Raw genomic sequence first — 144179 nt, 5'->3', positions numbered from 1 at the left:
GGAAGAAAATTTATTCTCTTCGAAGAAATTGTTCGCCGGAATATCAAGTGAAGCGAGGTCGGAATGAAAATGACCAAGTCCTGTAGGCGAATTCCAGCGCATATTTTCTTTGAAGAATAGAAATTTTTCTTGGAAGAAAATGTCTTCTCTTCGGAGAAATTGTTCGCCGGAATTCACCTACTGGTTTTGATCGAACAACCGCAAGAAAAAAAAAATATAAACAGTAAGTTTTACCGTCGTACTTTTTATTGGACTAATTATCAATTCTTTACAGTCTAACCGGGAAGGCTACTCGTACCGTCAAACTACATCCTCCATTGCTTTCATCAATCCCCCAGAGATTTACAACATCCGGGGATACATTCCAGAGCAGCGAAAATTTCGACACAAACACCGCAATATTTACTTGCAATATCATGTACTATCCATATATTTGTGTTTGAGATAATAAAATAAATGTTATCCTTTTGTATATTTTTCTCTTGATTTTATAAATATAATAATAAATTAATTTCCAAAGAGATTATTTCTGAAGTGAGTGACATCTACTCACTTTCGCAAATCCCAGATTAAACGAAGTGAGTAAGTGTTACTCCAATATTGACGTTTGACAACGTTACTCTAAAGTGAGTAACGATGGTGTTACTCACTTGTGAGCAGTTCCACTTTGTTCCGAAGTGAGTCGAATTCTACTCACTTTTGAGTAGATCTGAACGAGCGTGTACCTGAAAAGGAAAAAAAAAAATACATGAAAAGGCTTTTTCATTTGACGTTTCTGTGTGTGCTGCACGGTGTGCTGAAAATACGTCGCCTTGCCAATAGATTTTCATTGAAAAACTTTTTTAACAAGTTTCGGATTGTTTCGCGGTCTTCGGCAATATTCTTTATCCTATCGAGGACTGCGTTTAGAATTTTTATTGAGGTCAATGGGCGACCTCTGTCGATTTTTCTTTGCAAAAGTAAGCTTTCCCATAGGGGTGGTCCATTAATTACGTAAGGGTTTATGGGGGGAGGGGGGGTTGAAGATTTCTTACGCGCCATACAAATTATTTTTGGTTTTCATACAAAAAATCTTACCATGGCGGGAGGGGGGGGGGTTGAAAAATCGCTAAAATTGTCTTACGTAATTAATGGACAGCCCCATAGTAAATCATACACAAACTTTGAACAGCTGGCACTAAAATATAGTTTCACCGATCGAGCTGAAATTTCGCACAGATGTTATAGGACCTGAATGCAATCCAAAAAGTGGGCTGGAGCGAGAATTTAAAGATTGTCGCACACTACTTGTCATATTGTGATATTATTATCGAATTTGCATGAATCTCCGATTTTTTTTTCACTAAAAGTTAGATTTAGCAGTCAAGAAAAGCTTGCATCATACTAAAAAATATCTCATAGGCAAAATTTTGAAAAAAGTCGGGATACATGGGTTTATAGGAGATATATGGCAAGGCGATAACACAATTGGGCATAATTTCCGACTAGTCTATGCTTATTAACTTTTTTTTCACATGCATCGGATGGATTTGCGATCTTCGACAATGCTGTTCATCGTAAAAATACCTATGGAGGTCTGCGCTCAGAATTTTTATAGAGGACAATGGCGATTTTTCTTTGCAAAAGGAAGTTTTTCCATGGTGAATCCCATACAAACTTTGAACGGCTGGCGCTAAAATATAATTTCACTATTTGGGCTGAAACTTTGCACATTTGTTATGAGTCCCACGAATGTAGTTTCATTTGGATGCCTAATTGTCATAGTTTAACTTTGAAATATAAATTCTGCTTAGAAAAAAAAAAAATAATAATGAAAGATTGGCCAACATAAATCGTACTTCACAATTTTCTCAGAAATTATAGGGTCGAGTTAGGCGTGTGCAAAAAATCCAGATTTCATACGGAGTTATGATGAAGAACTGAAGGTGCTCCGCGCAACAATTTTATTTCAAAAAGTTCTCCGCGAGCAAAAAAGGCTGAAAATCTTTGTGTCAAATGTACAAATTGAAACTGCGAAAAGATATCACGTGCTCAGGTGGAGATCGAATCCGCGTCTCCTTATTTACGAGACGGGGGAGTCGTGGAGGTTTAGGGACAAAATGTCGAAAGACAAATCGTCGAATGGTCAAAACGCCGAAAGCAGTGAATTTTCAACATTATTTGCCAGACTTTTTTTCCATGTCGGTAAAGATTACATGGGCTATGAATAACGTTTGGCACATAATGAATTAATATTTATTCTTTCGGAAAAGAATCATTCTTCCAAAAAATGCTTCCATCCATTTCATTCTTTCCTTCTTGGTATTCGACGTTTTGGGATTCGACATTTTGTCACCCAACCGCCGTGAGTTCAATCCCCACCAGAGCACGTGGTTTCTTTTCGCAGTTTCAATTTTTACAACTAATACTTGTTCGTCGTGTACATATAGACATCGAAACCTTCTCAGGCTGGAATAGCCTAGAATTTGACAATTTAATTTTGTGTATTTGCACGCATACGGTTTCATAATATTAGTTCCGAATTTTATGAATCTTAGGTAAAATTCTTGAAAAAATCTATGGACCTAAGCATTCTTGAAAAAATCTATGGACCTAAGCATTTTTTTGGAGGCATTCCTGAACACATAATAATTAGGATCCATAAAAAAATTCCTGGTAGAATGTGATAATAATTTTCTGATGATTACTAAAGGTGCCTCTGGAAAAATTCTTTCCTTGAAGAAATCCTGAACATAATCATTGGAAAGTTCTCTTGGAAAAAAAGTTAAAAAAAAAACAATCCTCGGAATTCTTTCTACGGAATCATTGAAGAGGTCTTTAAAAGAATCCTATGTAGGACTCATTATTTTTTTTTGGGTAAATTCTGGATAAATCTTTATGGAGAGGTAAATGACATTTTGATCGATTCGAAGTTGAGCATATCCCAATGTCCTTTTTATTAGTTTTATAATGATATTTTCAGGTGAATTTTTCGCTCAAAAGAATAAAATAACATAATTCTTAGAAGACTGTGTTAATTTCTTGACTTGTTGTTGTAAAAACAAAGTCGATTTTCTTCAAACTAGGTTTTGGTCGCTAACTTCACCTTTCTTCTAACCTACTCATTTTCATGACAATAGTTACTACAAAACTAATAGAGATTTCTGTTATAAGGATTTCATTTGTTCACATTTTGTTATCATTCATATAAAAAAACGTGAATATATTTGATAAAATTATACCTCTTAAAACAATTTTATTAAGCAAATTCGACAAAAAAGATACCAAACTGCTTGCCTTTACAACCAGTTAGATTGTTATAATTCCCTCATCAATATCATAAAGATGAAAAGTTTAAATTCTGTGAATACGTTTATTTTTTTTTCTTTGCATCGAAATGACCCGGTTAATCGCAAAAGTTATAAGTAGACTAAACTAAAGATTCCTCAAATACTTGCTGGAATTTATTCAACATTTCTGCAAAACAAATCTTTCAGAAAACCTTCCTTATTTTTTTCTCAAAATGTTAATGAATAATGCCAAAAATATCAATAGGATTTTAATCAAATATATTTTTAGGATTTAAATAGATGTATGTTTATTAAACAGATGATGAATAGTTCCCGCTGATCTTTGATATTGTTTGTTGAATCCCGGGTAGGACAATCTTTTGATTGTCCTACCCAGGTGTTTTTATGCGTATTACATGTCCTACCTGGCCTACCCACTTCCTGCGTCACTAACTCTAAGAAATTCGTGGAGAAATAATTTTTTGAAGGAAATGCCGAAATAAATCTTGGTAGAATCACCAGAATATCTTAAATTAAATAACACGAGGAATGCTAGAAGAGCTAAATCATTAAGAATAAAATCCTAGAGGAATCCCAAGAATTATTTCTCAATGTGTGAATGAAGTGTGAATTCAGAAGATATCATTAAACGAATCGCTTGAATGATTCTAGATGGGATCCATTTACGGGACAACTTCTTGTAGAAATCCCTTGACACATTGATGTACGATTTTCTATAGGAATTTCTAAGGCAATAAGGACTGTTCATTTTATAAAGTGGACACTTTGTTTATGCTATATCTTTTTTATTTATTGATAAAATCGTAATCGGTTTTCTGTGTATCATTGACCTATTATTCTAAAATGCTATGAAAATATAAAATCTTTGAAAATGCTTTTGGTTGAAGAGCTAAATAGTTTTTCCAAAAACTCTTTAAAAAAGCTGTCCGTCAAAGTTTAACATTATTTTTCGCAAAACAAAAATCCTTATTTTTATGAACAAATTGTATGTTTGTATCCTTTACTATTCTACTAAAGGTAAAGCTTTAAAAATATCAATTATATTCTACCATTCTATGACATTAGGTAACCCAAGTAACCAGTAAGCACGATAATGCGGCACGGTAACAGCATTATATGCGCATATAGGGTAATCATTTGATGCATGTCAGTATGCTTATTAACTTTTTTTTCACATGCATCGGATGGATTTGCGATCTTCGACAATGCTGTTCATCGTAAAAATACCTATGGAGGTCTGCGCTCAGAATTTTTATAGAGGACAATGGCGATTTTTCTTTGCAAAAGGAAGTTTTTCCATGGTGAATCCCATACAAACTTTGAACGGCTGGCGCTAAAATATAATTTCACTATTTGGGCTGAAACTTTGCACATTTGTTATGAGTCCCACGAATGTAGTTTCATTTGGATGCCTAATTGTCATAGTTTAACTTTGAAATATAAATTCTGCTTAAAAAAAAAAAAAAATAATGAAAGATTGGCCAACATAAATCGTACTTCACAATTTTCTCAGAAATTATAGGGTCGAGTTAGGCGTGTGCAAAAAATCCAGATTTCATACGGAGTTATGATGAAGAACTGAAGGTGCTCCGCGCAACAATTTTATTTCAAAAAGTTCTCCGCGAGCAAAAAAGGCTGAAAATCTTTGTGTCAAATGTACAAATTGAAACTGCGAAAAGATATCACGTGCTCAGGTGGAGATCGAATCCGCGTCTCCTTATTTACGAGACGGGGGAGTCGTGGAGGTTTAGGGACAAAATGTCGAAAGACAAATCGTCGAATGGTCAAAACGCCGAAAGCAGTGAATTTTCAACATTATTTGCCAGACTTTTTTTCCATGTCGGTAAAGATTACATGGGCTATGAATAACGTTTGGCACATAATGAATTAATATTTATTCTTTCGGAAAAGAATCATTCTTCCAAAAAATGCTTCCATCCATTTCATTCTTTCCTTCTTGGTATTCGACGTTTTGGGATTCGACATTTTGTCACCCAACCGCCGTGAGTTCAATCCCCACCAGAGCACGTGGTTTCTTTTCGCAGTTTCAATTTTTACAACTAATACTTGTTCGTCGTGTACATATAGACATCGAAACCTTCTCAGGCTGGAATAGCCTAGAATTTGACAATTTAATTTTGTGTATTTGCACGCATACGGTTTCATAATATTAGTTCCGAATTTTATGAATCTTAGGTAAAATTCTTGAAAAAATCTATGGACCTAAGCATTCTTGAAAAAATCTATGGACCTAAGCATTTTTTTTGGAGGCATTCCTGAACACATAATTATTAGGATCCATAAAAAAATTCCTGGTAGAATGTGATAATAATTTTCTGATGATTACTAAAGGTGCCTCTGGAAAAATTCTTTCCTTGAAGAAATCCTGAACATAATCATTGGAAAGTTCTCTTGGAAAAAAAGTTAAAAAAAAAACAATCCTCGGAATTCTTTCTACGGAATCATTGAAGAGGTCTTTAAAAGAATCCTATGTTGGACTCATTATTTTTTTTTGGGTAAATTCTGGATAAATCTTTATGGAGAGGTAAATGACATTTTGATCGATTCGAAGTTGAGCATATCCCAATGTCCTTTTTATTAGTTTTATAATGATATTTTCAGGTGAATTTTTCGCTCAAAAGAATAAAATAACATAATTCTTAGAAGACTGAAATTAATTTCTTGACTTGTTGTTGTAAAAACAAAGTCGATTTTCTTCAAACTAGGTTTTGGTCGCTAACTTCACCTTTCTTCTAACCTACTCATTTTCATGACAATAGTTACTACAAAACTAATAGAGATTTCTGTTATAAGGATTTCATTTGTTCACATTTTGTTATCATTCATATAAAAAAACGTGAATATATTTGATAAAATTATACCTCTTAAAATAATTTTATTAAGCAAATTCGACAAAAAAGATACCAAACTGCTTGCCTTTACAACCAGTTAGATTGTTATAATTCCCTCATCAATATCATAAAGATGAAAAGTTTAAATTCTGTGAATACGTTTATTTTTTTTTCTTTGCATCGAAATGACCCGGTTAATCGCAAAAGTTATAAGTAGACTAAACTAAAGATTCCTCAAATACTTGCTGGAATTTATTCAACATTTCTGCAAAACAAATCTTTCAGAAAACCTTCCTTATTTTTTTCTCAAAATGTTAATGAATAATGCCAAAAATATCAATAGGATTTTAATCAAATATATTTTCAGGATTTAAATAGATGTATGTTTATTAAACAGATGATGAATAGTTCCCGCTGATCTTTGATATTGTTTGTTGAATCCCGGGTAGGACAATCTTTTGATTGTCCTACCCAGGTGTTTTTATGCGTATTACATGTCCTACCTGGCCTACCCACTTCCTGCGCCACTATCTCTAAGAAATTCTTGGAGAAATAATTTTTTGAAGAAAATGCCGAAATAAATCTTGGTAGAATCACCAGAATATCTTAAACTAAATGACACGAGGAATGCTAGAAGAGCTAAATCATTAAGAATAAAATCCTAGAGGAATCCCAAGAATTATTTCTCAATGTGTGGATGAAGTGTGAATTCAGAAGATATCATTAAACGAATCGCTTAAATGATTCTAGATGGGATCCATTTACGGGACAACTTCTTGTAGAAATCCCTTGACACATTGATGTACGATTTTCTATAGGAATTTCTAAGGCAATACCTAAGTATTCCATGGGGTGTTTATTTTGATATTTTTAAAAGTTTCGAGCTAATTTACTAATTTACGTGAAAATGCAAAATCGGCGGCGTGACGTTGATCGGCGTATGGCGCACCGCCGATGCATCACGTCGGCCTGACGTGAAATGTATCGGCGGTGGCGGCGTGGCACGGTGGCGCACAGGTCTACTCCAGAGACTCTTTTACAGGGATTCCAGTAGAGATTTCTCCAGATTTTTTTTCAGGAATTCGTCCAAGTATATCTCCATAAAATCTATAATGGTTTCCTCTTGAAATTGTTCCGGAGGTGAGCTGGTAGAGAATCGGCTGTATATTTTAATAAAATATAGGGTAAATGATGGCTTCGGCACCCTGAGGGTATTTTCGGCAACACGAACTTATCGTCCTTGTTAGAATTTATCTACGGAACAAGGGTTACTTTCAATGTACTCAACATGTTCCTTGAACTATAATCTTCCATATAAATCACATTCTTGAAGAAAATATTATATAACATGGGTTTTATTATTAAATGAAATAAATGCTTACGAAATCATCGTCATTCGTGAGCTGCCGAACAGAACAACACAAGAACAGCTTAGGAAAAACTCACCACTTCGAAAGGTCCAATTCTCCGCTCCAATGCCATTTTTTTCACAAAATCTACGCACCGATCACTTATGCACAATTAAACTTTTGATTGGTCTATAAAACACTCGAAAATACTTAATTTTTATGCTTCAAATCACAAGTAAAAATTAATGAACTTTGTTTTCCTCGGCAATCACTTTTTATTACTGCACCAGGTTGCCAGAAAACCATATTCAATTGCGGTGTAATTATTATTCACGATTTAAATTCACAGAAAAGATCGAAAACAACTAATTAATTTATTGGAATTATGCAACAAAGCATGCATGGGTAATAATTGAGTCTTTCAATGCCTTCCTTATTTGAAGATTGTAGCGCATAAACTTCAAAATACTGAGAAACATATAAAATATACGTCTTTTAATAGGTTAACTATTTTGGCAACACTCCTGTTGTTCTACAGGCAATCAGTGGATGATGTGATTGTGTCAAATCAAAAGTGAGTAGATTTGAAAAGGGTCTATTCTGATTTTCTCATACACTGAGAAGAATATGAACCTTAAAAATTACTGGCAAGGTTTGGATTTTGATCCGAATTAGCTGACCATATTCGGAGAGTGATATTCAAAAACAAAAAAAAAATAAATCCTAGGACAATCGCAATCGGATTTTTTTAATACACCCCAACCTCTTTTTACGACCGTTATCGGGGGTCGTAAAAAAATCTGGGTAATAATTATGTTTTTGAAAAATGCAACGTCTATATGCGGAAATACTGATTCGGGATATTCGGAAAAGTTGAAGCATGGGTTGAGAACTTTCCAAAAAGGCCGTTCAAGTTTTAATATTTTGGTAATAGATGGCAACACTGCTTGATTGTTATCAAAAGAGCCAATTTTATGGGGGTGTGATATGCAAATACCAAAAAAATTCAAAGATGACGGTACCGAATGTTGACCAAAGTTGAAGGAAGTGTTGCGTGCTATACAGTCGGCTGAATCACAAATGTTCATGTGGCTGGCAGCACTGTTCAAGAAGAATAAAGAAAAGATCAAAACCATAAAACTTGAGCGGAACAGAAAAATAGAATGCTTAGCAACATAGCAATACTCTTCAACTGTAATCCAGTTTTTCATGAAGTGTTCAAAATTTTGTCGTAGCTGGCAACACTGCTTAAGTGAAATTGCGTCACCGGCAGTACAAGTGTGCATGCAACTTTTTTTTGCGGATATCTCAGGATCCTGACCACTTAGAGAGATGGCGTCTTCGGCAAAGTTATTCAGTAGCTCAAGGACTATCATTATTCTGGCCAAGAGGTTCGAGATTTGGCCACCAGGCGGCGCTAGTGAGCGTAGAATTTTTGTTTTGCGGTTATTTCAGGATCCTGACCACTTACAAAGATGGCGTCTTCGGCAAAGTTATTCAGTAGCTCAAGGACTATCATTATTCTGTCCAAGAGATTCGAGATTTGGCCATCAGGTGGCGCTAGTGAGCGTAGAATTTTTGTTTTGCGGATATTTCAGGATCCTGACCACTTAGAAAGATGGCGTCTTCGGCAAAGTTATTCAGTAGCTCAAGGACTATCATTATTCTGGCCAAGAGGTTCGAGATTTGGCCACCAGGCGGCGCTAATGAGCGTAGAATTTTTGTTTTGCGGATATCTCAGGATCCTGACCACTTAGAAAGATGGCGTCTTCGGCAAAGTTATTCAGTAGCTCAAAGACTATCATTATTCTGGCCAAGAGATTCGAGATTTGGCCACCAGGCGGCGCTAGTGAGCGTAGAATTTTTGTTTTGCGGATATTTCAGGATCCTGACCACTTAGAAAGATGGCGTCTTCGGCAAAGTTATTCAGTAGCTCAAGGACTATCATTATTCTGTCCAAGAGATTCGAGATTTGGCCACCAGGCGGCGCTAGTGAGCGTAGAATTTTTGTTTTGCGGATATCTCAGGATCCTGACCACTTAGAAAGATGGCGTCTTCGGCAAAGTTTTTCAGTAGCTCAAAGACTATCACTATTCTGGCCAAGAGATTCGAGATTTGGCCACCAGGCGGCGCTAGTGAGCGTAGAATTTTTTTTTTTGGCGGATATTTCAGGATCCTGACCACTTACAAAGACGGCGTCTTCGGCAAAGTTATTCAGTAGCTCAAAGACTATCATTATTCTGGCCAAGAGATTAGAACACCAGGCGGCGCTAGTGAGCGTAGAATTTTTGTTTTGTGGATATCGCAGGATCCTGACCACTTAGAAAAATAACACCTTCGGCGAAGTTGTTCAGAAGCTCAAGCGCTATCATTATAAAAGCTATGCGATTCAAAATTTTGCCAAGGGCTATCATTATTTTTGTCAAAAGATATAAGGTTTTTCCCACCAGGCAGCGCTAGTAAGCACGATATTTTTTGTTTTGCGGATGTCTCAGGATCCTGGCCACTTAGAAAGATGGCGCCTTCGGCAAAGTTATTCAGAAGCTCAAGCGCTATCATAGACATGGCGTCTTGGGCAAAGTTGAGCTTCTCAGCAAGTTTATCGAAGACGCCATCTTTCTAGGTAGTCAGGATCCTGATATATCCGCAAAACAAAAGTTTCATGCTCACTTGTGCCGCCTGGTGGCAAAATTTTGAATCTCATAGCTTTTATAATGATAGTCCTTGAGCTACTGAACAACTTTGCAGAAGGCGCCATATTTCTAAGTGGCCAGGATCCTAAGATAACCGCAAAACAAATGTTTCATGCTCACTAGCATCACCTAGTGGTAGAATTCCGCAATTCAGTGATGGTGGTGCTAGCCCTTGAACTACTGAACAATTTTGCTGAACATCATGATCCTCTATTTTGAATACTTTGTAAGATATTAGTCATTTATAAAAACGGTCGTTAATCTGAATTTCGGTCGTTAAAAAGTGGTCGTAAAACGAACCGTCGGTAAAAAACGGTCGTAAAAAGAGGTTGGACTGTAACACCATTCATTCTCTCGGTAATAACTTGGTGAAAGAGCGTTCAAAAGCAGCAACCTTTACATACCAAAACCATATCGAGCCATTCAGCTTGTCAGTGAATAGTTCAATCACAGACAAACAGACGTCACACTCTCATCGGTGTCCATCGACCAACTTTTTAACGATCGATTCGAACATATGGCTACCGCCATCTGTTGGTCCATCGGCCAACTACAGTGTTTTTAGCATTGGGCGTACATGTTTCCGCGACTATGATTTTGATCGCGATTTGTTCGAAGTGTTACGTTTGTTTCTCTGTGATTCAATTCACGGTGAAATTCTTGACATGAAAAAAAATGAAAACAACTATGCAAGTACCATCGTTGGGGGTGAGATTTGGCCAAAAATGCGTAAGTTCTCATTTATTTTTAAATAACTTTCGCAATTTGACTTGATATGTTCGGTTAAATATGAGAATACGTTGCAAATGCTGAACAAATAATTGAAATCTGATTATTTTCCTTTAAATAGGAATCATTTGAAAATTGGCCCAAACTCACCCCTTCGAGAAGGTGACATTGGGCCAAACAAACTACACTCAGGAAAACGAACTATCGAGAAACATAGGAACCCCATATGAAAATTCGCCACAAGAAATTGGATTGAAATTCATAAATTTACGTCATGGAACCGAAATTTGAAAACAAAAATAGTTTTCGCGGCAACCTGGAATTGAACCAAGGACCTTGCTTAGTTTTGTAACAAAAACTACCCAAAAACATGATTTTTTAAAGAAAAAATCGAATTTCTTTGGATTATTTAAGTTTTTTTTGCCGAATATTACATGTTTCATATAAAACTTATGTTTCTAAAGCATTTTGTTTGAATTTGTAATAGTGTATTTTTTTAACATGTGCAAATATATCATTGTTTCAAAATTATTTAAAAAATGTTAACAAATAAGGAAAACCAGTTTCAGCTTTAAGAATATTGTTTAACTGATAAAAATTAAAATGTTGAATAACTTGGTCAAAACAGTAAAATGCGGTGTATGCAAAGTTTGAACACAATTAAATAATCTTCAAAACCATGCAAAAAGATTTGGTATCGGTTGAGTATTCATGAAATTATGGTCAAACAAAGATATTTTTTCAGTAAAATAAAAAAAAAATTGGAGTTAACTACTTTTTATTGAAACTAGTTTTGATTTTACACAAATTTGATGTTCTACAAAGTTTAAAAAAAAAAATTAAGGTAATGGTGCTGAAATTACCGAAGTTATGGTGCACCTCTAAATTTTAATATTTTTGGCTCAAACTTCGAGGTTTCTCTACTAATATGATTCGAATTCAGAAGAGTACACGAATTTTTGGTTTTGAGAACTTTTGAAAAATAAGCCGCACCCTAAATAGACTGTAGCGCATGTGCGAGTAGCAAATAGGAGCATGCATGTAACTCATTCAAACGCAACTCTGAAATTCAAGTAATCCGATAATCGCGTTCCGTGGATTTTTCTTGCAGAGCACAATATTATGAATCAATTAACCTTGACGTCACGCTGCAACTTCTAGGTTGGATTCGCGCCTGCTGCAAGTTTCTTACCATGACATGGCAATTTTTAAAGCCGAAATGCTGCCATAGTGAGATTGAATACAAAATTTATTCGATAACTAGTGGTCCCGGCAAACTTCGTCTTGCCATCAAGTAGGCTGTTGAAAAATCCTATGGATCGTCCCATACAAAATGACAGTTCCGTTCACGCTTGTTTTTCCGACTTTCCCGGTGAATATCCTGGGATTTTTATATACACAAACACGTCGGAACACTTGACGAACAAAACGGAAAAATAATCATTCAAATCGGTTGACCCGTTCGGAAGCCATTTCGTGACATACAAACACCACTCCATTTTTATTTATATAGAAATAAATGAAAATGAAATTAGGCAGTGTCCATTCATGACATAACATTAAAATGTACAATTTTCGACCATTCCCCCTCCGCAACGGTCTTTGCATGAAAAAAAAAATTGTGTTTGAGCCGCAACGTTTGAGCCTACTCCCCCTCCCCCTAGAGCGTTACGTAATATGTGGACGGCGCCTTAGTCTGCATAAATTAAGTGGCGTTGTTTATTCAATTTGAATCTTCGCTATTTTATTTCTAACTGCAATTATTTTCTCAGTGTAGTCTGTATTTTTTTGCATTGGCCCTTTCAACGAGTAGAACATAATGAGTGACGTTTAATTTCAGGAATTGTCAACAAATACGAAATGTTACCAATACATAAACTAGTTTTTGCGGATAGCCGAAGTGAACATTTTTGTTGCCGACAATAGTAATTGCATTGCCGATAAAAGAACAAGTGCCTCGTGACTTTGGTGAGGAAAAATAGAAAATTAAGAGAACAAAATAGTGTTTTAAGTATAACAATCAATAAACGAAGAGTGCTCAAGTGTAGTTCAGGTGTCTCCTGCTAATTGTTGTGCTCCATTGTTGCGTAAAATTGCCTTCTTAAAAGTTCAGCTGCTTAAGCTGCCGACAATACGTAAGTTTCCCTACTTTTCGTATACGCAGTATTTATTTAAAAAAAAACATTGAGAAACTAAAAGCTGCGTAGCTGAAAAGCATATTTTATGTTCCAGGGATTTTTTCAGGAATCACTCCAGAGATTTCCAAGAATTTCTCCAGAAATTTCACCGGGGACTCCTTTAGAGACTGCTCTAGAGATTACTCTACAGATTACTCTAGAGATTACACTAGAGATTTCTCTAGATTTTTTCAAGAAGTTCCTCCAGGGATTGCTGCAGGAATCACTCCAGGAACATATTCAGAGATTTCAGAAAAACAATCTCCAGGAAAGGAGTTCCCGGAGGAGTCTCTAAAACAAACACGGTGTAGGACTTCTCATTTTTTATGAAATTCCTCTGTTGAAATTTATAGAGGAATGCTTAGAGGGATCCTTGGAGGGTTTTTCGTAGGCCTAAAACGAACCTCTGAATAAATTTCAAATGGAATCCCTAAAGAATTTCCTGGAAAGATCATTAGAATAATTCATTTAGTGTTTTTCCTATGAGAATTCCTGAAGGAAACTCATGAGTAATCTCTATTGAAATTAATATAGTTTTTGCTTAGAATCACTAGATGAATTTTGGAGAAAATATCAGGAATAATTCCTAGAGGAATCTCGAGAGGACTACCTGAAGAATTTCTGGAGAAATATCAAAAGTAATCTTTCAAGAAATTGTCGTAGTGTAACCTGAAGAAAACATCTCTGCAAAAATCCTTGTAGATGCTGAAGATATCTAGAAAATCTTGTAGCGCACAAAGGTTCTTCCTGAAGGAATCTCTTACAAATCCGCCAGGAAAAACCCCGGAGAAATCGCTGTAAGGATTACGATAGATATTATTTTGGAGGAATTTCTGGTAAAATCCCTGGAGGAATCTTTGAAAGAGTTCCCGGATAAATCTCTGGAAGAGTCTCTGGATATATCTAGAGAGGATTTTTGTAAGGAATCTCTGGAAGTTTTTCAGAAAGATTACTGGAGCCCTTTTGAATCGGTCAAAAAATTTAGATGTATATCACAAGTTATAATTCGTCAGAGATAAAATGTCGTTGTACTTTTAAGTAAAAACATTATTAGAATAGCTTTATATTTGAGAGGCCTTTATGGCCGTAGCGGTAAATGAGTAGCTTTTCAGCAAAGCCAAGCTGTGGGGCATGGGTTCGAATCGCACCGGTCAAGTATCTTGTACCTTGGTATGGTAAACTTTAAGGTACCATGAACTGGCGTGTTGATGACGGTTATACTCATAGCGATCATCAGTCGACTCGATTTGCTATAATATAATACGGGGTCATGCACAAATTACGTCACGCTCCAAGGGGGGGAGGGGGTCGAGTCAAGCGTGACAAGCCTTACAAAATTTTCGGAGGACTCATACAAAAAGTGTGACAAAATGTCGAAAAAGTTGAAATTTAGCGTGCCATAATTTGTGTACCATCCCTACCAGGCGGGCGAAAGGCAGCGCCATGTAACTCGACCCAAGCCCGAGGATGGAAAACAGCGCGTTTCGATGGCGAAGTATTCACTGAAGTCCTGAGGCGCGAACGGGACACTCTGAACCTAAACGGTTAAGAGCTAGTTGTGATATCACGAGCGTGTGATGCTTCCATGCCGAAAAAAAGCCCCTCCTAGAGAGAACATGCCGCCGGTGTACTGATGGTGCGAATCAATTGCAAATCTTCGAGCAATCTGCCTTCGGGCTAGACGAAGAATGTAACGCGCACGCACAGACCGAAGCACAAAGAGAAGAATGCAATGTGATGGATTTTACTAAGGTGGCGCAGATCATTGATGCGTGCCACTAGTTCTCTCTTTCATTCTCCCGCTGTTCTTATGCAGAGCAAATAGTGACGTCACTATTTGCGCTGCATAAGAACAGCGGGAGAATGAAAGAGAGGACTAGTGGCACGCATCAATCATCTGCGCCACCTTAGTAAAATCCATCACATTGAGAAGAATGCAGTACAGTATTCAGAGAGGCAAAGTTGGCTCTCAAAAAGGAAATCAAGAGCTGTAAACGGGCATGCTTTGATAGTCTATGCGAGAGTGCCAATTCGAGTCCATGGGTTGACGCCTACACTGAGAACAGCGCTGCAGTTGAAAATACTATATTAGAGGGTTAAATTAAATACACAACGCCACTTGATTTGTGCAGACTAAATTTGCATTTATTTCAAATATTTTGTGCACTCAATTTTACCATGGTACCATTTCGACAGTAAAAATTACTATATTATGGTAAAAACTTGCAGAAAGCCAGAATCGAACCGAGGATCTTCCGATTGTCAAGCGCGAACGCTTACCGCTCGGCTATCGATGCGGTTGGATCAAGAGGGACCAAAACGCAAATAAAAAGCGTTCTTGATAGCTCAATCGTGATTGGAATAGTAAATTTAAAAACTTGTTTGTGGTTCTCATTACTTCAACGCTTGTTTCAGTGTATAGAGTGGTAATGACCTGAGAGAGACTCGCGAATAGGAAAAATATCAACGTCATATGCAGCCCAGATTCCCCTCTCACGAAACGTCAAATGCAGCCCACCGTTTTTATGGCTGAAAAAGTGAAAAGTATTGTGTTCAAAGTAAATTGTTATTGAAAACCTCAGTCAGCGGTGCAGTTTTTTCCAAGGTTGCTGATAAATTTAAGCAGAAGATTAATTATTTCTAATGTCTGCTACGTTTGCTGGCATGAAATTTCACTCAAACGGCTATTCATGATTCGATGTGATGCAAACTCAATCATTTTTTGCTGAGAGGTTCATGTGAGGATTTGAACGGCTTGCGCATAATTGGTATGAACACATAGCGGAATAAGAAAAAAACTCAGCAATCACAGAAAAAGAAGACCGTCTTCGCGAGGTAATGGCTTAGACCAAAGGTACCATAGCGCCCCAAGAGAAGTCGCCCGAGTTGCTGCAATCGATAATCGATGTACTCTTCCCGCACCATCCCATATCCCGTATAGGCCTATTCAAATGACGTCTCAAATCAGCTGATCGGGAAGCACTTTGACATTTCTTCTATGAAAATGACAGGCCCGTGTTAGCACCGGTCCTCTATCGATGTAAACAAATGCATAGACGGATCTGTCACATGAAAAGGCCTATGCGGCAGATGAAGGAGAAGAAGTGGCGAGAGTGACGAACGAAGAGCTGGCAGAAGTTGTGAAATCATTCGCGTCAAACAAGGTACCGGAACCCGACGGTATAACGAATGTTGCCATAAAAGCGGCAGTGAACGCAGATCCAGACATGTTCAGATCGAACGAGAAATGACAGAAATTGGTGCTACTACCAAAGACGGGGAAACCACCAGGTAACCCTTCGGCGTATACACCTATCTGTCTACTAGATACGACGGGCAAGTTATTGGAGAGGTTGATTCTCAACAGGCTAGTACCGTTTACGGAGAGTGCGGACGGCCTGTTCAACAACCAGTTTGTATTCAGGAAAGGTAAATCTACTCTGGACGCTATCCAGGAGCGGCATCCGTTACTGCGTCGTTGTCACTCTGGATGTGAAGAATGCGTTCAACAGCGCAAGCTGGGAAGCAATAGCACACGCACTTCATCGCCTCAAGGTACCGGTGCAGTTGTGTAAGCTTCTAGAAAGCTATTTTGATGGTAGGATTCTATTGTATGACACAGAGGAGGGGTAGAAAAGCGTTCGAATTACCGCGGGAGTACCTCAAGGTTCAACCCTGGGCCCGCTGTTATGGAACGCGATGTATGATTACATACTGCGGCTGCCCCTACCGACGGGTATTAAGATTGTTGGCTTCGCCTAGTGGTCTATGGTGAATCGATGGAGCAAGTAGAGTTGACAGCAGCGCACTCTATTTTCATAGTTAAGGAAAGGATGAAGTCTTGGAAAATAGGACTGTCCCGTCACAAGACTGAAGTGGTGGTGGTCAACAACCGCAAGTCCGAGCAACGGGCGTTTATCTCGGTACGTGATTGCACCATACAGTCCAAGCGATCCCTTAGGCATCTTGGGGTAATGATCGATGACAAGCTCTGCTTCGCTAGCCACGTTGAATATGCCTGTAAAAGCGCATCTATGGCTATTGCGCTATCCATACTATGGTATGGAGGACTAATCTGGTCAAAAGCGCTTAGAACGAGCAGAAACCTAAAGCGGTTGGAAAGCACCCAGGATAATGTGCTTAAGAGTAGCAAGTGCATACCGAAAGGTATCTAAAGAGGCCGTGTGCATCATAGCCGAGCTGACGCCCATCGAGCTCATCATCAAGGAAGATGTTCAATGCTTCAACCAAAGGGGTACCAGAGGAATCCGCGACACGTGTAAAGAGGAAACGCTTAGAAGCTGGCAGCAGGAATGGGATAACTGCACTAAGGGTAGATGGACCCATCGCACATTGGACCGAATCGACAATTTAGCCGGAAAAAAGTGTTATCTCTGTTCTCGTCGAATTTAGTCGTTCGATGTCTTCAGAGAAGTTATTCGTAATTGAGTTTTGTTTATTCGTAATTGAGAAGAAAGCACGCCGTTAACTTTAAAATCTTGTGAGTAACAAGCGAATTTCGAGTTTTTTAAGTATATTTTTGAAGTGAATTTTCTCAATTTACAAAAAATACGTTCTCGCAGTTTTTGCAGCAAAAGTTGCCTATTGTATGGCCTTTCGAATACCACTTAAAGAAAAATTTTATCGAACCAACTCCATGAGCTATGGGCATCTTAAGATTTCATAGTTTTTCACTTAAATTTGCATATAATTTCAAAATCACAAGAATTACAAACTTGCGATGTTCAGCAAAAACGTGTATCTTTATTTCCTCTACAACTCTTCTAAAGACCACATTCACGTAAAACTGAAAACAAAAAAGTTAGATCAAAATAACTGATTTTTTGGGTCCACCCTAAGTTAATACTTTCAAAATCAATTTACTTAGCTCAAATGAAGAGTTAGATCAAAAGTGTCTTCGACAAAGTTGTTCAAAATAATATTTTCGAAAAGTTTGCAGAAGAGCGCAGCCACAAATTTCATCAAACAAAAAAGTTTGAGTCAAAATTTTAGCTTAAATATGGGCCACCCTATTTAACTTTTTCCTTAAAAGATGCAAAACTCAATTACGAATAACTTCTCTGAAGACATCGAACGTCTAAATTCGACGAGAACAGAGATAACACTTTTTTCCGGCTAAATTGTCGATTCGGTCCAATGTGCATCGGCTAATACCAAATGTGTCAGATTGGTATGGTAGAAACCATGGGGAAGTGAACTTCCACCTGACGCAGTTTCTGTCAGGACATGGTTGCTATAGAGACAGTAGGTTCGGGCACTCAGAATCTCCTGCGTGCCCCAATTGTGCTGATGTGGAGAAAACAGCAGAACATGTCGTGTTTTTTTTTTTTTTTTTTTAATTTCTTTATTAGTATCATTCCAAACATTACATTCATTTCTTATATCTAGGTGTTCTGTGTTATTATACAACACTATCATCCTAATTTGGTAAAACCAAATTTAAGAATTAATTAACATTTTGTTAACAACATATTACATTTCATTTGCCGTAGCAGTTCAGTTTTTTTACAGGTGAGTTGATTTCACCTGCTTATAAGAGAAAAAAAAAGTTTTTAATACACTTAACCTAACTTAACCTAAACATATAACGCATTAATCGTGGTAATAGAAGATTGTAACGATTTTTGCCTGAAATTATTAATGATTGTATTTGACATTTGTTCCAATGTTTCAACATTGGATATTCTATGTAACTCATTGGTACTATACCAGGGAGGAAGCCTCAGAATCATTTTCAAAATTTTATTTTGAATTCTCTGCAGAGCTTTCTTCCTGGTATTACAACAGCTAGTCCATATTGGTACAGCATACAACATGGCTGGCCTGAAAATTTGTTTGAATATCAAAAGCTTGTTCTTAAGACAAAGTTTTGATTTTCTAATTATAAGGGGATAGAGACATCATACATATTTATTACATTTGGCTTGAATGCCCTCAATGTGATTTTTGAAAGTTAAATTCTTATCTAGCATGAGTCCTAGATACTTAACTTCATCTGACCAATTTATTGGAACCCCTCTCATCGTGACAACATGTCTACTTGAAGGTTTCAAATAAAGAGCTTTTGGTTTATGTGGGAATATTATTAGTTGAGTTTTGGAAGCATTAGGAGAAATCTTCCATTTTTGCAAGTATGAAGAAAAAATATCCAAACTTTTTTGCAATCGACTACAGATGACACGCAGGCTTCGACCTTTGGCGGAGAGGCCTGTGTCATCCACAAACAAAGATTTTTGACATCCCTGAGGTAGCTCAGGTAAGTCAGATGTGAAAATATTGTATAATATTGGTCCCAAAATGCTGCCTTGAGGAACACCAGCTCTTACAGGAAGTCTTTCAGATCTGGAGTTCTGATAATTAACCTGAAGTGTACGATTTGACAGATAACTTTGAATTATTCTAACAATGTATGTTGGAAAATTAAAGTTTTTTAATTTTACAATCAAACCTTCATGCCAAACACTGTCGAATGCTTTTTCTATGTCTAGAAGAGCAAGACCAGTAGAATAGCCTTCAGATTTGTTGGAACGGATCAAATTTGTTACACGTAAAAGTTGATGAGTGGTCGAATGTCCATGGCGGAATCCGAACTGTTCATTGGCAAAAATTGAATTTTCGTTGATGTGGGCCATCATTCTGTTCAAAATAACCTTTTCAAAAAGTTTACTGATGGAGGAAAGCAAACTGATTGGACGATAGCTAGAAGCTTCTGCAGGATTTTTGTCTGGTTTAAAAATTGGAACAACCTTAGCATTTTTCCATTTGTCAGGAAAATATGCTAATTGAAAACATTTGTTGAATATATCAACTAAAAATGATAAGCTACTTTCTGGAAGTTTCTTGATGAGGATGTAGAAAATTCCATCATCGCCAGGAGCTTTCATGTTTTTGAATTTTTTAATAATAGTTCTCACTTCTTCCAAATCAGTCTCCCAGGCATTTTCGAAAACGTTCTCTTGATTGAGAATATTTTCGAACTCCTGAGTAACTTCATTTTCAATTGGACTAGTAAGTCCTAAATTAAAATTGTGCGCACTTTCAAACTGCATAGCAAGTTTTTGAGCTTTTTCGCAATTAGTTAGTAATAATTTGTTTTCCTCTTTCAATGCCGGTATTGGCTTCTGAGGTTTTTTCAAGATTTTAGATAATTTCCAAAAGGGCTTAGAGCCAGGGTCCAATTGAGAAATTTTATTTTCAAAATTTTTGTTTCTTAATTGAGCAAAACGTTTCTTGATTTCTTTCTGCAAATCCTGCCATATAATTTTCATAGCAGGATCGCGAGTGCGTTGAAATTGCCTTCTCCTCACGTTTTTAAGACGGATCAAGAGTTTAAGATCATCGTCTATAATCACGGATTCAAATTTTACTTCACATTTTGGAATTGCAATGCTCCGGGCTTCAACAATGGAATTTGTTAAAGTTTCAAGAGCATTGTCAATATCAAGTTTAGTTTCTAAAGAAATGTTAACATCAAGATTAGAGTCAACATACGTTTTATATATATTCCAGTCGGCTCGTAAATAACTGAAAGTGGAGCTGAAAGGATTAAGAATCGCTTCATGGGATATTTGAAATGTAACAGGGACATGATCAGAATCAAAATCAGCATGAGTAATCAGTTGGCTACAAAGATGACTAGAGTCGGTTAAGACCAAATCAATCGTAGATGGATTTCTAGAAGAGGAAAAACATGTGGGGCTATCAGGGTATTGAATTGAGAAATATCCTGAAGAGCACTCATCAAATAAAATTCTGCCGTTGGAAAACATGTCGTGTTTGATTGCCCCCTTTTCATTGTTGTGAGTGGTCGCATGCTCGCTACATGCGGAGAGGACACGTCCACCGACAATATAATAGAGAGAATGTGTGCGGATACCGAGTGGTGGAATGCAGTATCAACGGCTGTCACTCACATTATGTTAGAATTGCAGCGCCTATGGCGCGCCGACCAAGTGTTGGCTGCAGAGGATTAGCCCTGCCGAGGCGTTGTCCCTTGTAACATTGTTTAAGTCGGCTAGAAGAAGCAGTTTGCCTAGGCTGCTTCTGCTACACGTATTGTGCTATATGCACCGGCCCCTCCCCGAAGAAATACCGTAAGGTGGTTCCGGGGAGATAAGGGTCTGAGGCCAAGGGTAATGTCGATGCACTGTGCATCACTTGAGTAATTCTAAAAGAATTGCTCAAGTACAGCGCATGGACTGGTTTTAGCGGTTCGTCGTTGGTGCGTCATCCCCGCATTCCCTGAGTTACCTTCTCAGGGGATCTGTTTGCAGGTTTCCCCCTTGTAAAAAAACAAGGATCTTGTTGGATTGGAAATGTTCTCGACTTACTAGAGCATAGAGTACCTTCGTACCTGCCACACGATATACACATGCAAAAATGGTTAATCAGCAACTGAAGCTCTTAGTAAATAGCTGTAGTAGTTCTCATGAAGACACTAAGCTGAGAAGCAGACTTTATACAGGTTGGGACGTAACGCCAGCAACAAGATGAAGAATTTTATAAAAAAAAATAACTTTTTACGCGTGGTAAAAATGGATAAATTATGGGTGAAATTATGAAAAAAAATCCGCGTGCTCGGCTGGAATTCGAACCCAGGACTCTTGTATGCTAGATGAACGCTCTACCAACTAAGCTACCGAGCCACTTGGTGTCCCAATAACTTAGATGATTACAAGTTCTGAATTCAAATCCCCACAGATCACGCAGACCCTTTCCATAACTCATATCCATCCATCTAAGTACTACTCACGTATACTATTGTATTTTTTTTCCTTCTAAGCAATGGGGGATAATCTGCTCAACAGACTCCGGACCGAGATCCGGGAGTGTGGGGTTGGGGACCATTTACTACATGCAAGCAGTAAACAGGACTACACCCCCGACCCACTAAACCATTTCCATTGCCGGCAATCCCTTCGTCTCTCCGGGACCACCAAGAAGGCATTGCTTCGGAGAGGGGCTATTGCACATCGCATCCTCCAGGTTAGCTGCGTAGCCAGGGCACCGGTATGACCTACGTAGCCGACTGCGAATCCTTGGACCACCTGTTGTTTAGCGTCGAGTCCACACGCCACCTCCTTTGGAGTTCCGAGACGATGTGGGTGATAGCCGATGAAACGGCATTCCAGCCAAACTCGTCTTCACACATCCTCTGGACCAAATTGTCCGAAGTCGTGTCCCGACCGCATGTGGCAAACATGCGGTCACGCATTGTGCGGAAACGCGGGCACACGAACAAAACGTGTTCCGCCGTTTCCTCTAAACCTGCACAAATTGGACATTCGGGAGAATCCGCATGACCGAAACGGTGTAGATACTGTCTAAAGCAACCATAGTCCGAAAGGACCTGTGTCAGGTGGAATGTTAGTTCCCCATGGTACCTATTGACCCAGATATCTAACCTCGGAATCAACCTGTGAGTCCACACTCCCTTGGTGGAACTGTCCCACGCACGCTGCCATTTGACCATGGAGGCTAGTCTGGCAGTCCTGCGTATGCCTCTTGTGCCGCGCCTTTCGAAGCACTCTATGTCTTCCATGATAAGGATACTAATAGGCATCATACCGGTGATGACACAGAGTGCATCGTGTGACACGGTACGGTACGCGCTCGCAACCCTCAGGCACATTAGCCTATAAGTACTCTCTAGCTTGCTACGGTAGCTATCGGTACTCAAAGCCGTGCCCCAAGCCGGGCCACCATACCTCAGTATGGACGAGGCGACACTGGCCAGAAGCTTACGCTTACTGGCGTACACCGCAGAGCTATTGGACATCATCCGGGACAGTGCCCCAATAGCTGTGGAGGCTCTCTTGCAGGCATAATCGACATGGCTACCGAAGGTAAGCTTGTCGTCGATCATCACCCCCAAGTGTTTGACGGAGCGCTTCGAAGTGATTGTGCAGTCGCCTACACTGATCACCGCTTGCTGCACCGACTATCGATTGTTGACAACAACAGCCTCAGTTTTGTGGTGAGGCAATTCCAGTTTCTTGGAGCTCATCCACTCCTCCACAATTGCGATCGAGTGGGCTTGAGTCAATTCCACTTCTTCGATCGATTCACCGTAGACCTCCAGCGTAATATCGTCGGCAAAGCCAACGATGACCACACCCGCCGAGAATTTCAATCTCAACACCTCGTCGTACATGACATTCCATAACACCGGACCCAGGATGGAACCTTGCGGGACTCCTGAGGTTATGTGAAAGCACTTCCGACCCACCTCTGTGTCATAGACTAATACCCGATTCTGGAAGTAACTTCCGAGAATCTTGTACAGGTACTCGGGTATCCCCAGACGCGAGGGATTCCACGGAGGCATGCAAGTCGATTCTGATCGACCATTTCAAAAATATCTGAAACTTTGCACAGTTTTTCAGTTCCATCTAAATCGTCATTTTCCGATATCAAATCTTCAAGTTGAGTCACGACTAACTTTTCAAAAGGGTGTATGTGAATATGGTTCAAAAATATTCAAAAAGCTGCACAGCAAAAACGGTTCGTTCGATTGTTAGACAACTAAAGAAACGAAGTTAGACAACTAAATAAAGATTCCAAAAAAAATACACACAGTAAAAAAAAATTTTTTTTTGCGTTAAAAAACATCACTTTTGTCACAAAAACTCAAATATCTCAAAACCCTATCGGAATACCAACGTAATTTTTTGAGGGAAAACGGTCCATTATATTAGCTATCTACCATAAAAATTTGGTGATGGTAAGCCAATAAACAAAAAAGTTATGACATTTCAAATACCGTAATACGGGGTAACATTGATCAGTGGGGTAACATTGATCGGAATGACTCATCTCGTTAAAAGTTCTAATAAAAATTTATTGATGAAACATTTTCGAATAATGAATAGTGCCTCTCTTTCTTATATTCATAAGCTAATGAAAATTAAGGTTTTTGCCAAAATTGCGTTTACTCCATGCGTAAATTTGTCAACTTTTTGAATCAATGATTTCTAGCACTTTCACTGACACTACCAAAAATTCATGTCTCACATGAGTTCTGCAGACGATGTGATCAAGAAAAATGCGGTTGTTACTAAATATGACATCGCCGAAAACAATTCCGTTGTCAAATCTTTTATAAGTTTATTCAATTAGGCAACATTAACTAATTACAATTAAGAATGTAGAATTTACGTAGGAAATTGCCTACTTTTAGGCGTATTCCGCGGTTGAAGGTGTTTTTAATTTTGAAATAACTCAAAAAGTGAATGACTTGTAAGAGTTTGGTCTTCATATTCGGCTTCAGGGGCCATGATTTTAGTAAGTAACGACATTTCTAATATTACCGAACGTTGTTTACTTGGGTGATCAATGTTACCCCCTATCAGCTGAATTAAAAAATCACTTAAAACATTTATTTAAACATGATTAAATCTTTCGAAAAACAAAATAAAGTATAAAGTTAGGAGCGGTGGGTGCCAGTACTTGTTTTAAAAATATAAAACTTGTAACATTTGTATTGTGAAATGAAAAATTTGAGAAAAACTCAAAAAAATGATCAATGTTACCCCGGATTACGGTATTTCACAAATATGACACTTTGTGAAAATTTTTTTTTTCATTGTTAATTTTTTTTAGGACCGCAGTTTGTTGCTGAATTTTTTGTTAACAAGTTGTTTTCATGATATTTTATTTAATTATTCATAATTATTATAGCATCTATTAGAAAGTTAGACGCGATCCAGTGTTGTGATCTAAAGTCTTGATAGTGTCATATTTTTTATTGTACGTAACTGAAGAAAAATTGTCTCAATAGTGTTGAAACCTTTTGATAAGAAACCTATAAGAAATCTAATATTGAAGACAAAAGCTACAAAAAAAGTTTTCTATACAGGTATACGACTAGTTTACCTGCAAAAAGTTTACCTCGTAGAGAACAAGGCGGGTCTATACCCAGGTTCTCCACAAAGTTAAAATGTGATTACACCTGGGTATAGACTTTGTTAATCATATTTGGGAGAAAGCGAATAACTTCAACAACATCAAAAACATGATAGGTACATACCATGAACATACTCACGAAAAAGCTAAAAATATACTACCACTATGGTTATAAAAGATTTAATTGTAAAATTTTTCTTCAGTCAAGCAAACGACACCAAACTAGTCAGTAAAAACTTAAAAGTGATTTTGTTTATTAAAATCTAACGAGCAACATGAGTAGTCGCTTTCTCAACTGTTGCAGGCCGTTTGCAGAAAAAAAGTGTTCGAAAGAGCTACGAAATCTCACCGAAAGCACCATAGATAAACTGAAAGCGGCTGGTTATGCTCCAATGTCTACATTGAATACAATTTTACGCATTTGTACGTCCTACCGTTTAAACGTTGACAAACGGGCAATCTGTACATCATCGGTGGATCAGGTTGTAGGAAGTTCGAAACAACAACAACTGAGGAATTACTAGATGCACCGACAACAACTGAGGAGTTACCAGAAGTACCAAGTGCAGATAGTCTTGCCACGGTACCATCGGCGACATCTGTTTCAACAAATCAATCAGAAGATGAGTGCATCCAGAAGGTCAACATCGAACGCTTCAACGAAGGGATAGCTGGAATAAAAGTGACTCCGATTAAATGGACGAAGATGGGTTACGTCAATTATCCCGAGAAAAAATACCGTGAAATCAACGAAGCTGTACGAAGAAACTTCTTCAAATTAGGACCTGAGGATGTGGAAAATACAGACTACGATGAGGTAATTATGAATATGAAGGAAAGGTTCTCGAATCTAGCCACGACAAGGAAAGAAAAATTATTGATTTTGTCGATGCTGCCAAGCTCGTGGTCTATTCAAGACGCCATCGATGAGTTAAAAACCAATAGAAATACAGCAAAAGAGGCAAAACAATTCAAAAATAACTGTCTTGCAACCAAAAATGCTAGGTCGAGTACTTCATTAACAGATGAGACAAAAGAAAAAATAATTCAATATTTTGAAGACGATGAAGTGAGTAGAGCTATGCCTGGCCAAAAAGATTATGTATCTGTAAAAAAAGATGGAAAGCGTCAAGCAATCCAAAAACGATTAATGATGACTACTTTGAAAGAAGCGTATACACGCTTCAAGGAAATTAACGAAAATTTTAACCTAATCTTACATAGTTTGAAAAGAATCAATTTACCAAAGGATATTAAAATGTTAACTGGTAGTCTTTTTTGTGAAAATACAACATCAAATTGCTATCTACGATCCTGTTCGGATTGTCCAGATTCTTCATCATTGGAAAATACTTTATTCGCTGAGTTTGAAGAAAATAATATTGATCAGTTATCATTTGAGCAATGGGTGACCACGGATAGGTGTAATCTAGAAACTATTGTAAAACCTGTAGATGAGTTTGTGTCATTTTTTTGCTTGAAATTAGAAAGTTTAATTCCTCACGACTTTATTAAAACAGAGCAATCCCGCTTTTTAAAAAATACGAAAAATACATTACAAGATGGTGAATTTTTAGTCATTTGTGATTTTTCTGAAAACTATAGCTTTGTATTGCAAGATGAAGTGCAGTCCCATCACTGGAACGTACAACAAGCTACAATTCATCCATTCGTTATTTATTTCAATGGAAGTACGCAAATTGAACATTTTAATTTTATTGTAATTTCCGAAGATTTAAGACACGACTCAGTATCTGTAAATTTGTTCATTGCCAAAATGATTAACTTTTTACGCGTTGATAAGGATAAAGAAATCAGAAAGATATATTTCATGTCTGATGGAGCAGCATCGCAGTACAAAAACCGTAAGAATTTTTCGAGCCTATGTCAATTTAAATCAAAGTACGGAATTGATGCAGAATGGCATTTCTTTGCTACGTCACATGGCAAAGGTCCATGTGATGCTATTGGAGGAACCATAAAGCGCATGGCCACAAGAGCAAGTTTAGCCAAAGAACGTGAGCATCCAATTAAAACTGCAAAAGAACTATTTGATTGGGCGAATCGCAGAAAAGAAGAAGATTTAACAAAATTATCATTTTGTTTTACTACTACTGAAGAGTACGAATTAACGGCATCAGAGCTCAGCGAGCAATATAATAACGCGAAAACGATCCAAGGAACCCAAAAATTTCGCTGTTTCATTCCATTGTCAGAAAATAAAATTAAAGCAAAACTATACTCGAACTGTACTGATAATGATGCAAAAGTGTTCGATATTGTAAAAAAATTGAATAACAATAAATAAATAAATAAGTATTAATAAAATGTTTTCATGATCTCATAACGCATACCCAAATCCAAAACTCTTAAAGTTTATATATAACATTTAGAAACTCATCGATCATACTCAAAAAAAAAATATCCTGGTAAAAAAAAATTATTTTCGTGTAATCTGTTAATTCATTTTAATTTATACATATATACATATACATATAATATTTATACATATACATAATATTTATACATATAATATACATAATACTAATGAATACATGAAAACGACTTGTTTAATTCACGCAAGGCCCTTAACAATAAAATCAGCAACAAACTGCGGTTCCCGTAATAATTTACACCGAGAAAATTTTTTTTTCTACTGAATGTGAAAATTGTGACATGTTTGAAATGTCATAACTTTTTTGTTTATTGGTTTACCATCACAAAATTTTTATGGTAGATAGCTAATATAATGGACCGTTTTCCCTCAAAAAATTACGTTGGTATTCCGATAGGGTTTTGAGATATTTGAGTTTTTGTGTCAAAAATTATGTTTTTTAATGCAAAAAAAATTTTTTTTACTGTGTGTATTTTTTTTGGAATCTTTATTTAGTTGTCTAACTTTGTTTCTTTAGTTGTCTAACAATCGAACGAACCGTTTTTGCTGTGCAGCTTTTTGAATATTTTTGAACCATTTTCACATACACCCTTTTGAAAAGTTAGTCGTGACTCAACTTGAAGATTTGATATCGGAAAATGACGATTTAGATGGAACTGGAAAACTGTGCAAAGTTTCAGCTCAATAGAAAAAAATGAATTAAAAAATTTACCAAATTTTGGTGCAGTTGCTTGGAATCACTCACGCAGGAGCGCATCAGCAATGGCCGCCCAACTGGCACTATTAAATGCGTGCCTTACATCCAGAGTCACTACTGCGCAGTAGCGAATACCCCTCCTCTTACGCTGGAGTGCTATCTCAGCGGTTTTCTTAACCGTCAGAATAGCGTCTACGGTGGACCTCCCTTTCCGGAAGCCGAACTGGTTGCTTGAGAGACCATTTACACCCTCGGTGTACTTCGACAGTCTGCTGAGGATGATCTTCTCGAGCACTTTCCCCACCGTGTCAATCAAGCTTATTGGTCTATACGCCGACGGGTCACCGGGTGGTTTCCCCGCCTTTGGCAATAGTACCAGGCTCTGCCTCTTCCACGCATCTGGAAATACTCCCTCGTCCAGGCATATCTGCATAGCAGATCTGAACATACCGGGAGCCTCCAAGATTGCGACTTTGAGGGCCAGGTTTGGAACTCCGTCCGGACCTGGCGCCTTCCCCATGCTTAGGGATTTTGCAATCCCTACAAGTTCCTCATCGGTTACTCTATCCTCATCGCCAGCCCCAATCCCCGGCTGTCCTACAAAAGGAGGCCATGGGCTAGGGTTGTGGCGCGGAAATAGTCCCTCGATGATCCCCTCCAGCATCTGTGGAGATTGCTCCGTAGGAGCAATTGCACCTCTTGTCTTCGCCATTACGATCCTGTAGGCATCAGCCCACGGGTTCGCGTTGGCACTCTGACAGAGTCCCTCGAAGCAGGCCTTTTTGCTTGCCCTTATCTCGGACTTCAGCGCGACTTTGGCAGCGGTGAACACCGCCCGTCGTTCTTCACGCTCCTGCTCGGTACGTGCTCGCTGCATCCGTCTCCTGGCCCGTAGGCAGGCACGGCGCAGGTTCGCAATAGCTTGAGTCCACCAGTACGTCGGTGGTCTCCCATTCCTAGGGTGGACTTTTCTAGGCATGGTCGCATCGCATGCACGCGTAAGCACCGCTACCAGTTCGTCCCCGCTTAGGCCCGCATTGAAGTACGATGTCTTCCACCTACGAGAGCTTGGCCTTGACCTAGCCGCTTCCTCAACCCGCTGCCTGCTGTTGTTGTAGTTGATACTGTAGCGAACCGCCAGGTGGTCGCTGTGAGTTTAGGCATTGTCTACCCTCCAGTTCGAACTACTCGTTAGGCCAGGACTACAAAAAGTAACGTCGATAATCGACTCCACACCGTTACGGCTGAAGGTACTTCTGGTACCAACATTAGCCAGATCGACATCTAGCACGGCCAGTGCCTCTAGCAGGATTTGACCTCGCTGGTTCGTGTTACGGCTTCCCCATTCCACGGCCCAGGCATTGAAGTCACCCGCTATTACTACTGGCCTTCGCGGTCGTCATACAGTCCAGCATCTGCGTGAACCGCTCGGTCGACCAACTCGGAGGCGCATAGCAGCTACAGAAGAGGACCCCGTTTACCTTGGCGATCACGAAGCCCTCGTAGGTAGTAGACACCAACTGCTGGACAGGGTATTTACCCGTTGTCCATATCGCCGCCATTTTTCCGGATCCATCCACGACCCAGTTGCCGTTGCCGGCAGGTACTCGGTATGGGTCCGATATGATGGCGATGTCCGTCCCCCACTCAGCAACTGACTGATACAGCAGTTGCTGAGCTGCGTCACAGTGGTTCAGGTTCAGCTGCGTTACCTGCACTGTGACTTTTCGTTAATGGCTCGTTTGAAGGTCGGGCACCTTGAGCCTCCCGTTGGGTGATTGTTGTTCACGGACTTGCTGGAACAAATCAAGCACTTGGGAGGGTTCTTGCAGCCGAGTGCCTTATGACCTTCCTCACCACAACGCCTGCATAACTTGGTCCTATCAGGGCCTTTACAGCCCCAGGACTTGTGTCCAGGTTCCCTACACCTAAAGCAGATCACCGGTTGCTCATGTATGTTCAGTGAACATACTGACCAACCAACCTTGATCTTACCTACCTTAGCGGACTTATTTGCGTCCGCCACAGGTACGTGTACTAAGGCCACCTGAGTACCTGCCGGACCTTTCCGTAGCTGAACGGCGGCGGTGGGCACCTGAACTTCGCACTGTTGCCGCAGTGCTGTGACGAGCTCTTCTGCGTTGGTGATCTCGTCAAGGTTCATCACCTTCATAGTCACTGACTGCGTCAGAGCCCTCACTTCAACACCTTCGCCAAGGACCTCTTCCGCCAAACTTTTGTAGGCGGCGCCCTTGCGCTCCTTGTCGCGCTTAAGCTCGAGGATCATTTCACCTGTACGAGTACGTCTGACACTGCGTACGTCGGCTCCTAGATCTGCGAGCTTCGCGTCACTGCGCATCGCCTTCAGGACTTCCGAGTACTTGGACTTTTCCGTCTTGATGATGATCGCATCACCCTTTTCGCGCTTGGCACCTACCCTCCTACCTTTCTTAGGCCTGGTATCCCTGCGCTCCTGAACCTGCTGAAGAACCTCCTGCTTGAGGTCCTTGCTGATGTTAGACTTCGAGGACGCAAAGTCAATTATGGAGTCGGAATGCGAACGACACGTTGATGGCTGTCGCGTGATGGAACAATATAATGGTCTGAAAATGTACACTTTACAGTATGGCTCACAAAAAAATGCGAAAATCGTCATATCATGTTTAATGGTAATTTTAACATAGAAAATGTGTATGAAACATAAATATTATTCATTACTTGTATTGTTTAATCTATTAAGACTCAGTTTTTTGCTTTGGACATGACTTTTATCTGTTACTTTCACCTTACCAGAGAGGAATTGGAAGCATACCTTCAAATAACCTTTTTGACTCAGATGAACCTTTTTGACTCAGATGAAAGCAGTCCAGAGACATGTAGCTGAAGTCGGTGTTGCCGTTCGGGTCGTCGGGAAACGTGAGATTCATGATGAACGGTTGAAACACAACTCCGAAATCAGGCTTGTTGTTGAATTCCTTCCGATTTGCAATATCCATCTGCAGAAGGTTCCACTTCTCGATCAGTTTAATGTATCGTTTCTTTTCCCGGCTAAATCTTGTAGCCAAAAAGCAAGGGCATTCGATTACGTGCATCGTGACGCATTGCTGTGGTTTTCACTTGAACCGGGTTAGAACTTCAACATCTATGGTAAAACAGAAAGGTAAAATTAATCTAAATGCAGTATTTTTTATCTCATTTGAAAATTTCAATCGTGGAAAATACGGAATAAACTTACTTGGGCTTGTCACAAGGTTTACAAAGGTACATAAATATTATTCATTACTTGTATTGTTTAATCTATTAAGACTCAGTTTTTTTGCTTTGGACATGACTTTTATCTGTTACTTTCACCTTACCAGAGAGGAATTGGAAGCATACCTTCAAATTTTATCATGCGGACGTCGAGTTCAATATCTGTGTGATGAAAACTTCTAAAATATCAACGATGGCGTGAGATTCTTCACAGACCTTGTCTCCAGCATACGCCCATATCAAATGATAGAATAGGGTCCTAAAGGCCTGTCCCAATTTTAGTGCCAAACGCTTGAGTTTAGGCCAAAAACACATGTTTACTCAATTTTCTAATGTTTTCCGTTGGTTTAAGCCCAAAAAACATTATTTTAGATTTTGTCACATCCTTTGGCTTAAACTCAAATTTTGGGTGTATTTTGTTTTCCGTGTCCCTTACGATATGTCAGATACACGCAAAAAAATTGTGCGGTAAAAACTACCATTTTAGGGGGTTAACTTAAGCGCTCGCACCGGCAATTTTTAGCAGACCAGAAATGCGCTTGATTTTACCATGTCTGTAGTTGGAATCAGATTGTTGTAAATTATTTCGGTCAAATGTACCAGTAATGCGGTGGGGTGTACCGTAAACATAGTAAATTGGTCTGAATTTCCATGGTAGTTTTAAGAATGGGCGTAGTCAGCTAAAATAGTTATTTTTACTACAGAACTTTTTCCCGTGTAGGAACAACCCCAGTGGTCGAACTTAAACCCCTGTGGTGTTTTTGTCGACTAAGCGAACGTCAAACATGATCAAAAGTGTCAAGGTTCATTTATGGACCAAATTTTTAAATTTAAGTTTAAACATGATATAGCCATTATTTGAGCGGGAAAAATTGCTAAAGTTGTAACAGTAACATGCTTTTTCGTGTTATTAAATAAAAACAAGATTTCATTAAAAATTTTAGGACCTAATTGGTTCATACTTGGGTCATTGAGGATTTAAACATTTTTTCAAAAAAACGGCTCATTTTGGAGAGCTTTTATTGAACCTCAATATAAGTGTGATAAGCGGCTCCGTTTTGCTCAAAACCTATGAGCTAGTATTGATATTAGTTGTCTCTAAGCGAAGGAACAAATTTCATCCTCAAAAATCTGTTATAGGCCTCCGTATTTATTTTTTACTAAACTTCAACAAAAATTAAAGGCATAACAAACTTATAAGACGCAAATGCCCTCAAAACTATGACCCTAGCAAAATATTTTATTGTGATCATGAAAAACACGTTCTCTAAGAACTCCTCCATCCTCTGATACCAAACAAACTAAAATTTACAACAATAAAGTGTGATTTTTGAAGGTGGAAAGTGTATCACCAGAGTATACGACAATCAGACGCTGTTTCTAGTTTTGGGTGGACAAAACCTTTGAACTTCTTTGCTTTATCACATTATTTAGGACAGTAAGAAAAATATGACAAAAAATGTCCTAGATAGCGAAGTTATGTTAGAATATACTACAATAAGTATAAATTACATTTACTAGCAAAAACAATGAAAATAACGCTTGTGGATGCTAGATTCACGTTCAAACAATTTTCGCATTTTTTTATGGGCCATACTGTACACCCTACCGGAATAGATTCCGAAATACTCCGAACAAATCCAGCCAAATCTAGTTGTTGGTCCTCTTGATGCTCTTGCAAATTGGAATGAAAAAACATGGAATTTGAACAGTCGAATATTATATGTACCAGTTCCTTCTGAAACAGGTTCCAGGTGTCCTTGTGTCATTGTGCCCAGCAGAAAAAAAATGCGTCTGTACACGTGCCCTGTCTCAATCTAGTTATGCCCATTTAGCCAACTCTTTATTATCAAACTGATTTCAATCTATTTTGAACAGCTCTAATGGGATACTTCCTACTGTGGAGGGACTACGTCCTGAAATAAGCATAGGAAGATATTTGCTTGACATCTCTTAAACTACAAAGCATAATGTTAGGTGTTTCAGATATGAAAAAAAAACTTGTGATATGTTGGATGGATTTTGATTTTTTATTATCTCTACATGAGAATGACATTTAGCTATTAAATATTACGTATAAAGTATTCCCTAGCTTTCATCTGGCATAAATCACTATTTTTGCATTAGGTTTAAAATGGAACACTAAGCGGCGAACAGTCTTATCACAGTTACAAATTAAAGTCTATGCCGTTAACTGTTACACACTCCAGTTTAGCTATTCCCCAAAGTACGAATGTACGGCATGTCTGGCGATGGGCATTTGAAATTGGCGAATTCTTTCTCCCAGATGCTAGATTTTTCACCGATTGGTTCCAACATGTTGTTCCACAATGCATTGGAGGCTCGCGCATAACCTTTTTGACTCAGATGAAAGCAGTCCAGAGACATGTAGCTGAAGTCGGTGTTGCCGTTCGGGTCGTCGGGAAACGTGAGATTCATAATGAACGGTTGAAACACAACTCCGAAATCAGGCTTGTTGTTGAATTCCTTCCGATTTGCAATATCCATCTGCAGAAGGTTCCACTTCTCGATCAGTTTAATGTATCGTTTCTTTTCCCGGCTAAATCTTGTAGCCAAAAAGCAAGGGCATTCGATTACGTGCATCGTGACGCATTGCTGTGGTTTTCCCTTGAACCGGGTTAGAACTTCAACATCTATGGTAAAACAGAAAGGTAAAATTAATCTAAATGCAGTATTTTTTTTATCTCATTTGAAAATTTCAATCGTGGAAAATACGGAATAAACTTACTTGGGCTTGCCACAAGGTTTACAAAGGTACGAGGCAAATAATCGCGAAATGTTCTTAGAGCAGACAATATGTTTTTTTCGTGATACAGCAAAGTTTTCTCCGGTGGGTTTGTGTAGCATATGTTGGCGCAAAAATCGTTTCCTCCAATCAGAATGGTTATCAGTTTCCAGTGGTTCTGAATATCGACGCGTGGATCAGAGAGCATTCGTTTGACTAGGTTCCTTGCCATGTGTGGGATGTCTTGACTCATAGCACCTCCTTCAGCTGCATTAAAGCTAGTGATCTCAAGTTGTGGCATTTGAACATTGATTCGAAAGTGTGTTCAGAAATTTGTACTTACCGTGAAGCTTTTCTTATGGAAATACCATCTTTAATCGGGTAGCCATATAAATTTGGGTTGAATTCTTTCAATATGTTCGGTATCGTAAGAAACTGTCTCCATGTCCCTTGACCCCCAATGCTCCAAGAGAGACCTTTATTCTCTACCATTACTTCTAGTATATTTGTAGCCATAGCACCATGACCGGCTGTTAGCGAGTCCCCAATAGCTCCAACTATGTCTATATCGCCAGGACGAAGCTCATTCACAGAGTTCGGAGCTGTCGGACTTCTCATTCCAGTAGTGTTGCAAAAGAATGGGAAATCTTCAGGATATTGTGTTTGTACTTTCTGTAAATACATTTAATTAGCATTAATTACGTTCACTGTTATCCCACACTTACCCCGTTACGTAGGTTTGCTTTGAACTTGTTTCTATCATCCCCGGTAGTACCAATAAAATTAAGTGCGAAGCCGCGAAGACTGCGAAATTTTTCCACGAAGATCGGTGCATCCAGTGCAGTGATCTGTGCTTGTCCTTTGCAGTATGGAATTATGAGTAATGCAAGCATACTCATGTACATCATTTTGTGCTGTGCGTCCGATGATCGAAAACTAAACATCCTGCGTGCGTGCAATTCGATTGTGCTGTTTAGAAAAAAATAAAGTGATTGATTAGTTTATGTGTATCTTTTAAGATTAGATAATTGGTTATTAGGGTACACCCCAGTATTCGCCACCCTAAAGGAAAACATTTTTATGATTCAGGCTAGAGAATGCTGAAAATTGTGATACGTTATATGAAAACTTTAGTATCCATCCATGTTTAGTAGCAAAAATGAAAGAAATGGTCCCAAAATTTGTTTTTGTGTTGAAAATTATAGTGACGAGTATTGAATTAGCTTCACCAGTTTTCGGCATGTTTTTGATTTCTGTTCCTGAGTTCCTGAGCGCACCATAGAGCAAAACATTTTTTTTTCCTCGAAAATTTGAGGTTTTTTTTATAGATGATGCGATATTTGCCAGAAAACCAATCACCAGAAAACTATTTGCCAGAATGACATTTGCCAGAAAACCATTCCCAAAATGTACCGTTTAGCAGAAAACCATTTGTCATAAAGTACCATTTCCCAGAATTATTTTTCTTGTCGATTTCCTGTCGAAACATCCCGGAATCTAAACATGGCCGTCACAACAGTCGACTTGTACCCACCCCTGTTCACATCTTCAAGAGCATTAGCTGGAATTAAAAGTACGCCAAAAATCTCGCTATTTTCATGTTATGCTTTCTGCTAGTGCACAGAGTGGAGACAATATAACACTGTTATTTTAAAACTCTTGCGAGATTTTTGCCTATGATGTTTTGATACAATATTCTGGATCACAGAAGGCTGTGTGTTCGGGTGGATGTGTTTTGTTTTTACTGCCACGTTTTATTTCGATTCCTTAATTATTCCAATTCGGCCGGTGAAAATATCAAAACGGTGAGTGGTGCTATGCCACCCGGAGAATATTTCGATGAATAGAGTGAAAGCACTAGTTTTCGACCTACTAGAACTCTGTGCCAATTTTCGGATTTCCATACAAAGTAGGCCTAAATCGTATGAATGGGTCGAAAATTGGTGAAATGAAAGTGTTGATTTACGCTGTGAATCGTTTCACCGATTTGTTTTACTTTCTGTTAAAATTTGACAGTTCCCCATCCGGTTAAAAATAACCCTGCTCATGGTTAAACTTGACGGTTCAAAAGTTATTCCGTGCTCCCAGAAATTTGAGAATAACTAACCATATTTCGACTTTGTTCTGAAGTACTTTTCATCTGTCGAAATTCAAATGGGTCGACCGCGAAGTTAAATTTAGCCATTAGAGGGGAAAATGACTATTTACTGTTTAACGACTCGCGACGATCAACGCGTCACCCTAATTCATATAACGGTGGGTATTAGAACTAAGTTGGAGGTGATGATTTCGCATTTTGGAGGTTAAAACCACTACCAAACACTAGCGATTTTGCGGTGGGATGTTGACGTTTGTTCTCGAATCGAAATGTCAGATTTTAACCAAAAGTAAAACATATCGGTGAAACCGTTCAAAGCCTAAGAAGACAGTTTGAGTGTGGATCTAACATTCGGTAGAGTAATGGAGAGAAGCAATAGGGTCCTTAAGTCATGTTTCAATTTTAGTTCCAAACGCTTATGTTTAGACCAGAAACACATGTATACTAAGTTTTTAAATGATTCTCGATGGTTTAAGACCAAAAAACATGTTTTTACATTTTTTAGGTTTTGTCACACCCTTTGGTTTAAACTCAAATTTTGGGTATATTTTGTTTTCCGTGTCCCTTCCGAAATGCCAGATAGGAACAACCCCAGTGTTAAAACTAAAACCCCTGTGGTATTATTGTCGACAGGCATGATCAAAAGTGTCAAGGTTCATATTTGGAACTATTTTTAAATATAAAGTTTTAATATGTTATAGTCAATATTTTAGTTGGAAAAATTGCTGAAGCAGTCACAAGAACATGTTCTTTTGTATTATTAAATAAAAACAAGAATTGATTAAAAATGTTAGGACCCAATTTTAGCATTTCGGTGAACTGTACTGAGCGAGAAGCGGTGAATTGCAATGTAACTTCGAAAATTGTATTCGGTGAGTTTGTTCCAATCTGCAGCCAATACGTTAATATCAACCATTTAGGGTCAAATGGTCCAAAATGCCACTAAGGATTTGTGTCGTTTTCTCCTAATAAGATCCACATTTTAACGCAATTCGAAGTCCTAACAGTAACTTTACAATATTTGATAGCTACCATCATGAAAGTATTTCCCAAATTTGATTTTTTTACGGGTTCAAAAGTTGATTAAAAAATGGGGTTGGTTCAAAATGAGTTAAACATGGATGGGGTAGAATGCCATTTAGTATGGTGAACTAGTAGTTAGCAACCAAGTTTCTCCATGAGTTTGCTTTGTGGTATGGAAACGCTTATTCCTTAATGAAATTATCAGAAAACCTTAATATTTTGGCACAAACGTTAAAAATGTCGAATTTCACCGGAAAATAAGGAAAAATCTTTGAGCTCATGTCCAAGGGTTGTAGCGACAACTTTTGGGTAAACATATTTTAGCATCGTTTGGCAAAGAATACTACAGTCGACTCTCCACATCTCGATGTTCTACATCTCGATATCTCTCCCTATGTCGATGATTTGTTCGGTCCCTTCATCCTGCATACATTTTCACTCTCCATATCTCGATATCCTCCTTATCTCAATATCTCCTTATCTCGATGTGATACCCATTATCAAAGGTAACTAGACTAGATTTTAAAGATTCAAAACAATTTGCGACGACGAAATGGCATCTGTTTGTTTTTAATTTTCTTGGTAACGGATTGATTTTCAATCTAGTATTCGTTAAAAACTTGTTCTATGTCTCGATCTCTCCCTATCTCGATGGTCCCTTCAATATCGAGATGTGGAGAGGCGACTGTAATTGAAACGTTCTGAGGTAAGCCATTTTACCCCATCAGTGCGTCTTGGACCATGTTCCCCTACTACGGTTACTCTATTCACAGTCTGGCGCATAGAAATATCGGAGCCAATTGCATCGGAGTCAATCGAACATTACAGGTAGGGGGTCGTCCATAGATGACGTAGCATTTTAGGGGGAGGGGGGGGGTCGTCGAGAATTTGTGACAATGTGTGACGAGGGGGAGGGAGAGGTCACAACTAGGGGACGTAGCATTTTAAATAATTTCGGTAAAAAAGTTTTTTTCTATCAAGCTTCTTTGTCTGTCTTATCATACCTGGGTTATAAAATTATGATTCAGCTTCAAAACATAAATGAGATTTTATTTAAAAAAATCTCAGAAATTTAAAATTTTCCTGATCAAACAGATTTTATCAAGCTATAAATAGTTATGTGTACTCGGGTCTAAGCTATTTTATTTGTGAATAAACAAATTAAAAGTTTAATAAGTTAAGTAAAAATCAATGCATTATCGACTTGGAAGCAATTGTTTTTCCATTTGTTAACCAAACATAGAATCAACCGTTCAAGTTGTATTCATATTTTTTGTTGGAGCTTTAACCCGTATAGGCCTGAATGAAAGCAACAGCACTGAAACCCTCACTGCTCAGCGAATTCTTAACGTATCAAATGATTTTTTGTCAGAGGAGCTCGGAAATATTCCTGTGGCCGGAGTTATTCCGGTGTGTCACTGGGTCAAGTCGGGTAAAAAAGGGCTATTTTTTGGGACATGCCAAGTTACTTCTATTTATTTGTAATGATAATCATTTTAATTTGCATAAATCATTAAGATCTGATAATCAACATTATAAATGAAGAGTTTTGCACCTTTTAAAATATACCGGATGTGACCATTCGGACGTAATGCCTGGAATAACCGGCTATAGATTTGATGGATACTAAGCCGTTTCAATTCTCGAAAAGTAGAAATCAAACATAATTATGTACTGAAATACGATATCATAAGCTTGGCACAGATGTTCAGATACAAATTGGCCACTTTATCGTAAGTTTGAGGTGTCGCGGGACCCGAAAATGGTCGTTTGTAGGATTAATCAAATGCAAAACTCATAGTTATCCAATTCAATTGTTCCCTAAAAGCTTTACACTGATACACGTTTCTTAAAATTCCGCTAAGTAGTGGCTACATTATAGCCGATTCCGGAAATTATCTGTGGCTTAAAATTTGACTACCTTCAGGGGCACAAACGCACAGTACTCTCTCACCCGACCTGACCCAGTGATCCACCGGAATTACTCCAGCCACAGGAATATTTCCGCGTTCCTCTGTCTACTTCTAGAAACTAGATATGTGTGCTAGTATACTGACAAATACTCATTTGAATCCATGAAGAATTCGCTGAGCGGTGATGGTTTTAGAATTTTTGCTTTCACTCAGGCCTATACGGGTTAATTCTTCAAAAGAATACAATATGCTCAATTAGGCAAATATTAATGTTTTTACAGTAAAACACAGACAACAACAACAAGATATTTATTCAGTGCGTTAAATGTTGCAGAAATTCTTACTCAGTCAAATAATCCGTTTATTTTTGTATATCAATGCTTTTGATGAAATAGCCTAGATTTTTTCTAGAAACAAATAAAAAATTTAGGGCGGGGGGTGTTACTTGATATGCTACGTATTTTCCAAGGGGGGTATCCCCATTTGTGACTAAATGCTACGAGGGAGAAGAAGGGTGTAAAAAGTCAGTGAAAAAATGCTACGTCATTTATGGAAGGTCCCTAGAGAGTGCTTAAATCGGTTAGCAGTATTATGACCGAAGAGATATGTAAATCAACAAAATATAAGAAGTAATTCGCATTACAGAAAAAATATCAAAACTTCATTAGTATTAAGACAAAGTGCAGTTAAAAAATATTAGCGAAATTTGACCTTCATGAAACTCATTGGTTGAACGAGAAAAAATATCATTTTGTCATTGTTCAAACAAGAAGGTCACTTGAAGGCTTAAACTTTTTGTTCGATTGCCAACGAATTTATTGAGATTATTACGTTGCCAGTTCTTGGGATTTTCTATTCGTCAGACTGTGAATAGAGCGACTGTACCATTTACTGGCCAGAATGTTTTCAAAGCATATTCTATGGCATTACCATTCCCGTTAACATTCCACAAAGTCCCGTTACTATCGGAGAGCTATCAGAGCCAATCGAACATAACAGGTAGAGAGTACTTGAATCGGTGGGTAGTATTGTGACCGTATAAATACGTGAATCAAAGTACAATAAGGAATAATACAACTAAAGGACAAATTAACGAAACTTTCTTGGTTTTAAGACAAAGTGCAGTTTCAAAATATTCGGCGAAATTTGACTTTTATATGACTCATTCGTCGATCGAGACAAAATATTATTTTGTCATTGCTCAAACAAGAAGGTCACTTGAAGGCTTAAACTTTTTGTACAGTTACCAGCAATTTTAGTGTGATAAGCTTAGGTAGGCTATTTGGTGACTATATTTATCTCTGAGTGTACAGCTACACCAAAGACAAAATAAAGACCTGCATGTTCCTTGCAGTTGCCCAAAAGTTTATGGCACATAAAGTAATAGAACGATCTGTAAAGCTTGAATACCTTTTGCAGTACCAAGGGACCGAATGCAATACTAGAAGTAGTACCCAATAGGCCTATTCACAAGACGTAACAAATCAGCTGATCGGGAAGCTCTTTGACAGTTCTTCTATGGAGATGACAGTCCCGTGTTAGCACCGATTGTCCACCGATGTAAAGGCTTATTTGAACCCGAGTGGGACGGGCCTGGCTACACGGTTATTTCTCCGCGTGTGGGAAGTTTATTAGGGTTGTGCTATCTTCTACCAAATGTCGGTACCCAAAATGTCGTTTCGCCGAATATTCGTGGAATGCCAGTTCCCTGAACATCCTGTTTTTTTTTCCAAATAGCCTATTTCCCCGAAAAGTTTTTGGCACTCATAATTGTCATAACTTTATAGAGTAGGGATCATTCAAATATTACGAAACGCAATAGGGGGAGGGAGGGGGTCTTACATAGTGTTACGGTCCATACAAACATTTAAAACTTTTCATGCAAAAGCTGTTACGTAGGGGAGGGAGGGGGTCTTGCGTTAAGTAATATTTGAATGAACCCGTAGTGTTTAATCCTTTGATGTTGTCACTTGCTCCTGCAGAGGCAGGTGATGGGAACAGGATCAATTTTCATACCATAAATCTTACTATGGAGGGTAAAAGTCGGAAAACCGCCAAATAGTCTTAAGTAATTAATGGACAGCCCCTTAGTAGTGTTTGATCCTTTGAACACTCCGCTTGCTCCTGTGGAGGCGGTGACAAATCTTTTCTGGCGTAAAATGCGTTTATCGAATTATATCGCGAATTTAGTTAGGCGTGAATATATCATGGATCGTATCACCTGTCTCTCAGATCTTTACCTGATTCCACTAACCCAATATCCTTTCCATGACAACTGTGGAGATTTAGAGGTATACTCGGTCTCTAGTAACAATGATTGTCTAACTAACATTCCTTCCATTCCTCAATGATCGTAAGGACGTGATCGGCACTTCGATTGTTCTGGTCAATCACGGAGTAGCAGCTGCGAATTGTAGGTCATCTATGTTCATGCTCATAATGAGAAAACATATATTTTCTCGTGTTTATTTTGAAGTAATATTAAGTGAAGGGGACTCAAACCTGTCGATAACATCATTTTTTAACCATAAATATTAAATGACTTACCTAATATGGAAAAGATTATTACTTATTATTATTATTATTTATTAGAGATACTTTTCACCGGGGTGCATTCGTGTCGTCTAAAAAAAGACTATTACTGAAGTGTTTAATGTGATTGATACATGTAAGATGTATTATTGAAAATTATGGATGCAAACACGTAGGTAAGTTAAAAAACCGCAAGAAACAAAACCTTCAGAAATTTACCCAGTTTTCTTGAAAGTCGTAGAGCAGAATACAAATAATGTTTTTTTTTATCATTACAACAATACAAAACATTATTAAAACAAAAACGAGCAAATGTCTTAGTTTCATTTCAATCATTTGTGTTCTGCCATTTTAGTACACGCTTTGTTTTATTTAGAGTTATTCTCAAGCCGCACCGCAGTCATTATAAAGTAATTAAAGTGAAGAAGCGAAATACTTTTGATTTAGATTTAGAACCGTTGAGTTTAATAAATCCATTAAAAACGCTTGGCGCAAACAGATCTACGTACGATTAAACACTTCTAAGTCATCCGAATAAAACGTAAACATTTTTAAACCGGTATTACAAATCGCAACTGTTGAAGGTCGTTAGTGGTATAAACAAATTTTGATTACCTTTCCCACGAATTGAGATGCTTGAAAAAAATTATGCTTGAGGTTTTTTTGTGTCTTAGGTACACATGTAGAAACGATTGTAATGAAGGGTTGATTATGTTTGCGCTCAATTGGTATTGGCACAATCGCGCACATAAATTAACACTTCATAGAAATATTTCTCATTTGATTCACCGTCACTTGTCGGATGTGTAGTGTAGGTAACGGTTTTGATGCATGTTAATTTATTCATTATAACATCGTCAAACAATTGCTACAAATCCTTGAACAGGTTTTTATGATAGCCTGTCAAGAACAAATTGAGCAATACAAAAGATTCATCCATCGATGATATTTTGTGAACAGAAAACCAGGACAGATTACCAGAATGCTGCGAGAGAAGAACGTCTATCTGATGACTTCGTAACTCACTGCCTTCTCTCCGGACTGCTCGGTTGGCGAGACGAACTTTGCAGTGTTTTACGCATTTTAGTGAGAACACTTGTTTTGCTTCATCGAGATAAATGCGATGATTGATTAGGGTATTCAAATACGAGTTCTTAGTTTGAATACCATGCTTCCGCTTGATAATAAATTTGATGCATTCTTATGAAATACATGTACTGGTATTTTTTGTAAGTTGGTAAATTAGTGAAAAACGATAATCACCACTGGCCCAGAGCATTACAAACTAGCAATCAGAAGCTGTAAACTGAACTTAATCTCAACGAACCTACTTCGCTTTCGGATTTCAAATGATCGCAAAACATGTTTCATTACAATCCTGCAATTATGAACTATATTTGAGGTAGTATCAGTTATGCGCTTCACCATTTGAAGTATTAAAATGGCGATGCAACATATGGATACACCATGCCCACACAGTTACGGATCACCCACAGTGACGGATCACTTTGGCGATGAACATCGGATAACTCGCTCAAAACATAAACGTTGACGTAAAACATATTTTTCCCGCATGTCATACTATTTGTCTTCTACCATTTGTAATGTTAAACATTACATTCAACCGCTAAATAACGGCGTTTTTGACAAATGTTTAGTTGGTACCACACAGCTATCATTATATGGTAGTTTTCTGTAAGAAGTGCCGTCAGCATTCATAAGCTCCCACAGGTGGTAAAATTCAAATGTTATAGTATAAAACATGCTCGTTCCCTTCGATTTAGTATGAATTCATCTTTGGAAAACATTTTTCTTGATTGTTGATTCTGTCTTCCGAATATTAGCACTTCTAACTAGTGATCCATAATATGGACCAGGAAATGATTGTTTACCACGGTTATGGATCACTTCCAAAGAATGTATATTTCTGCCATTTTAAGCATTGGATTCGACATTTTCAGATAATAGCACTAAGGATAAAATTAATAAAACATCAAGGTTTGTTAATTTCATTTTTAGCAGACAAAAATGGGTGGAAAACTTGATGTGAAGCGAAAACTGTTCGTGTCTCAGTTAATACAATGCACTATCACAAAAAAGGGCATTTTACCCTTGTTTCCAGCTCTAACACTGCTATTTTTTTTGCAGTAATATATGACACATTGTTAGCTTTCGCCAAACCATGCAATACAGATGCATTGAGTTGAAAATCTCTTGATTTTGCGCACTGATCCGTAATATGTCACAATTTGATCCATAATATGAAAATTGATCCATAATATGGTTTTCAGAAACCGATACAATTTTTAGTTTTTATGAAATCCTATGTAAATATTACACTCAAAACAGTTTACTAACCAAAGTTCCAATTGGAAACGATTCAATTCGTGCTTTTAAATTACAATCTAACGTTTTCCATGTCGTTTTATTGAATTTAATAGGTTGGACTCCACACTATTTGATCCATAACTGTGGGGTCATGGTATTATTATTACAAACGTAGAATAAAATAACTACACCAATGTCATTTCCTTTCGACCATTATCGTACCCAGCCAGGATCTTTCTTTCTTCTCTTCGATGCGCAGTTATGATGAGCGTGAAAGCCGTCAAGTTCAATGTTAATGCCAATTGCTGTAGGAAGATTTATTCTATCAATTCACACGGCATGGTGGATGCTGTCGCAGATTAACCAACGGTGGGAAACGACCGTTGCAGAAATACCACGGTATTACAGTAGTAGTCTTAAGGTTAGCAACACAAAAAGAATCTAATAATGAGTCGAAGATCAGTGCTCTTTTCCTATAATTCAGAACCTTTGAGAAAATGTGAAATTTTATTGAGTATCAGTTTTACTTCAGATATTATGAAAAAAATACCACTATAATACTTAATTTCATCATTAATTAATGTATTTTACCAGAGTGTCCGGATATTGGTACCGTCCGGATTTTGATTCACCACGGTATAACAGGTACGATGATTCTCTATGACCGTGAAAGTCAATGAAAATGCCATTACGAAAAGATCTTGTACCGTGGTGAATCAAAATCCGGACGGTACCAATATCCGGACACTCTGGTAAAATACATTAATTAATGATAAAATTAAGTATTATAGTGGTGATTTTTTTTTCATAATATCTCCCTTTATTCTTGCTGATCATTTTACAATCATTCGTTATCTAGTTACCATTGCCTAATAATTAACAATAATCAAAACAAAAAAGTCTTTCGTGTTGGACGTGTTATTTTTCTGCATTGTTTATCATTTCGGTAGAAGTGACTCATAAGGTAATCTAGAATGCCGAGAAAAGTGTACTGCGATCTGTCAAACTTGGGTACCTTTTGCACTACCGAGGGACCAAATGCAGTACTAGAAGTGGTACCCAATCTGAGCCAGAGTGGGACGGACCTGCTACAATCGTAAAGTTCGTGTAAATATGCATATAACGGTTTAAAAAAGACTGTCCGGATTTATCAGCAGATGGTTTTGAATCCGGACACCATTCTAAAGCATTGTGTTTTACTTCTGTGAGTGAATATGTGAAGGATATACCTGGAAGAAATCTTACAAACCATATCAATCAAGTGTTAAGAGTGATTTGAATGCAGTTTTATGCTCTGAAAAGCAGTGTGATTCAAATATTTCAGAGGTTCTAACGACAAGCGCTCAACCCCGTATTTATGGATGCAGTTGAGGTAATTGAATCAAAAACTTACAATCATTTCATTAACAGAAGCATTTTAAATCATATTCTTGCATTTAATGTTTACAAATGTGACATTAAATTCAATGAATGTACACTTTTTATGGATTTCGATGTTATATTCCATATTGCAAGACCACTGTCCGGATTTTGATTCACAAGTGTCCGGATTTATAAACCAGTAATGCTTCTGGTGTCCGGATTTAAGGACAAGACAAGCTTGATTGTTTCGATGTTTTTCATATCTTTTATTATAAAATTTAATTTTCTTATCAAGTTTTGGTGTAAAACTATATGTAATTATAATGAACTTAAATCTTATTCGATGAAAAATGGTTTAAAACGGAGTTTGAACAAGTGTATCAGCTTAAGCGTCCGAGTATTGATGCATCACGGTACCAACCGGGAAATCCAGGCATCTTCAGCATGGCTTCGCTTTATAGCCACGGACGATTTCACTAGGCTAAGGAAGGCCCTTAGGGGTTGTCCATTAATTACGTAAGGGGTTATGAGGAAAGGGGGGTTTTTGTTGAGATTTCTTACGCGTCATACAAATTATTTTTAATTTTCATACAAAAAATCTTACCAAGGGGGAGGGGGGTTGAAAAACCGTCAAAATTGTCTTACGTAATTAATGCACTGCCCCTTACTTTAAATTGTTGTATTGTCTTCTGCATCAGAATTCTGGTAATTGGGCATATAGCACTTAACACAAGTAGACTAGACAAACTGCTTATTCTAGTTGACTTAAACAATGTTACTGGGGACCAGCTTCGGCAAGACTAACCCTCGACAGGACTAATCCTCTGCAGTCGACTTTGGATCGGCACGCCATGGGCGCTGCAATTCTAGCATAAACAGAGTGATTGCCGTAGTCACTGCATTCCTGCACACATTCTTTGGAGTATATTGTCTGGAGACATGTCCCCACTCACTCACAACAATGAAACGCTGGCAGTCGAACACGATATGCTCTGCTGTTTCCTCCACACCAGCACAATTGGGATTGGGTGGGGGATGCGGTAAGAGTACATCGATTATCGATCGCAGCAGCTTGGTTGACTTCTCTTGAGGTACCATGGCACCTCTGGTCTTAGCCATTACCACTCTGTAGGCGCCACCCCGCGGACTCGTGTACCGTTTTGATTCATATTACGGACAGCTTAAAATTCCGGACACTCTAGTTTATATGGGAAACATTTCACACGAAATGTTTCAAATTTTTCCGTTTAAAAGTTCTTCTTTTCGTGGCTCGTTTTAATAAGCATTTTCCAAGAAAATCCATGAAAATGTATAATTTCCAGCTGCCTTAGACGTCTATTTAGTGGTTTGACGATTCCAATTGATAATTTGACTTTTCCATTCAGGATTTTCATGATCTGTCCGGAGTTCGAATCAAAGTGTCCGGAATATGAGGCAAAAGTGAGCAAGTGTCCGGAATTAGAATCGTGAAAAGTCCTCACATTTCTATTTATTTTAAATTATTCATGTTGCGGAATCAAAATCTTCACTCGCCATTCAAAACTTAAGTGTTTTGGAGGCTCGTTAACGCGGAGGAATCATACCGAATGATTTATTGTATACGTTTCTTGATGAATTATACTTCACTAAAGCCTTAAGTGTCCGTAATATGAATCAAAACGGTATGCACGTTGGCATAGACTATCAAAGCATGCCTCTGTTTTTGACTTTTAATTTCCTTTTTGAGTGCTAACTTTGCCCTTCTGAATGCCGTACCACGTTCTGCTCTTTGTGCTTGTGAAAAACTGAATTATCGCTTGATTATCGCTATACGTATAACGAGTATAACCAAGGTATCTAAAATGGAAGTAGTTCAATCTGTCAGAATATGACATCCATCATGTTGAAATGACAAGTGACAGCTGACGAGTTTGTTTTGATCAGACGTTGCCAGAAAATTATATGCCTCACAAACATTTATTCTCTTTCATATTTGAAAACTAATTGCGTTCCAATCGGAAGATTTTTCCAACTTTACCAATCAGTTAATATTCAGCTCAATACCTCACTAGATATCATTTGACGATTCTATTCACAGCCTTCAATATATCTTGAGTGCAGTCCGTCATCAATATTTTACGGAATTGAAGAAGATCTGCCAAGTTATCGCAAAATTCTTCCAAGATTTCATCATAGAATATGTCAACAAATTTGATAAGAGATAGCTCCACATGTTTCTAAGGAATTCCTCCTCAGACTTTTCTAAATGTTTTTTTTTTTTCAATTCTTCAAAGATTTCATAAATAATAACTCAAAAGTTTATTTCAGAAACCGCTTTTCGGAATACCAACGAGTTGTTGTTGAACAACAATAACTCAAGGTTTTTGTTTAGGATTGTCTCTTCGTAGTGCTGTCAGAACTTTCTTAATAACCAAAAGTTTTATGAATTGTTTCAAGAATTCTAACAAAGAACTTACAGGGAAGCTTATAGGAATTTCTCCAATAATTCGTCTAATGGCATCTTCGGAAATTCTTCTGTATGTTTTTAAGGGCATCTTCATGCTTTTCCTCTTGAACTCGATCAGAATATTGACTCGGATTTACTCTTTAGAAATTATATATTGTTAGGAATCACTTTATTTTTTTTTCTTTTATTACTTAGTATATTCAAGAAATTCCTTTAGAAATTGCCTGATATTTATGAATAACTTCGTGAACTCCTTCAAGGATTCCTCAAAAACGTCCAATTCTGTAATTTTTTCCATATATTCTTTTTTTTTTCTTTTTTTTTTTTTTTTTTAATTTCTTTATTAGTATCATTCCAAACATTACATTCATTTCTTATATCTAGGTGTTCTGTGTTATTTGACAACACTATCATCCTAATTTGGTAAAACAAATTTAAGATTTAATTAACATTTTGTTAACAACATATTACATTTCATTTGCCGTAGCAGTTCAGTTTTTTAACAGGTGAGTTGATTTCACCTGCTTATAAGAGAAAAAAAAAAGTTTTTAATATACTTAACCTAACTTAACCTAAACATATAACGCATTAATCGTGGCAATAGAAGATTGTAACGATTTTTGCCTGAAATTATTAATGATTGTATTTGACATTTGTTCCAATGTTTCAACATTGGATATTCTATGTAACTCATTGGTACTATACCAGGGAGGAAGCCTCAGAATCATTTTCAAAATTTTATTTTGAATTCTCTGCAGAGCTTTCTTCCTGGTATTACAACAGCTAGTCCATATTGGTACAGCATACAACATGGCTGGCCTGAAAATTTGTTTGAATATCAACAGCTTGTTCTTAAGACAAAGTTTTGATTTTCTATTAATAAGGGGATAGAGACATTATACATATTTATTACATTTGGCTTGAATGCCCTCAATGTGATTTTTGAAAGTTAAATTCTTATCTAGCATGAGCCCTAGATACTTAACTTCATCTGACCAATTTATTGGAACCCCTCTCATCGTGACAACATGTCTACTTGAAGGTTTCAAATAAAGAGCTTTTGGTTTATGTGGGAATATTATTAGTTGAGTTTTGGAAGCATTAGGAGAAATCTTCCATTTATGCAAGTATGAAGAAAAAATATCCAAACTTTTTTGCAATCGACTACAGATGACACGCAGGCTTCGACCTTTGGCGGAGAGGCCTGTGTCATCCGCAAACAAAGATTTTTGACATCCCTGAGGTAGCTCAGGTAAGTCAGATGTGAAAATATTGTATAATATTGGTCCCAAAATGCTGCCTTGAGGAACACCAGCTCTTACAGGAAGTCTTTCAGATCTGGAGTTCTGATAATTAACCTGAAGTGTACGATTTGACAGATAACTTTGAATTATTCTAACAATGTATGTTGGAAAATTAAAGTTTTTTAATTTTACAATCAAACCTTCATGCCAAACACTGTCGAATGCTTTTTCTATGTCTAGAAGAGCAAGACCAGTAGAATAGCCTTCAGATTTGTTGGAACGGATCAAATTTGTTACACGTAAAAGTTGATGAGTGGTCGAATGTCCATGGCGGAATCCGAACTGTTCATTGGCAAAAATTGAATTTTCGTTGATGTGGGCCATCATTCTGTTCAAAATAACCTTTTCAAAAAGTTTACTGATGGAGGAAAGCAAACTGATTGGACGATAGCTAAAAGCTTCTGCAGGATTTTTGTCTGGCTTAAAAATTGGAACAACCTTAGCATTTTTCCATTTGTCAGGAAAATATGCTAATTGAAAACATTTGTTGAATATATCAACTAAAAATGATAAGCTACTTTCTGGAAGTTTCTTGATGAGGATGTAGAAAATTCCATCATCGCCAGGAGCTTTCATGTTTTTGAATTTTTTAATAATAGTTCTCACTTCTTCCAAATCAGTCTCCCAGGCATTTTCGAAAACGTTCTCTCGATTGAGAATATTTTCGAACTCCTGAGTAACTTCATTTTCAATTGGACTAGTAAGTCCTAAATTAAAATTGTGCGCACTTTCAAACTGCATAGCAAGTTTTTGAGCTTTTTCGCAATTAGTTAGTAATAATTTGTTTTCCTCTTTCAATGCCGGTATTGGCTTCTGAGGTTTTTTCAAGATTTTAGATAATTTCCAAAAGGGCTTAGAGCCAGGGTCCAATTGAGAAATTTTATTTTCAAAATTTTTGTTTCTTAATTGAGCAAAACGTTTCTTGATTTCTTTCTGCAAATCCTGCCATATAATTTTCATAGCAGGATCGCGAGTGCGTTGAAATTGCCTTCTCCTCACGTTTTTAAGACGGATCAAGAGTTTAAGATCATCGTCTATAATCACGGATTCAAATTTTACTTCACATTTTGGAATTGCAATGCTCCGGGCTTCAACAATGGAATTTGTTAAAGTTTCAAGAGCATTGTCAATGTCAAGTTTAGTTTCTAAAGAAATGTTAACATCAAGATTGGAATCAACATACGTTTTATATATATTCCAGTCGGCTCGTAAATAATTGAAAGTGGAGCTGATAGGATTGAGAATCGCTTCTTGGGATATTTGAAATGTAACAGGGACATGATCAGAATCAAAAACAGCATGAGTAATCAGTTGGCTACAAAGATGACTAGAGTCGGTTAAGACCAAATCAATCGTAGATGGATTTCTAGAAGAGGAAAAACATGTGGGGCTATCAGGGTATTGAATTGAGAAATATCCTGAAGAGCACTCATCAAATAAAATTCTGCCGTTGGAATTACTTTGAGAATTATTCCATGACCGATGTTTGGCATTAAAGTCACCAATGACAAAAAATTTTGACTTATTGCGAGTCAATTTACGCAAGTCAGTTTGGAGCAAATTAACTTGCTGCCCAGAGCATTGAAAAGGCAAATAGGCAGCTATGAAAGTATATTTACCAAACTGTGTTTCAACAGAAACACCTAAAGTTTCAAAAACTTTAGTTTCAAATGACGAAAACAATTGATGTTTTATACGCCTATGAATGATGATTGCAACTCCCCCACATGCCCCATCAAGACGATCATTACGATAAACAAAAAAGTTAGGATCTCTTTTGAGTTTAGATCCAGGTTTTAAATACGTTTCGGTAATAACTGCTATATGCACGTTATTAACCGTAAGAAAATTAAACAGCTCGTCCTCTTTACCATTCAGAGAACGAGCATTCCAATTTAAAATATTTAAATTATTATTTGGATCCATTAGAAAAACGTAATCCAATAACAATTTGATTTGTAAATTTTACACCTACTTGGACTGCTTCAGTCATAGTGGTGGCTTTGAACATTGCATCAATCATTAGATTCAATTGTTCAGTTAGAAAATTAAAATCAGAGGCAGACATGTCATGTGATTTCCCATTGGAATTTCCGGTAGACGAAGAAGCGGAGTTACCTGTGGCGGTAGGGTTTTTTCCATTTGATTTGAAACAAGTAGAATGGGTACCCATGGATCGAACAGGGGAGGAGTTCGAATGTCCTGCTACGATATCGGCAAAGGATTTACCGTGGGTAGATACATTCGAAATTGAAAGATTCGAACGGCTACCCGTCGGATTAAAATTAGTTTGTGAATGAGCATGATTATGATCTTCCTGATGGGTATGATTCATGATCAAGCGATCGTTAACTGAAAAATGAGCATTGTTCGATACTCTACCAGGCAAATTCCGGAAACGACCGTTATCGTAACGGATATTATCTTTCATCTGCCTGGCACGAGCCTCAATGACCCTTTTGCGTGAAGGACAATTCCAAAAATTGGACTTATGGTTAGCCCCGCAATTACAGCATATGAATTTGGTGGTATCTTCCTTCACTGGACAGACGTCTTTGGCGTGAGAAGAACCTCCGCAAATCATGCATTTAGCATCCATGCGACAATTTTTTGTACCATGACCCCACTTTTGGCACCGACGGCACTGAGTGGGGTTCTGGTAATTTCCTCCAGGTTTCTGGAAATGTTCCCATGTCACACGGACATCAAACAAAAGTTTTGCTTTTTCTAAAGCTTTAATATTATTTAGTTCTTTTTTGTTAAAGTGAACTAAATAAAATTCTTGAGAAAGCCCTCTCCGAACAATGCCAGATTGGGTTCTCTTTTTCATAATGATTACTTGGACTGGGGAAAATCCAAGTAAATCATTTATTCCATTTTTGATCTCTTCAGGTGATTTATAGTCACTTGAGAGACCTTTCAAGACAACTTTGAACAAACGTTCAGTTTTGTCGTCATAAGTAAAAAAATTGTGCTTCTTCTCTTCAAGATGTTTGAGAAGAAGTTCACGATCTTTAAGAGTTTCCGGCAAAACGCGACAGTCTCCTTTCTTTGCGATTTGGAAGGAAACCTTGATTCCCCTAATGGAGTTCAAGATCTCCTGCCTAAATCCACCAAATTCGGAACAACTGACCACGATAGGCGGCACTCTTTGCTTCCTCACTTGAATCAAAGAGCCTGGGCTAGAGGCTGCTTCGATTTGGTGTTCGGAAAATTTGTCTAGAGCATCGAACTGATTGCTCATTTCGATACAAATATTCATTTCACCCTTGGAAGAAACTTCGCATTCTGGGGAAGCGTCCTTTCTTCCATTCTTGCCACGTGTAGTGACAGTTTTAAAACCCTGTTTTTTGGAAGGAAGTAGTGAATTCAGAGATTCACCCTTCCTTTTGTTTGTTGTTGATACCATGTTTAATTAATAAACGAAAGAAGACGTGACCTTCGAAAGGTTTTTTCCCAAGACGGTGTCCAAGAAGGATTACCACCGCTAGCTTTCGCCAACGGGTCCAACGAAAAATCGAAGGCACGGGTCCAAACAAGGATCGTAAAGGGATCAATAGTAGAAAAAATAGTACTGAAAAGTACTGTTTAAGTAGCACTGAAAAGTACCGTTTTTAATTTTAGCACTGAAAAGTACTGTTTTTGTAGCACTGAAAAGTACTGTTTTATTGCTTTAGGTAGTTTTTAAGAAAACTTCCAAGAGCAGAGAGAATTCGTGTACGCACAGCACGAAGGTACGATGCGCACTGATCCATATATTCTTGATTAAAATCAACCTTAAACCTCAACGTTTGCCCAGGAATACCTCTTAGAACTTTTCCAGGATCTTTTTCAAAGATTTTTCCAGAAATTGTTCTATGTTTCTTCTGGATTGTTTGCAGAATTTACACCTAACTAAATTATTTTGATCATTCTGAGAAATTTAACCATAAACTGAAAAGATTATCAAAGAATTCCTGCAGGAATTATTCCTGGAATTTTTCTAAGATTCAATCAGGAATTTTACCAGGAACATCTCCAATTATTGCATTACCCTAGTTAGGGATTTCCTGAGAAATTGAAAATGGGATTCTTCTAAGTTATTTATTTTAAATTATTTGGATTCAATCATAGAAATTTCCCCAGAAATACCTTTTGAGCTTGAAGAAGTTTGCAGGGTAGTTGCCACAATTGGAATTTGTGTAGGAAGTTCTGCTGTATATAATTTCGAGCATCCTTAAAAACGATTCTTGCAGAAAACTCAGCACTTCAGCAAGTTTCTGCAAGGGATATTTTAAGAAAAAAAAAATCTGGACAGATGCTTGGAGGAATTCCTGGAAGAGTTTCTCGAATATTTATAGAAATAATGTCACAAGAAACTACTTAATTAATTTTCGGAATATTCCTGGAAACATTTATTTAGAAATATATATATATATATATATATATATATATATATATATATATATATATATATATATATGAAATTCTGGGGCAATTCTTTCAAAATATCTTTTTGGAAGTTTTGAGAAAAGTTCCTGAGGAATTTATAATCATTATTTAAGAGAAGTTTCTATAGAAATCCGTGAAGAAATTCTTAATTGATATATGTATGTAGAAATATTGGCGATCTTAAAAAAAACCTATGAGTGAAATTTTGATAAATTCCTTGTATGAGATTCATTAAGAATCTCTAGAAAAGTTCCTCAGGGCCGTTCATGACCAGGACGTTAGACAACGATTTGTCGCTTCGATTGTGTTGTCCATATATGACCCTCTGTTAGTTTTCAACTTCTATTCATTTCTCTCGTCGCTCGCTTGCAATTCTATCCATCACATTCTTTCATTACTTTCCTTCCTCCCTTCCACTTTGAGTAGTATCGCTTTCACCGATAAAAGCCAATAAAAGCTCATTATGATAAAGTCATGCTTTGATTAAACTTAAAATAAAAAAAAGATTTATATTTTGTTTAATAGCTTGTCCCGGAAAATGTTTCCAGCTGCTTTTATGGCTGCATTACCAACCTTGATCGAACCATACAATGAAGTCTAATAGAATAGAGTAGAGTAGAATAGAAATCAATTCTATTTTCTGCATTAATAATCATACATTTTTAAACGACAGAGAGAATTTGATCACTGCAGTTGTACAAATGTGATTGCATATAATGAATTTCACCCGTCAAAAACACTACACAGCAGACACAAAGACTCGGTTCCTTTTAATTTTGTAGGTGTGATTTGCTTCATAACAACTAGATAATCAGTGTTTTCAATGGATTACCTGCTTTGCTCTTGTCCACAGCTGATCAGCAGAAGTTTTCTCGTTTTATTTTGTATGGGGAAAGGCATCTTACTTCAAATTTCTCGTAAATGACAGCATTAATCGAAATAATATTTGGTAGGCGTGATAATCATTATCATTGCGTACAACCGGTAACAAATTTTTTTTTTTGAAAAAAGTTCCCAATTTTGAGAAATAATTCGTTAGATGCATTTCGCCATACACATATTTTTCGCGTTACCTTTTGGCGATTTTTCGTACATAGACGCATGTGCGTAAAAAGGTAAAGTTTAATTACTGACGATTTTATCATTAATTTGATTTTCTTTTACGCACATTTCCAACGTAAAATTCAAATAGGGCTGATTTCAACAAAGATGTTGTACTATTGTATTTACTTAAACAGCTCATTTATCCTACACCCTATTGTAATTACATATTTTTTTCGCATAATATAACTTACTTGTAAATATTTCGTAAAATTACAGAAAGTATGAGCACGACTTCACCATACTTCCATTTTTTCACATATTTGCCCAGTGAATTATTTCACTATCAATGTGTAGATGACATAACGTTTATAAGAGGCATCTCTTATCAGTTTTGCATAAAACGAGTTATTGAAACAAATTTGAAAACAAATCGGTGATAATGTAACACGACATGCACTATACAAAGGACACGGGATATACTACAATAGATCAAATATTGGTCGCAGTGGTTTATGTTCCGAACAGAAAAAAAACCAATATGGTTGAACTATTTCAACATTCCGATGATTATGAAAAAGATCAGAAGAATATAGAGCGTATCGTCGGGCCAAAATTGATAGCGAACTAGTTATATTTTCTTGTCAGTTATTGCTCCAGGCATAACCATTTTTCCAATCTCTCAGATGCTTAAAGCATGTTAGGTCTGGTTATCTCGGACCTCCCAAAAATCCACAGCTCCTTAAGGGTTTGGTAGGTGACCCTTAAGGATAAAATGATCAATAAATTATATTGGGCATTATTAAATAAACAAGTTGACTCGTGTACAGTTCAACAAAGAATGACTTTTTATTGGCAAGGATGTGCGAGTGTAAGGTACAACGTATAAAGGTACAAAATGAAAGGTTGGCAAGTAAGTTTATCACAAGGTAGACATCAAAATAGGTATTGATAATATAACATCTCCTTTTCAATTAAATTTAAGCTGCCTTTCCTTGTCAGTACATTTCAAAATCCTGGAAACGCTTGGGAACATGGATCGCACGCTTAGGACGCTCAACTGCTACTGTAGATGACGAACCAATTTTCGAACTGTAGTCAGCAGTTTCGGGGATCTCAGATGGTGCGGTATCGTTCTCTTCTTTGATTGGCAATGCTTCGCTAGGAGGTTCCTCAATTGAACGCCTTACTTTGATCATTGTGTTGTCTCGACGATATGTTCGATCTTCAACCGCTACCACTGATGAACGGTCTGTGATAAGATTGGTTACTGTTCCTCTCTTCCACTCCTTATCGGTTGGCTTCATTTTGACGAAGACCGGTTGACCAATTTCCAATTCTGGTAGTGTACGAGCTTTACGGTCATAATAGGATTTGGCTCTCCGGTGGTTCAATGCAATTTTTTCCTTGACATTTTCTTCGATTTTGGGCAAATACTTTTTTTCATACATTGGAATGCCACATCGTGTTCGTCGATTGAAAAGTCGTTGGACTGGAGAACTTCCTGTTTTGTTCGGTGTATTTCGACACTGTAGTAACAATTCCCAAAAGTCTTGCTTGGACTCGTACGCTTTTCTCAAAAGCATCTTGGTGATTTTGACCGCAGATTCAGCCTTACCATTCCCTTGCTGATGGTAAGGAGCTGATACGCTATGTTTGATTCCCCAGGAGTGGCAAAATGTGCTGAATTCTTCACTCATGAATTGAGGACCTCCATCGCTGCTAATCTACTGTGGTTTACCCAGCCTGGCAAAGTTGCGTTTACAAATCTTCACTACAGCTGCCGCTGACTGCGTTGTAAGTTCGTCCACGTCAAAATAATCCGAGTAGTGATCGACGCTAACAAGGTAAACAGAACTCTTGTTGCCCAGTGTACATTCGCAAATATCCATTGAAACTTTCTGATACGGATACGAAGGAATTTGATGGCTCTGCATGGGTTGGGGTTGTTGGTTGGACGAAAACTTTGCACACACATGACAATGTTGCACACGCTGTCGAATTTGATCGGTGATTCCGGGCCAGAATACCGTATCCCTGGCAAGTTTGGTAGTCGCTTCTACGCCGCAATGTGATTGATGAAGCCTTTCTATAATCGCGCCTCGTAGGCTTTTCGGGATCAGGATTCGATCGTTGCGCAATACGAGGCCATTATGAGTGCTGAGTTCGTTTTTGTATTTCCAATATATTTGGATTGCTGGTGGCAATTCATCGTACCTACGGGGCCATCCATCAACGATGCACCTGATGATGGATTGGATGTCTGGATCTTCTCGAGATCTGAATCGAATTTCATCAACACGAGCGTCTGAAATGGGAAGATAGTCCAATGCACAAATGTTTTCTATATCAGTTACGAATATATCGTAAATGTCGGGGCTGGTAATATCGTTGTCAATATGGGCAGCTCTTGACAACATATCAGCTATTACTATTTCTTTACCTGGTTTGAACGTCAGCGTAATGTTGTATCGTTGCAATGCTAGAAGCATACGCTGGATTCGTAGAGGGGCTTCCGTCAGAGGCTTTTGGAAGATCTTGATCAACGGTTGGTGATCAGTCTGGACAGTTACAGGCCGTCCAAGAATGTACATTTCAAACTTTCTACAGGCGAAGCCAATGTTTCTTTTTCGATCTGTGCGTAACGACGCTCGGTTGCACTGAGGGTCTTCGATGCATACACGACTGGTTGTCCCTCCTGGAGGAGTACCGCGCCAAGTCCCACACTACTACTGTCGCACTGTATTGTAGTATGCTTTGTTGCGTCAAAGTATCTTAGCACTGGTGCCGATGTTACAGCTTGCTTCACCTTGTCGAATGCTTCATCCTGCTCATGGGACCATGTCCAGGGTTGATCATGGTATGTTAAGCGACGTAGAGGCTCCGCCAGTGTCGAGAGGCTCGGCAGATAATGTGACAAATAGGTTACCATACCCAAGAACCTTTGGGCGGCAGGAACGTCTTTCGGTTTTTCCATATTCAAAATGCTGTTCACCTTTTCCGGATCCGGTTGAACACCGCTGGCCGTTAGAATATGTCCAAAGTATTTAACACTGTCTTTGCACAAACTGATTTTATCCGAATTAAGTTTTAGATTTTTCTCCTTCATTCTCTCCAAAAAAGCTTGCAGATTTCTATTGTGATCGATCAATGCCTCCTCGATCGTATTCCCGCATCCGAAGATCATGAAATCATCCATCAGTGCACGTACGTTCTTCAAGCCTTGAATGGCCTCATTCGCTCTCAGTTGAAACACTTCTGGAGCCGGAGAAATGCCCATCGGCATTCGAAGCCACCTGTATCTACCGAAGGGTGTCCAACAAGTAGTAAGTTTCGAGCTTTCTTCGTCCAACTCGAGCTGCCAAAAACCGGATTTAGCATCGACAGTCGTAAAAACCTTCGCGTTTGCGAGCTCCGGCAGAAGTTCGTCGAGTGTAGGCATCTGGTAGTGTGGTCTTTCCAGAGCCTTATTTAGCATGATCGGATCAATGCATACTCGCAATTTGTCATTCCGTTTTACTAATACTAGGTTACTTACCCAGTTAGTGTGTCGCTTTTCTTCTGTAATTACTCCTTGCTGTACCAAGTTTGACAACTCCTGACGAAGGTTTTCACGAAGCGTAACAGCTACACGCCGTGGGTGCTGCACGACTGGCTTAACACTGTCGTCGACGTCTAGATGAACTTTTCCTTCAAGCTTTCCAAGCCCGGAGAAGACCTCTGGGTAGCGGTTCACGATTCGTCTTGCAGCTTCCCTCTGATCCTCCGTGACAGAAAAACATACTTGTAGCAGCTTCAACTGGAGACACGTTCTGAACGATAGCAGCGGCGGTTGATCGAAATCCACCACATGGAAAACAGCTTTGAAACGTGATCCGTTGTGTACGCAATCGATTTTTGTGCGGCCTAACGAGCGCAACTTGCCTCCTCCGAATACATTCAGAACAGCACTTTCATTGTCAAGGGATAACTGCTTCGTACCAAGAATCTCCATTGCATTCCTCTTTCCTACAACGTTACAGGAAGCTCCCGAATCAAGGATGCATGGTACTTTACGTTCACGCTGATTTACGTTGAGAAATGTTAGTGTTGCTTTCAGCAATCCATCGTTATCCTGATTGATGCTGTACAGATACTGGCAGACGTTTACGGATTCTTGTTCGTTGTCGGACTGAGTAACGGTTGGCGGATCTGTCTCACAGTCGACGGTGTGTACCGTTTTCTTCGCTAATCTTCTCGATGGTCCTGGGATACCGGTTTGTTTGCTCTGCTCCTTCTTTTTCTTGCAAACTGCTTCGAAATGATTCTTAAATCCACAAAAGCGACACGTTGCTCCTCTTGCTGGACATTCCGATAGATTTTTGTGATAAGAACGTCCACAGTATCCGCACTGTCTGCTGTCCCTGCTCGCTGTAACAATTCTGTTTACACCATGTTGTCGATTTTCTAGCCATCGATTACGTTCCATTTCAGCTCGGGTAGCTTCTTCAGCTTGACAAAGTTCGATCACTTTGGCAGAAGTCAATTCTGCGGTTTCGATCAATTTCTTCTTCAGACGAACATCATGAATTCCGGTGATGATTCTATCCCGGAGCATTTCGTCCTCCAGATCACCAAAATTGCAATCTTTCACCAGCATACGGGTCCGATTGATGAACTTCGACATGCTTTCTGGTTCACAGCTGTCATCTCCAGGCTCCTGTTGGCATTGATAAAACTCGTATCGTGCCAGCTTGATGTTTTTCTGTGGTATCATATACGAGGACAATGATTGCAAGCAAGCAGCGACCGTATTCTTTTCCTCGTCTCGAAGGGGCCATAGATTGAAAATCCGCCTAGCTTCTGTGCCTAGCGCAGATTTGAACGTCGCAATTTTCACTCTCTCTTCCAGCTGTTCTACTCCTGATGCTATGATGTAGGTATCAAAAGCATCTTTCCACAGTTCCACGTTCTCCCGTACGTTGCCATCCAGCTGCAACGGGTCCGGAAAGGGAATACTGCTGTTGATTACTGGAGCCGCCGGTGGCTGTCGTACAGCCTGTGCTTGGGATGGATTTTCCGTCATTCTGTTCGACGCTCACTTCTCGATGGACACGACCGACACATCAATTTGCCTTAAACGACTCGAATATCCGCGACGGTTTCAAAATAACAAAACTAACTTATAACGTGGGATCGTAAAACTGTTATTCGCGAATTCTGACACCATATTAAATAAACAAGTTGACTCGTGTACAGTTCAACAAAGAATGACTTTTTATTGGCAAGGATGTGCGAGTGTAAGGTACAACGTATAAAGGTACAAAATGAAAGGTTGGCAAGTAAGTTCATCACAAGGTAGACATCAAAATAGGTATTGATAATATAACAGGCATCCAAAGAAATGAACACAGATTTGTAACGTTATTTTTAACAATCTAATAAATAAACTCAGATCAAGGCCTACCAAGACTTTAATATTAAAACGTTGGCAAGACTTGTCAAAGCCAAATCACCTCTTGCTGTATAGCCAGCGTAAAATGCTGGATTTAAAATGCCTGAGTATTAAAACTTAGTCGGGTTGTCTTATGCGCAGAAAATATACGATTTTTTTTAACTTTATCATGTTCTATGGCAAAGCGAAATATAATTTCGAACAAAAAATGCTTTGAAAAATCTTAAATGCAATGTATTTAAACTAACCACTGTGAAACATTTTGAAATTTTAACAATTATTTTTCAACAAAACAAAAATGTGAGGATAAGATAAGTATTTATTTTACAAAATATTTGTTTAAAGATTATTCAATCAAGCATAATTATCACAGGTAGCAATTATTATACCCCATAAAAAAATATAAAAATATAAATATATTTGTCAGATGACAGGCCAGAAAGAAGGACAAGCAATATTTTTTCATATGGTAGGCGGGGACGGGGCAAGATGGCCACCCGGGGCAAGATGAGCACCCCTCAATTATGAGGATATTTGAATGAACTTTATTAAAATAACGTCATACACTGTTGAATTGAAGTTAGTCCAACTGACATCATTGATAAAAATTATTAGAAATAATAAGAATTTGAAAATATGGATAAATTATCATAATTTGTGAAAATATTGAATTTTCTAATAACAAATGACCAGAACACAATAAGAATTTTGACGTCTAACAATATTTTGAACAAATTTCTGATTATCAGCTATCATGTCAAACCTTTTGGAGAGTCTTTTAGTATAGAAAGAAAAAATTCTAAAATTTTTGTTATAGTGCTTTACTTGGTTTAAGTTATTTTTATAAGTCGGGGCAAGATGGCACCCCTTATGAAAATAGGAACATTATTTGGAAATCATTCAAATATGCTTAGCAATGCTTGAACTAGTTACCTTAGCTCTATTACATTTGCTGGTTAGCTTGTATTCATAAAATTGAGTCGTTATATAGTCGTTTCTCATCTTTTGCTTCTATTTCTAGTAAAATAAAACAAGTAATACATATATATCTTCTAACTGAGAATGGATTCAACAATTTTCTGCACAAACCAAATTTGAAATGCATAGTTTGATGCAAAATATACGATGCTTATCAATGATATCTTATTGATAATTAAAAAAATGCAATTTAAGAGAGTGCCCTTCTTGCCCCACAGGGGTGCTCATTTTGCCCGCAGTGTATTTAAGCCAACTTGAAAACATGTATTTTGTTTAGTCATTTTATTCAATCAAATTTTCTTTTTTTTTGATCCCGTTATGTTTATGGGCGATAGAAAACATGTTTGTATAAAATGTTCCATGTCATTTGAAATAAAAAATAATGGCCACATTCAGTAGAATAGGTTTATCCTTAAGGTGCTCATCTTGCCCCACCCTACCCTACGCCCTCTTCAACAACTTATCCAATTTCTCTCGCCGTTCCCTTACGGTACCTATCCATCTAGTGTATTCATTGCTTTCTTCTCCCTGCTCCCTCTTACTTCGAGCGATATGCCGATAAAAAAATTGAATATTTATTTGATCGAAAATGTACTACACTCTTAAAAAATTAGAAATTTACATGTGACGTAATTCAATGTACCCTTAAACATTTTATGACGCGAACGAATTAACAACACAATTACACGTTTCTTTTGATTTAAATACCATAACCGAGAAACAAAATTTGATTTCATATATATTTAGATTGAGTATTACATTCAATAATCTATTTTTACAAAAACGTATAGCGTTTAGGTCAATTATTTATTGTCACAGGCTACGTTCCGTAAAACATAAACGTAAGACTCGATTTCTCATTTTTGTAGACGTGAATTTACATGATCTATGACTTTGGTATCGGCATCATGTAAATCATTGAGTTTGTTTTCCAACATGGCCGGTTCGGTACGTCGCGGATTTTCTTCTCTGTGTCGATATGAGAAATAAATTAAAATTAAAGAATATTAATGCAGCCGAGTGTGTTGAAGAAGAAATTCAAAAACTTGTGCAAAATAGTAATCGCTAAGTAGTGATGGTTCGCTGCTATTAAGTGCGGTTGCGGAGCGCTGGACTCTGCCGGTATGTAAAACAAAAAAAAAATCTTTGGCTCGCGTCGGCTGATTGCAGCCTCATATTGAGAAGTGTATTTTTCGGGAAGTGATTAATTTAGTGCAATCAAATGATGGCAGATTTTAGTATCTCGATTCATTGCCTCTTGTCACATACATCTCGAGGAGTCGTTGCTCCATTCTAGTGTGCTTTTGGCTCTCGTGAAAAGTGAAAGAAAACGAAAATATGTAAGAAACTGCTGCGGGCAATGTGTGCCAAATCACAATTATTATTGGCTCCTCCAAGTCGTATAACGTGTTTCAATGGCTGATCGTCAGAAACAGCAAAAAGGTAAGGGTTTTTTTTGAGCTATTCTCTATCGATTTACACAATTTAATCCATTAATAAATTCTTGAAAAACATGACGACAAGGTCCAAACGAAATTACACGTCGTGATGTAAAAGTCGGTCGTAGCGACTTTTACGTCCCGACGTGTAATTTTTTTTTGGTTTTTTGTTGTCATGTAATTTTAAGAACAGATGTAATTTCATGTCAAGAGGTTCGCTTCTTTTATGTGCATCTAAAAACACGTAAAATTAAGTGAACTTTTGTTAGAGTGTATGATACTTAATATCAAAATCTTGCCCATGCTTTCTGGGACACTATTTATTACAACATTTTGCATGTAATTTTACGCTACATCAGCTAGTGATGTGCAAAACAAATGACAATATATTACAATTTAATTTGGCTGTTCAAACAATTCTTGACACAATACGCAAAATATATAAGAATTTTGAACATTGGCTAAACGATTGCCTATCACTGTAGAACTAGCATATGATTCCATAAGACATCATCGAATGGCTTGTTTGTTCAACGGGTTCGTTTGGCTGATGGAACGGTGCACGCGATGCTACAGATTGTGTCATATTAGCAAACTTGCCTTATAGCCTTTGTACAATATGTATGTTTGCATACCTGATTATGAGTGAATAGGAAATTTCATAGAGAGTCTTTGATTTTGTCCCAGAATCGATAATTTCAAAAAATACCAATATCTAAATATCATGTTCGCAAATGAACAACGTGTTCAACAAATAATTTGAACGGTCTGAAAGGTTTGACCCATCAGTAATGTCTTGTCTTGTGCAACGTACCTACCAATATTCATTTCGATGGTCGCTTATTGACTCAATTTGAATCTTAAGCTAAGGATCACGATGTGCAACAAGAAAGGTCACTTTTGCCATCACTGGTGATCAGGTCAGTGAAATGCTTTTGTTCGATGTTTTGCTTTTCGCTTTGTGCGGATTCAGATGGCTTGCTTCTGTAAAGGCCGTCCATATCCAACCAGTTGACTTGGTATAACTGTGCTTTTATCCAGTCAGCAAGGTCGCCTATATGTTGTTGGTGGAGATAGATGATAAGTTACATGATATTTTATTGCTTGTTGTACGCAACAGGAATGTACAGTTTTTTATCAAAGGACATTTAAAGGGTCGTTGAACCAGGGCGACTGTGTGCAAGTCACTGGATCGTGCTAATCTAAGTTCAATGAGAATCTGATCATTGTTTATATAAGACGAATCACTTTCAAGTGGTCGCCCTTGTCACTCCCAGTCAGTTGCTCATCGTAAAAGCTCGTAGAATCTAATCGATGCGGAACTTGAAAGTATCGAGTTGCTTCACCCTAAAGGTTGTTGAAGTGCATGTTTGTTCGCTCTCTTCCTACATGACTATAACAGGTGTAATCACACCGTAATCACACTATAGTTGTTGAGAACAGACCGTTTTTTGATTAACTATCTGTTGACATTACTTGACATTCGCTTAAACGGCTAATAATGATTCTGGTTAAGTCATTCAGCGTAAATTAAAAAAAAAATTGCGTGCAGGTTGAAATTATTTACCCTTAGAGATAATATAGAACAGTCAACTAAATTCTAAACCTGCATACTAGCGTTGAAGTGCATCAACATTTTATTCCTCAATTTAGGAGATTTTTGGTCACATGCTAATTGAGTACCTACCAAAGCAAGTTTAGCTCTTTGTGCTTTCTGATTCACATCAGGTGATGCGCGTGATGTTCTCTGGCTAGCCTTTTTGAGTATAAGATATGCAGCTTTTTATTGCATACTCAATCATGATTGCATAAATTATGAGTATCGTAAAACTGTATATTTGTCCACTTCCGTTTTTTTCGTAGACAATTCATTTTTTTCACGTATGTACACTGTATACCAACGATGGAATCGTTCACATAAGGACTACTGCGGGTGCTGATTCTGTTCCTGTACTGTCACTGAAGCAGTTGCTGACTTAAACCTTTTCCAATGAAGTTACTCTATCCTTCCCATGACTCCAGTCCTTTTTTTATTCCTTGGATATTCCCCTCCTGAAAGTCATTGTACAGGCTTTTGGGGGTCCATATAGCCGTAGAGGTAAACGCGCAGCTATTCAGCAAAACAATGCTGAGTGTCGTGGATTCGATTACCACCGCGTTGCGAAAATTTCAAATTCCCATATCTCATGCATGTGCCGCAACTCAATAGCCAAAAAAAATTTGCATGAGTTGGCTCATCCGTTTGCCTAATTGTTCGTATTTTCACAGTTATTTCACACAAAGCACTTATTCTTTGTTTTCTGTTAGAAATATAACAAACCATTCTGATGTAAACAACAACATTGGTCTTCGACAGATTTCCAATGGATTTTATGATTGAATGATTTTGGACGGTATTCGTGATCAAACGTCAACATCCCACCGCAAAATCGCTAGTGTTTGGTGGTGATTTTAACCTCCAAATTGCCAAATAACCTCCAAAATATCACCTCCAAGTTAGTTCTAATAACTTCCGTTACATGAAATATGGTGGCGCGTCGATCGTCGCAAGTTTATCGTTAAACAGTCAATAAGCGTAGGCAAGTGATTTTGCATCAAAATCTCTCGCGTGATATTTGCGAAGCAGATCTCAAATAAGTTTGCACTCGCGGGAGAACTCATTGATAAAGATTTGAGTAAAGGTCTACTAACACTGATTATCACCGGTCGATAATCTTTTCATAAATGAAAATTTCTCGACTTGCCTGGGCATATCGCATCTTCGTGTTTGCCACACGATACTTGAATGCCAAAATTGTCAAATGTCGAAGAAAGTTCTCAGTTAATAGCTTTGAAAGTTTTTATAAGAACACAAAGCTGAGATGCAGGCTCTATTTCAGACGTCCAAGAAAATTGAAAATCGGTCAAGCGGTTCAAAATTTAGGATTTTTTTAGAAATAATAATTTTGCAAAGTCGCGATTTTTCTGGTCACCTTATTTCGGAAATGGTCACCCTAATCAAAAAATCCAAAAACACGTGTATCCTTATTTCGGATGAGGAACAAAATAGCAAATTTTCACGGAATTCAGTGACCCACTAGATCGATTTTTCATGGAATGGACTGGGGTGACCCATTTCGCCTAAAGGCGTTTCTTATACGAACGTTTGGCATAATGGACGTTTCGTATAGAGCAGTTCCATATAAGAACAGGTAGCATTTAAAAATGGCATATAAATCTCATTATGCCAAATGTCTATTATGTCAAACGTCCGTATACGAAATGTCCTTTTGCAAAACGTCTTTATGTGAAATGTCCCATCCCCGGTTCTTCTACGCTTTGAAAGTTTTGGTAAATAACGTTAATTCCTATGGAATTTTTACTTTTCCCTCAGACAATCGTGTATTTTGACTAAATCCATAAATTCGTACAGTATTTGATACTTTAGTAAACAACCAAATTATCTTTAAGATCATAGAATTGTGGGAGAAGCCATGAAGTAATGGTCAAACAAAGTTTATTTTTTAGTGAAATTCGGAAAAATTTGGAGAAACTACCTTGAACTAAGATTAGTTTTGATTTTTGAAAAACAACATGTGGTACAAACGTTTTGTACATTTATTTTGAAAGAGAATGGTTCTAAAAGATTTAAAATTGGTCAGAAAATAACAAAGTTATGTAGACTTTACTAAAGGTCATATTTTATAACTTGAAAATTTACATTCGAATCGCTTGAGTCACCTTTAAATCTCAATATATTTGGCTCCAACTTTGGGGGTTCCCTTATTATGTTATTTGATTCCAGAAGAACACCCGAATTTTCGATTTTGAGAGCTTTCAAAAAGCAAGCTCCACTCTAATACCTTTTTTTTATGGAGTATTTATTCCATACAAAAAATAAATTGTGTGATCTATTGAATATAATTTCATCATTCTAACCAATTTCTCCAAATTTTACAGTATCCCTGTAAATCTAAATAAACTGCTATGATTTTAACACTGGCAAACAGACTTAACACTGAGAACAAATCGACTCAATAGTTACAGTTTTCTTGTGTACAACCTGGTCGAATATCATTCAGAGTTGCTTTTTTCCGTACTCTGATTTATTAGTAACAGTTATAGCAGTAGTAATTAGTTAACAGTAAGTTTCCAAGAGCGTTCAGTTGATTATATCAGATATGTAAATTTCAAGTAATTTCTCAAAGGATTCTATGAAAAAAAAAACAACTCCTCCATATCTGTTGCTTTGTGAATCCGCCTAATATTATCTGCAAAGATTGTTTTAAAAATGTTTCCAAAAAATCGCAACAGATTTTGATGTAAGAAAGTTTGGAGAATTTTCAATATCTGGCTCTGACCAATGGGAACGCCACCGATCGTTTGTAGCCTTTTCCATTTGAGAAATTGGACCGTTGTTTGGGCCCTTGTTTGTTCATTGAGAAAAAAAAAGAGAAGGCTCCTTTCAAAGTGTTACGTTTAACACAAAAGCTGTCACGTAATGTTGTGTTTTCAACTACAACATTAGGCGTAGCCAGGATTTCCATTTCGGGGAGGGCAAGCTACATCAAAAGTTCATTCACGAATTTACACAATCTCTGCACACTTTTCTGTACGAATCGTTTTCCTAGAATAAATTTCCTTTGAATTCCACAGTTGGTTTTTTGGTGTCACTAAAGGTATATATTGATAAATAAAGTATAACCTGAAGTAAGCATTAGATAATGTTTTGTAAAAATCTCAGAAATGATTCACCGCTGACATCGTCATGGGAACTTAGCGATGACAGCGCCACCACGATGTTGCTACTTGTATTGCCATTCAAAATGACCGTTAAGGTGAAGATAAATCGATGCCAAACCTCAAATTTTTAAGAGCGTACATCTGGAGAACCAAACACCCGTTTAAGCTGAAACCACCAGCTAGTGACCAATCGATTAAGTTTTCAGCTCAAACTGGTGCTCGGTTCTCCAGATTTGTGCTCTTGAAAATTTGAAGTTTGGCTTCGATTTATCTTCACCTTAATTGGCTTACACAGTTTTACAATCGGACTTCAACGTCTGTTATCTGTGACTAAACTAAACTACGCACTATGGCCCTCCGAACATTTAGGAGGAATGGTGCTCCAGAAATCTAGGGGGTTGGTGTCAGGCCCTGCAAGCCAACCGTAAAAACACATCAGCACAGGAACGTCAACGAGGTAATACGGACCGGAACAATCGGCAAAGACCACAGCGACGAAAATGGACTAGCGAAGCACACGCATACTCTCCGATGTACTGAAGATCCGCGCTTTCGGCATCGTCGCGCTGCAGGAGGTGTGTTGGATAGGTTCGATGGTGCGAACGTTTAGAGGTAATCATACCATCTACCAGAGCTGCGGCAACACACGTGAACTGGGAACAGCTTTTATAGTGATGGGTGATATGCAAAAGCGCGTGATCGGGTGGTGGCCGATCAACAAAAAAATGTGCAAGTTGAGGCTCAAAGGCCGGTTCTTCAACTTCAGCCCAATAAACGTGCATAGCCCTCACTACGGAAGCACTGATGATGACAAGGACGCATTTTACGCGCAGCTCGAACGCGAGTACGACCGCTGCCCAAGCCACGACGTCAAGATCATCATAGGTGATTTGAACGCTCAGATTGGCCAGGAGGAGGAGTTCAGACCGACTATTGGAAAGTTCAGCGCCCACCGGCTGACGAACGAGAATGGCCTACGACTGATAGATTTTGCCGCCTCCAAGAACATGGCCATTCGCAGCACCTACTTCCAGCACATCCTCCCGTATCGGTACACCTGAAGATCACCACAGATCCGATATAACCGACGTCAGAACCTATCATTGCGCTAACATTGGCTCTGATCACTATCTAGTGATGGTGAAACTGCGCCCAAAACTATCTGTCATCAAAAATGTACGGTATCGACGCCCGCCTTGGTATAACCTAGCGTGACTGGCCCAACCAAACGTCGCCGCCAAATACGCGCAGCATCTCGAGGTAGCGTAGCCGGAAGAGGGCGAGCTTGACGAAGCCCCTCTTGAGGACTGCTGGAGTACCATAAAAGCAGCCATCAATAACGCAGCCGAGAGCACGTGGGTACGAGGGTACGTGGAAAGGAGGACATGTAGCGATTGGATCGACGAAGAATACAGGCGGGTTTTGGAGGAGAAGGATGCAGCGCGGGCTGCAATACTACAGTAAGGAAGGCGACAAAACGATATAAAAGAAAACGAAAGCAGCAAACTCGCCTATTCCAGGACAAAAAGCGGCGTCTGGAAGAAGCGGAATGTGAAGAAATGGAGCAGCTGCTTCGTTAAAACGAAACGCGAAAGTTCTACGAGAATGCGTTAAGCTTCGAAAAGGATTCGTGCCACGAGCCGAAATGTGTAGTGATAAGGGTAGAAGCATCTTGACGGACGGACGTGAGGTGATCGAAAGGTGGAAGCAGCACTACGATAAACACCTGAATGGCACGGAGAACACAGGCACAGAGGGTCATGACAGCGGGGGAAGTGACTACGTCAGCACGACGGATGAAGGAAACCAACCTGTTCCCACATTGAGGGATGTTAAGGATGCCATCACCCAGCTCAAGAACAACAAGGCAGCTGGTAAGGATGGTATTTGGGCCCAGATAGCCGTAGAAGCAGGCTTTGTCCCAGTTAACGCAAGAAAGAAGGAGAAGGGTGGTATTGAAGCTGAACTCATACAAAATTGAGGTGGGTAATGTCTGTTACATTACCGCGGGATTGACGAAGAACTACTATGAACACAACTTCGATCAATTCTGGGTCAGACTCTAACAACAGGATGTTTGATGATAGATGATAGGTGCTGTGATTGTGAGTATTCAATTACGTTATGGTTTTAAGGGAGATCTGTCATTTGGTTTGCAAGCTTTTTCAGAGTGTCGGATTCCAAAGTAATTTGCCAAATTTTAGGTTTTTATTTTATCAAAAATCATATAAATAATTAGGTTTATGCAAAAAAATTGCTCCCTTGCACCAGTACCAGTGCACCAGTTGCCGTCGTGTACCAGTAGTGGATCAACGGATGGAAGTAGTTTTTAAAATGGATGTATAAAAATGAAGAAAAGCCCCAGAGAAGATCTTTATGCTTGATTCGAATGGTATTAGTTGCTGTTCCGAGGGAAAAATATTAAACCAATGTAAAAATTTACCATTTTGTTTAAAAATCCTTGAATCATTCCTGAACGTCTACTACTGGAGCACTAGTGCAATTACTGGAACACGTGTACCAATAGTGGCTCAAGCGATTTTATGTTAAAAAAATAGTTTTATCACTCTTTTATGTATTTATATGACAGAATTGAAAGAGGAAGTGACATTCATAGATATAACACAAGAAACGCGGACGAAATCAGAACACCCAATTTTCTGCATGGTGCTTCACAAAAGTCATTGTACTACAAAGGAATAAATGTTTTCAATTCTATGCCAATACAAATAAAGCGTGCAACGACTCTGTCAAATTCAAGAGACTATGCATTTCACACGTAAAAGTTGTATTTTGAGCAGCCAAATGGTAATTTTTTAATAATGACTAATTTTGTTCTTGACGATGTTTTTACAAACAGATTATTTGATTGCATAATTTATTTGTTTTATTTAATTAGGGTATTGACAAACTATTGTGTTCACCCTGATGATGATGATGGATTTTTATATTGTTGACGTAGCTTTAGTTTAAAACCTATTTTTTGTGAAGTCTACAAAAGTTTGAGTCTCGCGCGCGGTATACAGGTATAAATGACTATTTTATGATTTGTAAACAAAATTGGACAATTGCACTGTTGAAGGATTCTTTGGATTATTAGTAGGCTCGCTGGTTGAATGTCGGAAACTTCTTGAAAATGCGAATGTTGTCGATAGTTTTGAAATCGTATTGCGGAGTTTTCAATCCTGACAAGGTTTTGGATTTTGTTGGAATTTCATGATCACTGGTTATGCTTATGAACATCTGTGGTTAAGATCAATGGTGTTTACAAAATTTCTTTGTTGCTGTATAGTATGAAAATTGCTATGTTATTTATATCTGTAAAAATAATCAGACCGTTTCGTTTTGCAATATCTGATTAAATTGATCATAATAATTATCTTAAAGATATATCGTCTAGCTCAAACCTTTGTAGGGGTATGTGGCGGGACCATCATCATTCTTTTTGTATTTTTCCTTTATAGTAGAGGTTGAAATCTTTATGTTAACGCTAAAAGATCTCTGTTAATATTTTTCGTTATTTTGTTATGTTTTTTATAGCTTAGGTTGTCCACTAATAGTACCGGCATCCTAACTGTTTTAAAAGAGAACGTTGATTTCAAGCAAATCTATAGTTAGGGGTGCTAGAGAAAAGTTGACGCCATTTGCTTTTCACTCTCCGCTTGGATCGCATCTCAGCAGGCAACAGATCGGCTTGCTCTGACCGGGCGTGCTTCTCAGGTACAGACATCGATAGCGAAGGACCCCTCCCCGTTTGTCTTGCTTTGCTCAAGTCAAACTGACCGTCGAGCGACCGAGAGAAGATGCCGTCCAAAGCCAAAGCCATCACCGCTACCGCCGCCAAGAAGAAGAAAAGAAAGCACTGCACAGGAGAATGATATGGTTATGGCCGCTTGAAGAAGGAGGAGAAAAAGAAGGCAGTTCCTAAGCAAAACCCTTCCAAATGTCAAAGACCGCTGTGATGAAGAAGACACCGAAGAATCCGCCACCGCAAACCTCATCGGGTGAGGAGGATTTTAACCAGTGCGCCGTCAAAATGTGTCCGTGTTACTCGAATTCAACAAATCAATCGGCCATTTTCAGGACCAACAAATGTGTACTAAAGAGTTATTTGTGTAATATTTCCTAAGGGATGGTACACAAATTATGTCACGCTAAATTTCAACTTTTTTGACCCGCTATGTCACGTTGAGTTCTCTGAAAATTTGACCCCCTCCCCCTTAGAGCGTGACGTAATTTGTGCATGATTCCTAATGTGTAAATTACATACTTGCTATAATCTCTCAGTTCATCTCGTACCATCATACATCATCTCGTACAATATCTGATTTATTACGAGTAATCGACAATACGACAATTTGAGGATGTTTCCGAGGACGCTGCTGCAGTGCCGTCGGGATGCAGTAATGTTCAGCATAATGCTCATCTAGTACATCCCTTGCCAAGACATCGATTCCATATACAGTCAACGTTCGTTTCACTAAACCTGTAGCCCACTTATAAGCGGTTTCTTCACCACCGCTTAGGCCTTAAACTTGGTTTAATCGTATGGGTAAGCGTGGCTTACGGCTTAAGCGAAGGTGAAGAAATCGGCCCTTAGTGAAAGACTTTCACTAATCGGGCTGAGTTTCGAGCTATCAAATAAATAGAACAATTGAAAAACAGAGCTACCAACATCGATAAATTGCGTCTTATGTCAAAAAATGACGTTTGTCTTCGTTTTAGGTGGGCAACTAACGGGAGCCCAATTAAAACGTAGCCCACTTAAAGATAGTGCAACGAACGAAATTCGACTGTAGCTTATTTCCTATTCAACCTATTTCTTCTCTTTCTGATCTGGGAACTAAGCTATATGACAACCACAGGGATTAAGTCGTAATCTGGAAACGTAGCTCAATTTTGAGCGATTCCACATACCCGAAGATTGGCAGCTTTTCGGATCAGCCGATCATGAGGCTTCTTGTAGTGGTGCCTAACGAGATTATATCTCGACTGTACCGATGCTGCGATCATCACGAGGAGCTCTTACTAGCTCGGAAGTATTTAAAATCTGTTGCAATTTCAATACATTTCCCAATTTCCGTACTTGAGAATTTAGGGATTGTTCCCCCATTATATGATAAATCAACGATGCTGTTAGAAATGCCATACAATGCTGAGTACTATGATGTTATTACGGTCCGACGCCCAAGTAACCACTAGCCCGCTAATTCGCCTTTTTGGGCTTATAGGGCTGATATTCGGCAAATATAGGGCTTGTTAGCTCTATTATAGCCTCATATTAGCACGGAGGGCGAATTAAAGTGCTATCTGGTTACTTGGGCGGCGCTGCAGCGGAGTCCACGAGTAAATTCTCAAATTTCATGAGATTATGTGGGATAAATTATATGAACCATTATATGAATATGTTTTGTACAATACCGCTAGATTAAGATCATGATAGATAAATCAGGAATTATTATTCAATAAACCCTTTCAACTACGTTTGTTGGCCCAGAAGAGGGTCGATTGAGCTTGTATGCTGTCACAGATGAATAGCACTACGGGATGTTATCGGTTGATTGCCATGGTTAAACAGAACCAACGAAAGTGTAAATGTGAATAAGTTCTCTGTTTATACGACAAACTAAGGACTGTTCATTTTATAAAGTGGACACCTTGTGCATGCTGTAACTTTTTAATTTATTAATGAAATTTCAATCGGTTTTCTGTACATCGTTCGAATGGTATTGTATAATGTTGTGATAATAAAAAATCTCCAAAATAATTAAATTTCACACGAATATGGAACAACGATTAGAATGGTCGATTTTTGAGGGTTATCAAAATCAATGATTGTTAGAAATTGACTGGAAAATTCGACAATTTATATTTTTTATTTTCATAAAAGGCTTGTTCTTCGCAAGTATCATCAATCAGAAGCCTTATGGGAAAACCCAAGTTATTTTTGGAGCAATAATTTAACAGATATAATGAAATCATTTTTCCCCGATATTTTTCAGAGAAGGGCACTGATATGAGTAGAATTTTTTGATTTAAAGTACGTCCTGACGGAAGAGCTAATATAGTATTTATACGAAAAATAACTTGCACCTTCATAGAGTTACTTAACATTGAGTTACTTATTTAGCAACATTAGCATGGATTCAGTCGCAACACTGCCGATTTCGACAATTTGTTGCATTTAGAGTGGGAGAGTTACTAAGTAAGACGGAGGCTACATATAAAGATGGGTTCCCACACAGCATAACGTGGTAGACGAGGCTACTAAGTGGGGAAAAGGACCATCCACAGACGTCAAATCACGCTGGTATCAAGGACCGAATTTCTTATATCTGTCGGAATCGGAATGGCCGAAAATATCGTCAGCTACATCAGTCGTAACAGACGAGGAGCTACGACCGAGTTTAGTTCTTCATGAACCAATCGTTACGAATACAATTCGGTGGGAAAATTTCTCCAAATGGGAACGTCTTCTGAGGACGGTTGCGTATGCACATCGCTTTGCAGCAAACAGCCGTCTAATGGCCGCAAGGCGGCAAATAACTAGAGGAGGCTTGACGAAAGAAGAGCTACAAACAGCAGAAAATAGTATCTGGCGTATTGTGCAGTCTGCGAGCTACCCAGATGAGATCGCAGCTCTGAAGCAAGGAAACGGATACTCCAATAAACGTATCGAGAAGACAAGTCCAATCTACAAGCTCTCTCAATTTATCGATGAGCTAGGCGTAATGCGCATGGATAGCCGAATAGGGTCAGTCCCATATGTGGCTTATGACTTCAAATTTCCAATAATTTTACCTCGCAACAATCCCCTGTCATTGCTTTTCATAAACTGGTACCACCGCCGCTATCTACACGCCAATCACGAAACGGTTCACAATGAAGTTCGTCAACCCATGTGTCAAACCTCCGCACAGTGATTCGACAGGTAATAAGAAATTGCCAATATTGCAAAATTACTAGAGCAGAACCGTTGACCCCTAGAATGGCTCCGCTACCAAGTGCACGTTTCGCCACTACAGTTCAACCGTTCTCCAACGTAGGGTTAGACTACTTTGGGCCAGTCCAAGTAAATGTTGGTCGTAGCTGCGTTAAATGGTGGATTGCCTTGTTCACGTGCCTGACGGTCAGAGCAATCCACTTGGAAATAGTTCATTCGTTATCCACGGATTCGTGCAAAATTATCGATCGTCGGTTTATAGCCCGACGTGGATCTCCGATCGAAATTTATACAAACACCAAGTGGATTTTTAATCCACCTTCGGCCCCACATTTTGGCGGCTCATGGGAGCGCCTTGTGAGGTCAGTCAAAACGGCAATGGGATCACTATGCTCCGATAAAAATCCAGATGAGGAGACTTTGGGGACCGTTATCGCAGAAGCTGAATCGTTGGTCAACTCCAGGCCATTAACGTTTATCCCGCTAGATGATTCGGCACAGGAGGCTCTAACGCCAAACCACTTTATTCTATTGAGTTCAAGTGGTGTTGTTCAACCCCCGAGGATATTAGCAGATCCGATGAAAGCGTCTCGTAGCAATTAGGCCATTAGGACGCTGGATTAGGGAATATCTGCCTACAATTGCCAGAAGAACCAAATGGTTCGACGAACATAAGGAAGTGTAAGTAAACGACTTAGTGCTGATAGTGAATGAAAAACAGCGAAATGGATGGACCAGGGGACGAGTACTGTCTGTTATACGCGGTCAAGATGGACGGGTGCGACAGGCGAATGTGCAGACCACAAGTGGAGTCTTCCGTCGCCCTGTACCAAAGCTAGCAGTACTCCAGGTGCGAAACGAGAGTAACGCAGAGCTAGCAGCGGAACCGGAAGCGCGTTACGGGCCGGGGGATGTTGCCGACACTGGCAGCACTGAAAGCGTTCATGTCGAATCAGAAGGTAAAACCCCCCGATCAAACCCTGAGCGCACTAAAATGACACCAGCAGGAAATGTCATAGATCATGGGATCCCTGACAGACAAACGTCGAATGCCTTTAATTCTACCCCTTACTTTGAGTACAAGTGTGTTAAACTGATATATACCTCGTAAGTTTGCTGAACTATTTCGATATATTTCTAAATAATAAATAATAATAATAATAGCTTAACCTGAAAGGTTCTGATAGAATTGTTAACCCTTAAACTACCAGCGGAAAAGAGAATAGTCGAGTATGTTATTTCTTGCCTTTTCTGAATAGCATTAAACCTCAATAAAATCTCTCTGTAGGCATACCAAACCCTATTGCTCTGAAGCACCGCGTAAAATAAAATTTGTTGGGAGATATTGAAATTTTAAAAGACCAGATTGTAAGTAGTATGAGCGTTAAGCATAAGAACAATCTAATAATAAATTTTTCTCTCAGCTTTAAGAGCTCAGCTTTAAAATCCTGGACTTAAAGAACTATCCAAAAAGTTTATCATGTTCCAATGGCAGCGTCCATTTATTACGTAACGCTAAAATTGGAAAAAATTTACCCCCCCCCCCCCCTCCGTAACGCTTTTTGTATGAAAAATTTCAAATTTTTGTATGAGCCGTAACGCTTGAGCCTACTCCCCCTCCCCCTAGAGCATTACATAATTTGTGGATGCCGCCAATGACTTTTAAATATAATAGCCTCAAGTTATCTTTGGAAAATTCAAACATTATATTAACCTTTGTGTCAATTAGTTGATTTTTGTTGTTTTATTCATTTGCCGCAGGGAGGGAGGAAGGTTGACGGAACTCTCCTACTCACTCTGGTCGCCCATGACTAAAACTGCTTTGAAAAGGGAGAGAGCAATAAGGATCGAACATCTAAATCTCATACTGCTGCACATCTTTAACTAGTTTTTAAATACTAAAGACATAAGCAATAATTATAAATTCGAGAAATTCATCAATTCTACATTTGCTCTGAGATAATAAGGGTTCAGAAATACACACCACGAACTAATACTAGTTCTACGTTTCTGGAATTAATCTTGAGAAACAAATGAAGATGCGGGGATTCATGCAGACTTATTTTTGTTACATTCGATCCATGTAAACACTGGGACACTTGTCCAGCATTGAGTGTTCGCCGCGAAAAAAAAGCCAACTATTTAATATCATCACAATAGCATATGTCACGTTCGTTAGTTCAGTGAAGTGAAATGTCTTCCTTTAATAAATTACTTTAGGAGACGCGCCAGCCATCCACCGAGTGCCTACGGGATGGAGGCGTGTTCGGCAGCATATTGTCATGCGGTGTGCATATTCAGAAGATATGCTGTGTTTTGTAATACGCTCACCGGGTAGGTACGACGAATGCTTACCGATTCTACACCAGAAGTAGTGCGTCACTGTGACGTGAGTTGAAATGTTAAGGGAGGCCTACCTCTGTTAATCTTTATTATATGCTAAAGAGGTGATTTTTGTTCATGACTTAGTCATGTTTAGTTAGGGGATCATGCACAGAAAGTGGTAGCGGTGGATTTCGTGAAGATTTGACAATTTATTTGTAAAATGCTGTTTGTTTTTATTAGCATCATCAATATCCTTTTCTTCAATTGTTAGAACATTTCCGATAACATGACGTTGTTGAATTGAGTACCACATAATTTTAAATCATAACTTATCTAATATTTATGATGATTTTCTTGTATATTTCATCTCGGGTAACTTCATCATCTATGTTAATTATATGTGACCATTAAAATTTTAAAATGAGTCGTCCATGATCAATACGTACGCGATAAAATTGTAAAGCAAAATATCTTAAAATAAAGTATTTGGTCTTGAAGTTTTTCCTAACTATTTTGCACAGTTAGGTTAACGTACATTCTCTAACAAGCAATCTACAATCAGTTAGGAAGCAGTTGCTAACCGTAGATCCATTCAACTACTCGCTTCATCAGATATGTCCATGAACTCATGGAAGGTTGATGACTGACAGCGGCATCTATGCACATATAATGCATATAATAAATAAACCAATTTAGTACAATGTCCACGCGTTCACACATTCAACTTTGTAATTGTACTTTGGATCCAACACCCGGGACGACGTGTCAAAGGCATGAACAGTTATTTCCTTGGTACTGCAATTTGGTAGGTATACCTTTTAATGAATGATTCATGTCACGTTAACGAGACTCTTTGATTTAATTCGAATGGGGGTAGTGAGACCGATCATAAAAATTTGGAACTTTACGACGTGTTTACATTCGATGTACAATTTTTTATATGTTATGTAGAGGGTACTGTTTTGTTCGCGTGGTTTTTTTGCTTTGAGCTTTCCGACCGAAAAATATTGCCGTATTTTTCACGTGATAGTCAAACTTGTGTTACTTTCTCTGAAACTTATCCGAACCTGTCACGACTTTATATGCTGTCTTCTATTTCTTCATCTGATATGATAGTTTTGTTAGAATGTATTAAGAATCTTATGATAATTGTTATAATCTTCACAAATATTTTGAATAGGTTCTGAAAGGTTGCAATTTTTGTTTATTGTAGTAGCCATACATGTGGAATTCTCAAGAGCAGTTTAGGAAACTGTATTGATGCAAAAGCTTAAATACAAAGTACTGAAGACACGAACAGTAAGGGGCTATATTTGAAGTAAGTTATGCTCTAAAAAATAAAGGTTTCTAATAAATCGACAGGCAATATAGAAATTGTGAAGGAAATCGTGACAAAGAAGATACCCAAGTATACAAGTATTTTAAGGCTAATAATGTACGCGAACTGTATTACAGCTGTACATTAGCATACAGGGCGAATGAAAGTGTTTTTTGGTTACATGGGTAGGGAGGTATAAAAGTTCTAAAATTTGCCGGACGTTGCTCACCAGATATTTCATCAGCTTAGTCTTGAAAGCTGAGGGCCATCCTCAATTCAGGAAGCCTCTTAAGGAAACCCATGTACAGATAAAAAACGTTTATGCAAAAACGGCCTTGATGGGGTAGGAGTGTAAGGGATTTCCGACAGAATGGCCACGTGGTTTGTGGACAATTCATAAGAAAGCTCAAACGGGAGCTGCTAAGTGCTAATCATTCTCAATTACCATACGGCTATATTCCGCAAATCATTGTGAGTTTGATCTTTGTTCTCATCTTGTCCAATTGTGAACATTTGTTTTTCTAAGAACTTATTCATAAGATCAAACCGGTACACGTTCGACGATCTGGGATAAAGCCAAAGAACCGTTACGGTCATTACCTACTTACCGGCCTATAATACAATCAGAAGCGATACGAATTGGTGAATGTGAGTACCTATTTGATGAAACGCTATACTTCACGGGAAATCAAGACGCGTGCCCATAGCTGTTCCTCAGTGGCCTCAGTTCAGACTTCTCATATCGAATAGGGGTTAATTTGTGTTCAGCTGGTACAAAGATTACGTAATTCACGTGAGCAAACAGAGCAAATGAGTTTTGGCAGAATAAGTTGATTGCATTATTAATGGTATTAAAGGAAGAGGTTTCGTTTTCAATACAGAGGCTGTTTTGGGCCGAGTTCAATCGATTACCACGTTTGGCTAATTGAATTGTTTCTTATTGGTATATATCAATAACTGTTCTTATTGATATATGGCTTTATGGTTCTATGTTGTGTGTTAGTTTATAACATGAAGTTAATGACGGTGCAAATTATGTTTCTGATTGTTGATCGGAGCCAAGGTTCAAACGTTCTTTTCATGTTTCAATCATGACAGTAATTATCGCTTGTCTTTATTTCGTTCAGCTTGAACCATCAAGTCATATTGTTGCCGCGGACATTTATTGATGGGTTGTAGACTGTTTCGTGCGAAATCGTGATCACCTCGATGAATATTGATGTGAAAGGGAAAAGATGAGATAGTCCGTCTTCTACTTCCAGGTTTGTAAAAGCTTATGCTAAATAATTCGAAACATGGCTTTGGAAACAGATTTAAACTTATCTAGCCTTCCATTCCTGACCTAACCATTCTGCAAGTTGATTGGACAATCATTTTCCTAGCATTTGGTTTCTTTTTCAGCAACCAGAACAAGTTTGTTGTTTATATTAAGATTGATTTGAATACTAGTGATGATCCGAATATTTGACCGAACATCACACCGTTAGAGCGGCGAAATGCATCACTGATTAGTAACGACCGGTTTCAAACAGGAAACAGTTTGATTTCTTGATTTTTTTTGCAATTCTTTTTCTTTTCTCCGGAATTGCGTTCCAAGTGCGTCTAGACCTATTCATAAGCTAAGCATTTTCAAAGATTAGATTTAGATTTTTCTTTGCCATTTTTACATTTGTGTATAGAGTGGCGGCACGAGGATACTCTACCCTGGGAAGTCGAGAGAATTTCTAATCCGTAAAGATCATCGACCGGCGAGATTCGAACCTTTAATTTAGTCTTGATAAACAGCTACACGTTTAACGCTAAAGCTATTTGAGCATCTACAATACAACAATCAAATACTTGGCTGAATGTTGGAATTCGGTACGTCATCAATGTTGCATACATAAGTTACTTTTGTACACTAGTTATTATGAGTTCGTGGAGTAGATGGAATAATATAGTCAAAAAATGATTGAAAGGCAGCTCATACTGCTGCTATAAACTGGTGGATATTTTTTATTTCCCTGTTAACACTTCAGTCGTTGCGCTGTTGTATTTTGTACAACGCCGCTGAAAACACCTCGCTTTTCGTTCACAACAGCAGCGTGGTGGTTCTGACGGTGCCAAACCGCGCGACGACTGGGAGGTTAAAAGTATTAGTTTTACGCTTTCTTGCGATGGTTTTCTATTGAAACAAGTTTGTATCGCATACAATTGATTAATTTATTTGAGAATCCAATAAATTCCATCTAGCAATAATCTTGCAGTTTTCGTCAGTTTATGTCATGGGGTAAATCGAAATAGAATGTCTTCCGCTTGTTTCTTTTGAGAACAATGTGTTTGTTTTCTTCTTGATCTGACGTTTAGGTCTAGCGTTTATTCTATTCTAGTTTAGGTTTAGCGGTCGCCTTCAAAGCAGTCACCGGTCGAAACGGTGCTTACCTCGTTGAAATGTATTTTAATGTGGAGAGAGTAGTTCAAACTTTTCTCCACAGTATTGGTCATTTGATTCACTGGGTTTAAACCTTAATTTCATATAACGACAGTTTAGGACCTAAACTTTAGGTGTTTTAGGTTCGACCAAACACTTTTACTAAAATGTGACTGTTTTTAGGCTTTCTATGGTATGTTTTGGACACGCCCTCTCTCCAAGTACTCAATTATCGAACGGAGAACAATAGTGTATTTAGAAAAGCTGTACTACACTGACGACGTTGCATGAATCACACCGTTTAGGCAGCATTTATTTATTACGTAACGCTAAAATTGGAAATGTTTTACACTTCCTCCTGCTTTGTAACGCTTTTTGCATAATTTTTTTAAATTTCGTATGAGTCGTTACATTTTAGTCTGCTCTCTCACCCCACTTCGAGCGTTTCTTAATTTGTGTACAGCGCCTTATGTGATTAAGCTGAATTGGGTTGTTTAACCCCTCTACCGGCAGCTTCATTTTTTACCGCAAAATTCCAATTCAAATTGTTATAACATTTTTGTTTTTCAATATTTTTGCACCATTTTTTCACAAACTCTCAAAAAACTCTTCTAGTTTTAGGATCTTTGTCGATATTGATCATTGGTCATCTGGTTTTGAAGATATTCCAAAATTCCTTGGGGGACCGACCCGTAACTAGAACCCCCCGTTAATTTCTTAGGCTACAGAATTTTAATCTTATTCGGATATTTACTCTTCGGAACAATACATTAATAAGAGTATGTTGTGAAAAAATGAAGCAATTTGGTGCAGCCGTCTTTATGTAATGACCATTTGGGTTTCTGGAACCACTCTGGCCAAATAAAGATCTTAAAAACTTAAAAAAAAACATCATATCGTAATTTTCAGATATCTCCAAGCATACTGAACCGATTTGTATGATTTTTTCAGATAAGCTCCTTATTAACTGGCATTATATAGCCCACATTTTATTTTTTCTGATAAATTGATCAAAAACAAAATGACCGCCAAAGACATTTTATATGGAAAATGTCGGTCCCTCAAGGAACATCGGAATATCTTTTAAACCAGACCACCAATAATTAATATCAACACGGATTCCTAAACTAGAAGAATTGTTTGAGAACTTGTGAAAAAATGGTGCAACAATATTGAAAAACAAAAAAGTTATAACGATTTAAATATTTATTTTGCGGTAAAAAATGAAGCTGCCGGTAGAGAGGTTAATGATAAAAAGGTTAAGTTTTTTTTGCCATGCTATAATGGCCCCGGTAATTCATGGTAATGTTATGTTATGTTATGGGTCGTCCGGTGGAATGGGCTTCGGGGTGATGGAATTCGGGTTAATGTCATTAGAGGTAATGGGATGTTGGGCAACAGTGGTTTCTGAGCTCGTGTACACACACGTTACATGTCACCAACACTACTTAAAAAGTGCTGGTGGAAAATATAAACAAAGATCAGCTGTTCCCAGCAGAATCAAACGGCAGTATTTTCAACCAGCAAATTTGCGCTTGTGTTTGTGACACCGCTCGGTGAGAGCTCAATGAGGTAGAATCCATATTCGAAAAGTTCAAGCGGCGTTTTTGAAACAGTTTTCGAAGGGGAGAGGTGGTTTTAATACTCGAGCGTTACGACTCATACAGAGATTTAAAAATTTTCTTACAGAAAGTGTTATGTAGGGGGAGCGGTTCAAAAAATCTTAATATTGAGTAATTCTCATTGAAGCTGGACCACTCAATCCCTGAAGAAAGCGCTAGTTATTGAAGCCTACCACCGTCTGTGAGGCGCTAGTGCTGGAGTAAACAAATTTAGGCTTCGCCCTTATCAAACCCCGCGCGGAAGCGACAAATTAACATTAAGAAAAACATTATACTATAGATAATCGTTTATCGTTGTGCCTAATAAAATGTGGCTAAATTATCTAGCAATGGATTACCTGCTTTGCTCATGTCCATAGTTGATCAGAATAAGTTTTCTTTTTTAATTTTGTATGGGGAAAGACCACGGTGTGTTTCGTAGAACTACTTTATAACAAAAAATAGGTAAGTTTGAAACTTCGCCACAATAAAATCTAGGTCTCTCGTGTTCATTTGCTGCAAAAATCAAAATAATCGGTCGGGGGGTCTAGAGTAATTTTTTTTGTTTGATTTCGAGAGACTTGCACATATGTTTGTATTTGCGTATCCGTGTGTTTTTGTACATCGGGGTGGTTCAAAAATTAAAAATGTTTGAGAATCCAATCTTCCATATGTTCCTTGTCATCCTTACTATATAAACAGTGTTCTGTGAAATTTTCAGCTTTCTAGGTAGAGATATAAAGGTGGCCCAAAGACAATGTAGCTTTATGTGGAAATTACTATAAAGAAATTTTGAGATATGTTCCAAACACGCTTGTTATTACATTACAAGCGTGTTTGGAACAAACACAAACTTATTATCCCATTATAAAAACTTATTCTTCTACCATAAAAGAAATTTGCTCAAGAGAGAAATTCAATCCAACGGATAGCAGAAGAGATATTCATGAGTTTGTTTGCTATTATTTAGCTTAATATGGGATTATAGCCTTGCAAACATGTAAACAAATCCCTAACAAAATTAGCTCAAAGGAATTTGTTTCTTCAGCAACATCCTTCATTAAGATTTGAAGAATGAGTTTTCAATATGGGATGATAAGTTTTTTCTTACTTTACAGTACTAGCGTGTTTGGAACATTTCTCAAAAATTCTCCATAGTAATTTCCATATAGACCTACATTGTTATTGGACCACCTTTAAATCAGAACCTAGAGAGCTGAAAATTACACAGAACATTATTTTTATGGTAAAGATGCTAAGAAGCATATGGGAGATTGGATTTTCAAACAATTTTCAAATTTGAATCGCCCTGATGTTCAATTGTTTGGATGTATATACAAATGAATGTACGTATGTATATCTGTAAGTAAATATTTAAGTATACTAGGAATACTGGAGAATGGATATTAGTCAAGATTTCAGCGCTTTTTTTCAAATGTGACCGGTCATTTTGTAGAACTGTTATCCATCTATAAGTATTCACCTCTTAGAATAACAAATAAAGCAACTATTTCCAATAAAAAATTAAATTATCAAGATTTGTAATTTATGTGCAAGTATGTAATACATTTGAAAAGATTCCGGTATTTCACTTTTGTATCTACGAGTAAAAAAAAATTCGAATAATGTATGATCTCGTCCTAAAAGCCATAGGTGACTAAGTGTGTAGCTTGTTATTACTGAGCAAACGAATGGATTTACACTTTATTTCACAATGCTACGATGAAGAGAAGATCCTCCTCTGTCTCCCAGCAGTGACAGTTTTTATTTTGATCCGTTTATCTGCTTAATAACAACGAGCTACACACTCAGTTACCAATGGTTTTTTTGGGTGAAGATACGTAGAAACCAAACCTCGAATTTCCAAAAGCACAAGTCTAGAGAAGCAGACAACCGGTAACTCACTGGTCACTCGCTGGTGGCGACCAATCAATAAAATGTTCGACGTAAAAGGTTGTCTGGTTCTCTAGATTTGTGCTCTTGAAAATTCGAGGTTTGACTTCGATGCATCTTCACCTTAGGACGAGATCATAAGTTATGCGAGAAATATTTCCTAATAACTTCTTACATCATTATGATCAATTTAGGTACGATTTTCAAAGGTTTTCGTGGAAAATAATTAAAATGATGCTTGAGACAGTTTTACGATTATGCGTATATCATATGTCATTTATGCTTATTACAGCTCTTTTGACCAAGAACAACTTTAATTCCCATGCTAAGGTATTCAAATGGTTTGATCTTGCTGTTTGTCCCGTACCTCCATACGATCCACGCAATGTGCGTTGGTACAACAACGCATATCCATAAACACTTTACACAAAATTTAAAAAAATGTTCTGGACCCCCCGACCGATTATTTTGATTTTGGTCGCAAATGAAAGAGAAAAATCTAATTGTTTTAAGTTTGAAATTTCAGACTTACCTATTTTTTTGTAATAAAGTTGCTCCACAAAGACACTGTGAGACATCTAACTTCAAATATCTTCTGGATGGAATATTTAATCGAAAAAATATTTGGCAGGCGTGATAGTCATAATCATTACGCAAAACCGGAACCTAACATGTTTCGAAAATAGTTCCTTATTTTGAGTAATAATTTGTTAGATGCATTTCTCCATACACATATTTTTCGCGTAATCTGTTAGCGATTTTTCGTGCATAGACACTAGCGCATGTGCTTGGCAATGTGGCGATTAGCGAATCAGGGCATGCATGTAACCCATTACAGAAAAACTGGATAAAGTAATACGCACTCAACACCAGATTGATAAGTAAAATATGAAGGTCGAATTCGAAAACACGTGTGTCTCGTGCTTAAAACGGAATTTTTGGACGAGCTGTCAAATCAGCACCTTCTCCAGCACCAAATTTTTGGCATCACTTCAGTTGCTCGTGGATGACAGCCGTTTCAGTCCTGTGAGACCACTAGTTACACTTGATCTTTCAAAATGTTCAAATTTATGCTCATTCGAAAGCTCATGTCGAATTGGTAAATAATCTGCATTCGGTTGGTCGAATTGATGGGCCCCTTGATAGTTATGATGAATGTTTGGGATTACCAGACACCCTCAATGTATAAATACTGGTGATTTTCTATTTTCAGCCAAAAATGGCGCCTACCACGTCAGAATGCTGAACAACGAGGGGAAGGGGGAGGAATGGATTACCTGCTTTGCTCTCGTCCACAGTTGATCAGCAGAAGTTTTCTCGATTCATTTTGTATGGGGAAAGGCATCTAACTTCAAATTTCTCGTAAATGAAAGCATTAATCGGAAACATATTTGGTAGGCGTGATAGTTATTATCATCACGTACAACCGCTACCAAATGTTTTTATCGAAAAATGATGAGACGAAAATGGGCATTTTCCAAGCAACCCGACAATTCGTTGCCGCCTTTATCTGCGAGAAACAGATTTCGTTAACTGCTATAATTGTTGATCATAGTAATGACTGTAAGTAAAGATCGATCCGATAATTTGCACTGATCCAACTTTATCGGCTCTTAACTTATTGCGATAAATATCACAAGGTAAATATCAAAAAATGTTTTCACCGACGGGATTCGAACCCATGCAAAATATTTTCAGAGCGCACGCACCACGCACGGCTACGCTAGCTAAACGAGAAGAGAGAGAAATTTGGTATATAAAAGCAGCAAACGACGCATCAAAAAGATGCAAAAGAGTAAGCCAACTTTTCGTTGCTGGTAATAATTTAAAATCGCTGCAGCAGATATCGTGAGAACCTCTCTTTCCTTAAAAAAAAGTCTTGAGTGATAGGCTTATGATTATCGCCGTGACCGATAATTTCACTCTCTGATCTTGAGTAGCGTCTGTTGGTTCCCTGTGTAAGTACAGCTGTTCTTGCAATAACGGAGTAGCAGCTGCAAGCGGTCAGTCATGCTCATGCTCATGTTTAACAACAATGTTCAAAACTCTCTACTCTATTTACTGGTAGTATTCCTACAACGCATACAGTTCAAAGCAGGCCTGCCCAACCTTTTTGTCTCATTTTTGACATGAATGGTTAATGCGTCCGCAGTAATTGTACGATATGATAAATTATTACCTCAAATGAAAGCTCTATTGTATATCTATCTGATCCATGAGGTAAAATTAAAAAATATTTAAAATTTTAGGCTACCGATGCAGTTTGGTCGAAAAATTTGGACTGATTTTTGTTCTTATTAGCCTCGCTTTTTATACATGGACCAGATAGATAAACTAGCTTTTATTTTAGGTAAAAATTCCTAATAGCGGTTTTTTCTCGAACACACCAGTCATTTATATCAAAGAAGAACCAAAAAGGTTGAGTAGGCCTGACTATAGCAGAGTTAGGTCAGCCCGAGTTCCAGTATAATTTTGATAACTTTCAATAGTCAACAGGCCTTTTCATATGACAAGTCCGTCTATGCATTATTTTACATCGGTGGAGGGCCGGTGCTAACACGGGACTGTCATCTCCATAGAAGAACGGTCAAAGAGCTTTTCGATCAGCTGATTTGAAACGTCTTGTGAATAGGTCATATGATGGTTTAAGTCAGAGAAAACCAAATACAACACTTGGTGAAAACAAATTATTCTGTCATTATATGCAAAATTGTCTGATCTTAGCTCCTTTTCATTTTGATCAGATTTGAAGAATGTTTTGAACTGCATGCGATATGTTAAAAAATTGCTTTGGATGATCAATGGGAATTGGTAAAAGTATAAAACCAAGTGCTTTTATCCATAATAACTCAAAAGATTAGTGTACTGAAGAATGCGAGAAAAAAAAAACAATTATTTACTGAATTATATAGTATCGTAATAGTCATCACGCAACTGAAATGTGTTACGTAATAGTAGTTAACGGAACAATTTGTAGAATGATAATTTCTACAGCTAGAGTCGTAAATTTATCCTACGAGGCTTGCCGACGAGTGCTGTAAAAATCGAGTCTGCAACGAGTTACGTACAACATTTTTTGCAATATCGTAGAAGACCACTTGGGTATCAGAAATTATATCGGAATGCCTTCGCCATTATTATACAATTTCTGAAAAATTTTTGTGCGCTCTATGCGGGGAAATTAATCAATCAGACGATTTCATCTACCGTATAGGCCTTTTCATGAGACAGGTCCGTCCATGAATTTGTTTACATCGGTGGAGGACCGGTGCTAACATGTGACTGTCATCTCCAAAAAAGAACTGTCAAAGAGCTTCCCGATCAGCTGATTTGAAACGTCTTGTGAAATGCATATTTGCCGGTGTGATGTAACTTGTATGAATAAAAGAGTTTTGACTTGAAATTTTATGCCACTTTTGGTTGTCTGGGTAATGAATCATTATACAAAAATTGCAAAATAATGGTAAGTACTTCCTGATACGATTTCTGATACCCTTCAGTGGACTTCTACGAAATTGCAAAAAATGTTGTACAGAACTCGATTTTTACAACACATTTCGAGGTTATTCAATTCGGCAAGCCTCGGTGGATAAATGTACAAATCGTGCTGTAAAATTCCGCGTTATGCAATTTGTTGCCATCAAAGGGAACTGGTCTATTTTTCATAATCCGAAGCGTGTGTTTTAGTTTTCTGGTTATTCATTATATTTGAATACTTGATCAGAAATTGCTAAACATTCTGTGCAGACAGAGTAGACCATGTCTCCAAAAATAATTGCTCGCGTAACTTTATTAAAGGACCTATGTTACAATGAGAGATTCTCTCCTCTCTCACTCTCTTTCGGTTACAACAGTTTAAAGAATTTAGGAAGTTTTCTACTATAAATCTAAAGTCATTGTCTTTGGCATGAAACGCTATACAAAAAGCGCAACAAAAAAAGGGGCATGCGGCTCTGTTATTGATTGAGCTTGAGTTTGACCTTGATTGGCCGCCCGTGGATGCTACTCCAGTATCGCCAGATCAGCTGCACTTACACAAGGAACCAACCGAATGATTGCTTGGGACTAACAGGCATCCTCAGTGTATAAGTGCTGGCGATCTTCTATTTGTAGACGACAATGGTGCCTGCTACGTCAGAATGCAGACCAATGTGGGGAAGGGGGAGGAATCGATGATGCATTATACTGGCTCCCACGTAGACCGTATATACCACTGCATCTACGCCAGTTCATGCGGGAGTGTTTGGATTGGGGAAAAGGCATGGCAGAGAGGTTTGCTTTTGTGGTTAGCAGACTGCCTATGAATCAGGCGTAAGGAAGGCATGCACGTAGAAGAATGGAAGCGTTAGGGAAACGGTTTCTTGTCCGTCTCTGGTTCTAGCGTTTGCTATGAACGAATAGTTTGAGTGTGATAGATTTAGAATGGAAGATAGAAGCAAGTGAGAGATATACAACTACAAAGTACGAGGAAAGGGACGGGCCTGGGATTGAACCCACGACCTTCTGCTTATGGAGCAGAAGCGGTAGCCATCAGACCACCAACCCCGTTTTGTGGCATGCGGCTCTGTTATTGATTGACGAGAAAGTAAACAAAGAGAGTCTCTCAATGTTGGAAAAAGTCTTTTTTTAAAGTTACGCGATAACTGAATGATTTTTGCATATTTCTCAATCAAAAACAGATCACGATGGAAGTTTTTGGTATGTCCTAAAATCCGCATATTTTAACAATACACTTTACTCAAGAACTTTACTTGGTCCACAATAACTGAACAGATATATGGTCCAAAATAATTTAGTTTTCAGACTATAGTAGTGATACTGATTTTAGAATTAAAGAAATGAATTCTAGAAAAATTTGCGATACTGATATCGAAAGATTTTGGTATTTTTTTTATTTTCAAGATTGATTGTTATTGATATTTTTCAGGAAATTGTAAAGCCAGAGTGAACTAAATTACTAAACAATATCAGTTCAGACACAGACGACCAAGTGTACATAGTCCATCAAAAAATAGTTCTATTAGAGATTTGAAATTTGTTTTCCATGATTGTCACTTCACATTTTATTATTTGAAAGTAATATAAAAATGTGTTGAACAAAAAATTTCAAACGTTCAAACTTATTTCTTTTTAAATATGTAAATAGGGTTACCATATTTGCTCTTACTGAAAAGAGTACATTTTTTCAACTCTGTAAAAGAGTACTTAAGAGTACACTTAGCCTACCTTGAAAATTTTTAAATGTACTACTATTTAATAATTTTGACATTATTTTTTTTGCAAAAAAAAAAAGTTTGGTTCTTAAGGCCCAAACGCAATGAAAGCGGAACCAGTTCGCCAGCATGAAACACATCGTCCTGAACGAACGAAAGTGAACCAAGTCTGAGTCGACAAACATGCTATAGTTCATGCTGGCGAACCGGTTCCGCTTTCCGTTGCCGTTCCGCTATCATTACGTTTGGGCCTTTAATCACAGCCACTTTTCCTACATATAAATTAAAATTAAGTTTTTCAGGGAGACACTATTCTCAACTTTTTATCAAATATTTTACGAAATTTAACTCTTATTTGTCTCATGCCATACTCTCTTACTATATTGAACATTGACTCTTAGTGAATCGATTTTTTTATCAATTTTTTTATTATATTTACTATACCAAAAGTCGTTCGATTTTTTTAAAATAATATTGTCTTTCAAATGAGATATGTTGAAAAAATTCTTAAGAAAATGTGGAACAATTTGAGTTTTTGAAGGAACCAGAAAAACTAAGAAGAGTGAAATGTGTAAAAAGAACCTCAAGCATTATTTTCGATTTATGTTTTATTAAGGACTTTCTAAAATATTATGAAACTAAGGAACTTGATTGATTTAATAGTTTTTTTTATGATTTCCACACTACACTTCAAACTGAAATCTTGTCATTCCCACATCTTCGTTCATCAAAAATTGCATCGCCAAAATGACGTTTCTATAAAAAGCGTTTGACAAAACAAGTTGCTTCAATAAGATTAAATTATTCAAAACAATGTGATTTTGAATTTTGACTGACTTTTTTTTATTGAAAATAAGGCCGGAACAAATTTGAAATTTTACTTTTGTCTCCCCCCCCCTTCAAAATTTTCAAAAAGGGGAAAATAAATAAAATGTCTTATTTTCAGTGCAGATTTTCATTATTCTTCGTGTTTTTTAGCTAGCTTTGTAATTCGACTTTACTGTATTACATGAGATAACAGGGATTATTCGATTACAAGTCCTCAATCTATTTGTTTTACTGTAACTGTGTGGCCTATGACTTACATGAATTCTTCTTCTTCTTGGCATTACGTCCCCATTGGGACAGAGCTTGCTTTACAGCTTAGTGTCCTTATGAACACTTTCACAGTTATTAACTGAGAGCTTTCTTTGCCAAAAGTGCCTTTTTCGCATTCGTATAACATGTGGCAGGTACGATGGCACTTAATGCCCAGGGAAGTCAAGGAAATTTCCATTACGAAAAGACCCTGGACCGACCGGGAATGTTACATTATGACTGTTCAAAATTTAAAAAAGTTTAAAAATTCAATCTCCCATATCTTACTTACAATCCTTACCATACTAATAGAGTTCGGTGAATTTTTCAGTTTTCTAGGTGGTGATTTGAAGGTGGTCCAATATTGGTTTATATGGAAATAACTATGGAGAAATGTTGAAAAATGTTCCAAGCACGTTAGTACTGGAATGTAAGTACCATCAGTGCACCAGATTTTGCTCATTTAAGGGAAGTTATGAGTCCAAAATAACAATTGTGTCGATCAAAACTATTTTCATGTCACAATGTAGCTCCAAGTATAGGCAAAATAAAAAGAATTTGAAAAACTTTCATAAAAAAATATTTAATTGCATTTGTTACTGCATGTAAGTGTTCCTATTTCCGCTCACGGTAAACAGATCTCGTGACGAACTTACTAAAAAAATGCATTATTTCGAATTTCGTTATTTATCCTGATATTTTTTATGGTCCAACCATAGCTACTACTGCTGTATACTAAAATCGACATTTATTTGAAATTTTGTTTATTTTTTTGCATGAGCGGTTATTGGAACACACGAAAATACCAATCCGACCAATAGGAAAAAAGATATTCATGAGTTTGTTAGCTATTATTGAGCTTCACAGCCCAGCAAACATCTACAAACATCCCAAAGATAATTTGCTCAAAACAGATTTGTTTCTTCAGCAACTTCCTTCATTAAGACTTGAAGAATAAGTTTTCCCTATGGGATGATATGTTTGTACTTACAGTACTAACGTAATTGAAACATTTTTCAGAATTTCTGCATATTTATTCTCATGTAAACCTACATCGTCTTTGAGCCACCTTTAAATCACCACCTAGAAAGCTGAAAATTTTACAGAGCACTATTTTTAAGGTGAAGATTATAAGAAGAAAGATATGAGAGATTGGATTTTCGAACATTTTTAAAATTTGAATCGCCCTAATGTTACATACATTTTGGGCCGAATTGATACAATCTAAATATGATTTCAAGTTGCATATAAGTGCAACATTTTCGCAGTGTTCTTGAAATTGTTAATAGCTACAGTACAATTTGAAAGCCGTTTATGAAAAATGTTATGCGATTGATGTTACGAACAATAAAAAAATGTCGTGTTTATTATTCAAACATTTTGATTTGACGGATATATTCACCAAATGAGAAAAAAAATGATGAATTTCCCTGAATTTCCATTTTATTATTTTTTGTCCCCCCCCCCCCCTCGACACATTTTGATGGAAGGTGACAAAAGAAGATTTTATCATTTGTTCCGGCCTAATTAGTAGGTTGATTGTGTGGCAGTTTTTGACAAAAATCGGTGAATTATCTGTATTATCCTGGGAAAAAAAGTTGATATGATTTCTTCAACAGTTTATTTGATTTGACGATTATCATCATGTAATAACTGAAAAAGAGTACACTTGAGCCCGTTTAGCAAAAAAGAATAGTACACAAATTTTTAAGGCAAAAAAGAGTACTTGTACTCTAAAAAAAGTACGTCTGGTAACCCTATATGTAAAATGCAATTTGTGCAGCTCTGACTGAACGCCGACTGAGATTTTGACGTTTACTGGCCTTGCTGTTTACTAATTTCTTGGTAGAATGAAAGAGCATGATTTTTGTGCAGAGCTCCATTGCTGATAATTTTTAGTGAATTTGGGAGGATTGTGATTCGGAGTGCCTTTGTGACATATATAAATTATGTACATTTTTTTTTTAAATTTACATCCGGGAAAGAGTGCTTTTTGAAGCCCAAGCAATCGAACTCGGTTTTGCCCATAATCTTATATTCTTTGATGCGCTTTTTTGGTGGAAAATCTAAAAACTATTTAATTTTAATAAAATGCCCATTCAAGAAATCGTGCAAAAGTTTGGGTTCTGCCCTTAATATAATGTGTGTATCATACAAAAGTTCGGGTAATGTGTGTATCATACAAAAGTTTAGGGTAATATCTCTGCCGTTTTTAGACCAATTTCAATAGTCTATGGTATATTTGAACTTAAATAATCATGCAAACCTAATTGCTATGAAATTTCACAGAATTTTCGTGTTTAAAGTAAGTTCTGGTGAACCCAAATTTTTGCACGATACTAAGGTGTGAACCCAAACTTTTGCACGAAGATTTGCATGACTATTTTAATAAAATTAAATAGTTTTCAGATTTTTTCGCCAAAATTTCGAATTTCAAAAAATATAAGATTACGGTTCTAATAACACACTAATTTCAAATTTTGGTCAATCCAATGCTGAGAAAATAAGCCATGTTATTCAGTGTCTTTTTTGAAAACTGCCACAACTTTTTTTTAGGAGAAAATGCTCAAATACGATTAAATTGATATTCTGACTCAGTCCCGTTGTTATCAACGGGTTTATTTGAAGAACTAAGCACTAGGATCCTGATGCATGGAATAACGATGTCATTTTATGTGTTTTGAAGGGATCCAAAGTTATCTATTAAAAAGGCATGCGTTTGGAAAGAATGCTTTTATTCTTTAAGGGAGTTAAAGACGTAACCGTTTAATAGAACCCTTTCTTGCATTCAAGTTGAATGAATGGAAACTGTAAGATAACTCAATACTAGATCAATTCTCGATAGTGACAAAGTAACACGACATGTAATTAACAAGGAACACTAGATATGCTTCAATATATCATGTCCCGACTTAAGTCCCGAACTGAGATAAGAGGTAGCTCTTATGAAGCTACAAAACTTTTTCGTTATTCACAGGTGATTATCATCACGAATTAGTTTTTGGGTAAGTGACTAGAGGTGAAAACATGAAACCGGCAAATTATTTCTTTTTAGTATCACTTACAAGACAGGTTCAATCATAAATATGTTTCTGTAAGTGTCGTTCTTTTTAAAACTTACCAACTTAAAAGGATGATGACACTTTTTCCGAAATTTCTTCTATTCTTGCTATACTAAGACAATAACCGTTATATATTCACCTGAATTTGTATTTTCGTAAAACCACCCAGCTTGGCAGGAAATATACGAAAAAAGTGAACTGAATTAACACTTGCACGCTAATTGAATTAATATAATCGCAACGGCACAACGGATAACTTCGACGGCGAGCGCGTACACGAGAGGGATGATCGAGAACCTAGTCAACGCGATGTGAACGAAGCGCGCGCTCTTACAAGAATAACTCCTCCAGCCAGACGGGAATAAGAATCTCCTCCACTTGGAGACGTTTCCTAATCAAGGCTTTCGGAGCATCATTCAGGTGAGAATTATTGAGCAGCGGCAGGCAGACACTTGGAGCCTTTTATTTCGTTCTCGCTCATTTGTTCTCCTTCGGCCGCACATGCTGGGTTGGGATGTTGTTCTTGTTCTTAGGGGTGGGAGGTCTGATTTCGAACAGCAGTCAAGTCATTCGGTTCAGCTTATGTTTCTTGTCTGTTGAAGCCAAGTTTCAAGTCCATTCTGCACGGTTTCATCCTTCGATCATTGAATTGATAATTCGGGTTTTGGTTCCAAATTCAAATTTTATATAAGATCTATGCGCACGGGTTATGTAGTAACGGAAAAAAAGTAAGACCACTTAAGAGTAAAAAGTATAACTCTCGGAATTTCATGAGATTCTTTTCATTAGCCAAGACTTAGTGTTAAGGAGGATGTATTTTTAGTAGACGCTCCTATAGCCGCACTAGTGGCTTTATAAGGCCGTTTTGACACAAATCGTTGCAAACATTTTAAAAGTGATTTATGTAAGTAGGTACCATTAATTCATGGATCGATTTTGAAATTTTGAAATTATCTCTTAGTTTGTATATTTAATCCATTTCCAGTAGTTTTTTACAGTAATGTGTCGAATTGAAGTAGTTGAATGTATTTGAATTGTTTTGCTTCGAAAATCTGTGTGATCATTTGTCCCGCAGCATCTTTGAACGTCCTATTCCTATGAACCTTCTACTAAAAGTAGGACGTTACGTTACGTTAAATCAAAAGCACCATACAATCAATTATAACATAAACTCAAAAAGATACTTTTACCATAAAAAAATCAGATTGAACACATTTTTAATTTTAGATGCTAACGGTTCAAAACACAACTTTTTTTATAGCTTCGTAGTACTTTGATGAAACTAGTTGTGTTTATATCTATGAACAGCTAACCTAATAATTTGTCAAACCCACACAGTGCACTGCAGTGTTGCCAGTATTTCTGTTTTGTGTGTTGAAATAAACCTACTACAAACTTTTGTTCCGTGTGAGCTTTTGCCCCGAATTACTGTATATGTGTTTACGGTTATTTCTTTCCTCGTTCGCCAGCTAGCTAATAAACAGTTTGCGAAAAAGCCCATTTTTGATAAATCCTGGGTATTTCTTCACGTGATTTGTCTCATATTTCTCTTGGAACACAAATCAAACTTAGTGGCATCGTATAGAGGAAGGATATAGCTCTCATCCGAGACTAAACAGAATTTAGCGACCATTTTAAATTAGGAGGTCATTTTGAGTTTTATTAGAAAGTCCGTTTTTAACCATTAGCGCACCACTCGTTTAGAATTCTGAGGTTACAATCAGACAGCTGAGAAAAACTGAGTTAGATAGGCTACAAAAACTAGGTGAGCAATGGTGTTCACCCCATGAAATGAACGATTTTCTAAATCATGTTCTACGATTTTGACGTAAATGAAAACACTATTTTTTGTACAACAAAGAAACAAGTTTTCAATCGTGTTTTCTTCGTGTCGCGCGAAGAATAAGAGTATTGATTTAAGTGAAAAAAAATCTGGCAGCCATCTTGTATTTTGACGCCATCTTTATTTTAAGTAGTAGAATGAGTTTTTAAGCAGTTGTTGAATTTTATTGGTACCGTATCACTTACTGTTCATGTTCTTATTTTCGTGGCATTACGTCCCTACTGGAACAGAGCCTGCTTCTCAGAATTCGTTAAAAAACAGGTTTTAATTTATAACAAATTTTCTTTTACAATGCATATTTGGTACCATAATGATTTTTCGGCATACCTTCAAGTTCAGGAATAGCATTCAGTCTTTCATTTATTTGGTCTAAAACCGTTGATTGAACAACCGAGAAAAAATGAAAATGAAAGAATCTGATTATTTTTTTTCCAATGGATGCCTCACAATTCAACATGATGAGCGCTAAGATGATAAAAAACAATCAATCGCTTAAAACCAACATGGCGTCGTATTCCAAGATGACCACCAGATTTTTCAATCTCAAAATGATTATTGGCATTACGATGGCAGGTTGAACTTTACTTAATGGCACAGAAAATCAAGACATTTTTTACTTCAAAAACTTAAGATTTTCTCTATAAATAAATGTACTTTTGGCAATATTTCATATTAAAACTACAGATATCACCACAAGACTAAGGGCCAGTTTCGCCTAGTTGATTTGATTGCAGCCAGCCGTGCGCGCGGGTGGCTGCGTTTTGAATGTTGCATCACGTTTACCTCGCTCTGCTTTTTTTTTCGATTCGGCTTGTAAAAATTAGATTCGGCGGATGGTGCTATGTCACGTGCAAATGTTCTGTGGAAACATGTTTTTCAAAGTGCTAATTTTTTTTTTTCGGGAGATGTTTTGCTTGCGTTTTGCTCGAAAGTGCTCTGGGATATATCCAGCAATTTAATTCGTTTCACGCGACTCTTTTTTTTCTATCTCCTGTTTGTGTTAAGCGTGTTGATTGAAAATATGGAATGTGAGAAGCGACGGATTGCGAAGGAGTTTCGAAAAAGGAATTTGTTGAGTTTGTTCTGATCAGCAGCGCATGACCACAATATTAACCATTTGTCGGCCAGAACGTCTACCAATCGTATCCTATGGCACTAACCTTTCCATCAACATTCCACAACATCCCGTAACACCTATGAGAGGTCGTAGAGTTCTCTGCATCTTTCTAATCATCCTTTCCCATTCCCCAGCTTTCGCAAGGACGTGGCCAGGATAGCTCTCGGTTATTGGAGGATGCGTCAATCTTGTCTAAGAGTTAGAGGTTAGTCCCAAATTTCTGACTTTGGTAACGGACGGGAAGGAGGCAACTCTCATACAATGATCTAGGACTGTATTACCTACGAATTTGTGCGAAAAGCTTAATGCTAATGTTAATGCTAGATATCACCACAAGATTTACTTATGTCCATATGCACAATATTTTAACTTCATTCAATGATTCAACATGCATATGGGTAAAAAAATGTTTGTTGATCAATGGTTTTGGACCGTCTTCATTTATTGAATTCATTCATTGATCACAAAGAAAACATAAACGATTAAAACATTGTTTCTTTGTTGCACAAAAAAAAAAAAATGATGAACTTTCTCGGGGATACGACTGTGATGATAATGTTCTAATCTAATCTAATCTAATCTAATCTAATCTAAGCGCTTGCACAACCAATATTGAAAAGCATCCTGGAAATACCGTAATTTCTTCCAGTATTTTCTTGTCAGTATTAATGTTTGCAGCATATCAATGATTTGATACAAACATTAAAATGGCCAGGCCCACTGTGCAGACTTGGGGTTTGAAGAGAATTCAAAAATTAACGTCGATCAGGTTATTCACGAATGAATAACATGATCGACGAAAAAGTTTGAAGTATTGTGAAAGACGAAACGGGGACAACCGTACCAACCGTTCCATTTAGGATGATAAGCAAAATCGTTGGAAGAGGCGTTGCTAAGAAAGTTAATGCGCACTCCATTGTTGTTTTTGGTCCTTTTCCTGGGATGGGACACAGGTATTTCTCCCGTATGTCCTGGCTACAAAGCCTAGGCTTAAGCGCCCTTACTCGCTCTCTGAAAAAAAAAAAATCTGACCTCCCTCGCGTTTTGTAGCTCTTTGTGATATAAAATAGTTTCAACCTTTTGTTACAATAATTGTATCTAAAATACTTCTAAATAAAAAGTGAAAAACAAATTCTAATGTTGCTAAAATACGAAATGTATGTGATTGATAATGGCTCACCAAGATCCAAGATAAGTCTTTTTACAAAGAAAATTAAAAAAAAAATCTGCTTCAGCATTACGTATCATGTTATGTGATTTGTTGCGCCATGAGAACCACTATCTTTAAACGAATAACAAGCTCTTAAAATCAAATTTTACGCGCAGTTCAAAAATTGTCCAAACAGCGTTGACTATCACTACCAGATGGCCATTCCATCTACCAGGACTAAACTTCATCTCCCATCCAGTCCACGATGACCTTTCTGCTATAAAAAGTGTATTGGAAGAGTAACTTTTGCATGGTTCTCGAAAAGCTCATAAACCACTTGTATTCACCGCATCAACACAAACCTGATCACCAATGGACCAATGCACAAGTTCACTATATGACGTTTGAGCGGTGCCGTGCTATTTATGTGACCAAATAACGAGCGAATATGGCACCGCACAAACGTCAAATGACTGAACTTGTGCATTGGTCCTTGACATTCAAGCTATCACAAACAATGCAAACCCAAATTGAAAAGAACTCACCGGATCCAACCTTCAAAAGAAACGTTCCGTCGATCTCAGAATTGTTCAAAAGGGATGATGAGCGTGCCGATGATCCTCCTGTAACGTTAGTTCCTAGTGTAGGCATTGCTGCATAATCGATGGCCGGAATGTCACATCCCGCATTGAACAAACTTGAATCATCACGAACTTCTTTTGAATAACCAAATAAGTGCACATCCACACCAACTGTTTTTCACAAATAAAATTTCAAAATTTTCACAAAACTGACGGAGCATAAAATATTTGCTTCCGTTTTTAGCCGCCGCACACTTCGATCTCATACGACTGTGATGATAATGTTCTGCGCAAAAACGGATTTTATTGTTTTCATCCGTCGACGGAGGAGCTGAAGGCGGCGGCACAACTTCGAGAACGAACAGCGGTGCTAGATCATACTTTTGCATTCGATCGCACACAAATAGTGGATTCTAGTTTTAAGAAACAGAATTTATAAATACTGGAAACATGCCACATTAAAAACTCTCCAACAAGCGTACAGATACAGACAATTTGAGTAAAACATATGCCGGCGTATTGCACACTAGAGTGATTCAAAAAATCGTTTTTGCTCCACACCGCTCATTCGATTTTAGACCAAATTCTGAGTGTCCTCCCAAAATTTGAGCTCATTTGGATAAAAACTGAGACTGCACAAGCCTTTTAAAGTTTGTATGGGAATTAGTATGGGAAAAGCAAGCAATTCAATCAATCGGTCATAGTGTTTGCCCATGTGCTCTTGGGGATTAGACTTATGTTGATTCTGTGAGATACAACAATCAGCTACAACTTTGCCGAAGACCGTTTTTAAATCGGACTCCTCGGTAATTAGTTATTGATTTTTGAATGAGTTGTAAAACTTTGGCTATAATTAATAGGCTGTTCTGCAGGCATCACTGGATATATGCAGTATAACATAGTAGCCATGATTTGTGCGTGCTATCTTTCGCGCCAGGTGCACCAATGTTGCCTGTTCAGAAATTAAATGAGCACTGCTGAAGAATTTGTGACTGGATATAAATCAATAACTAATTACTGAGACGTCCGATTTGAAAGCGGTCTTCGGCAAAGTTGTAGTTGATGAATGTATCTCGCAGTATCAACGTAGTTCTAATCTCCAAGAACACATGGGCAAACACTATTACCGATTGAATGAATTGGTTGCTTTTCTCATAGTAATTCCCATATAAACTTTAAAGGGCTTGTGCAGTCTCAGTTTTCATCCAAATGAGCTCAAATTTTGGGAGGACACTCAGAATTTGGTCTAAAATCGAATGAGCGGTGTGGAGCAAAAACGATTTTTTGAACCACTCTATTGCACACACTTAGGAACAATAGATGTAGTGAAGCCGATAGATAGATAAGACACACAACACACAGAGAATCAACCAACGCAACAAGAGTCTACACAAGAAGAGTGAAAATGGCGCCAAACCGACAAGTTCTGCTACCCGGATCGTTTTTACGGATTCTACCCCGTGTTAGATACCAGAACGGGTAAAGTAAGTAATCGAGACGATAAAAGTGCTCTAGCGATTCTACCCCATTACCCCGAATGGCATTAACCCGAATAACATTACCCCGAAATCCAAGTCCCCGAACGACCCATAACCCCGAATGACATTAGCCCAAATTTGAATATCATTGGGAAATGGCATCAATGTCATCATGTCAATATAATTGTAAATTAAGGGAAACACCACACTCTGCTCGCCTGGTGTTCGAATCTAATAGGGTCCTAAAGCCCTGTCCCAATTTTAGTTCCAAACGCTTAAGATTAGGCCAGAAACACATATATACTAAATTTTTAAATTATTTTCGTTGGGTTAAGCCTAAAAATACATTTTTTTACGGTTTTTGAGAATCTGTCGCACCTCTTGGTTTAAACTCAAATGTTGGGTATATTTTGTTTTCCGTGTCCCTCCCGAAACGTCAAATAGGAAAAACCCCAGTGTTAAAACTAGAAGCATTTTTGCCGATAAAGTGAACGTCATACATGATCAGAAGTGTAAAGGTGGCTTCATCTCATTACCCCAAACGCCACTACCTCGAATGGGTCATTATCCCGAACGCCACTACCCCGAATAGTATGAGATACAGTGTTGTTTTGCGGGCAAAAATGCGTCTCTAATGAATACTGGTAATAACTAGCGTGTAAAATTCGTCGGTAAAATGTTCATCATATATTTTCCCTTCTTTTATATATTAGCTATTCTTTCAAAATATTTTGTTGACAACTATCTTCTTCTCATTCCTTCTGAGACAGTGCCTGTTTATCAGTTGAGTGGGAACTTTCGCAATTCAAGGGTTCATTCACAAATTTCATAACACCATAAAAATGCCGTTTTTGACACCAACCCACCCCCTCGTACCCTTTTTTTGTGAGGAAATTCTACACATTGTGTATGAGCTTTAACATTTTGAAGACAACTACACACAGCATTTTGTGCCTTCTTCAGCGTTACTAAATTTGTGAATGGGCTTTTAATAAAATAAGCTTTTTATTGACTGAGAGCTTTCCTTGTCAATTTACCATTCTTGTACATGTGCCTCTATGCCCAAGGACGTCAAGGAAATGTTCAATGCATAAGATCCGCCACATAAGGTATTCGAACCCATATCCCTTAATATGATCTTGCTGAACAGCTGCATGCTCACCGGTATTTGGACTCCATGATAGTGTTCATATTTCAATTTTTTTTAACAAAGATATTCCTTACTTATTGAAATAGGTTGTGCCATAGCGTCACGTTGCTACAGTGATCATTCAGCTGCTAACATTTCACCAAAAATTAGCCCTTCTTCCTTAAATAGGCTTAATAAGTCGAGTCTAGTGCACGACACTGAAGACGGCCCTACAGTTGAGGTCGAAATACGCGTATCTGTCGAAGGATACAAACTCTAGTGGAATTAAATGGTATAGTACTAAATTCGGTTTCTCGTCTACTTAAATAGGCTGTTTTTCAAGTTTTCGTTGGATAAGCTAGTTACTAATATTCCTATTAAGAATAGTTTTTTTTTAAAGGAATATATCTTGAAGGCATTCAATACAGTGAAGCCTGCTATAATTCTAATCAGAAAATTTCTCTTCCTTTTATCTTCTTGTATTAAAACAGACAGGTCTCTTATAGATATGCTCACCACTTTTCTGCCATCATTTCTTCATTACCTTGAATAAAAAAAATGGTTATCTCCTCGAAATACAAATTAATGATCCCACAAACCAACGAAAGTTTTTACTGTAGCGGCAATCAGAGGTCACCGTTTTTCTAACATGTACAAGTGTATTTACGTTTCCTTGCTATAGCGGAACGGTTGTCTATCAGGTTGGTTTTTAAGCGAGTTCCATAGAACAACACGTCCAATAAGAGACGTATAGTCCTTATTTTGTGCATATTATAGCTATCCTTTTAATGATGAATTCACCCTTCTTTTCGAAATAAGCTATTCTTCAGAGCATTGCAATGTAGCTGTGTGAATCTCACCAAAATTAGAGGATAAATCCAAACAAAACTTAGTATGTAAAAATTATTTGCTGAAAAACTAGCTGATTTTTTATCTTCTAAAATTTGAAAAATACATTGTTGAGCCAAAGTCGTTAAATACTCATAAGAAATCGTACAATTATCCCCCACTCTCTAACTAGAATAAATCTCGAAATGCATTCGGGGTAGTTGCGTTCGGGGTAATAACGCATTCAGGGTAAAAGCTTTCGGGGTAATAGCGTTGGGGGTAGTGGCATTCGGGGTAGTGGCGTTCGGGGTAGTGTCATAGTGTCGTAAAGGTTCATATTTGGAACAATTTTAAAATTACAGTTTCAATATGTTATAGCCGTTATTTGAGCTGGAAAAATTGCTAAAGTAGTTGCAAATGCAATTGCAATTGTAAAATGCATTAAACATTTTAGGACCCAATTGACTCTTGTTTGTGGACCTCGTATGTTGAGTTATGCTGCCTATGCTGTGAGCATGTGAACGATAAAAAGGAAACTAGTTAGTAAGTTACCTTAACGGTGTCCGGCCATTTGGTCGAATGCCGTTTGGCTGAACGCCATTAGGCCGAACACGATTAGGCCGAACGCCATTAGGCCGAATACCATTTTGCTGAAATGGTCGTTTGGCCGAATTACGAACTAAAAATTAATTAGATGTGTAGAATATATCAGTGCAGCCGAATGACTCATCAACTCTTAAATTTTCAGATTTTTATGATGTTACCGGACATCATGTTTATCACTGTATTATAGAGCTTCAAGAGAAAGATTAAACTGATTTGTTGATTTCAGAAGAATCTTTGGATTCCGCACAAGGTTTCGAGACGATGACTGGTTCGTTTATGGGTTATCAACTTTGTTCTGAAGTTGATGTTCAATGATTTCATCAGAATTTTTTCCTTCTTTTTAACATAGGCTATTTGTTCGAGTTTTACTGGTTTCATTACTATTGACAAAAATTTGGTTATATTACAATTGGGTGTATAAGTTCTTTAAGTTGGGGCCTTCCTTAGCCGAGTGGTTAGAGTCCGTGGCTACAAAGCAAAGCGATGCTGAAGGTGTCTAGGTTCGATTCCCGGTCGGTCCAGGATCTTTCCGTAATGGAAATTTCCTTGACTTCCCTGGGCAATAGAGTATAATCGTACCTGCCACACGATATACGAATCTATGACATTTGGTCGAAAGACATTTGGTCGAATGACATTTAGTCGAATGACGTTTGGTCGAAAGTACATTTGGTCGAACGGACATTTCGTCGAATGGACATTTGGTCGAAAAGGTTTAGTTGAAACAGAAAGCAAATGAAATTTGGTCGAACCGACATTTTGTGGAAAGAATTGTGCTTGAGTCTAAATAGTATGTAGCATTTTGTCGCTAATGCAAGAGTGATTGAATAATTGAAAAATTATCAGCCATTTTACAAACAATCTATATGCGATTAGCAAAACTTTGATAATCAATTTGATGGACGCTCTTCCAAGGTATCAATCTACTTAGTTTTGAGATGCATTTATAGTTAGTACTCGGGTTCAGTTTGGCTTTCTATTCCGCAGAATCATAAGGTGTTCTGTAGCTTAGTTGGTTAAAGCGCCGGTCTAGCGTACACGGAGTCGTGAGTTCGAGTCTCACTAGAACGCGTATTTTTTCGCAAATTCATGTCTCAATTTGTCAAACAAACACACTGTGTCTTCTGATTACAAGTTCTCAAAAAACTATGTTTCAGACATACCAGCAAAATCTGGTTTATGCCAGTAAAGGGCAAACATTCATTAATGTATCAATCTACCTCTTGCGGTTTTTTATGTTTCATGCTGCTTTTTCGTTCAGGCATGTTCTGAGATTCAAGATAAGCTGATCTTAAATGGGAACAAGCCAACTTTTTTCACCTTAGTCAACTCGTCTTCTCTTACCCGATACATAGAATTAGCACAGTTTTCATATTTTATAATCCAAACTTCTACTGCAAACAACTGTTATTCACCCGAAGTCATCAACACTGTCAGCAAGGCCATATATTTGCTTGAGGATTATTATTAAGCTGGAAGTCACAATAAGCCAATTGGCCATAAGTAGAGTTCTGATTTCCGCATTCAAAATTATTACTCACAACCGTGAGCTGCAAGACCTGGAATTCAAAGAAAGATCCCGAGCACTCTCTCCGACTGTTTCCATCAGATGAGCTAATCTTCATTACGAAGAACGATGATAATTCAAAAGAATAATAAATAAAGAAAACATTATGTCCACATCGTTGAGTAATAACACAACTTGTTGTGCAGTATTTCAAAGAATGATGATATTTTAAAAGAATAATTAATTCACTAGAGCTAAATATTTCAGTCAATGTACAAAATAACTACTAAAAAATACATTTGAATAATCATTGCAATCCTAGATTTTGGCATAACTTCAAATTACAAATAAAAATGTGTATTGAGTTTAAAAATAAGACTACATAAAATGTCCCATTATTTATTCAACAACAGTTAATGATTATTCAAAGCAAAACGTTATCTCATCAACTTTGCAACACTTAGGAAACAATAATCACTTTTACCAAATTATTCCGTTCAACTTATCATCATTCGATAAAAATAAATTTTCCAAAGCCATTCGACCAAATGTCCATTCGACGAAATGTCCTTTCGACCAAATGTACTTTCGACCAAATGTCATTCGACCAAACGTCATTCGACCAAATGTCATTCGACGAAATGTCCTGAAGCCCAATATACAAATGCAAAAATGGCAACTTTGGTGACTTTGTATATTCGTATGTTTTTCTTTTGGGTGCATTATTGAAAAAAAAAAGATGGGAAAATGGGGAAGAGGTTGTGTGTTATGCTACGTATTTTTAAGGGGTGTATTAACATTTGTCATAAAATGCTACAAGGGGAAGAGTGTGTACGAAATCGGTGAAACAAAATCTATTGCCATTTATGGAACAGGTCATAATTGAACCATCATCCTCTACTCCTCACTCAAGAGCATTGTAGCAGAGAGAAAAATAAATCTAGCAAGTTCAATAGATAGAATGGAAGCGTGCCAGCAGCTGTGAATGGTTACCACTTGATCCCGTGAATCATAGGATGCGCATACTGAGCCTTGGTCATTCTGTTTTCTGCCTCTGGTTGGTTTTTGCCATTCAATCTTTCGCCGATGATATCGAGTGGTAGCGACCACCATGTCCGAAGACTACACCCGGTCTCCGACGATGACGATGATTATGATGTTATTTTTGTTCCGTTGCTGCGTTCGCCCAGCCATCCATCCATTCTGTCGGCAGCCAAATTGCCAAGCAGTTAAATAAGGAAAACAAGATATTCATTTCTTTAATGCTGATTTTTATTTTTTTTATTGTTTGTTGCTATTTTGGAATTTTTATTGTTTGCTTCCAATCATTATCTTGACTGTTTTTAGATAAATAGTGTTATTTGTCCTTTTCCTAGAACATGCTAACATTTTTCCTCATGCTCGTAGATACCACGTCTGAAGTGGAATAGAATGTTGCGCTGCTTCACGCTCGTAATAGTTGCACGTGTACGCGAATTGTGTACAGGTATTATCAAATGATAGACATTTTCCACAGTTCAAGCGGTTCTGTTGAACTCGTCTAGCAGCTGATCTAGAGGTGTTGTGATGATTAAAAGTGTTTGATGATGTGAAGCTAACTGATCCCGAGCAGTTTCAAAACAGGTTTAGTAAAGGACATCATTAGAAGCGAATTCGTACAATTGATGTCGCGATGATAAATATGCTAATTGATGACTTTTAATCATTGGCAATGATTTTATACCCGTTGAGGCATAATTGCGTCACGTTGCGAATGATGATGGAGGATGCAAAAACTGTGGATCGTATATTTTACGGTCCTTTTTTAACACTAATGACGTCAAATACTAGTTTGAGTCAACCGCTCTCAATATTAGTTTGTTTTCTTCTATTTTGTTATTTTATACGCTTGTTCTAAGTTGAGCCTCTCACATCATTCAAAATTGTTGGCTTAACCGATTGATACGTTTTACGAACTGCCATTTCCTTGTAGTCGTATAACCAGAAATTCTATGCTTGATCTGAAAATACCGAGATGCCTTTAGAAAAAAAAAGTAATGGGAACTTACGGCAGAATTCTTGAAACGTCGCGGGTGGTCAAGGAGATTACACTAAAATTTCGCGGTTTAGTTGCGATCTCATTGGCTTGACCATATTTTAAATAAAATGCTGGTTTAAAGTGAAAAATATTCTTTATACATGTGAATTTCACGGAATTTCATTGATGTTTTTTTTTTATTATTATTTTACAAACTGAAAAAAACGTTGCTATTTTCCTGAGCATTGGATCGACCAAAATTTTAAGTTAATGTGTCATTAGAACCGTAATCACATACTAACGAAATTTTGACGCAAAAATCTGGAAAGTATTCAAAATTAATGAAACAGTCATTCAAGTCATCGTGCGAAAGTTTGGGTTTCACCTGAACTTACTTAAAACACGAAAATTCTGTGAAATCTCAAACCAATCATGTGCGCGTCAATATTTGCGTTTGAAAAGGCTTTGAACTATTGAAATGGGTTAAAAAATGGCAGAGACAAAAATTGACAAAAATGATTTGCGTGCGGCTCCAGTGATCCCAAACTTTGGCATGATACATACATCATACTAAGGGATGAACCCAAACTTTTGTACGATGACTTGAATGACTGTTTCATTAAATTTCAATAATTTTCAGATTATTCTGCCTAAATTTCATGACTTCTCTTCGAAGAGTATAAGATTACGATTCTAATGACACATTGATTCAAAATTTCGAACCAAAGCTGAGGAAATAAGCTATATTTTTCATTACGTTTTTAGAAGAAATGTCACAACTTAAAATAAAAATGTAGTACAAAAAATTCAGAAAATGTTTTTTACTAAGCAAGATTAACTATTTGCTTTTTAAATACACCATAGAGAGTTTCGATTGGACGTGTAATCACAGTCATATGGACAGAACACTTTTGTATGTTTTTTAAGGGGTGAACCCAAACTTTTGCACGGGAGTGTAGATACTCTATGCCCTAGAAATTTGAGAAAATTTCCTTGATCTTTCCTAACTGCAATACGTTTATCGCAACGGCTTTTTTGCTAAATCATGCCCCTTATCTAAAATTTTGTTTGCTTGCGAAGTGAACAAGCCTAATAAACGCTGCTAAAATATTCAATCGTATATTCCATTCCATGTTGAATCAACATTTGGCGACGACTTTGTTTGAAAACAACCCGAGCAAGCACATGGCACTGCCGAGCGGTCACATGTTTCCACTTCGTATGTCGTTCGGCTTTCAGTTGCACCGGTTTGGGGGTTGCTCTTGAAAACTCTGCCAATGACGTATTTCACATGATGTTTGTGCTCTGCTCGTTCGATGATACTAACTAACTGTCCGCTTTGTTGCCGTTGGAGCACTGTGAGCGAATGAACTTGAGTGACAATGATTCGTCACACACATTTTTATGTTTTTATTTTTGCTAATTGACTCTGCTTTTTGTGTGAATGAGACTATTAATATCTACTGAGCGCCCTAGCTATCTTAAAGCTCTAACAGAAACATTGTTTGAAATAGAAATGGTAGACTGGCCGCATGTGAGTTTTCTTTCTTAATGTTGATGAGGATAGTGCGCATTGATCAATGATTTTTATTTATTATTTATTTATAGTATTTATTTCAAAAAGAGACATGCAATCTGCAGATAAGCAGATAAAATCTTCTAGAATACATGTTGCAGATACCGTAATCCGGGGGAACATTGATCATTTTTTTGAATATTACGTTTGAAAATGCAAATGTTGCAAATTTTATATTTTTAAAACAAGTACTGCCGCCCATAGCTCATGACTATATACTGCATTCTGTTTTTTGAAAGATTTAAGCATGTTTTAAAAAAAAATTTAAGTGATATTTTGATATACCTGATATGGGGTAACATTGATCACCTATGTAAACAACGTTCGGTAATATTGAAAATATAGTTACTTACTTATATCATGGTCCCTGAAGCCGAATATGAAGGCCAAAAGCTTACAAGTAATTTACTTTTTGAGTTATTTTAAAATTAAAAACACTCCGAACCACGGAATACGCCTAAAGGTAGGCAATTTTCTAAGGGAATCCTATATTGTTTACAGCAATTCGTTAATGTTGCCTAATTGAGCATACTTATGAAAGTTTTAACAACAGAATCATTTTCGGCTATGCAATTTTTAGTAAGAACCGCAACCGCATCCTTGCTCATATCGTTGGCAGAACTTATGTGAGACATGAATCTTCGGTAGTGTCATCCTTACCCATTGAAATCATTGTTTCGAAAAGTTGACAAATTTGCGCATAATGTAAACGCAATTTCTGCAAAAACCCTCACTTACATTAGCTTATGAATATAAAAAAGAGAAGCACCATTCGTAATTTGGAAATGTTCTATCAATAAATGATGATTCGAACTTTTCACGAGGTGAGTCATTCCGATCAATGTTACCCCGCTGATCAATTATACCCCGGATTACGGTACTACTCATATGTAACTCTTTCATATCGTTTCTCGATTCGAAATGTATTGTTATTCCTAGCAAAAAAAAATATATAGAGTAACCAATTTGAACCCTCTGGGTAATTTTCCATCAAATTTCGCAGTTTATAGTTCAATAATCTGCCATCGCAATCATCGTCATCATCGAAATTTCAAAAGCAGTTTTTCCATGAGTTCCTCATTGAGGCTTCCTTATCCGAATAGTTAGAGTCCGCAGCTACAAAGCAAAGCCATGCTGAAAATGTTTGGGCTCAATTCCTGGTCAGTCTAGGATCTTTTCGTAATGGAAATTTCCTTGACTTCCTTGAGCATAGAGTATCATCGTACCTGTAACACGATATACGAATGCGAAAATGGCAACTGGGGCTAAGAAAGCTCTTAGTTAATAACTGTGGAAGTGCTCATTGAACACTTCGCTGAGAAGCAGGCACTGTTCTAGTAATAACGTTAATGCCAAGAAAAAGATGAAGAAAAAGAGTTCCTCAAGAAAACCCTCGAAGAATTTCTTTAGGTATTTTTTCTAAGATTTCTCAAGGAATTTCTTCAACAATTTTTTACTAACTTTCAGAGATACGTTTTTTTGGGGGCCCATATAGCCGTAGCGGTAAACGCGCAGCTATTCAGCATGACCAAGCTGAGGGTCGTGGGTTCGAATCCCACCGGTCGAGGATCTTTTCGGGTTGGAAATTTTCTCGACTTCCCAGGGCATAGATTATCTTCGTACCTGCCACACGATATACGCATGCAAAAATGGTCATTGGCACAGTAAGCTCTCAGTTAATAACTGTGGAAGTGCTCATAAGAACACTAAGCTGAGAAGCAGGCTCTGTCCCAGTGGGGACGTAACGCCAGAAAGAAGAAGAAGAAGAAGAGATACGTTTTGAACACCTTCAACAAAATTCTCCAGAAATTATTTTAGGTATGTTCTCGCAATTTCTTAAAGAATTCGAATGATAAATAAAATTGTTCGATGGTTTTTCTTGGTAACACAGAACTTCATTCTGTCTGTCTTGAGAAATTTTAGTAGGTTATATTTTGAGTTTCTCATAGAATGTTTGTCAGATTTTGCTAAAAAAATAGTTGCTGAAGTGAATCATGGAGGTTCCCAAATATGTCATTACCCTAGACCCATAGCTGACATGAAATTGATAATAACTATACTCTCTTCGTTGTTTTCACAAACTGCTTTATTCGAAACTTGTTGATTGGTCCAAATTAATACAAAAATTATTTGACAGTTTGACTGTTCATTGCAAAGCTTAAAGCTCTACTAGTATTTCGAAGTCGCTGATGGTAAGTTCATTCCAGCCGAATGGAATCTTGAGTACCCGTTCGTGTTCCAAAACTTTTCCCGGCGTCAGGCTTCCCTTATGGTGTCCTCGACCTATGTAAACCGTTTCGCCCCACATGGTACGACCGCAAACGACCGCCTTTGCCGGAATAGTACCACTGAACGGAACCCAGGCCACACGTGCATTACAGAGCGCTTCGTAGGATGTCATTTCGATTTCTCTTCCTTTGTGACAAGTATGGCACAACTTCTTGCGTGGAATCACCTTAGCCGGCAGTTGGCTTCCTTGATACTGTACACGTCCCACAAAAATTGGTGAGCCATCTTTATCATAACCAGCAAGGACAGCGCCTCTCGGTACAGGCAAACTGTTGCTGCTTGCTTGCCAGTCCACTAGAAACAAAAATGTATGGATCACTTTCATGATATTCTAAATTTTTCTTCTGGTAACTTACGAGCTTGAGAGCACTTCGTTGTTGGTAGGCTATTATCTACCAAAATGTCAAACTCGTGTAGCACAATTTCTTTGAATCCGTATGGTATTTTCAAGATTTTGCTGCATTCAAGAATTTTGCCTGGAGTCAAGCTTCCCTCGTAACGACCTCGTCCAAAGTACAGTTTCTCGCCGTATCGATCCCGTCCACATTCGATTGCATTGAGTGGATATACTCCCCGGAAAGGAACCCACGAAACATTAGCGTTGCACAAAGCTTCGTACTCGGTCATCTCAAATTCTAGCCCTTCATCACCAGTATGGCACATGCGTTTGCTTGGGATCACTTTGGCAGGCAGATGTAGTCCAAATCTATAAACACGACCCAAATAGATTGCTGCTCCATCGCTGTCCTTACCAGCCAAAAGGGCACCTGGCGGTACACGTCCGTTACTTTGGGCAGATACCCAATGTCCTCCGACACTTTGTTTCTGAGCTAGAATAGTGAAGATCAATTTGAAATTACCAAGATTTTGAATCAAAAAAATTAAACGTACATTCTCTCGAATCTACCAACACCTCATACTTGGGATGGGCAAGCTCAACTCCATCGAATCCAATGTACAAGCAACCGTGACTGCGTATAATTTTGCCAGGTGTCACACTCCCATTATGGTGGGCTCTTCCGATGTACAGCTGTTCTCCGTATGCTGTTTTACCGCACAATACTGCTCCTTTGGGAAGATTTCCGTTCTCACATGGAACCCAAGTGAATCCAAGTCCACACAGAACCTACAATTCATAGAATACATATAAAAAATACTTGTCTTTGAGTATCATTTCCACGAATGCCAGTTTCCCGAATCCTTTTTTCAAATTTTCCCAAATGCTCGAATGACCTGTTTTTTTCCGAAAAGTGATACATGATTTAAGGAACAAAAAATTGCCTTCAGTGACAGGCTTGTGAACTACAGTGTGGGAAATAAAAAAGTAAACAAAGTCCAGTTTTCATACAAAATTGTCATGTTTGGAGGCCTGTAGTTCTGGGTGTAATGATTTGAATGACATGAAATTTGGGCGAACTAAAAAAACGTGAATTCGTCATATTTGTTGGATTTTAACATTTTGATACACATCCCGAGCAAAGTTGAGTAACAAACAGATAACAAGAATTAGATAACTTAGTTTATTTTCATTTTGGTTGAATAAGCAGGCAACATAACAAACGTGACAAAAAAATTTTATTTTAAAGGTATCATATAAATATCTAATTGTGTTATCATCTAAAATATAAATAACACCAATAATGTGAAATAACTGAAAACAAAAAGATATAACAAAATCATCTCATATTTGTGTGAGGATTGTGCCGGTTTATTAATTATCGATAAAATACCATAGTGAATACCATGATTATTTCTTTCTTTAGTTATGTGACAATGATTTTTTTTATTTATAATTTGAAATCTTTCGGCAATTAAGGTTGAGCTTGAGCTTGATTGACCACCCGTGGTTGCTTTTCTAGTATCGCCAGAAGGAACAAGGAACCAACCAGATGACAGATTTTTTTTTCACAAATTAGTTCGAGGTTTTCGAATTATATCACCTTTTTAATATTGTACACCCTGGTATAAAGTATAAATCTATGATAGTTATGAGGATTATTGGACATTTTCCCGCATGCAAATAACCCGAAAGTCCTTTTCCCGAATGGACTGCTTTTTCGAAAGCTGTTTATCCGAATGTACAATTCACCCGAAAAAAAAAGAAGTATTTTTTATACATATTGGAAGCTATTCATGTATTTGCTATTCATTGTACGTGAAAATGTTTCAGTAACCTACTTCGACTAGCTGGTGAAAATTGAGATGAAAGATTGTTTAACACTAGGTGCCACACGATCAAAATAATAGCGTGGAGCGCCGGGATCAAAAACATCAAAAACGATCTTCGAAACTCTTTCACATTTCTCATGTCCACTACCTCACGTTTTGTACAAATGAAAAAAATGTTATTAGGGATGTTCAAATTTCCCCATGAGCAATTATATCAAAACAATTATTTTTAACTGAAAATGCATGAGAATCGAAAAAGTTATTTTTTTAAGTTTTTCAGATTAGAATAATCGTGAATGTTAAGAAACATAACACATGCATTTGCAAACAAATATTTCGTGCACTCCTACGAAGCGAATTCGGGTAGGTCGCATATTTCGACAGTAAAAACATCTATTGCTCTCATGCTAGAGGTTTGGTATCTTCAACAAAGTTTTTTGCAACAATTTGCTCTACATTTTAATCCATTTGGTTTTGATCTACAATACTTGTAACTTATCTAGTTTAGTTTTATCTTATATGCATATCGTAGTTTAAACTGTTGTTCAATGAGACAAAGTGCAACATGTGCGGGCAGGAATATCAATTTTTGATTACACTTAAAATATGTGTTACAGAAAAGAAGTAAGAAATACTTTTTTTTTCTTTGCCTAAATATCGAAATTCAAAGAATCGATATGAAGTTTCTTCAACATTATTCACAGATTCATTGCAATATACCAGAGAAAACTTTTGGGTAGTTTCAGAAACTCGAAATTGTCCAGTGAATGTGTTCGATCAGAAATATAATATTTCGATCATTCTCTTTTTATATGTATAAAAAACCTACTAATTTTCAACCTGTTTTCTGTTGTATAAATTTAGTGAATTTCTTTGGATAAAAACAATATATTTTGGATACACAAAAAAGTTCTTCTTCTCCTTCTTGGCATTACGTCTTAACTGGGTCAAAGCCTGTTTCTCAGCTTAGTATTTCTTATGAGCACTTCCACAGTTATTAACTGAGAGCTTCCTTTGCCTAAGTTGCCATTTTCGCATTCGTAATCGTTTATTTGTTGATAAACCCAGAAAAAAATCCAATTTCTAACGTTGGCTTTCAAAATTCCTACAACAATGAAACCAAGCACTGTTCAAATTCAACGCACACCTAAAAGTTCTCAAAATAGACAATCTGTCTTACTTAGTTATAAATTTATTTAGCTAAAGGCACTTTCTTGTTTTATCTGGTACGCTTCTTGGCACAAATCCAACAATGCAACACCAATATAAGCGATGAAATATGGTATTTGTTGATAGTTTTTAACTTCCAATTAACATATTTGGAAAAAGAACATATTATTAAATTAAACTCAAAGTTCGAACTTTAACATGTTGATTTTTCCAACATGTATTCAGCTGTGGAAGATTAGTAAACATGTTTAGGAAGAAAAAAAAGTTTCACTGCAATCCGAATTTCTTTCAATTAAAATACCATGAAAAAACATAATTTTAAACCCATGCACATTGGGGAAATCCGAACCCAGAGGTGGAAAAAATTGATAACTTTCACAATCGAAAGACTAAAAACAAGTTTTATAGCTTGTTTGAAAGGAAATTTTCTCAGGAATCGATTGGTGATAGTTTCATAAACGTGTGATCGCTCTGGGATAAGCAATGGTGCCCGTTTAGCCCCGATCACTTGGAAATTTTTGATTTTTATGTTGTTTTGTGTAAAATTGTTTTATTATAGGGATTATTTCCCATGAACTCCGTCATTTCTAGTCCATTCAACAATGTTCAACAGAGAACGTTATATAAAATATGGAAATTTAGGGGATTATGGGGCCGAACGTACAATGAAATATTTTTGAAGAGGATTTGTTGTTTTTAATTTTTTCAACGTGTTTTTTGATTGATTTAATTATTGTATTAGATACATAATATACAGTTCAGTACATAATAAATTTAATTCAGAGATATCTGTTCAACTAATTATGAAACAAATCATTTTTAGGGGAATTGGGGCAAAAACAGCCAAAAACTATATGCTCCCACTATCTCCTATCAATGAGGCTAACGGCAATCGATCATTTAGATCAATATCGTGTACCCAAACTATTGCATATCGTTTGGAAATGTTTGGAATTTGTGATATAAGAAGGTAAATTATTCACAATATTGTGCCTAGAGCATAATTAATGATCATACATTTCTAATAAATTTCACTACAACTTATTTCTGCAAGCTATATTCATGGTTATTTTAATATTTAAGTATTTATTTCAATTAAAAAAACAAAAAATCCTCTTCAAAAATATTTAATTGTTCATTTTGCCCCATAATTCCCTTAATTTATATTTTTAAAAACGTTCTCTATAAAAAAAATGTTGAATGAATTAGGGATGATGGAATTCATCGAAAATATTCTCCACTATAAAACAATTTTAAACAAAACAACATGAAAATCAAAAATTTCCAAGGAATCGGGGCAAAACGGGCACCATAGCTTATCCCAGAGCGGTCCCACATTCATGAAACCATCACCAATCGATTTCTGAGAAAATTTCCTTTCGAACTAGCTTTAAAACTTATTTTTTATCTTTCTATTGTGAAAGTTATCAATTTGTTCCACCTTTGGGTTCGGATTTCCCCAATGTGCCATGTTTGTCCATATTTTCAAATTCAAATTGATGACATTCAGTTTTTTTTATTCATAATATGGAATATAAAAGACTTGTAATTATGTTTGAGCAGAAATCAAATTTTTGATTAAACTTTAAATTTATTTTACTTAAAATACAACGAAAACTCCTATTTATAAACCTTGAACAGGTAAACCAAAATTTATGATGAAGACATGTATTTTTTTCTACATAAATTGCCTTGTACAAACTCAATAAACAAATTTGCGTAGAAACCAAACATTGAATTACACTCATTTTTTTTTGTGTTCATAGTTTTTATAGAGGTCAATGGGCGACCTATGGCAATTTTTCTTTGCAAAAGTAAGTTTTCCCATAGTAAATCCCACACAAACTTTGAACAGCTGGCGCTAAAACATAGTTTCTCCAATCAAGCAGAAATTTCGCACAGTTGTTATGGGACCTAAATGCATTCCAAAAAGGGGACTGGAGCGAGAATCTAAATTTTGTCCCACACTACTGGACACTTACAATCAAGTTTGTCAAAAAACTACATGTTATCGCTTGCATATCAAGTTTTCGAGTTTTAAAGTTTCGAGAGCATTGTCAATATCAAATATTGTTTGCAAAGCAATGTTAACATGAAGATTACTATCGATGTTCTTACGTATTCTAATCGGTTTGAAAATAATTGAATGTGGAGCTATTTATTGGGAATCGCTTCATGGTATATTTCAAATGTAACAGGAACATGAATCAGCGTGAGTAACCAGTTGGCTTCTAATCTGACTAGAGTCGGTAAAAATCAAATCAAACGTAAAAGGGTTTCTAGAAATAAAGAGCCAAGTAAAGCTATCGGGGTATTCAGTTTGGAAATATCCTGAGGGCACTCGTCAATTAAAATTCTGCCTTTGGAATTGCTTTTTTGACTTATTGTGAGTCAATAAGTCAGTTTGAAGCAAATTATCTTGCTGCTCAGTGCAAACAGGTAAATAGGCAGCTATGAAAGTATAGAAAATTTCACAGAACACCATTTTTATGGTAAGGATGGTAAGGAAGATTGGATTGTTAAACTTTTTAAAATTTTGAACCGCCCTAATAATTACGATGACGAATTCTTGAACGTAAATTAAAATAACTAACAAATCCATCATGGCTGCCAGAACAAATAACGGAATACTTAGATTTAAAAAGCGATGATCAGTCTGTTTGGTGCCGATAGCTGAACAAAATCTAGAAAATATATTCCAAAAACCTCTCGGAGAAACAGTAAATTCGGGGAAATGGTTTTCGGGGACATGTCGGAAAATCGTACTTATTCGGAGGCATGGACTATAGGCTCAGCACTGTTTTGATTTTGAATGGGATTTTGACGTTTACCGGCTTTAGTGTATATTGATTTTATGTAAGAGTGAAAGAGAGCGATTGATATTTGTGCATAGCCTTATTCTAGGAAAAAGGGTATTTAATGAAGTGATATTCGAAGACATTGTTTTCGGCTAAACGATATTCGGGAAAAGTAACAAAACCTAAAAAAATACAGTGTTTACATATTATCTGTTAACCTACCTCAAAACGCGGCTTGGAAAGCTCGAGCCCATCGTGAGTCACATACGCTACCCTACGAAGGGGGATCACTTTGGCTGGAAGCATATCCCCGTAGTGACTGGCACGGCCAACATATATGGGAGATCCATCATGATCCGCGCCAGCTTTTACTGCATTAGGTGGTTGAACGGCAGAATCCGCAGACCATTGTACCCACGTGTGTGCTGGAAAGATAGACGATCGATAGCGTTAGTGGTGATTCTCATCCAATTAAATATAATTCAAAACCATCTTCTATATTGAGTTGCAGATTTTAGTCCGCGATAAAGCAAAGTAACACAAAGAAATTACCACTGGATAAGCAACAACATGAACACAAATAAAAAACTGGCTTCTGTGCTGTTTCATTTTGCTAATTCTCAAGTTTTGTTTTTGCTCAAAACTAAGTTCTCTAGCTTCCGATTACTTTCAACTAATTAAGTGTTGAGTTTCTGCAAGTGAAAAAAACTTTACAAATTTTAATCGTATTCAATTTTACATGACCTGTTCACCATGTGTTGTTGAGAAATCAAATTTAAACCACTGTGCTATTTAATATTTCAAGTGCACTTCCCTGGCAACGATGACCGTGGCTTCAAACGATATATTTCAAGGTCATAAAATGTAGCGTCTGCCTTTTTTCCCAATTCATACTCGATAATAACTTAGAGTTTGATCAGTTTTGTTCAACAAAGCTATAATTGAGTATAGCAGATGGGTTTAATCGTAACCAATTCTATTTTTATCCGATCCTCCGACGAACAGGTCAATGGGTTTTCACTACATTCACATCTAATAATTATCTTTATCATATGAACAGAACACTTACCCGGGCCAGTTGAGAATTCTTCATGGTCAATGGGAAATCTATCCCAGGGTGCACTATAACTTGGTCGGGTTAGATACATCGGAATTGATAAGACTTATGATTTCTCTAGATGCTCTCTAGCACGTTGGAATCACTCCGAACACAAAATGGGACTAAAAGAAAGACAAGCAACGCTACGCGAGATACCTATCGTTCAAAAATAAAACTGTGCTGTATGCTTGTTTGTTTTTACAGAAATAATGAAAAAATGACGAAACGCTCGCAAAAAAATGGGATAAAGATGCGACTGAAACCAAATCTATCACTGTTTAAAGGAATTTTTATGTTGATGCAATTTGTTTTTGCAGCAAAGGTGACAATTATTTTGATGATTACTTTCGCTATGAAATGCACTATCTTTATTGTTTATATTTAATATTCAATATTGATTCACCATCCAAATTATAATGGATGTATTAAAAACAATTTATTCCTAATTTGGCAACGAAACTGAAATTTTCAAGACCCAATTTTTTTTTAAATGCACGGTGAACGGTAGCTTGACGGTACCTAATGTACAGAAATTAGAACAACCAGTTCGAAGCAGATTTCCGTAGGACAGGCCTATGTTGTGAATGGTGGTAGGTCATTTGGCATAAAGTTGTTTGGCATAAGACCGTTTGTCATAAAGTCGTTTGGCATAATGATCATTTGGCATAATGGTCGTTTGGCATAATAGTCGTTTGGCATAATGAGTCTGAAACCAAGAATTTCTCAATTTTTCGTTTTTACGTTTCTATTGAATCTTTCTGATGACATCAGGCTTGTTTTGGAGTCAATTGATACAAAATGACACTTTATTCAACAATCATTCGCTCTTGAATTAATTAAGGCATATTAGGAAAGTTATTGGCAATAGTATTTTATTATTTATCCAGAAATTACCCTTCTTTCAAATAATAATTCTTCTTCTGAGTTTCGCTATTGGAACAAATTTTTGCACTGAAGATTTTTATATATTAAGCACAAATTTACCCTTTAGATTAAGAAATTCAATGAATTTATTTTTCTTTTATGCATAGGGTTTTCTTTGGAGCTATATTTTTAAAGTTTTTTTTTTTTATTTCCAACTGACAAAAGGGCTAGACAACATTGATCTGCTTAAATTATCAGCGAAAAGAGAAATCGATTACTGCAGTTACTTCGATGGGTTGTGCTACTTTTCCCCGAATGTCGTTTGCCCAAACGCCAGTTCCCCGAATGCTAGTTCCCCGAATACCCCACTTCCCCGAATACCCCACTTCCCCGACTAGCCCACTTCCCCGAAAAGTTTTTAGCAATCATAATTGTCGAAACTTTATACACTTCAGAGTGGTGAACGAACTATCCATCTTCTTTAGCTAATTAGCGGTTCTTTCGAGTTTTACCGTCCTCAGTATTTTTGTCAACATGTGTATAGCCAAGAATGAAAGAATTATTCCTTCTTTTGACTGTTGATCATTCTTTCTCGTCATCACTTTTCGGAAAAACCAGTTATTCGGGGAAATGCAACCTCCTGGCACCGCCTATACAACCACATTGAAAAATACCAAGCAAACATCTCTGGTTCCCACTGGGAAGTGGTTCCCACTGACAGCTCAATGTTTGTAAATAAATATCCGTTTGCGGAATAACAATCGATGATGACGAAATCTTTTTCACCGAAAAAATTCTTTTCTCGCATAACAACAGTTATTCGAACAAACAAACGGTTGCAAACTATTGGATTGCAGTGCAGCAAGTCAATTTGGGTTGATGTGATTAGCTAAAACATATTCTAGTATTGGAGGAAAAATGCCCTAAAATGATTAGGCCAATGTACGTTGTTGCTCTTGAGTTTGATGCTGACCACGAAAACATGGCTGTCTAGCACCGGGTTGGGGAAATGGCATTCAGGGAAAAGTAACACAATCACTTTGATGATTCTGAACGCACTTTTTTATGTCTTTCCATTTTATTATTTTGCTGTTTTATCAATTCTTGCCAGATGTGTTGATAGAATGATAATTACTTTAGAAACTGCCAATATTCAAAATATCGTTTTTTTGGGGCAAACGCGTAATCTCTTTTCGAGATATGCTGAAACAAATATTATTTCAACAACAAATTTTCCCTTCTCTCGATAATAGACGGTGTTTTTGATGTACACTTCCAAAATTAGAATTAATATTGAACCGTTGAAAAGTTGTGCCACAAATATTATCTTTTAAAGATGTGTTGTTCATTTGAGCTATGCTGTGTAAAGATATTTTTGCGTTAGAGCCTTAAACATTTTAAACGAAAAATAATCTGCCACGTATATTTTTGCATCAATTCGCATTGATAGATCTTTGGATTAGAGCTTTTGATATTTTGCAAAAAAAAACACATTTTTTATCAAGTAATTTTCATCGAGTGTTTCGTCCAAACTGGGATAGACTCTATGTTCTGATATGTAGAGACCCGTCACGAGTTTTATTTAGTTATGCTCTCTAATGTCATAATAATTTTTGTAATTCTTAGCTTGGAAAATCTGTGAACGAACACCACACTTGTTTAGTACCTACTATTTTTTTTGCAATGGGCTCGTTGGTGTTGATCTCGGTTAAAGCTTCAAAAATGCCGATATTTATTTTAAGTCAATCATTATGCCAAATTGCCATTATGTCAAATGACTATTATGCCAAACGGCCATTATGCCAAACGACCATTATGCCAAACGACTTTATGCCAAACGGTTTTATGCCAAACGGGATACAATCGTTGTGAATGCATAGACACATAGTGTTAACTAAGTACGATTGATGTTTCACTTACAGTGCTGTTCTGTATAAAAGCAGCGCAAATCAATTTTCATACAGAATGCTCAATTTTGGCATGCCCTTGTTTCCTTTCAAACAATCCAAATGGAATTTTCTCCACATAATTAAAAATATATTCTATTTTGAAACCTCTAAATTTCAAATTTTACGGAGCCTCTGCCAGATAGTGAAATTTTTCGAAAAAATTGCAATTTTAAACATTTAAATATCTGCTTGTGGAGTTTCTAAATTTTACATCAATTACTATTTGAACAAACTTTGTACGTTTAAAAAGTTTAAAATATTTATAGAAGAAACATTTCAAAACGGAAAGTGCTTTTATTTTGGAAAATTTCTTCTTTCTTTCCGACAGGGACACAGAAAAAAAAAATGAAATTTTGTGGTTACAAAATTGAACATATATTTGGAGATATATTTCAGCTTAATTGTATGAAAGGAAACAAAACTGAAAGGAAAGCATGCCAAAGTTTAGAATTATGTATGCATGCGCTTCTATTACACAGCGCAACAAAAATGATATTTTTGCGTGTCTTAAGGACCAAATTATGTGTCTCTAGTAGATTTGGGGTTGCTGAATCTGATGCCGTTCTCAGAAATTTCCCAGCATGTCACAATTTTTAGCTACAGGTCGCCAAAGTTGTATAAAACATTGGTTTTATTGATGTTTACCTAAGATTTGAAGGATATTTTATCAAATTTTTTTGTGATCTTATCCACCAAGCATGCGAAAGAGGACTTTGTCAAAATTTTCGTTTTAGATATATTTTGTTTGAAATTTCACGATTAAATTGAGATTAAACCGATCTTTTTGATCATGCTTGCAGTCTTCATACCAAATTCTTCGTTTCTCTTAAATGGCAAAATACAATGCTTTTCTGGACCATAAAAAAATAACTTTTCCGTATCAAAAATGTTATAAACTTTGATGATAAGTATTTTTATACACATAAAGCTTGAATTCTGTGGCAAATTAAGTAAATAAATTGCCATACAAGCTGGCAAACTTGCATGCAAGTTGGCTGAAATAGTAAATTTTTGCATTTTCAACAATCAATATCTCAAAAACTAGACGTGCTATGATATTTCTGTAAACAGCGATGGATTCAAAAACGTGTTCCGCAGTGTTATTCAGAACAACACTGTACTTCTCATTTCCTACACTTAAAATAATCCAAACGTAATAGCAACGTGAGAAAAACACGTAGATCCCTAAAAATGATTTATTTATTTATTCATTTACTGGTTCAATGGACTTCTATGGTCTAATTGAACGATTAAACTTAATCTTAATATTACCTACATTAAACAGAACACAATCGGCAAAACAGTGCTTAGCTTAGCTTAGCTTAGACTGACTACACATATCAATGGTTGCTATTCCGTGATTGACCGAAGTCAGTGAAAATGCACAAAGAATCAACTAGAAGTTCGGCTGGGATTGGCCATAATCTTCTTCAGTGTGCATAATTCAGTGCCTCTATTTATACAGGGTCAATAACGGCGCCGGCCACGTCCTTGCAGTCAGGTGGGATTGGGGGAAGGAATGTTAGTGTGTAACCTTTGCTATTTGGAGACCGTGTTTGCCTCTGCATCTCCACAAAGGTTACTGGGAAGGATGTTTGTTAATGGGGAGGATCGTTGGGTCAAAGGATTCACTTTGATAAGTGATTAGACCATGATAAATAGTTTTTTGTCAAATATAAATATGCTTTTATGAAAATATATTATTTTCATTTGATATGAACAATTTCTATGTAAAGGAAAATTATGCCGACACTTGAGGTGACGAACCATTCAAAGTTTGTTGAACAAATATCTAAATGTAACATTCCTACAGCTGTCAGGACGAAAGCATGTGTTATTATATTTTACTTATTTGAAAAGAAACAAAAACTCGATTGGCTGGAACATCATAGAACACTCTTATTCTTATGCCGACACTTACAGTGGCGAACCATCCAAAGTTTGTTGAATAAAGTGAACCTTTCGCAAGTCTACACTTGTAGTGTCGAACCATTCAAAGTTTTTTTATAATTAGGAGTGTTTAGAAAACAAAAAAATGTTAAACATAAATAATTCATGAATTAGAGTTTATGTCGACACTCACAGTGACGAACCATTCATAGTTTGGTGAAAAATCATATTTACGTCCTACCGTTGTATCGATTAAATGTGCAGTCATACACATTTTATAGATTAGAAATAGTAGCATGAAACGAGCTCACCAATTGATCCGTCATCCTTGACTGAGCAGCAACAATCCACATTCAGCTTAACTCGTTTGCTCGGCTATATAAAAGCACTCAGAGAAAATAGGCGCACGACCCGAGAAAGAAAACAATTGACGACTGCTCGGGCTTTCTTGACGCACTGCCAAGGAGCAATCGTCAAGGTCGAAGATCAAACAGAACTAACCGATCGCGGAACTTTTTCACTTCACTCGACCGACGCGCGACATGTTTGATCCTGCCCTCGTCACCCGCTCCCGCAGAAGCAAGCGTCAAGGTCGGAAGATCAAACAGAACTCAAGAACACAATCGGCAAAACAGTGGACGACAAACATTCTAAAAACGTTACTAATTACATATTCACATACATTGCGTTTTAGCTTATACTGTCAATCACAGCGGTTGCAGTCGCAGTACCATTCAAAAGCGATTGATGTAAGGCCACCATTTGTTCCTTCAGCTCAGCAATTTCACCATCGATGCGTTCAATTTCGGTAGGTTTCGGTGTAGTGGCTTGAACTGTTGTATTGTTGAGATCAATGCGGTGTTTTCTCATTTTGCGGATCGTTTCGATACACTGATCACACATCCACCAGAAATTTGAGATTTGACGGTACTGTATGAGATCTTCGCGACTCAATTTCACACATGCAGCGTGGAAGACATTGTTGCAGAAGCCTTCACAACCAATACAATCAGCACCATGGGCGATAGCTTCTGAGCACTGTTTGCATGTCGATGTAGCTGCTGCATTTGAATACATCTCGAAGAAAGCAATCGCAGTTTTCGAAACCAAACAGTAGTATCTTTAATCCACAAATTAAGTAGATAGCAAGCGTTAACGCAGAATAAGCGTATATCCGTCACAACGAGGAACGATTGAACTAACGTTTTATGCACTTGATGCGATTATAGGAGCAAAAATCACACGATAATGATAAATTAAAAGCAGCGAAAAAAGATCCACTTCGCGATCGCAAGGCACGCACACACAAATTTTTTCCTCACTTTACCTGATTATGGTAACATCAACCAAACTACAGATAAACATGAAATGAAACTCCAATAATTTCCACTGCGGTTCAGCTATCTATTTCAAGTGAAAATAACGAATTTACCTTGATTCATTCTGATCGTATTTACTGTCTAATTCATTCAGTGTTGTGATGAAGGGTGAATATAGCATCTGTTTATCAGAGGAGCACACAGGTTAGGTATTGTTGTTGGACAACCAATTTTCTCTCTTGCTGAAAGCTAAGTGCAAGTGAATCGTCTCTATTGCATATTACTTATTCTAGTTGTATTTATGTTTTTGCGGTATTTTTCCACTCATATTGGAACGACGGCTGCAAATACCTGGTAAGGAATTCATTTTAATTTGCATCTAATACAGCATTGAATGTTTTTACCAGAAAAAAACGAACATTCTTAATCAATTGCAAATCAAAGCAGATTGATTTGTTTTTTCGATTTTCATTCAATATCAAAAGAAACAAAGTGTAGGTGCCATGGAAATCATCTTCCTTCATCTGTAAGAGATATTTTAGGAAGTAGATTTCTACCAACTTAATTACCTCAAAGATTTTTAAATGATGCTTCATATTATGCAAGACACTTTGGTTTTTTTTCTCTCTCTGTTTTTTTTGAAGAAAATTTTTCCTGGTCCATTTCGTTTTTAACGATTTCAAGTAGATTCGATTCCTGGTTCTCCTTGAAAATTTAGGCTCTGCTATGGATCAATGCTGTTTGAGTCTTTAATAGGGTAAAAGCACTGGTTTTGGCCACCCAAAGAAAATATGTCAATCAAAATTATATGGGAAGCCCTATTTATACTACAAATATGTCAAATGCAAGATTTCAATCCATATTATATGTGTAAAATATCATAACCGAGCTAAAACCATTTTCTCGCTTTAAAAATCTCGTTGGTCAATATAGACCACCAGATCCAGTTTCGGCCAGAGATTTAGTTTCAGTTCCTAAATTGGCCAATCACATTGATTTTTTATGAGAGTGGCCAAATTAGGAGTACCTTGACCAAATAAGGTGTATGTGAGCTAGAATTATAAGGAAAATTAAATGTTTTCATATGACGAGTAAATGAATGTATCTCTATCTTGTGAATGTTTACAAAAGGTTTCATGTTGATCGACTTTGTAAAACGGTGTATCATGCTATATGGCTACAACTGGAGTATGCCCAATACCGGTGCTTCTACCCTATATAATAATTTTTATAGCGATTTTAGGAAAAATGAAGAGGTTTCATTCCTTTTTGATTATGATATCTTTAATGCTTAACACTCAAAGGGGCTTTTGACTCTTTCTAAATTTTAGTTAAAATAAATGAATGAAGGAATATGGTAGATGTACCAATAGTGGAGGTACTAAGCACGATTGTACTTCATTTGACCGCCTACATTCAAGAAGCGCTATTAACATGTACATGTTAATGTTATAACGGGAAGTAACGTCCATTACGACCATGGGAAAAATGATTTCATCGCAGTAACCTACGGCATGTCAGTGAAAAATAATACCTCCACTATTGGTACACTGTTCATTTAGTTGCGGTATATTTTAATTTGTGTTCCTATAGTTGCGGTATCCGTGATTTTCTTATGGAATCCTCCACTATAGGAACACTTTACCGCAACTATTGGTACACGTAATAAAAGTTTTAGCAGTTTTAGTGATATTTCATAAGTTTTGAAACAATTTGAACACTCTTTTCAACTATTCCGTGTATCAACAAGCCAATACGTCCATTGGAAGTGTCGGTTCTGCGACTAATGTAATAAGGAGTGTATCGAAAAGTAGTCGCAAACTTTCAAAACAGTCTCAAAAATAAAGGGTTGACCCTACAAACAATTTTTTGATCAGGAATGCTTTACAATGTATTTAAAAATGATGATGTGGTGATATTGTTTCAATAAAGTGGCATTTTGCATGATAATTTTTCATATTACTAACAGATGTCGATGAAAATCTTGCACACCTCTGAAAAAATTGATATGCTAATAAATGTGTAAAATTTTTAGAAAAAATGATTTTTGTTTATGCTAATATAGTCTGTGCCACAACTCTCATGACATAGTGTAAAAAATATTTTGAAAAATTCATTAACAAGCATTAGAGAGCAAATATAAAAATCGAAAAAAGTCTCGTTTTTTGATTTTTTTCTTTCTACACGTTAATGGTAATATCGAACGATTGTAATGAATAAAAAAATGTTTTTTGATTGGAAAAGTTTCTTTGCATATTTATGAAGTAATGTAAGCAAAAAATGTTATTCTATATAATTGCCGCTATATATGACAGAGCTTCAAAAGTTGATTAAACAAAAGTGACTTTCTAAAACCGACCTTGTTCCAATAATTGAGCTTTTTTAGAGCAATAATTTATTTTTTTGAATTTCTTTTTACGTGCTGTGTGAAGTAAACATATTTTCCTATAGAATAAGCTTTTCATCCTATTTTGTTTAATATACATTTTGTTCAATACAAATCATCGAATCTTAAGAAGACACTTCAAAAATGTAATTTTGTGCAAGATTTTATTTTCCATGCTTTATAAACATTGTTGTATTTATATGAAGACTGCATATTATTCAATATTTTTTTAGCTGCTTCAATATTTGGTGACATGATGAAGAATTGCGTGAAAAAAGCTTTTAAAAAGATGAACTTTGCTCTGAGAAATACCGTTTTGAATGTTTGCGACTACTTTTCGATACACTCCTTAAAATCAGTGAAAATCACACTACCGCAACTATAAGAACACCCATAACTAATGGATCACTTACCCTAAATAAATATGGAATCCCATATTGAAAAATACAAAAAAACATACGTAGCTCTTACGTGGTTCTCCGATGGAATAGAGGAAGTTCATGTGTTCATCGATTAACTTTGCTTCGCCTATGGTTCCTGTACGAGCTACGTGAAAAGTGCGATGACAAAAAAACCCGAATGTTTTCACGTAACAATGACGTTTGAGTTATTTTGAGTGTACTTAAATGTTCAAGAAAATGCAGTACAACTAACTAAACCATTAGAGTTAGGTGCAACAAAAGTTGGGCCTTCGTAGTGTAGGAATTATGAGTTTAATAATATTTGTAAAAAAGGGATAATCTGAAAAATATACATGTAAATTTTTCAGATTATCCCTTTTTTACAAATATTATTAAACTTATTATTCCTACATCTTATTATATTACATATTATTAAACTCATTATTTCTACACGTAGAATAATTAATATTTACAGAAAAACTATAGCCAGTGAAAAGAAAAATAATCATTTCTTCACAGGCTATAATTTTGCTGAACAAACTTGTTTTAAAATTTATACCTATTTTCGGTTATAACAGCTTTAAAATTGATTGTTTTAAACGAATTTTTCCTCCATTAGTAGGACAATAGTTCGAATCATGTGAGGGGCCCCCCAAATAATAATGTTTCGCAAAACTTAGTAAAACTTTAAATTTTGGTGACTTTTTTCACGCAACCAAGCATTTGTTTTCGCTAAAATGAAAAGTTAAATGTGAATTTTAGGCAATTTGCTATTTGTCATGTCAGATAACCCTTTGTCCCACTATGGGTTTAACATGGATTTCAAGAATTAATCAAAAAAATTAATACATCTCAAAGCATTTTTGTTATAGGCCTAGAATCGCCCTTACATAGAAAATCGAATAAGATTTTATTTTTATTATGTTCCATGGAATGAAAGTTTGATAAAAAATTACAATTTTAACGTCTGAAAACAACGAAACCTCATAACTTTTCGAAATCTCAATCGATTTACCTAATTAATACATAGTTCGTCACAAAATCTTACACTCCCCCTCTCCCTAAAATTCTATGTCATTTATGGACGGTCCCTTCGCAGAAAATACACACTCAATTTTCATTAAAAAATTTCCCAAAACAGGGTTAATTGTAATATAACCACCGAGAACCTACAGTGAAACGTGGAATTTTGATGGCTTTTTCCGCAAGATCAAGCATATTTCACTAAATTTTAAGATAACATGTAGATTTTAAATAGTTTAAAAGTTTTTTCAAAGATGGGTCGAATCTTATGCTTCTCTACTATTTCCACACTTTTAACCATTCGATTGTGCTAATGGGGCGAACTAACTCATCACATGCATACTTTAAGGCGCTTCGCAAATGTTTGGCACGGCACATTCATGACGTGGTGCCGTATGTTTCATTTCCAAAAGATAGTTCAAGCTAAGTTTTGTGTCATACTCAATAAGCAGTCACGCTTAAATTCTGTGACACATACCATGTGTCAAAGTTACATTTTTGCGTGTCTCAAGGATCAAATAATGTGTTTCGAGTAGATTTGGGGTAGGTGAATCTGATGCCATTTTTAGAAATCTTCCAGCACGTCACAATTTTTAGCTACTGGTCGCCAAAGTTGTATAAAACACTGATTTTATTGATGTTTACATAAAATTTAAAGTATAATTTATCAAACTTTTTTGTGGTCTTATCTACTAAGCATGCTAATTTGCACTTAAGTTTCATTTTGTCATACATTTCATTTTTGCTGTCTCCATACAAAATTCTTCGTTTCTCTTATATGGGAAAAACCATCAAAAAATAACTTTTTCGCATCGAAAGTATTATAACCCTTAATTTAGTGAATAACGGTATTTTGGTGCTTGAGACAAAAACGTGTTCCGCAGTGTTACTGGTAAAATCTTCATAAAAACATTTTGGTAGAATCCCCGGAGGAATCCCTGATAACCCCCAAGAACCCATGGAGATATTCCGCGGAAAATTCCCTGAATAATACTGGAAGGAATCCTTTGAGGAATTCCAGGATTAATTCCGAAAGGATTTTCGGAAGGAATCCCTTGATTAATTCCATGAATTTCCTACAAAAAGTCTAAAAGGAATCCTTTGTAGAATTCCGATTTGATACCCTTATAAAAAATACTGGTAAAATCCCTGGATGAATTCTTGATAACCCTCGGGAATCCTTGGGATATTCTGAGAAAATTTCCTTGAAAAATTGGGAGGCATCCCTTGATAAATTCTGGGATAAATTCCTGGAGGAATTCAGGGAGGAGTTCCATAAGGAATTTTGGGAGGACTTCCTTGAAGAATTCCTGAAGGATTCTCTTGAAGAGTTCTCTAGAGAAACCAGGAAAAAAAATTCTGGTAGAATCCCGTTATAAATCCTGGAAGTAATTCGTAATAATTAGCTTAATGGAACCCAAAATAACTCTAGAGGAATTCCTGAAGGAACCTTTAGAAGAATTCCAGATAGAACCCCTAAAAGGTCTTCTGATGGAATCCCAGAAGATGTTCATGATGAATTTCATAAAGAAATCATTGAAGTATTCCTAACGGAATTCACGGAAGAACTTTCAATGGAATCCCTGCAGAAACTTTCAATGAAATCTATAGAAGAGCTCCTGATGAAATCTTCACAGAAACTACTGATGGAATCCTTGGAAGAGCTACTGATACAATCCCTGGAGGAATTCCTAATGAATCCCCTACGGAAAAACTTTATGAATTCCGAGAGAACTTTCGGAAGGAATTCCTTACGGGAATTCCTAGTCAAATCACTGGACAAAATCTTGAATAAATTTCTGGAGGAACATCTGGTAGAATCATGAGATTCCTTTAAAATCCATGAAGGAATCTTGGTAGAATTCCTTAAAAAAATCCTGTAACATTACCTGGAGGTTTTCCTAGTGAAATTCCTGATGGAGTTCTCGCAGAAATTCCTGATATAATCATTCCTTGTTGACCTTTTAATAGAATCACAGGTAGAATTGCTGGCGGATTTGCATAAGAAATAAAAAAAAATGCACAAGAAATAGGATAAAGATTGTGGGAAAACGCTAGTGAAATATATAGAAACAACTCAAGACCTTGGCTGGTTCGCCGTAAAACGATTAAACGATTAAAAAGTATTTTATTTGCATTAAAAACTTAACAAGCAAGATCTTTTCCATAGGTAGGGTAATTCGCTAATTGCTGAACGCTACCCAAATGTTGAACGATCTGTACAAACCATGTTAAAACAGGAAATTGAACCATTTTCAAACAGTTTCAATAAATTATACAGATTATTTTGTAAGTTAGCTGTACTATTGGACACAATAAATTTAATTAGCACATCAATTTCTTAAACGAAATATTTATTGAAATTTTTTATCGGTAGGTGGAACGAAAATTTCAATCCTTTAAAAAAATAACTTAAGCTGGGGCTGCTATGAAATAAGCTGTGTGGTAAAACATATTACGTATATTGGGTTAAGCACCTATCCACGATATCAGTAAAAGTCTACTTTAGTTATTTTCTAAACATCCGTACAATTTACTCGTATCTATTAATTACAAAAAAAACATTTTCAATTGCACTTTCGTTTCACGTACATTTTCCATTTGTTGAACACTAGCATAACATGAAAGGCTTGGTTTCATCGACAGTATTGCCAGAATTTTTATTTTCGTACCAAACACCTATATTGAAATGGAATATTGCATTACACAATATAGTAGGGGGAGATCCCCCAGTACCGGACACTTAAGCCACTAAATTCATTATTCGAAAAATATTGATTTTATGGGCTCGTGTTACCCATTTATGATAAATATTATCATTTTTATAGTGTACAAAAATAAATTTGAAAATATAAATATGAATTTTGATATGGCATTTTGATGATGAGTTTTAGTACCAAATTGATCGATCTCGAAAGGTGGCACCCAATACCGGACAAGATCTGGAAATGCCTTGAATTCTGTAAATTTGAACATCATCGAATGTGTACACTATAGGAATAGTTTATAATTACCAATTCAATGCATTTGCTACATTTACAAGAATAATTTGAGTTTTTCTTAGTTTGCAAGATGCCTATGAAAAACCTCTTTCATATATAATGAAAAATAGCACATTTTACGATGTTGTTCTGAATGTTCATTATTCTTAATTTTATTGCATATTTGATACCATGATCGACGGAACCCATGAAAAACGAAAGTATTCTGAGACACTGATGCAATAATTACAAAGATATCATATAAAAAATCAAGCTGTCCGAAACTGAGGGACAGGAGGTGCTTAACCAAAATTGTAATTTGTCCATTTTTATTTCAATTAAGGTACAAAATACATTCATACTATCAAATTAGGATTATGTTCGATCATGCTTGCTAGATCCAAAGTATTTTTTCATATTCAAAATATTTACTAAATAGGCTCAAAATACGTGGATACGTCAATTTTTCAAAGATTTTCAATCTTTTCTACTTTTTTAAAAAGGCATGCATATTTCAAGGATGTGTTATTCTACGCAATCATTAGTCTACATAATAGCTTTCTTTTCTACTAATACACCATCTTGCTTGGACCATGATTTCTCAATGTTTCGGCTTTGTCCGGTATTGGGTGCTGTCCGGCACTGGGGGATCTCCCCCTATTGTTTTTTCTTTAGATATCTGTTGAATAATTATTATAAAAAAATCCTATAATGGTGTATGTTGCAAAAACGCGATTCAGAAAAGTATAGTTGATTGCATCCCATTCCCATAGCCATTCTGATTCTTTTTTTTTTTCGAATTTCACTATCTTCACTTTAGCATCAATGCCATTACCGTTTGTTTGTTTACACCATGATTGAAATTACGCATCGGCAGCCAATTTATCCGGAGTATAACCTCAATCTCGCGATTGATGCTGTAATGTCCAAAATAATGTACATTAGGAGAAGCCGCTAAAGTCTATGGAGTGTCGTAGGGGACGATTCACTTCCGTTTCAGCCCAGAGTGGTGCAGCCCAGAGTGCTTCGCGGACCTAACCCTGGCCTCACAACCGACGAGGAGCGCGAACTTGCAAGTTGAATGAATGCGGGATTAAAATGGTCAACATTTAGCGACAATCGTTCAACATTAGGATAAGATGGGTTATGTATGTGTTCAACAACTGGGTATAGAACTATCTTTATAAATATATATTTTTCAATTAAAAATGGACATTACCGTGCTAAAAATGTTACAGAAATAATGTTAAACAATCGTCTACGGTGTTGAATGCTTTTTTAGCAACCTTTCTATCAAAATTTCCATGAAAATCAAATAACAAAAAAACGTCTATCTTAACCGTTCAACATTTGGCGATTTACCCTATCAAAATGAAGCTGAAATGCATAAGCACATCGAATACTCAGAACTTTTTAGCGTTAGCATTACGATTGTTTAACGATTATATGTGAGTTTTTGACCCATATTTCCATTTATAATAATTAACAACATGCTTTTGACATTTTCGGGATTCACAGATTAAACAGAAGCAACGCTCATTGCGTCATAATAATTCCAACAACTATGATTCAGTCGCATGCAAAAATATCAGATGGGTCATCAATGTCTGGGTAAATCTTTGCACACCAGTCAAGTTTTATCAATTTCGAAAACTGATATCTCTTGACTGACTAATACACTACGGAAGAGGCGGAATACATTCATGCAATTCAGCAAACGTTATCAATGGGTTTGGGCCATTTGTTCTCGGTGTTTGGTGGTGCGTCGAGTATTGTTGAATCAAGTGATAACAAAAAGGTTCGTCATTTAGAAAGCCATTTGTCAGTTTCCGTTGAACCATTGCCGAGTGAACGTTTCCCTGTGAGAGCAAATAGTTCACAGTAATAATTCGAGCTGAGTGTTAGATTATTCAAATTCCAATACAATGAATGCAGGTGAGTCATTTTTGAAATAATTTCTGTGTAAAGATTATGTAAGTTTGTGTAGTAGTGTCAGTTATTTCTACCTTGTTTCAAAGAAAAGTGATACTGAATTTAATGTAAATGGCTCAACATGGTTGGTTGACCAATCGATCAAGTTTTATCATAAATATATAAATGCTACAACAGATTCGTGCTCTTCAAAATTTGAGGTGTGGCTTCAGTAAACCTATCTTCAATTTTATAACATTGATCATGTTTATGGCACAACATGAATCTTAGATTACATGATAATGATAATGCAAAGCAAATAAATTTGAATTAAATTTTAAGCAAAACATTTAAGATATCTCACGCCATGAGAAAAATCATAATCAATGAGCGAAGGCTTTTTTCATTTTTATGGGCGTATTCAATTCTATATCGGAAGACAAATATTTTATCATTATATTGTGGGTCAAATGCCATTCGTGCATTAGTGACTAAAGATATTGAAACGTTTATTATGAGGGGTCCTCACATAGACCTTGAATCTTGAAACTTAAATGAAAGGGTTTTAAGGCGATGAAAATATTTCAAATCCTTATTTCGCATTGTTTGCTCTATTGGTCTCAGATAATTTGCGTATAAAATAAATTAATCTATGAAATTTCGTATAAAATAAATAAAACTTTTCAACTTTATTTTTTCCATTGATAGGATACAACTGGATGCCATGGTCTGCTCACCAGGGAATTCCACCAGCAGGTGTATACGCGGGCAATGATCAGGACGGTTCGCCCATCTATATCGGTCGCGCATTCCATGAAGGGGATCAACTTCCGGCGAAAGTAATCCCTAGCAAGCAGGCAGCTTACGTGTCGCATAATGGAGTGGAGATTTACAAATCACACTTTGAGGTGAGCTTGGCAGGTGATAACAAACCAAGAAAAGTCCCCGACTTTTGCTTATCGCTTCGGTATCAATGATTGAAACGTGTTTGCTTGTATCGATGTTGCAATATGTGTAGATAATGATAAAAGAAACCAATTTCAATATTGTATAGGTTTTGAGTGGACAGGGATTCACTTGGGTACACAGCGGAAACGGCCACGTACCGACTGGTGCTGTATTGTGCGGCAACACTGTCTCCGGTGAGCCTCTCTACATTGGACGCACTCATCACGAAGGCAGCCTTACTCCAGGAAAAATCCACCGCAGCCATGGCTGTCTTTATATACCTTTCGGAGGAGCAGAGCAAAGCTTCCTGAACTATGAAGTCCTCGTTGGACAACAGAAATGTAAGACCCTCTCTATATAAATCAACAAATGCCATCTAGCTAATAATCTCGTGTTAACTTCAGCAACCTGGACTCATTGCGCTGCTGGAGCACCTGTTCCACCTGGAGCTATTCTCGCTGGACACGATGTTGATACAGCTCCAATCTATGTAGGACGTGCCTATCATGAGGGAGACCAACTGCCTGCCAAAGTAATTCCAAGCAAACAGATTGCCTACGTTTGCCACAACGGTCAAGAAATTGCCAAGCATGCTTTCGAAGTTTTGTGCAACGGTAGCACTATTTGGGTTCCATCCGGTTTTGGCAGCGTTCCTCCTAATGCAGTTTTCGGAGGTCGGACTTCTACGGGAGAAACGCTCTACATTGGACGCGCTCACTACATGGGCAGTTTGACCCCAGGAAAGGTCCACCCGAGCCATCAGACCTTGTACATACCATTCGGAGGCAGCGAAGTAGCTATTAAGAACTACGAAGTATTGATTGAAAACTGAAAGTATTATTTGAAAATGCAATATTCACAATTATGTACAGCGTAAACCAGTTTGCACGAATAAAATTTAAAAATCGCAATCCCTTGTTGTATCTTGCTCCTTTGCCACTTGATCTAGCAGGACGAGTTCGTATGTGATGATAGTTCCAGCCATCTACAAAAAGTACATAAATTCGATTTTACTCGATTCTCAATATGAATCAACACGTTTAACAATCTCACGGCAAGAATCAAAGGTCGTGTGATGAAGAAAAACCGTTTTCCGGAAAAGGCAATGCTCTTCAGAGACGCATGATCCAGTAGTCGTTGTATATCCAGGTTCCAGCTTGAGGTGGCAAAGTCACGTAACAATTCCAACGGTTTCAATGACGCTTCGTAGATGGATGATGTTACGTACAGCATGACGAAGCACCGGCAAATGAGAAACAGTAATGAGTACCAATAGTAGAACGTCGTGACAGTGGTTTGTTTGGGGCTGGAATGCAGAAAATTGAGAAGTCGTTAGTCCTGTCGTCATTGAAGGTGATAGGGAAAATGGCTCTGGAGTAAGGCTTTACACAACTGTGCAATTGGAAAAGTGACATAGACATTGGACACCATTTAATTTTTCAATTAAATTTTTGTTATTTGGGTTTATTCTACGGCGTGAGTTGACAATTGTCGGTCTCGTATAGCGAGGTGACAATTCTTGACTCGAGTGAGGTGACTCTCCGTTTGATTTACACGGCGAGTTACCTCACTCGAGTCGAGAATTATCACCTCGCTATACGAGACCGACAATTGTCACCTCACGCCACACTTAGCATAAACCCAATTGTATTATAACCTCTAGGGTTCCAACTGATCGATTATGGCTAGGTAAATACTAGAATTCGTAAGCGCTTAACGAAAGTTTTTCTTCTCGACAATATATCTCCACTGAGCCTCGCGTGTTTGGAGTTTCGTTTGAGCGATTTCACAGATTATAAGTGCGACATGCATAGGCGCCATATAGAACTTAGTGACATTTGAATTTGCGAACATTCACATACGCTCGTCATACACAGCTTGTTTATGTTTTCCCTCGAGATACTAGCACACACTTGTCAACATTCTAACAAAATTCTGAACAAAGATTCAAGATAGAGATTTTTGTATAGAGGTTTTAACAAAACGAAGAGCCGCATTCTCACAGAGTCCTAGGCAGGACTTTCAAATAACTTATAAGAGAAAAAACGCTTTCAATTAATTAAACAATACTTAACCTAAGTATATGACACATTTATCGTGGCAATAGAAGATTGCAACGTGCAGCGGTTGTTTCAAATGATGGATAGTTTTGGGCGCAGTTTCACAATCATCAGGTAGTGGTCGGAGTCAATGTTAGCGCTACGATAGGTTCTGACGTCGGTTATGTCGGAGAAGTGCCGTCCATCGATCAAAACGAGGTCGATTTGCGATTCTGTCTGCTGAGGTGAAATAGGGGAGGGTGTGCTGGAAATAGGTGCTACGAATGGTCATATTCTTGGAGGCGGCAAAATCTATCTGTCATAGGCCGTTCACGTTCGTCAGCCGGTGGGCGCTGAATTTTCCAATCGTCGGTCTGAACTCCTCCTTCTGGCCAACCTGAGCGTTCAAATCTCCTATGATGATCTTGACGTCGTGGCTTGGGCAGCGGTCGTACTGGCGTTCGAGCTGCGCGTAAAATGCGTCCTTGTCATCATCAGTGCTTTCGGAGTGTGGGCTATGCACGTTGATTATGCTGAAGTTAAAGAATCGGCCTTTGATTTTACACTTTTGCATTCGTTTAATGATCGGCCACCACCCGATCACGCGCCTTTGCATATCACCCATCACTCTGAACGCTGTTCCCAGCTCACGTGTGTTGCCGCAGCTCTGGTAGATTGTATGATTACCTCTAAACTTTCGCACCATTGCTCCTGTCCAGCACACCTTCTGCAGCGCTACAACACCGAAAGCGCGGGTCTTCAGTACATCGGAGAGTATGCGAGTACTTCCGATGAACTTGAGTGATTTGCAGTTCCACGTAACGAGTTTCCAATCGCTCGTTGACGTTCCTGTGCTGATGTGTTTTTACAGTTGGCTTGCTGGGCCTGACATCAACCCTCTAAATGTTTGGAGGACCAAAGTGCGCAGTTTAGCTTAGAGTTCTTCTCTGGCACTAGGACGATAATCAGCCGGCCCTGACATGGGGAACAGACGCTGTTGTGAGTCGCTCCTAACATGAAGTACAGACGCTCCAGGTTTGCAGATGCAAAAGCAAAAGTAAAAGCAAACCCCCCCTTCCATGTCAGCATACGATCAATGTTCCCACCAGGGTTGGTTACCCGATCTTCCCCAATGTTACTCGTACCCCGTCCACGATGAGGTAGCCATAGGAGTTGCTGGGCAAGAGGCTAAGGACCGCACAAAGGGGTCTATTTTATTCCTGCAGGTACGCGAAGTACCAATGCACAATGGTCCAGATAGCAAGTTTACGCGGACATGAACTTTTCGACGTCATTTTGTGGTTTTAGAGTATAGGTTGCTTCCCAGAAGTGTCTCTAAATTAGTTGTACTACAATTCGTACGAATGGGATTTTTTCTCTGCACTAATCGCAATAGTGTCCTATACGCCAACTTTGTTATGTTAATAGATAGCAAGTTGAAATGTTCAGCAAAGTTGTAGCATATTTTAATTCAAAAAACTTTGTAGAACAAACTTTTTCTCTATCTCTTATACTTTCTGAGATAATTGACTTTATATATGAAAAAATGGAGAAAATCATTTTTTCACTCATATCTCATTTATTTACAAATTTTAGCAGCCTACTATGTTCTACAAAGTTTTTGGTACTGCTATATTCTACAACTTTGGTGAATATACCACAGTTGTATTTCTTCTCGTTTTCTTATTGTCTTCTTCTTCTTCTTCCTGACGTAACGTCCCAAAGAAGATTTTAATTTAAAATCATGCCGTATTAAAAGTCATAAATGGTAATATGTTGCAAGAGTTGAGAGGCATTCAATTTATTTATCTTAAGTCTTTGATTTATGTATAGCAGTAATTATTACAGTAGTTAAAGTCGTATTGAAATCTGTCATAGTAACCATGTCAAAAAAATACAATTGCTATTGCTACTCACATCAGATCCAGTGATCTCACTGACAAATCGTCGAATCGCACAGAAGCATTCGGAATTGCACGAAGAAGCGCAAGAATTATTGAAAAAGTTTTGAAAATTATGCTTTTTGACAAATATAGTACACTCTACAAAATCAAACAGGTGTTGATTATTTCATGCTGAATCGCGGCGGCCATGACTTTAGTGTGTTTTATAAAAAAGATGACTAATTAATGTGTTTTAATTGCAAATCACCCGTCATTGAAAATACAGTACTGACCCGATTTTGTCAAACCCCCGATTTTGTCTGCCCCCGATTTTGTCTACCCCCGATTTTGTCAGCTTTTTGACCCGATTTTGTCAGCCTATTTAAAATTTGTCAAAAAATTGTTATCGTCATGTTTTACCACGTTTACATTCAAATTGACGATGATGTTTGATGTCATGCACGCATGGGCGTAGCCAGAGGGGGCAATGGTAATGCCTTTTATTAAGTGTTAAAAATCGATATTACCAATATAAGGGAGGGGGGAACCCCTGATAAAAAAAAACTGTAATGTAACCATGTAACACATAAAAATTAGAAAAACAGGAACAAAATAAAATGACCCGATTTTGTCAGGTTCCCCATTTTGTCAGCCCAAAATTCACCGAGGGGCTGACAAAATCGGGTCCTTACTGTAGTCTTAAAAATATATATGAACATAATATATTCACCAAATTTCACTCAAATACTCTTTAAGGGGTCTAGAGCCACGGTGTTGTTCATTTTCAAGTGTATATTTGCGAGTTATTTGGCCTGTAATACGATATTATTTTAAATTAATATCTCCTACAATAAGAAAACCAGAAGAAACACAACTGTGGTATATTCACCAACGTTGTTGAATATAACAGTACCAAAAACTTTGTAGAACATAGTAGGCTGCCTAAATTTGGAAATAAATGACTTATGAGTGGAAAAATTATTTTCTTCATTTTTTAATATAAAAAGTCAATTATCTCAGAAAGTATAAGAGATAGAGAAAAAGTTTGTTCTACAAAGTTTTTTGTATTGAAATATGCTACAACTTTGCTGAATATACCAACTTTCTATCTATTAACATAACAAAGTTGGCGTATAGGACACTATTGCGATTAGTGCAGAAAAAAAATCCCATTCGTACGAATTGTAGTACAACTAATTTAGAGACACTTCTGGTAAGTAACCTTTACTCTAAAACCACAAAATGACGTCGAAAAGTTCATGTCCGCGTAAACTTGCTATCTGGACCACTGTGCAATGGTACGCCATACCCAGCCATTTACCGTGACGACGGGACAACCCTCCAAGGTCTGAAAAACGTTACTGTCCCGTTAAATACGGTGCATATGGTGAGCCTAGCTATACCATGACGCAGTTTTGTATATGCATGCTTATTAAAAAAAAGGAACTGTTTGCAAGTGAAAGGGAGTGTCAGCAAAAACCAACCGATAGTTCTTCACTGATATGATAAGAATAGATTTTTTGGCTAGTCTCGGTGTATTTGCAAAGTTTATCATAGCGCATCCTTTATGCTTCAAAAGGCGGGTTATGTATATGTTACTTAGCTTGCAGAAATGCATTACATCTCAGAGTACATTCTCTCGAGCAAGTATTCAGTCTACAGCGTCAATGGTGGAGCATTCGATGTATTTCCTTGATTAAATACGCCAATTCTTGAGTGCTTTATCAAACCGGTTCTACAATATCAGCCACTCATTATGGCTTGGATCCCTTCTCATTGCTCCATCCCGTGCAATGAGAAAGCGGACTTTCGAATACAGGTAGGTATTGAGATGAGGTTCTCCTGAAGTAATACCATGAGGTAGTTCCAGGAGGACATCGGACTTGTAGCCCAAGCCAAAGAAAAGTGGCGTGGTACAGAGTTGTTTTCCCCTTTTTTTTCTCTGTTACCGCACTCGAGACGTGCATCCGCAGTAGACCGTAATAGACCGTAATAGACCGTTAAGTGAGAACCATAAAGCCTAAAACCCATGTGCTCCCCAGATAGCCGGGTTAGGTGAAAGTTTATAGCTTTGCTAGAAGTGCAAAAATTCTAAAAAATAGGTGTTGAGAAGGCGATATTTATGACCATCGAATCGCCTTCACTGAATTTGATAACTATGATAAAAAAATGTTTCGAACACTTTTAATTGGATTATCTGTCTACAAAATCTGTGCTGTGCTCGTCATGTTTTGCGAGTAGTAAGGGTGCCTGGGGTAATATGCACAATACGCACCTTGTCAATTGCTCTGGAATAAACAAGTTTTGAGCGAAAAATGCTATGCAGATTCATGAAACGTAGCAAATAGTGGACACCCTAAGAATTTCGAACATTTTGAATCACTTAACAGGGAGATAGAACAATGAATTCGAAAAGCATGGTTCTGATGTAACTTTTCCGATCGTCTTGATCGCTATTTTGAAAGTGATTAATTTAATGTTTTTGCAACCTTTAATCTTGAAACAGATGTTTAGCGACTGTGTCAGTTGATGATGAAATTATCTGGCAAATATTACAGTGATTTATATGGTACACTACATTTTCTAACAAGCACCCGGTTAGGGCAACATGCACTCCGTTGGTCAGGCAGAACGTTCCATTCCTAAATAAGGTACAAGTATAAAAGTGAGGTCATTTCTGGACAAACATTTCAAAAGGGCTCATCGACATTGGTAAACAATGGCTTTGTAAGACGCTATGGGGCTCAATTCAACTCGATCACACTCACCAATACCACTATCAGGAAGAGCTAACACTAATCTTCTTGATAGTGGTGTTAGTTTGCGTGGGCGGGCTAAAATGGGCTCAACAGCAACGTTTCCGAAAAAAGGCTCAAGACCTCTTGAGCCCTTTTCAAATGTTTGTCCAGATTTGAAGTCTTTGTGTACATTCTTCTTTTTCTTCTTCTTGGCATTACGTCCTCACTGGGACAGAGCCTGCTTCTCAGCGTAGTGTTCAATGAGTACTTCCCCAAACTGAGAGCTTTCTTTGCCAAACTTGCCATTTTCGCATTTGTATATCGCGTGGCAGGTACGATTATACTCTATTCGTGATCAAACGTCAACATCCCACCGCAAAATCGCTAGTGTTTAGAGGTGATGTTAACCTCCAAATTGCGAAATCATCACCTCCAAGTTAGTTATAATTCCCTTCGTTATATGAATTATGGTGGCGCGTCGATCGTCGCAAGTTTCTCGTTAAACAGTCAATGCCCAGGGAAGTCAAGAAATTTATATTTTTGATAATGAATTAAAACACAATAATCTATTAGTGTAATTCGCCAATTGTTAAACGGTCAAAATGCTCGCTAAATGTTGAAAACGCCATAAGGAATATACGGACTGTTCATCAACAGGCATGATTTTTAGTCGTTCAACATTAGGCCAATTGCCCTATAATTAGAACAAAATTTCGCTCAACACCATGCACAGTGGACACACACCAACTAGTTTCGTGTATTCAAACACTACAAACACGTTTTTTGGTGTTCATTTCGGAACATTTGTCTTAAGTGGTGCATTTTACCCCAGGTCCCCCTGGTACTTGGTCCACAGGGGAGAGCGATGCAAAGAAGAGAAGGATCAGTAGTGTCCGGTTCGCTCAGTGCAAAGAAAAAGTGGCGTGGTCGAGTCAGTAGTGTTTGGCTCATCGATTGTGTCACTTGCTCCAGCAGGAGCGAGCTATGGATATGGAAGCACCCTCGTTTGGCATGCAATGCGTAATCGAGTAATAATTATCAGGAATTCGGTTAGGCGTAATTATATCATAGATCGCATCATCATTATCACCACACTATCCCACTAACTCAATATCCTTCCCATGACAACTGTGGAGATGCAGAGGTATATTTGGTCTCTAGTAACAATGGTTGTCTAACTAACATTCCTTCCTGTCCCCGATGGCCGAATTGGGCGTGGCCGACGCCGTTATTCACTGTTAAACTTTAAACTCTCGATTTGTGCACTTTGATAATGGTTAGCTAATCCAAACCACCATTCATTAAATCTTTGTGCAACTTCGATTGTTCTGGTCAACCATGGAGTGCAACTACGACGCTGTCATCCATGCTCATGCTCGTAATATGTACCGTCAAACGGGGTAACTTGCAACAGGGGTGAAACTTGCAACACAACGACATGTAACTGAATTGACGTTTTCTAAAGCATTAAGTTGAATTATTCTAATTTGTTACACCGGTCAATAACCTTAGGTATAAAAAGATAGGTTTTGGTGAGGATTTTTGTATTATTTCTACTTTGGTTGGTTTGCTGGAGGAGAAAGTCCTATTACACATTTGATCGTTGAAAACAAGGCTGTTCCTAGTACCACATAAACGGGATATACATATTTTTCTAGATATTCCCGATCAGACGGAAGGAACAAGATTGTAACAGAATGTGTTCCCCTGATATGATTATTTTTTATCACCAGTTATTATTAAACATGTACCGTTTGTAGTTAAAACAACAAAAATGCTAACAAAATTTGCACCAAACAAAACTGAATTATAACAAACCCCATTATAATTATAACACAATTATTACAGAATGTGTTGCAAGGATGTTACAAAATAACCAAATTATTACAAATTATGTTACTGTTTGTGACATCGGATGTAATTTGCAACTAACAATATAACAAATTTTGTTATAAATGTGTTACTAAAAATATAACAAGTTAAGAAAAGAGCTATCTTTATAACAAAATTATATCAACTTCTGATATTTTTAACTGCTACTGATAGGAATGTGTTATAATCTTGTTATGTGATTCTGGTCGGGTTTGCTATTCGCTATAGTACTCAATAGTGTACAGAAGAACTATAAAAAAGTTTTGTTAATTTCACGTTTAAACACTGAAAATAAATAAAAACGTTTTTGACTACCCTTGCGGGGTAACTTGCAACAGCAATTTTAATCTCAATGGCAAGATGTTATTTGTCGCTTGTCATCGTAAACACATGAAAAAGCAAGATTGATCATTTATTTGTAGAATTACATTAAAATTGTTGAACCTCAACCAACTTTTTACACGTTTGGTATAAAATACTAGGAATTTTATTATTTTTATTTTTACTAGAACATTAATTGTATTATAATTGGAATTTATTAATTTTTCTTCGTGAAAACTATGATTATTTTAAAAATATGTTTCAGATGTAACTTGCAGATCTGACATTGTGAAATTTTTGCATGAAATATAAAGAAAGCTATTTTCAATGACCAACAGAGGCCATTTCAAGACATGCTTTCAATATATGATACGTTGCTTTGGTTACAATATGAATAAAAACTAAGTTATGTGAAGCAAAACCTCAAAACCATTGCAGTTGAATTAAAAAGTAACACTGAAACTTTTGAATGGCTTTTTACTAGCCGTCAAGACTTGTGATTTGCTAGAATTTCCACTTGTGGAACAAATAAAATACAAATTTAATTGATTTTTTAATCAGATAAGGTCAATACTCATAATTCAATCAATATAATGATTTTTCAAAAATTATGTTACCTAGTTTCTGTTTATTGTCTGCAGTTAATTACTTAATGATTTAAAACACAGTATTGATACAAATTTTGATAGTAAACTTCAGTCAGCATTGTGTATTGCATGTTACCCCACAACAGGGGTAGCATGAAAAATGCATATTTTCAGCCTCTCCTGATCTCAGGAAACCAAATTATAATAAAATAAATACCACATGGCATTCTTTACGTAGCGATTAGCATACCAGATTGTATTTGATTCATCTAAGTCCTTAAAATTTTCGTTAACATAGATTTGAATTTGAAAAGTGTTGCAAGTTACCCCGTTTGACGGTACGCATAATGTTTAGCCTAAGATATGCTGATCACTGTTTTTCTAAATGGATATTTCATTTTATTAAATACTTACTCAAAAATGTTATACAGTTGCACTGATATGAAGAACATGTCACTCGCACACGACAGTAATATAATTCTGGATAGCTTCGTATCGAGGTACGTCACCAGCTCACTTAGTCGCAGGAAATCAAGTCTCAAAGTTCGCCACACTTCCTCCGGCTGTTGGTTTCCATTGAAAGTCCGTATCCTATCATTATACTGTTGAAAGCGCCGCTGCAGTACCAGAGACACGCAAATGATGAACACATCTATGTAGTGCCATGTGAACTTAGCTACTCGCATCACAACCTCAATCGCCACCCCAAGGGCCGGGTGATACGGTATAAACCGCACAATGTAGGCATGCTCTCGACGAAAGAAATTTCGCCAAAAATCGGTGGCATGCGTGCAGTATTTCATGTGCACGACATTTAATAAATAGGCGGAAATAAAATTTATCGTATCTTCGACGAATGCGAAGAAAATTATCGTAAATGCCACACGTTTCACAAGTGATTCCAGCGGAAGGTACTGTCCTGTTTCGTAAGGGTTGGATAAGAAAACATCCTCGTCAGCTGTCCAACGTTGCATGATCAAAGGCCAATTGCGCGCCAGAATAATGAATTCTATCATAGCCGTGATTATCACGGCGTAGTAAATACAGGTTGCTGCAAATAAGTGTAATAAATCTTTTATTCCAATCCAAACTATCAGCTAAAAGTTCAAAACATACTAGTTGCTCCAATTCCGAAAGTCCCTCGTTGAATGCGGAATGCGAAGAACATGGACATTATTGCACCCATGATAAATACAGTAAAACACCCGTACGCAAAATGTACGCTCTTTAGCGTAAACTTTAACTTTGATATGGGTGTCCGAAAGTAGCCACTAATGGGCATAAGCGAAAATAGTTGGCCAACTAATATAATGGGAGCCAGAGCCTCGTGTGCCGTGCATCCTTTGGCCTTGGCTTTAAATTTCACATTTACTTCCTGAACAATTATTGTTTTCTTCGTGGGTGCACTGGGAGTTTGGAATGAAATCATTTTCTGAAACAATTGAAAAATATAACTATCTAACACTGCGAGTAAAGTCACTATGAAACGGTTTGTAAACAAATTCGTTGGAAGTGGATTTGCAAAATATCCTTGTTTGTGTATGATACTGATCATAGTTGAGATAGGAAACAGTAATAATCAGACAGCAGGGTGGTTCTGCAATTGAAACATGTTGAATTTCAACCGCGACGGGCTAGAGGCACAACCATGCTTCGTGACCATTGGATATAAACAAGGCCATTAGTTCGTCTGCATTATTTTATATCAGATGGTGCCCATAAATGATGTTACCGACCTGGTCAATCGTGATGCAGACATTGTTGGGCAAGCAGGAAAACATGGATTCTATGACAAAAGGTCGAAAGACAAAATGTTGGAAGGACAAAAGGTCGAAAATGCAATTGGTCGAGGAGGAAAACCAGAATGGACGAATGGTGGGAATTCTTTTTGAAAGAAGAAAAATCCAAAAGAAAAATGCATTTAAGGTGATTATAAAACGAAGCCAAACTTTGAATTTTCAATTGCACAAGACGAGAGTATCTGACAACAGTTCGCGTTGAAAACCAATCAACTTGCTTGCTTGCTGGTGGTGACCAATGGGATAGATTTTTAACGCGAAGCGGTGTTTGGTTCTCAAGTCTTGTGCTTTTGAAAATTTGGGGCGTGGCTTCGTTCTATAATCACCTTAAGGAAGGACTTAACTATGAGGTACATACTCCAACCTGAAATACCTTGATGCCCTGACGACACAAACGGTAATCAATACACGGTGTGCTTCGTAGAACAACTTTATTACAACAAAATAGGTAATTCTGAAACTTCGCCACAAGAAAGCCTAGATCTCTCGCGTTCATTTGCTGCAAAAAGCAAAACAATCGGTCGGGGGGTCTAGAGTAATTTTTTTGTTTGATTTCGAGAGACTTGCACATATGTTTGTATTTGCGTATCTATGTGTTTCTGTACATTGGGGCTGTTCAAGATTTAAAAATGATTGACAATTCAATCTCCCGTATGTTCCTTGCCATTCTTACTATAAAAATAGTGTTCTGTGAAATTAGCTTTCTAGGCAATGATTTCAAGGTGGCCCAAAGACAATGTAGGTTTATATGGAAATTACTATGAAGAAATTTTGAGACTTTGGGACAACAACAATTTTGAGTGTTTGTAATGTAAGTACAAACTTATTATCCCATTGTAAACACTCATTCTTCAAACCATAATAAAGAAATTTACTGAAGAGAGAAATTCAACCTAACGGATAGCAGAAGAAA

The 144179-nt window shown here is 37.2% G+C and overlaps 4 protein-coding genes across 5 annotated transcripts; 1 reads left to right on the top strand and 3 right to left on the bottom strand.

The window, feature by feature from the left end:
- Positions 1–33368: 33368 nt before the first annotated feature.
- Positions 33369–93362, bottom strand: LOC5573283 (phospholipase B1, membrane-associated). 2 transcript variants are annotated; one of them, XM_001654437.2, is made up of 5 exons: positions 93058–93362; positions 34831–35074; positions 34449–34777; positions 34109–34383; positions 33369–34013 (listed from the first exon to the last, which is right to left on the bottom strand). In XM_001654437.2, exons 2-5 carry the CDS (start codon positions 35047–35049, stop codon positions 33571–33573), a joined length of 1266 nt encoding a protein of 421 aa, XP_001654487.2. In that variant the 5' UTR covers positions 35050–35074; positions 93058–93362; the 3' UTR covers positions 33369–33570. The 2 variants fall into 2 exon arrangements, with proteins under 2 accessions (XP_001654487.2, XP_021699029.1); XM_021843337.1 differs by having other exon boundaries at positions 93138–93362.
- Positions 93363–108894: 15532 nt separating this feature from the next.
- Positions 108895–116530, bottom strand: LOC5574456. Its single transcript, XM_001661421.2, has 5 exons — positions 116326–116530; positions 115479–115681; positions 110011–110245; positions 109476–109949; positions 108895–109413 (listed from the first exon to the last, which is right to left on the bottom strand). Exons 1-5 carry the CDS (start codon positions 116402–116404, stop codon positions 108989–108991), a joined length of 1416 nt encoding a protein of 471 aa, XP_001661471.2. The 5' UTR covers positions 116405–116530; the 3' UTR covers positions 108895–108988.
- Positions 116531–130935: 14405 nt separating this feature from the next.
- On the top strand, positions 130936–132938 carry LOC5574458. The gene is made up of 4 exons (XM_001661422.2): positions 130936–131103; positions 131788–131987; positions 132134–132368; positions 132432–132938. Exons 1-4 carry the CDS (start codon positions 131094–131096, stop codon positions 132857–132859), a joined length of 873 nt encoding a protein of 290 aa, XP_001661472.1. The 5' UTR covers positions 130936–131093; the 3' UTR covers positions 132860–132938.
- Positions 132787–143077, bottom strand: LOC5574457 (gustatory receptor for sugar taste 64a). Its single transcript, XM_001661423.3, has 4 exons — positions 142584–143077; positions 141882–142518; positions 133081–133333; positions 132787–133012 (listed from the first exon to the last, which is right to left on the bottom strand). The coding sequence occupies exons 1-4, from the start codon at positions 143020–143022 to the stop codon at positions 132926–132928; spliced, it is 1416 nt and encodes a 471-aa protein (XP_001661473.2). The 5' UTR covers positions 143023–143077; the 3' UTR covers positions 132787–132925.
- Between the last annotated feature and the right edge of the window lie 1102 nt (positions 143078–144179).

Source organism: Aedes aegypti, chromosome 2, assembly GCF_002204515.2.
Source record: "Aedes aegypti strain LVP_AGWG chromosome 2, AaegL5.0 Primary Assembly, whole genome shotgun sequence".
In the NCBI taxonomy this organism is placed as follows: Eukaryota; Metazoa; Arthropoda; class Insecta; order Diptera; family Culicidae; genus Aedes; species Aedes aegypti.
The sequence above is the reverse complement of the archived record's forward strand: the minus strand, read 5'-3'. Positions and strand labels throughout refer to the sequence as shown.

What these genes read in the sequence shown, in the direction of transcription:
- LOC5573283 (XM_001654437.2), bottom strand. Translation starts at nt 35,049, where the DNA reads ATGTTTAGTTTTCGATCATCGGACGCACAGCACAAAATGATGTACATG. An exon ending in AAGCAAACCTACGTAACGGG is followed by an intron (nt 34,778 to 34,830) that starts GTAAGTGTGGGA and finishes ATGTATTTACAG; the next exon opens with AAAGTACAAACACAATATCC. An exon ending in TCCATAAGAAAAGCTTCACG is followed by an intron (nt 34,384 to 34,448) that starts GTAAGTACAAAT and finishes TGAGATCACTAG; the next exon opens with CTTTAATGCAGCTGAAGGAG.
- LOC5574456 (XM_001661421.2), bottom strand. Translation starts at nt 116,404, where the DNA reads ATGTATCTAACCCGACCAAGTTATAGTGCACCCTGGGATAGATTTCCC. An exon ending in TTTCCAAGCCGCGTTTTGAG is followed by an intron (nt 110,246 to 115,478) that starts GTAGGTTAACAG and finishes TATGAATTGTAG; the next exon opens with GTTCTGTGTGGACTTGGATT. An exon ending in AACGAAGTGCTCTCAAGCTC is followed by an intron (nt 109,414 to 109,475) that starts GTAAGTTACCAG and finishes TTTTGTTTCTAG; the next exon opens with TGGACTGGCAAGCAAGCAGC.
- LOC5574458 (XM_001661422.2), top strand. An exon ending in TTTACAAATCACACTTTGAG is followed by an intron (nt 131,988 to 132,133) that starts GTGAGCTTGGCA and finishes AATATTGTATAG; the next exon opens with GTTTTGAGTGGACAGGGATT. An exon ending in CCTCGTTGGACAACAGAAAT is followed by an intron (nt 132,369 to 132,431) that starts GTAAGACCCTCT and finishes TGTTAACTTCAG; the next exon opens with CAACCTGGACTCATTGCGCT.
- LOC5574457 (XM_001661423.3), bottom strand. Translation starts at nt 143,022, where the DNA reads ATGATCAGTATCATACACAAACAAGGATATTTTGCAAATCCACTTCCA. An exon ending in TTTCGGAATTGGAGCAACTA is followed by an intron (nt 142,519 to 142,583) that starts GTATGTTTTGAA and finishes ACTTATTTGCAG; the next exon opens with CAACCTGTATTTACTACGCC. An exon ending in CAACTGTATAACATTTTTGA is followed by an intron (nt 133,334 to 141,881) that starts GTAAGTATTTAA and finishes TCTGCATTCCAG; the next exon opens with CCCCAAACAAACCACTGTCA.